The sequence below is a fragment of the Lonchura striata genome, chromosome 1 (assembly GCF_046129695.1).
Source record: "Lonchura striata isolate bLonStr1 chromosome 1, bLonStr1.mat, whole genome shotgun sequence".
NCBI classification, from domain to species: domain Eukaryota; kingdom Metazoa; phylum Chordata; class Aves; order Passeriformes; family Estrildidae; genus Lonchura; species Lonchura striata.
The window spans coordinates 95,256,415-95,400,593 of record NC_134603.1 but is presented as its reverse complement, the minus strand read 5'-3'; the positions used below and the strand labels follow the sequence as shown (position 1 = coordinate 95,400,593).

At 39.7% G+C, this 144,179-nt stretch overlaps 1 long non-coding RNA gene across 1 annotated transcript; it reads left to right on the top strand.

Annotated features, from left to right (window-relative positions):
* The first annotated feature begins 83,035 nt into the window (after positions 1–83,035).
* On the top strand, positions 83,036–142,489 carry LOC110470723 (uncharacterized). Its single transcript, XR_002465471.1, has 3 exons — positions 83,036–83,142; positions 138,545–138,624; positions 142,466–142,489. It is a non-coding gene; the product is annotated as an uncharacterized LOC110470723 (long non-coding RNA).
* Positions 142,490–144,179: the final 1,690 nt, after the last annotated feature.

Sequence of the window (144,179 nt, the reverse complement as noted above, 5' to 3'; positions counted from 1 at the left end):
ATGGCTTGCGCTGTGCGCAGTAGAAAAACAGTGCAAGTCAGTCCTTCTCTCAAAGATATTACAATAGAAACAAAATACAAATGACAACAGGTGGGCACAGATGAGCAATGAAGAGCAGAGGACAGCTGTGGAGGAGGACAATGAGGTAGCCATTACAAACGTAAGGGATCCTCTAGAAAATGCAACAGAGTGAGAAAGCCCTAAATTGCTGGTTTGAAAACTAACTGAGTACAATGATGGAGTCTGGCCTCCTGGGTTAATGGCAGGCAGAGTCTTTCTGCATGAGAGTGATGAGAAATCTCTGGTGGAGATTTCACAGCTGAGGTCTCTGAGAGAAATAACTTCCATTTCATTTTGGAATTATTTGATCTTGCGGCAGCAAGCTAAATCCTTCTGCTGCTATAAAACATCTAGTAGTAATAGTCTTTTTCAGGAGCAGTGATATGACAGACATTGAACATTATTGGTTTTTAGGCAGTGCACTACTGATTTGTGTTCCAAGAGGAATGAAGAAGTGTTTGCAAAGAGGTGGCAAGCAGGAAAAAAACCAAAAAGAAAATATGTGAAAAAGGAACAAAGATAGATAATGGGGAAGGTGCTATGAGAAAAAGGAGTGTGTCAGATCTTCAAAGAGTACCATGTTTTGTGGAAGATTAGCTTCTGGAGGTAACAGAGGTAGAACATTTCATTCTATTTACTTTGATGTCTTTCAATCATGTAGAAGAGTCTTGATTATTCCCCTTTTAATTGAACCACCTTTGCAAAAAAATACAGGATTAAGTTAGAAAAATAAGGTCTATTGTAGTCAAGCAAGTTTTGCAGACACAGACATTACTCAGAAACTTGCAAAACCTGGAACTGCGAACAATTCATATGTTCTAAGTGAATACCTTTGCAGGTATTCACTGTGAATATTTTTTGCCTTCGGAGTACAGTTTCAATTCCTCTGCATGGTTTTAATGTGATTATCCTTCAGACAGAAAAGCCCCTTTGGTCATTGTTTCAAGTAATGATTAATTTATTTTTTTGACTAATCACCTGCTTCATCTCCTCTGAAATAGTTTTAAGTATTCTAAATAATTTTAATAAGCATTAGCTTCATCAGATGTTCTGTTCTGCAGAAATCAGTGGCCAATCTCATGACTTCCACACACTCAGGTGCTCCTATGGAAAAGTTTGTGTTTTATTTACTTCTGTGTTCCATACATACATGCTTTTCTTGAGCAAAGAAAACATTAGAGCTGCTGAAAGTGGCTTGTACCACCCATCTGCCTGTGGAGTTATCAGAACGACCAGAGTGACAAAAGTCATCACTCTCAATCCCATGTGTGTGGATTTGCGGGCTCAAAGAGTGAAACTGAGCACATGGATTAATTGTTCCATAAGCAGTCTCAAAAGTTTTATGTAGAATATGGCCAGACTTCCCTTCCTCTGTGCTCTCTATCACTGGGTTCTGTTGTACAAGCATTAATTTGTTCCTTTAGCACGTTCTTTCATCAACTTGATGTACACCCTAACTTCTGGAGCACTGCAGAAATTACCTTTTAAAGTGGCTGTAGGAGGAAAGCTGAAGAAAATAGGTTTGTGCTCCTGTTTGAGGCTGAAACAGAAAAGGGTAAAGGAGGGAAGGACATTTAATCAAAATTAGGCCTGATTTTTACACATTTTTAAAATGTAATTTAATTAATTGTTATGTGAGAGAATGGGAAGTGAGAAAGTATAATTATTTTGTTGAACTTCTTGTTCTTTTAAATTGGTACACTCAATTCTATATATATTCACTGGTACATTGAATTCTATATTCTATATGTAGAATTTTTAGTATAAAATTTTTAAAAAAATCAAATTGGATAAATTTGTCACATTTCCATGACAGGTATAACCAGGATATTATTTTGCATTAGAATCAACTGGAGTAGTCACAGTTGAGCAGAAAGTTCAAGAGGTGGGAACAGAGCTAAATAGAAGGATGGAAGGAAGCACTTCATATGAAGATGCAAGAGAGAAGAGGCAGGGGGATTATTAATTTGTCCATCCACAGCATGATCTCCTGCTTTCCCTAATAATACATGTAATGTGTCTTTGTTTTTCCCTTCAAATACATCATTGCTAACAATAAGATGAATGTGGTATCAGTCAGCAGGGTTGGAAGGGTTTTTTTACTCACCATGCTTTCCACCAACGCATCTTTGCATATGGCTTATTTTGTTGGAACATGGGGAATGAAACATTCTGGATCCGATTCACCCCAACTATAAATCTGGTTGACATTAAGTGATTTGCATCATGGGTGTTCTTAATTCAGTATAGCTACTGGAAGGAAATTATTTGTTTATTTTAGACTTATTTTTCTAAAAAATGCAGCGACCTGATCCTGACAGGGGGAGGGAAAGCACGATTCTCTACCCACATAAGTCAAATGCCTGGTTTGGTCTTAGTGGGTACTAACTTGGATTTAATTTCTTAGAGGAAGAAATTCCTTGGTAACCTAGGTTTGTTCATTGGTTTGCTCAGAGGAAAGTTTTTTTCAAAAAGAAGTGCTGTCTGCTTTCCTTCTCTAATATGCTCTGCTACATCTCTAAGCAGCTCTTTAATTTCAACCATCTGTTCTTCTGCCACTACATCAACAGACAAGGGGAGGAAATGACTTCAGATTTTCAGCTATATGTATTTTTTTATTAGTATGTCTGCGTAAGCAGCTATTAAAAGCAGGAAGGAACATAGAAATATAGCAAGATATTAATACAATTTAACTAGGTCATCAAAAGAGATGAGTTTTGCCTTAGCCCCAAAACTATAAGTCCTATTTCATTTTAGAAAGAAAGAAAAGAAGTGCAATTTGTTTCATGAGATATTAATAGCCCATATATGAAGAATGGGTCTAAAGACATTTATTTATACCTAGTAAGGTGGTAGGTACAACACAAACTTGAACTGATGTTAGAACATTTCATACATGCTTCTTAGCTTCGGAGAGATTATTTGATTAATATTAATTATTTCCATGTACAAGTAAAATACTTGTGTGGGATCCCATGCTGCCCAGAAGGGGAAAATAAGTGGAATCAAATGGGTGTGAGCTCTATGAACTGCTGGGATGTGCAGTGGTGCCTGTTGCTTCCTTGGGCAGTCAGCTCTGCTAGCACTTGCTCAGTGCATAGGTAAATCAACCAAGACTTTTGTCTCACCCCTTGAGTCTCTTCTGAAGGCACTAGCTTATAATTTGTACCTACATTTTGAAAATTTGTTAATTCACCTAGTTAGCTCACAAGAGTAATGCATTCAGTGACTATTCTCCTTTATGTACAGCAGGGATGAATGTTTGCAAAATCAGTGCTAGGCAGGCTAAGACCTCTTTATCTCAGCCAGATTTCTACCTGGAAATGCAGCAGCCTTTCCTGCTGCTGCACACTCGCTCTCCATATTGAATCTAAAGGGGGTTACAGGTAGCTAGTCTGGAGGAACTGTCCTAGACTAGCTAAATTTAGGGATTTAAATTAGTTTATAAAAACTAAATTTTATTTGGTTTTACTTAAGAAGGTCAAGAGGTTTTTCTATCTGGCCCATAGACCAGTTTACTGTTTGTCATCTATTTCCCTTGAGGAAAATGCAAGTTGAACAACTTCAGCGGTGATTATTGTTAGTGGTCCCTGTTAGTCTTGTGAATTCACTGGTTTTGCTTGTAGATCTGTGGGACCTACAAGAAACAAGAAGGCAGAAGACTGTACTATTTTCCAGTACCTTACAAAAATCTTTGCAGTGCACTGTGCAGAATTACCTCACTAAGTCTTTGGAGGTGAAGTAAGGTGAACCTCACAGACCAATGACTTGCATACACAATTAAGGTAAAGTGTTTGCAGCCAAAAATAAAGGGTGTCATCTGTGGTGACTAGCACAATATACCAATATACATGCAGAGTCAGTTTTGGAGGTGAGCAACCAGAACAGTTGCTGAAGGCCCTGAAACCTGAGGACACCCCTTCAGGTTGAGTTAAGAAATTATAAGTCATCTAATGTGGGAATGAAAAGAAGGGTAGCCTAGCCTCTGCCTAGAGCCCCGACAGGTAAATGTCTCTGCATAAATGTCTGGATCAATTAAATTGCTTAACAATAACTATTGTGGCATTGCTGCTTTTGTTAGGCTAGAGTCAGTTGTTACAGTAATGAGCATCACACACAGTTTTAAATCCTGACATTATAAATTACCTCTGGTAGCAGCCTCAGGCTCGATCCAAAGTGGGACTTTGATGCTGCAACACTGAGTGTTATATTGCCGAGCTTTTATGTGGCTGGCCCAAGGTAAGCAGACACCTCTCTTAAGTGCCCTGGCCCCATACAGGTATGTGGGAAGAGCGAGGTGCATCAGGATACAAGTGCTCAGCTTTCTATTAGGAAATGCTGAGGATACTGTGGGATCTTCACCAGCACGTAGCTACCTGTTACACCCATTATTCCAAAAAAAGAGCTTGTCTCTCTCTTCTTCTAAAACATGGCAGAACAGTAGGTGGGGGTGGCCTTTTGAACAGGAGCCTAGTGATTAAAGCACTCCCCCAGGTTGTGGGAAATCTCTCTCAGTTATTGCTTTCGCCTGAGGGAACTCAAACTCACCTCCCAGAGAGTTTCCTAAATAGTGTGTCTATCTGCTCTCTGCAGTGCAGATACTGACCCTGCTGTGGGATGAAAGGGAACTGAAAGTGAACTAGGCTAGAAACCAAAAATAAGACGGTGCTTCCAAGGAGCATAGTGACTTCTCTCTCCAAGGGCCATTTAAATCAAAATGCCTTTGCTGTGCATAAAGTAGGAAGTCGAGTACAAAATTTTCTTTCACTGTTAAGTGAAAAGAAAGTACTTTCCCTTCCAAGTGGAACAACTCCAGTGAGAAATAAAGGAGAGTAGCATATACTTCAAAGGCTGAGGGGCTTTCAATGTGCATTTGAGCTCTCTAGGTCATGGTGGTCGCAGGCAAGTTTCTTGCACGCTAACAGGGTGATCTGACAATTGAACTAAGAATTATATGGTGGCTGCATCTACAAAGAAAACAGTAACTTCTACTGTGTGTTATGTGGTGCCTGGTGTGTAGGGATGCCTTGCAGACTCTTGATAAATCAAAGCAGTAAGGAAAGAGGAACAGAAGAATGATCAGTTTTTGGATTTTGCTCGAGTAGATGGGAGATACTCAGTGCTGTTGAAGCTGCAGTGCTTTGTGGCACGTGGAAAAGCAGACCTACAGGTAACAGCTGAACTGGGGGTTATGGGTCCACTTGACTGTAAGTGGAACTTAGGCATTTTTGTCCTTTTTGCATCTGTCTTGTCCTGCATCTGGCAATTTTAGTTACCTTTACTACTGTGTAAACAAACTCATTATGTCATGAGTGAATTTGTACCATAATATTTGGGGCATGTAAAGCAGTGTAAGCTAACATTTGCTCATGATGCATTTCTACACACACTCAGAGCAGCCAGTGTTGACAGTGGTAAATGTGAACACAAGTGTTACTAGATGGACATGTCTTTGGGCAGTCTTAGCAGGATGATTATGTTTGTAATTCAGTCGGTTCAGAAACTTTCAGCTCAAAGTCCACTGTACCAAGCTGATGCTATGAATTTAGCATTCTATCCCTCACCACCTGGCTATGTTAGATCATTTGTCACTTCTTTCAATCCAGTATTTGAATGCAACCCGAGTGAAGGCAATGACATCTCCGAAGAGAATGGGCCGGGCACTCTATTTAATATTGAATAGTGTTATATATAGAACCAAATAGCTAAATCCACACCTTTGGCCCTGTTTGTCATTTTGTGCTAACCTGTTATCAGGCATTTCACTTCCTAGTGCAGTGGGATTTTGGGAAGTGGAGAAATTTAGATGATGTTCCAAATACCAGTGCTACCTGGAAGAAATGTTTTTTCATTTGCAGAAATTTGTACTGATTTGATAAGATGAAGCTTTTAAACAGCCTTTAAATCATAGCTGATGAACAATCCTTTACAAGTAGGGCTAAGCAAAAATAAGAATGGTTTCTCCTTGTGAAAATTTACCCTTAGTCAGAGCTGGGGCAAAAAAAAGTATTCAGTTCTCAAGGAACAGAAAGATCCAGAAAATGACAGTTCAAAATGTTATGTTGCTGGTAAAGAAATTGCAATTTCTCAGGACCTGAAATGATACAAGGAAGTTGTAGCACATTAATTTGTGTGGAATTCAACTGACTAAATTTCTGGTCTTCTGACATAGACAACCTCACCTATGTGTTCTGGTTCTGGCCAGGACAGGGTTAATTTTTGCAGTAGCCAGGAGGGGCATGGCTAGGACCCAGAGGTTGTCCTGTACCACCTCACATCATTTTCCAGGGACAGGGGAAGAATCCCTTTCCGAGTTGGCATAGTGTGGCGGAGGGAGTGGTTGGGTTGAATTTTTGGGGAGTTTCTGTGTGAATTATTTATTTATTGTACCCTCTGTCATTGATATTGTTGCTGTTCATTTTCCTATGTCATTGCTGTCTCCAGTAAATTGTTCTTATCTTAACCATGATCCTTACCTTTTGTGCCTCCAGTTCTCCTCTCCATCCCACCCTAGCAGCTGGCAGAGGGGGAGGGGGGGCATGTGAATATGGAGAGTCTCAGTGGGAGCACTGAACTGGGGAGTATCATTCCTAAACCACAACAGTACGTAACTCCAGGATCCCTTTTGCTCACTGTACAGAAACACTCATTTCTACAATGACATACATTTCATGTTAAGCAAGATTTTAAATAGGTTAGACTCCAGAAGTGTAGCTGTCCAAAGTGGTCTGAAATGGATCCTACCCCATACATATTCACTGTTATCCCATAGCCAAGGAGAAGTACCTGTCCTGTGGTGTAGGTGCTGTTATGGCTCCAATAGCTCAGTCAGAGGGAGGGACTGTTTCCTAGCTGGAAGTGTTCACTGACCAAAATTACAGATAACTGCAATTACAGATGAGATTGTAACTACAAAGTAATCTTCTCTTGGCAAAACACTCCTAAAACCACCATGATCCTGCCCACCTCATCAATTTACCATACCAATTATCAGACTACAGGCCACTAATGAGGATTCTGTTCAAACTGTTGCTCTTTGCATTCCCTGCTGGGTCACACCACTTTCCCCCCACTTCTTTTTAAAGAATAACAGCAAATAGCAAATGAGGCTGTTTTGATGGAAATTTTCTGAGAAATTGTCATTCATGCTAAAATTCATTAAACCTTTTAAAAAATACTTGGCAGTTATCCACATACTCTTAGGGAGAGAAGAAAAAAAGGGGTAATGTAATCTCACAAATCATTGTTCAGCTGAACCCAGCATTCTGGACTTGATTTGAAATTTTCTATTTCCCAGGAAAGTTATTAGACATACACTACCTTCCTTCCTCTTGTGGTAAAGACTCGAACTTGCCTTTCTAGTGATTCTTATAGTTCTGAGTTAGTGAACAGCTTTCAGGCACATGCTTGTGTTTGCATGAGTCTTTGATAACTATAGTTAACAAATATATTTGAAATATTGGATAATTTCATCAACAAATATCCTACTAGTTCTGTTATCTCCTTTCAACCCAAGAATTGCTTTCAATGGTTGGACCTTTGTTAATATAATTTTGTTTGTGAGCTTATAGGTAGTTAAGTGTGAATGCATGTTGGGCAGTAACAAGTTTATGATTATGCCTTACATCCTTGGAATGCTAGCTTTATGTTCACTTAAGACATTGGAATTATGATGATCTCCACACTGATAACATAGAGATAATGACAGTGATCCTTCTAGTCCAGACTACATAGTCAGGAATATTCAGGTACAAATTTAGCAGTGGAGAGCCTACCACCTGCTGACATCGTAAACAAAGAGGCAAAAACCATCCAAATTGAGTAGTTCAAGTTAGCCAGGGACATATGTAGACTACTCTCGATCAAGTATATCATTATTAAAAATAATAAAACACAAATGCATTTTTATAGGATTCTTGTGTGGGAAAGCCTTTGGGCATTTCACAAAATGCAACCCAAACCAAGAATTTTGTTTTCCATTAAAAACTGCAGAATACCATATTGAAACTGGAAACTGGCAAGAGAGCAAAAAATGCCTACTAAACATCTAGCAAAGCACGAAAGAGAGAGCAATCATGCACAATTCATTAGATTTCTCTGCATGCCAACCACTCCTGACATCAGAGTGAGATTTTTCACAACATTAGTGGGAGAAAGATCAAGCTCAAAATGAACTGCAGGAAAGGTCTCTGTGAGGGAATAAGGGCAGCAGTGCTCTCAGCTGTGCTTGCACAGATTGAGCTAAAAGATACCTTTCTCTGAGCCAACAGGAACTGCAATAATGATATTGCCATCTTTTAGAATTTAAACCTCCTTGCTGGAGAAGGATGACGAGATGGGAGCCCTCTGTGTTGATGTTTAGACCAAGGCTGAAGACTGAGATCTGTATTTGAAATATCTTGTGGTGTAAAAGAATTCTTTACCATTTCTTTATGGTTGTCTTTGATGTTCTCCTCCTTGTACATATTCTGGCAAACTCTTCTTATCTCAGCCAAAAGGTGATCAAAATAAGCTTTGATTTTTTAAAGGGAGTTCTTTTAAAATCTGCAGAGTTGATAAAAATGCCGGATTTTCAAAAGGGTTGGCACAGTGAAGATGTGCCAATCCACCTTTCGGGGTGGATTGAAAGGGAGCTAAACTGCTCAAAATATGTAGTGTTACTTTTAAAATGTCTGCAATTCTTCCTCAGGCTTGTAAATCCTCATTTATGTAAACCACAGTCTTTTGTGGTGAAACTGTTCTCTAACAGAGTTTTTCAGCTTTGTAATATGCTGTTTCTCTCTCAGTTGTTTTGGGTAAGGATATGGTCTGAATTACTATGTTATCAAAAACACCCCCACAAATAACTTTCACTTCCAGTAATCATAAACTGCATAGCTTTTCCTTTTTTGGCAGACAGTACCTTCACAACATTGAATACTAGATCAGATTAAAGCTAAAAAAGCCATTGATGCCATGAAATAAAAAAGAACAGATATCACAAAGCTTGTATTTGTTCAGTTCAGGAAGGGAGAATAAAGATTCCAAATGAATTGGAGAATAAAAGCACAATCATTAAGACGGGTGGCCTTTGGTGTGGTCACCTTTTTAAGATTCAGTCTAAGAGAAGGTTGTTGTTGCCTCTACATGTTCTGTAATGGCTCCACCCTATTCATTTCTGCAGAAGAATGGATCAAAGTGTGCTTGAAGATAGACAAAGTTTATAAAAACAGAAAACTCATTTTCTCATACGTTCTTTGGTGCCTGAGGCAAAGGTATTGATTGTAAGGCAACCGAAACAAGCTAAGCTATTCTTGCCTCCTGTATGCCTGAATACTTGTAATTGTGCAATATGCAGTGAAACAACCCAGAATGACGCACAAAGTGCAGTACAAATGAGAGACAAAAGGAGATGAATTGTTTAAATAAGGCAAGGCAGTAAAACCAAGATTCAGATGGGATTTCATCTTGTAGATGCTTCACAGAAGGGATAAAAAAATCATTAACTTGCTCAGTGGTTTTGTCTTAACTGTCAGTTCATATGGCAACTCTATACTGTATAAATAGAAGTATGTTTGGTTTGGTTCTTTTTTTTAAGTCTGCGTGCTTTGCACAGGCACATTAACTTGTTTATTACAAAACTGGCTTGTGCTAGATCCAGGTGTAGAATGTTAAGGAGAAAATTAAAAGGATCTTTCGTAATGGACTATGACTCTTTTGCTCTGCTTGGGGCCAGTGGGAATCTCTTAGGCATTACTGACAGCTCAAAGAGGGACTTTTGTGATTTTGGGTACTCTAAATAAATAGGTTCTCTGTGTTGGGTAATGGTACTTCCCGTGAGGAGGTGCTGTTCAAGGTTGTTTGCAAATCACTTAAAATATGATCCATGATGTATGTATTGCCTAATCCCAATTGACTTTTGCAGTTTTGTCTCTGTTTGCCTGCACACCATCTTAACCATAGCAGCACGTGTCTCCTGCTCATCTTGTGTCCACAGGACTGGTTTGTGGACAGCCTGTCAGACACGTTTGTCGGTCCGCTAGCCTCCTCCATGTGTCCAGGCATGCTCAGGTCTGCATGTTTCAGCTGTGTCAGCATCTCTGGGTGCTGCTTTGCTGCTTGTATGGTCATGAAGTTGGTTTTGAAGAGGGCTTTGAGGTCACCCTCTGTGGCGTGGATTGTATACACATGGTGGACAGATCTGTCCAGAGATGAAAGTGCTTCTCCAGGGACATCTTATTCTGTTTGAGGGAGTGGAATTAAGTTCGACATGCGTGAGATGCCCTGATACTGGCATAGCTGTACCCTTGCTGGGATTGGTGTGCGTCTGTTGCTGGTTTTCTGGTACTGATGAACAGTAAAGAGACTTGCACTGCTATGGCAGCATAGAGGAACCACAGTGAGGGAATAAATGCTGTTTACACCCCACTGAAGCCTTCTCTTTAATCCTAACACAGCAGAGAGCAGTCAGAGCGGAAAGAAGAACAAGGCTCACAACTTGTGCAAAGAAGTGTTTGTTACCAAGCCTCTCCAACTCATTACCCAGTCTCTCCAGCCCCTCCCTTGGATTCACCTGGACATGTACTTCTTCAGTAAGATAAATTAGGTTAACTTTCCAATGTACTCACTTTGGGGTAAGGGGGGGAAAAAAGTCAAATCAGATACGTTCTTTTTTGTTTTAATTAAGTCATCTGTATTTGAAGGTGGTGACAACTCAGCTTCAGGCTCCTCTTGTTCATCCCGTACTCTGGGAAAAGTTCCAGTCTGATTTTAGCTTTGCTCATAACAGAAAGTTTGCATTGGTGTCCTAGCCCTATAATAAATTGTGAATTCTGTCATCAGCTCTAATGGTATAATGAAATTTCAACAGTTACACAATGTGCAATGTTCTTGTCTCCTAAGGTCCCCAGCTGAATGGCCAGCTGCTGCTGGGGAAGGTGAGAGCTCCATATAACATGGAAATATCCCTTTGGATGAAAGTGGATTTACTGTTCTTGAAAATTCCCATTATTGCCTCAAGGGTCCCTGCTCTGCTGTTTGTTTTCCCTAGCAATGTGAATTCTGCCATGTCAGTGCAGATCATTAAGATTTCACTCCTGGTATCCTGCCTGTAGATAAATGTAAAGTGCTATGGTTCAGAGACAGCTGAAGTCCCACTGGCTTAATCTTCCACACCTCTACCTCTGCTGTAGTTAACTTTACCAATGCTGCGACCTGTGTTCTCCACTCCTCCCTGATCACTGAACGTGCAGGGGATGCTGACTCAAGTGTTGCTGGGTGTAAGGGGAAGAATGTACAACTTAAAATTGTTCATGACCATGGACTCCTGACCATGGAACAGCCCTTTTCAAGCTTTTTGAGGTTGGATTGCTTTACACCATTGAATAAAAAGCCTAAATTCTCCCTGTGGATCCCATGCATAAAATGATTTCTTCATTTCTTAAATCCATCAGTAACATTTATCTTCACCTACATGATTTTAGTGAGCACACTGAAAAACTCTGGGATAAATAATCTATTGTATTTTACCATATTGTGTTTCCCAACCCTGTCACTTAATTCATCATGTCATTAAGCTGTGTGATATAACAGGCTGATCAGAGTTTTGCATCTTGATGCTTTTACTATTAAAATTACTAGGCACTGTTTTCTCTTCCAGTTTCATCACCTTGTGGCACTGTGAAAGTCAATATAATATTGACTAATGAAAATTTATTCCTGCATAGATGGATGTAGCTATATAATTCTCCACTTCTGTGGAGAATTTCAGGAGATACAGAAAAGACATTCATAGCCTTACACCCCAGTGTTGCTCAGATGCTGGAGTACTAGTAACTTTACCAGTTGTTCAAGTGACTTAATCCTGCATTGTGAATCAAGCCACAAGATTTAATGGCTGCAATGAAAATATAAAGGCCTTTCAATCCTCTTACCTATATTCTGCATCTAATAATCAAAACTATCCTTGTGTTGGCATTTCTTAAGGTCGTGTCTGCATTTCATTGCTGACATTTAATGAAACCTCTTTGGATTTGTGGAAATCATCTAGTCAACCCGACATTACTTCTTATTAGGACAAGCAGCAGGTAACATGGATAGATAAAGCATCTAATCTGGTAGAATAGGTGCTTGAAAACAGGCTGGGCATGTTTCAGCCTTGAGAGATTCTACTGTAGTTTACGGGCACCAAGGACAGGACTAAGTCAAGACATGCCATTTTAACAGCATTGCCAGGAAACATTTATTGCCACAAAGAATAAAGAGTGTAACACACATGTCCTTCATCTGACAAGCCAAAGAACCTCTTACTCTGATGGAGATGGCTGTAAATTTTGATGATCTTAGCTTGCAGCTATTCTGTGCCCTTTTCTGATGATGCATATGCTGTATGTAATAAAGTAGTATCTAGAAACACTGAATAGCCTTCCAGATCTCATTGTGCTGGGTACTGTGCAGAAAGCAAAAAAGAAAACCCAACCCAACACCAGAAGGTAATAAATTAAAACCTTAAAGTATCTTTCAGCTGCTGATTGATAGACTGCTAGAATTCTGATTTGTCGCCTTCCATTTTTATACTTTCTATAGGAGACATTCTAGCAAGAAATTCACAGTTTTCTTTTAAAGAAACTTGATCTGTGGAGTTTCTGATGGGTGGTGCTGTTCCTGTTGGATCCTGTCAAATTTGTGGGTGCAAAATACCTTCCTCAGTTAAATCCTTGCTGACTAGGTCTTCTCCATTTTTTCCCTTGCCATCTGGAAAGTGCTGTGCATGATGCTCAGTCAGAAGAAAAAGCACTTTTTTCTCTAACACTTGGCAGGGAGCTGGCAACAAGAAACTTTTGTTGCCAGAATCCGTGTTCTCTGTGGGGGTGGCTCAGACGGCCCTGAATTAACTCAGAGACTTAAAAATGAAGAGTATGATAATTTTTATTGATGGTAAGTAACTAACCCTACCTCAAGGACAAGTAAACAAATTAGCTTTAAGAACAGGGAAATGGGCTTCTCTGAATGGTCATTAGACCTTAGTTTTAAGATGAGATTAATTTGAGTAATTCTTCAGCATACATAATGCCTGGCTCCTAGGAATCAAGACTTTATGACAAAAGGCATATCTCTATTCCTTCTATACAATTTTTAATTCCTCAGTTGAATTAGATAGGGAATAAAGTATTGGGGCAATAGACAAAGAGATTGTAGGTGTTTATAGTTTTAATCAATTTCAATAGATGGTTGGAAAAGAGTCCTATTAATGCCTTATTCCTACTAGAATGCTCCATTTCCTACCATAGAAGTGATGGACTAGCATTTCTGATCAATCTCTTACCCAGCCTGAGACCACAGCCCACTGACCAGTCAGCTTGTGCAGCTCCAAATCAGACGGAACATGCACTGCTGCTTGTGCAGGCTAACAGATGAACACTGGGAAGGGAACAGAGGGGTTCTGGGATTGCCAAGGAATGCTGTTTTATGTCGGGGGTGTGGGGCATACATCTGCAGGAGACTCAGCTACATCAGTTGTGTTGCTCATGGAACAGCTCATTGACCTTGTGCCTATTAGTTCCCTAATTCTCCACCCGCTTCTGTGAGGGCTCAGGGAACAATAGGGAGAATATCAACCTAGTGAATCACTGTTGACTGTATCCTCCACATTTCCCTTATTTGGGCAGCCATTTTTCTTAGGTATGCTGAACATCCACAAAGTGGCCAGGTACTAAGCCCTCAGACACTCAGACAGGTGCCTCAAAAGACATTCAGGAGAATTACTCCAAGGTTCATGAACTAGATTTTTAAATAAGTCTAAAGAATTTGGATGTGGGATTTGGGACCATACTTCCTTAGGCTTTACTCTCTGAAGGCAAGATATTCAAATAAACTTGACCAAGTTAGGATAATTAGTCCTTCATCTTACCCCTGCAGCATATCTATTATACTAGTCCGGTGAGTCTACTATTCAACTGCGTCAGGGATCTTTGTTAATTTAGTGGAAATAAAGGGTATCATCAGTATCTATGCTAAGGAGCTTGTGTTTACCATCAACATGCCCAGTAGATGTGCAGATGTTAGCCTGATGTGAAATTTAGACTTCATCTTCCACTTCCAAATAGCCGGTTCATTAATCCATGTCTTACATATCTTTGTGACTGCATTTGGCATGGGGTTAGAGATTTCAAGATGGGCTTGTGTTTGTTTACTGTGTGTGCTTGAGATAACATTCCAGAGAGAGGGAAGCATAATTTGTGCTTTGGTTTACTTACGAACTTTTAAAACGTACAAAACATAGCTTTTACGTGCCCTTTAGGTGCAACTGCTCTCTGGGGCACCAAGAAGCTTCACCTTTCACTGATATATTTGGGACAAAATCCTGTGTCACGTGATGAAGCATTTCCAGACAGCTGTCACAGCTGAAGAACTGGGTAAGCTTGGATTCCTTTGATTTTTTGTTGTTACCTAACAGCCGTAAGAATCTTAGAGCCTGAAGTTCACTGGAGCATCATTTTTGTCTCTTTCTGCAGCAGGACTTGCAGAAGTAAGAGAACTGCTTGCTTTCTTAATTTGTCATTGTTATTCCCACATCCAGCTGACAGAGAAGGAATACAGAGCCAAGTGCCAAATTGGACAAAAAACAACAGCTAAAACAAACCCCCCAGAACCCCCTCAGTTCTGTCCTCCATGTTTGTCTTTGGAGGAGTGTATGAATGATCTACATTGTTGACTTCTCACTCAGCTTTTTTTTCAGTGGATTATATTTGAAAAGCTTTTTGGAAGAGATACTTCTATTTTGTTTAATTGTTTGTGTCATTCTCATTTTGTTTGTCGAGTGCCAACATCTCATCCAGATCCAAGAAGAGGCTAAACAAATCCTGACTATTCTGTGGCAAAAGCTCAAAGATGAACAGAAGCCAAGGAAGTCTTGAAACTATTAGCAGTGTTTAACTGTTCTTTCAATTCCCTTTTCAATTGAGAAAATTGACTGAGAAGATTTATATGATGGTTTGTGAGAAATTATAATATTAGTAGTTTGCAGCTGACTATATATTTTTTGAGGAGGAAAAGACAAGACGCCTGGCCTAACTGTCCATCTCTGAATATTTGCCATGGAGTGTATTCTATGAAACACAGAGGCGTTATATGGATTTTTTTTTAATCTCCAAAAAGGTGCTTTTTCATCAGTGGCATGGTTACAGGTATTAGAAGCAGTATTTTGGAACATTGTCTAAAGATAGATAATCCATCAGGTTTATGAAAAGGCTGACGGTATAAAACCTCTCTGCTACCTTGAAATGCCATTTTGCCAATGCATCTTGCCACTGGCAGCTATGCCCTTCATGCTATTTGGCTCCTTAATGTTGCTTTAAATTTGCCAAAATTTGGTCACAAAAAGCATCACTTGAGTTTCAGGAGCAGACTTTTCTCTCCCATTGTCTCTTTCTTGCTACTGCCCCGTTGAGCGTTTCTTCCTGCGAGATCGTTAGGACTGTAAGGCAGATTGCCTCTGGTGTAACGATGAGTTACACCAGCAAGAGACTCGGGACATTTTAACTGTACTCGGTCACATGAGCCATGCAAAGACAGCCTTCCCACGCAGAGCATTTGCACAATGCTTTCCTGGAATTTGAGGATGAAACACATCTTGCCTGTTGTGCTTCAGGCATTTCACCCAATGAGACAGAGCCCTGCCTGCTCGATCACAGTAGTTGGATTAGATCAGCAGTGACAGCTCTTCAGTTGTATTGCTGGGGCTTTTTCTTCATTTTGTACTTGCTGATCATCATCCCAGACAAGTTATTGGTATGGTACTTTTGCTTGGCCCAGATAAAATACTTTTATATTTTTTTGAACAGCTGGTGTGCTTTTAAATAGAACATTTGAGGATGTGCCAGGAAAAATCAATTTAGAGGATGTCTGAAAAGGATTGTGAAGAAAATTTCTGAAATGCAATGGCTGCTGATAACTTGTGATGACAATTATCACTGTCTGAGTATTGTTGCTGTGATCAGTTTTTACGTAGTCCGTTAGGCTGAATGGATCTAATCAGTTTTCCCCCCAGGTATGTCTCCCCTGATTCCTTTTACTGATCCTTATTTCCCTGGATTGAACCAGGTTGCTGAAGGACTGCTATGTCCCTTTGCTTTGTCCTTAATGCATGCAATGCCACAGCTGTTTGAATAGAAGTCTGTGTGGAGGGGGAATCATCCCCTTCTCTCCTTGGTGTGGAACTCATCTTGGAAGCTCCCTAGAGGCTTTGCCTCTTTGTTGGTGAGGCAACAGAGGAACAAAACAGTTGCTAGTTATCAGCTGCCTAAATCAGGATTGATCTGCAACATAAATGAAGATGAAGGGGCTTCATCTTTCCAAGAATTGGAGCATTACAGGTTTTTTTTTTTGGTTTTGTTTTTTTTTTTTTTAAATAGACTTCATCCATAGTTTGAAAGCTGTCACTGATTTATCACCTTTTTTTTTTTTTTTTTTCCTCATTGCATCTTCTCTGAGCTCTGGGAAACCATGCCCTGGGGGATTTCTTTTTCACTGGAGTTTTTTAAGCACACGCCTCCATTCCAGATAATCTAGTAAAGGGAATTTCATCTTCCTGGTTCCTCCTGAAGTCAAGTTCCATCTTTGCCCTTTTGTAGCCAGATGCTGAAACAAAAATCTGTTCAGAGGCTGCCAGGGAGCTGTTCCATTTGAGGCATACCCGGAGGAAATTAGTGCCTAGAAAACAAATAAATGGATCATGGGTCTAGAACACATTCAACCCTTGTAATATGTTTCAGTTACCTGAGTTATGTGAAAGCATGTGAGAGAATCGCAATGCAATCTGCTGACAAATAGAGATGATAAATGATGAGGTGTTGATTTATCCAAGACCTGATTGATTTATTTACTTACTTAATCCCTGTAGAAGATATATTTTGGTGATAAATTCAGTTTAAATCTTCCCAGGTAACTGCCTTGGTCAGTATCCATTGGCTTTCTGGTGGTCACCATTATTTTTTACCCCCTTGTTAAAATCAGTGTAACATCACAGGTCATGAAAGACTGGTTCTTTGGGGGGTTTTTGTTTCTTTGTTTGGTTTTGTTTTTTTCTCTGCTAGTTTTTGGCAATGAAAATAGCATAGATTACTACATCTCAGTGTTTTATTTGATCAGGTCCATGAATCCTACTTGTCTGCATAGCCCTCTTGCTCTTGTGTGTATCTGGTTTGGTCAGATAGAATCCTTGTCCTTTATATAAACTATAATTTCTCTCTAGTAGAGTATTATTTTTGCTTATAAAAGGCATGCAGTCACACAGTTTATATTGGGCTTCATGCTTCACTTCCTAGCATTGTCATCTCTTTCTTCCCATTGAAGCTGTGAATTTGTTTGCTTATTGGTTACTTAGGCTTAAAATTATGAAACTCATACGATTCTCTGTTTATACAGGCATATATTTCATTTTGATTTTAGTTTTAGGAAACAACAGAGCTGTAAGTACCCATTTCAAACTGTAAAAGGCATAGGAATAGCTCTGATATGCTGGAAAGAGCATATGCTCTTTCTTGAGGTGTTTTGACATTTAATCGTCCAGCTGGATTATTAAATTTATCGTTCAATATGATAAGGTTTAAATAGGTTTGCTTCTTGTGATATTTGGTCAATCTTAAGGAGGGAGAATTCCATTAAAAAGGGTTCTCAACTAAACTATAGTTAGCAGGTGCATATATGAGTCTGAGTGGCAGTCTAGAGCTCTGAAAGACATTAATGACTATTAACAGCTTCATTTGAAAAAATAAATTTAATTACAGTCATATTCAGTGGGGGAAGAAGCAGCCTACCTAATATTTATGAATTAAAGGCACGTGCTGGAACGATTCATACCTCAGTCATGAAAGAAAATGCACAAGAAAAAATAAGTAGAGGAAAAGAACATCAAGTCTTAATATAGGCTGCATTAACATGTTGGTGTCCAAGAGGTACACATTAACATTGCACAGCTGCTTTTTGGCTTTACCAGCTGAAAATACTTGTTTTTAACATCAAGAATTACAGTAACAATTTGGCTTGTGTTTTAAGGTAGAAAAGACAAACAAAAATGCTATAATGTGACATTAGAATGATACTCCCATGCAGCTTATCCAGGGTATTTCTATATCCTGGCCTTTGCCATCAGATGCATCTCATCTCCTGGTAGTGCTAGACTGGTATTCTACATCTCCACCTTTTGTCCACCACTGCCTGGTTCCCCATCCTGGGCTCTGACCAGCTTGGTGTGATTTTTCTTCTTCCCTTGTGTTTGGCGTAGCATATTCCTTCTACCAGCTAACCTAATTCTGGTCAGGCCTTTTTCTTTACTGCATTTCAACTCCAGTCTGTCTGCCCAAGTGCTCACAATTTCCCCTTCTCTCACTCTTCTGCTGTTTGTTTTCCTCCCCTATAGTTTGTTTTATCTGGGAGCTTCCTGCCGTCCCCTTGTTCTTGTCCAAAAGCTGCTTCTTCCAAAAGCTGTCTGGCAATGAGCAACTCCTAACATGGATAATAGAGGATGCTGGGTCTGATGCAGTGCCTATCTATGCTCCAAAGTAACCAGAACTTTCAGCTGTAAAGAAAATGGAAAAAGAAAAAAATCAGCTGTATTTTACAAAGAAGGATCTTCAGTTGTTCTCTGTGACAGGATCATGAACAGTATGCACACAACTGGGCTCCATTAGGTTGGAAGATGCTTGATGAAAATGCACCTGAATAATATAATTATTCAGTATGTTCAGCTAGCAGCTTGCTAAAAATACAGGAAAAATAGAAGCCAAAATTAATTATGTAGAGCACAGTAAATCTTCTCTTACTCAACACCTCCATAGCCTATATATGGCTCCCTTTTTAGGATTCAGCGTGGGCTTATTGTGGAGCTTAATGTCTGAGTTACCCAATCATAATGAGCCACTGTGTGCAAGAGTTGAGCATGATAAAGCACTCCTAATGCGTCTACAATGCAAGGCATTTTAATTCCGACATGAGTGCTGCAGGAAGACACGACACTCTTCCACACAAACACATGGACAGACTTAGGTGGGTGGTAGTGCTTCTGGTGGAATAAAACTCCTCCCAAATGCTGAAGTTTTTCTCACTGGTCCTAAATGCAATATCTGAGAAAACTAACTTATATTTGTCTGGCTTTATAGAAGTGCCAGTCCTTATTTATATTAGAAAATAGTTGGAAGGGACTCAGAAGGATGATCGACTCCAGCTCTTAAGTGAATGGCCCACACAGGGATTGAATCCATATCCTTGGCATCATTAGCACCATGCTCCAACCAATGGAGCTAATCTCAGGATCATGTTAAATACATTTTTATGCCCTCAGCAAAATACACAATTTGCTCCTTTCTGGGGTCTCTCAACGAAGAAAGTGTTTCTGTTCCACTAACGAGCTAAGAACTGCAAATTTACAACATGAGTCAGTTCTCCAGAGTAAGTACTAAGGCGCCTGTTTAATTTTTGTCATGCAGAGAGGCTTCTCAGATTTCAGTGCTGTGAGATCACTCTTAACTCCAGAACTATTCAGCTGTCTTACCTCACTTTGGCCCCTTTATGTTTGTGAAGATCCTACTTTTACCAGGTGCTTTCCAGGACCCTCTTCCCAGGAGCAGCATGCATCTGTAGCACAGGTCTACCTTCTTTCCATATCTCTAGGCCACATCTCTTCTGGCACTCCTTTTGTGTCTTCTTTTCCTACCCAGTTGTTATCTTTCTGGATCTCAGGCATTGAAGATAGCCAATGTAATACCAGGAAAAATTATTAGGGAAGTGGGATTAGGACCTCATTCCCCCAGGTATACAAGCCCAGAATAAAATCTCTTACTGCTCAGCAGGGCTGGCCTAGCCTGTGAGAAGTATTTCTTCTGTACTCACCACTTCAATATCCATGTGTTAGCAATTTGGATAAAGAGAGAGATGAGACATGGAGGAAGCTCAGGAGTGAAGCTTCGTTTCCCAGATGTGATTGTGACAAACCTGTTGGGTTGTTTAGACTGAGGCTGGCAGAAGTGAGAACTGAGAGGCTGCTGGGAAGAATAGACAAAGATCATTGTCTGTCTGAGTGCAGGTGTTGGCACCATCCTTGGCTCTAGGAGTGACTTTTCCATTTCTTTGCCTTTCATGTACCTGTTTGCCTTCTTTCACAATTTTCTTCTGCCCAGCCATAAATTTAGGGATTGTTCTGGGGAAGGAGAGATACAGATCCTTTGACTTCTGAGTCTCTCAGGTTAGATCAGGCCTCTGTCCATCACTTCTGGTGTTCCTTTGCCCTGTCGTAGCACTTCCTGAGCAACATGTAAACACCTATACATTTGTAAATGTCCTGTTTCCCTGCCTTAATAGTTTATAGTGTAAAATGAGGGTACAAGGGGACATAAAGGGGATGGTGATTGTCACCCATCATGGTGAGCTTGCTGGAGAGAGGGTCTGTGACCCAGGCCATGCAGAATGCAAGTTGTGCCTCCTTGTATGAGGGAACCCTCCTGGGCAGCAGGAGGCTGACGTGACTACAGGTGTATCTCTCAGTAAATTTAATCCTGCATACATCAGTTCAGTGCTGTTTACATGCATGGCAAATATGTTACTTCAGGAGATGGGGGGAAAAAAATCCATGCTTAGTGATAAAGAAGCACAGGACATTGTTGGCACAATGATTTCTGTATCTATTTAGGAGTCCTATCATGTACTGTTGTAATAAGATAGTGGGAAGATAGTTATTTTGCACTTGGTTGAAACACATATTGTAGAGCTTAATGAAATTTCATTGTGCACTCTTAATTGATTTCAGCAAGGAAACCTTTACAAAGCAAATATAGCTATTACTCTAATTAGAGTTTCAGCTACTATACTGAAATTATATTTGTGTATCAATATATCAGACAAATATTTGTATGAGATAGGCATTTCAATGAATATGCAGCTGAAATGAACAAATTAATTTCTTTGATTATAAGGGCCTTGTTTCCTACAGGTGTACTTTGTAGTTAATTTTCCAGTGTGAATGCTTAAATTAGGCTGTTAAATCCACAGTTAATCTGAAATAATTGGCTTTTCATTTTTTCCCCAAGTGATCTGCACAGTGGGAGAACTGAGCAGTATTGCTTGTTGACTCTGCAGCCTGGTTTACCTGAGGATCATGCCAATGGGTCTGTGTCACTGGGTCTGTGCAGGGTATGGTAAGAGCCTCTTGGAATGGGGTGTTGCCTGATATTATATTAGTCTTTCTGGAAAAGATGAAACTGAGTGCACAGCACTGCATGCTCTGTTACTCTGTCCTTCTGACTGTCCAGCTTGTGAAATACATTTTTTCTTCTTTGAAATCATCATGATGCTCTCAGGTTCTCCTGTAGTTCCTAGATGGGGCTAGGATAAGGCTGAAACCTGAATGCTCAAAAGCATTCCAGGATTTGCTGCTTTGTCTATGGTGTATCTTTTCACCCATCTCAGTTACTACTGGACAGCTTTCAGTGGGCATGAATACAAGGGAAAATAATCATAAATAGTCAGACACAGGTCCTCACTTGATAGTTGTGTTGACCTCTGTGGAGCATAGTAAGAGTTTCATTGAGGCTGGAGTGAGTTTGTTTCCAGGCCCATTCAAACCTGTTGCAAAGCTCTCAGCAGAGTGCACGATCAGGCACAGAACCACCTTGAGTGCAATCCAGACCTTTAGTTTATGGTGCTTCAGAGCCCTTTATAGTAATTAAGGACCATTACACTCTTCAGAATGAGATCCAAAACAGACAGCAGGTTCTGGATGTGCCAGGCACCAGCTAAAAAAAAAAATACTGAGAACAAGATGTCTGAAATGCTACCATCCTCTTGGGCTAGTGCATGAGACACCATGCTCTGGTCAAACATGCCTCCATTCACACAGCTGATATCCTAAAGAAATTAGTCTGGAGGCCTGAAGTCTCTCCTGCTGATGGGTGTTCACAGTTTTGGTCTGATATTGCTGAACAAGGCTCATTCCTCTCTCTTACACAGCTCTTTTTGTCAAATTTTTCTCATGTTTTATATAATGCCTTAGTGGCTAGACATCATCCAAGATCTGTCAGATCCAAGTCCAGTTTCCTACTTTGTTTAAGGTGTTCTTGCTGTTATCTCCCATCTTCAAGGGAAGTGTGGGAACATTCTCCACTGCTCCTGCAAAAACTGTTCCAGTAGTCAGGCAATAATTCAAGGGAGTCACTGAGGGTATGTGGTGAATATAGGATTTTGATCCCTGTTTTTTTTAGAGGACTGTGTACTCTAATGTAAAGCTCAGGTGCAAAGGCCACATCTCAGGGCTCACCTTCTCAGGAAGGTAAATGCACTCCAAGTCCCACCTTTGATACCCAAATACATTATCAGAGCTCTAACAGTTTAGAGTTCAAAGATTTCTCAAAAGGCTCTGGATCTTCCCTGTACCTCTGGCAGGTGTACATCCTGGAAATTAATGGATTCTATCTTTGGACAGAAGGACTACCTAAATTTTTCTACTAAACTTGAACTTAATTTTGAATCTTCTCTTGAGTTCTTTGTGAAGTCATTCACCTCAGTGGGCATTAACTGCTATGTTGAACTTTAGTGTAGTTATGGCAGTTCTCATGGATCCTCCATCATGACTCATAGTATCATGTTCTTTCTCTTGTGTCTGGCAAGTAGTTGGCAAATTCTGCTCAGTTACGGCATTAAAAACTTAAATGCTCTACTTAAGCTGGGCAGAATTTGGGATTCACAGCTGCTTGTTACTTAAATCACTGCCATCACAGAATACACTGCATAGGACTGTGTAAAGGACCTGATGACAGTCTTGGATACAAACTGGGATGAAAGTAAATGAAGAGAAAGTATGAAAAGATGAATGTGAATGAGTATATCTGTACAGGAACCTAAAAAAATGAGCCATGATGGGATTTCTATTCTTTTTGCATTGTGACAGCTTATTTTTTATGTCTGCTGTGAAAGGTTAGTGATACAATTTTCCAGAGTGATGAAAATACAGGAATTTCTCTGTGTACTGAGAGTCTTGCAGTGCTGTTACAGGTAGCAGTTGTTTGAGTTATCACTCTGGTGTGCATTATAGAAAACAGAGATGGCAACAAAGAAAAAGTAAACTAGCCATATGAGTTTGTTGTGAGTTCTAACACCACAGACTGCTAAAAATAAAAAGCACTTTCAAGAGAAATTTATTTGTTGGTTTTCTTGGTACTTTCATTTCAGCATGTGAAGCAAAAGGTAATATCAGCAGAAACTTAGAGTCACTGGTAGGGATACAGTTCTGCAGTCATAAATGCTTTGAAGGCTCTTCCTGTTTCTTGAGAAAAAAAATGGTACTGTTGGAAAAAAAGGGATGGAAATATTTTTCTAGTCTTATATTTTGTTGCTTTCATAAAAGTCTAAATTTTGACTTGAGGATATGTACCTCTAAATGGAGTAAACTACTGCCATTATTAAAAACACCTTCCTGGAAAGAATTCAGAGATGTTCAAGCCTATTCTTTTTTTTTTTTTTTTTTTTTCCTTTTTTTCCCCTGGCACAGTATTCTAATTAACTCTCAACCATTTATTGAGTAATGTTTTTAAGGTCACTAGCTTGGCTGGGTATTTGGTAATAAAAATTACACCCCATGTCTGCAATAGGACCACTAATTTAAAATAGCCATTTGATTCAAACTGACCTGTTTGCCAGCATAACTAATGAAGTGTCACTTTAATATTTAAAGTACTGTTCTTTCAAGGTAATTGCTATTTACTGGTAATTCTTCTTCATTTGATGGTTTATTAGGTACCTATAGGAATTTAAATTGGGCAACTGAAAAACTTTAATTGTCTAACTAGCATAATTCTTTGCTATTAATAAGCCTGGACACCTGCTGAAGGACAGTTTTGTGTTTCTAAGGAAGTTTTTTATTTCTGTTTTTTTATACCATAAAAAAATGGTGGAAGGTTGATTTGGAAAAAAGATTTTACCTATTAATAAGATATTAGGAAAGAGCCAGCAGAAGGTGCTGACATCCAGAGGAATGCAGGGACTTGTTTTGGCTAATTCTGCACCCACTCACGTGGGCGTCGACATTCCATACAAATGTGGCAGGACTTTGCCTCTCCTTGTGGCAGAGGGGATAGACTGGGGAAGGAGGCAGAGAGAAAACAGCTAGGATAGAATTGATCTTAGAAGTAATTCCAGAAAAAGCATGAAACCATAGTTCTCTTAGGAAAAAAAAAAAGTATTTGGAGAAAAAGTAGTTGGTAAAATAAAGACATTGTTTGCTTGCTCCTTTTCTGTTCTAGCTTGTTATTGAATATCTTCTTTTGTCCTCAAGGCATCCTAAAGCTTTATTTTGTCCACAGAATATAGCTATACAAATTAACCTTCTGGTTAAAAAGATGGGGAGTTTTGTCTTCCACAATCTGATAAATGCATTAGAAAGGAGACAGGAAACACCTCTTTTTGAGAAACTCCTACTCACTTTTGTTGATACTTGTCCCTTAACAAAAGCACTTTCTGAGTTGGCATTACAGGTTACCATGTTATTAACCTTTTCTTTCTTGCTTCTTGAAACTGGTTCTTTTTTGTTAAAGCTCAAGTCCCCAGCTTAGTGTTCTTTAATAACTTTTAGGATTGTTTCTGTGACACGTTTTGTTGTTAGCCTTTACCAATAATAGCTGTTGAACAATGTTTAGATTAAATGACCCTAACATCAAGAGTTCTTGTATCTGCCTTCATGTGTTCTTGGTATAATGTGAGTTCTTCAATTATTAGTGAATTTAGAATTTTTGTATCTGTAGATTGGGAGCTAAGAGCCAAAGCTGCCAACGTTTCATTATCTTACACAGATTTTTTTCATAAAGTAGGTATCCATTTCCCAAGAATAGGAGATGATCCACCTGACACCTTAGGTTTAGCCAATATAAAGTCAACCAAAAAGGAAGTACTTAGAATGGGAAATGTTGGGTAACCCTGTCTTTCAGTAGGTTTACCAGTACTTTTTTTCCTGCTAGAATTTAAAGTTAAGAAAGCTAGCAATAGTGTTTCCTCCTCCACAGATCCAGTGTGTTAGGTTTGATTTGTGGCTTGTCCACGCTTGGGCAATGGGGATCATTGAAATGTCTGTCTGCACCTAAATTCCAGTCCAGTGGTATATCCAGTGGGTGGTGGGAAGATGCTATGTCATTTGCTCCTAGGTGCATCACCCTGTGGAGATTTGCCAGATGACTTCATCATCCCACTCAATCTTGCTTCTATATTCTACACTTTTGCAGCATGGAGACAGCACAATATCCTGGCGATCTGTGTGCGAATTAATGAAATGTTGGCCCACAGTTCTTAATGTAGGGTTAGTAACAAAGATTGCCAGCATAATGCACTATTTAAATGGCCTGTGTGGTCTAATGTGGCTATATACCTGCATAAACCACAGATTATTTTGTCATGGTTGCTATACTTCGTGCAAGCATTTAATGAAAAGCACTGTTGCAATACATCACTCACTTATATTTTTTGTGACTGAAGAGCTTAGTTCTTCATACCTGTGTTACTGTTTTGGTCCACAGGCTTCACGAGATAATGCTGACACAATTTGATCTCTGATGAATGCAAGAAAAGCCCAGAGACAGTACCTTTTGTGGTCAGGCCCAGGAGAGGACTGAACCAGAATTCAGGTCTGCTGCCATGGCCTGTTATTATTTCAGATCCAGTACTTGAAAACTGATTCAGAAGTGGATATTCTTACTGAAAAGTGGTGTTCTCAAAAGCACTGATGACACTCCTCTAGAAAGAGTGGTAGTCACTGCCTCTGGGCATTTGCATATGTGAACAAGTATGTGTGTTTGTGTACATGTTCGTGCATGCATGTGAACACACATTGCTTTTGTGTGATGGGTCTTGTGTTGATTCACAGCAAAAGCTGTGTACTTTTAGGTTTTCCAAATGTAGATTTTCTGTGTGCTAATAAAAAACTCCGTGTGAAGAATTGAAAAACAGTTTCTTTGCATTATTAAATGGTTTTATCCTCTCCTCCCCATTCTTCTACTCCAGGGAAACCCTCTTTCAGAGTAAGAGGGAAGCAGGGATGCAGAGTGAACTGCTGTGAAAGAAGCCCATGGTATCCAAAACTGTTGTGGTGTTTGTTTTTCCTCCTGACATGGTATGAACTCACAAATACCATTCTGAGCTCTTGAGGCTCTCTTTGCTCATTGACTTATCTTCTTTTATGTGCACAGTCAATAGGATACCTTGTGAAAGCTTAAATAAATGCATACACTTAAACTGAAACCAAGTTGGCTTCCAACAGTCAGGGTTCCCATTATCTCATCTTGTTTCAGTCAAAGTGATGGTATGAAGCAATCCAATGGTATCAGAATAAACATCGTTGCATACAAATTTATAAACACTCTGCCTTGCCTGCAACAGTTCTGTGCTTGAATAAGGAGCTTCCCTGCCTTGGATGGATGCTGTGTCTGAGTAATGAGTAGATGCCATTGCTCTCATGTAGGTGGTTTTATCAGCTGTGTAAGCTGCAGGGGGAAGGTGCTGAGAAATATCGCGTCAGTCCATCCTTGGGTGATATTATGTCTGTGTTCAGAGAATGAAAATTTGAAGGATATTCACTAGGGTGACAAATCCTAGCATGGAGAGCTACTGGAAGATGTTTCACAGAAGCATATTTGTCTCATGAGGAACAGTGCAAGTGGCAGAGTTTCTGTCTCTCAGGAGAGAGGGAGTTCATGAAGGAAATTCACCCTTTACCCTTCCTTTTTCTCTTATGGGCACTTGGGGTTTTGTACCATTTCCTAATGACTTCCCTTTGTGTAATCTCACATGTCAGAGATCTCTACGACCTTCTCTCACAACATGGAAGACTGGCACAGCTACATTCCTGCAACATTTAGCTTCTGGTAAGCAGAAAGCTGAGATGTGGAAGGTCTAGTAAACAGGAGACAGCTTAAGGGATCTGCAGAGCATGGATGCTGGTGTCAATGGATTTCTTGACAGAAGCTTCTAAGGAAAGTCTGTGCTCTGGGACTCCTCCACTGGAGTCTCAATGCATGCTGGAGGAAGAGAGGATATGCTCAGTGCTTGCTGTATGTTTGGTGTTGGAAATTCTCCTGTGAAGCAGCTGTTGTCTTCTGCTTTCTAACTACTGTCAGGTCCTGAGCTTCCCTACTCTGTTGCAGAGGGAATGAAAGATTCTATATATATTGGTAAGCCCTTGCTTAATTGTACTTTTCTTTCACCTAAGCATCTGGGCCCTTTTTCACAGGATTTCCATGCTTTGATTTCTCACCATTCCTCACACTTAAAGGAGTCAGCTGTGTGTCTCAGATGTTCAGCCAGTCTTTGGCTCCTGCCACCTCCCTCTAATCCTGCTCAGAAAACAGTGAATTTAAATGTCAGCTCCAGTTCCCCCCTACTCAATATCAAATTAACTCAGCTTAAAAGATCTTGAGGTTTTTGGCTTGTACACATGGCACCATCTCCCAAACCTATGACACAGACAAGTTTTCATTGCAGTGTTTGCTCACAGCAGGAGCACGTGAAAGGAGCATGTTTTGAGAATGACTAAACATCAAAGTAGATGCACATGAGCTGTCCTGAGAAGCATAATACTTACCCTGGAAGATGGAAGAAGTGTTTATGTTATGCTAATGGCCAGAGGTCTCAGATCACATTTAGTTTCCCCTCTACCACAGTTAATAGAAATACAGATGAGAAGCCTGTCTTATGCAGATACAAATTTGTTGATTTTGCTCTGCTTAGTTATAGTAAAGAGAAATCAGGAGTGTCTGTGAGTGTCATTCCTGCGTGGTTGCAGTCTATCATCTCTTGGAGAACTGCATTTTTGCAACTCCAGAGAGAAAAGGCCTTTTTTTTTTCTTTACCCCTATGGGCTTGCCTAGGAAGATACCCATCTTTAATATGAAGCTTTGAAGCATTATTATGGTAATGTCAGGTAACTGCTCTTCAACATAGATTGACAGCTAGCTATTAAATAAGGGTAGGGAAGAATGTGGCATCTGTGCAGTGAATGATGCATGTGGTTATTTTAAAATGTTTTTTTATAAGCAGAGACACGGCAATTGCAGCTTTTCTTTGCCTTTTTGATTTAACAGCATTTCAGAGTCTTTTGCCAAACCACAAGTAAAAGCAACACTCAGATCAAACTGCAGTCTCAAAATATTTTCCCCACCCTGACTCAAACACAAAGGATTTAATTTCTAATCAATTGCAAAATGGGCTACTGGAAGACAGCATCTTTTCCATGTGCCCATTTGAGTCTCTGAAACAAGTAAAAATGTATTCGTGTCTAAAGTCACTTAATATCTGACCAGTTCTCACTAGGGTTTAAACTGACTGGCCCCTGACAATTTTAATGGATTAATTTTCAATGACTAGTTGAACTCTGAATTGCTACTAGCTGGCATCAACAAGGATACCATGAATGAGCTCACAGAGCTCAGTACATATGCTCCTTTTCACAGTAGAAAGACATGTTCTGCCAATCCAAAGAAAATTGCCAGCAGCAAAAAATAACATTTTCCTCCATGCCATGGGTTTTGAGGCTACCATCTTTTTTTCATGCCTGGTTAATATACTTTAATATACTTATTTTTTATTTCTTCTTGCTTATTCTTCTTATTTTTTCTTAATATACTTATCTTTTTTTTTCTTTTTTTTTTTTTTTTTTTCAGGTAGCAGAGTATGGCAAAAAACAGGACTGGATCATGGAAATAGTGGCCACCTCCAGAGAGAATATTAAAAACGAGATATAGTTGTTAGGGGCATGCTTCTCTCCTTTGATTCCAGAGGACTCTCACAAAGAGCCAGTTACTGCTCACATATCACTTGCATAGTCTTGTGTAAGTCTTCTAAACAGAAGAATGTGAATTCTGTACTCATTGTTTGGCTAAGAAAATTGTGAACTCTTGAACCTTTTTCCCTTACAATTTTAACAGAACTTGACCTAAATACAAAGGTTGAAACCTGCATTAACTTTTTCCTCTCTATAGTTGAGGTCAAGAAAGGGAAAGCAAAAATATCAGACTGACTGCTTGTTCTTGCAGCTTGTCCAGCCTGACAGGCTGGTGGGAATGCCTGTTGGTCTCCCACCCAGTTTGCTGATTCCTTGGGGCAAAATATGAAGCGGGTCTAACATGGTGTAACTTGCATTCCAACCAGCGAGCAATTGCTTACTAAAGTAGTCCTGAAGTTGTTGAGTTTTCCTTGTTTGCAGCAACTTTAACAAGCCTGAAAAGTGTCCTTTCAACTCTGTAAGTCATACCATTTCAAGTTCCACTGCAGAACTAAGCAGGTATGAAAGCAACTTCAAGGGAGTCTCCCTTGATTTTTAGAGTGGGGTTTGTTAGAGCAGGGGAGTATAATGAAATATCACTGCATATGTTCACTGCCAAGTCTGGTTCAAGAGAAGAGAGAGATCTCAGGCCCATTGCAGACAAGGCTTCTTAGCACAGGTTTCTTTGATTTGATTTTTGGCATTGCCCATGGATGCGGCACATTCAAACAGTTACAGATCCAAAGACAAGGAGTGTGTTGAGAGGTTTTTTAAAAAAAAAAGATCAGAGAATTTGCTTTAGGGTTTTTTTCCCCTCAGGAAGAGAAGATAAATATGACCATGATTAAAAAGTCATTATGAAGAAGATGGTGATCAATCTTTTGCTGTGTTCAATGAGAAGAGGAAAGATTAACTTTGTTAGCAGCAGATTTAATTGAAATTGACTGTTAGGAGAAGTAGTCATCTACTGAGAGATGCATAAGCATTGCAACAGGCTACTTGCACAAGCAGTTGGTACTCTCCCTCATGAGAGAATTTAAGAAGAAGTTAGATAAACCTTTGCTTAGAATGGTCTAGGAGTACTTGTTTCTTTTTCTGAAACTTCCTCAGTTTTGTTTTGGTCTGATATTCCTACGGGCTTCAGCTTTAACCCTATAACTTCTGAAAAGGAATCATCAACAAATGCCAATAGAAAATTACCTGAATAAATACCAGTAACACAACAGGGCATTTAAAAGACCTCCCATGAATCCTCATCCTTGTATGGTGAAAAGCATATCAGTGTGTACCCACAATGCTTAGAATGCCTCTAAAGTTTATTGGAAAATAAAGCAACGATGGTATCTAATCTCTTCACCCTAACAGAGAATCTGTTCCTCTGCCTCAGATTGCAGACATACCATGAAGTGCTGAGATTGGCATGAGCAGCGCACATTTTTATTTGAGGGGAACATAAATCCTAAGTATCTTGTTTGTGTATAATTATTCTTGCCCTGAGGTTGCAGCATCCTGTGCACACAGCTGCATTGTGAACATTTTTCCAAGTTTATTTAGCACTGAGTGCAAGTACTTTACATGTCAGAGCTGGGAACTCTCCTGTTTCAGCTGACTCCACTCCTTTGGGGTGTTGCAGAGCGCTTAGGTGACTAAGCGAGAGGTGGTTGCACAAGCCTGGAGAGACAGGGAGCTTATTTAATCACATTAGAGAAAGAGAGAGTAGGCGCCTGGGAGCAGACAGAGCTAATCTGAGAGGAGAAGCGAGAGTGAGCAAGTATGTCTTACGGAAAGGCTCAGGAGGTCAGTGGACTGGCAAAGTCAGTGCACCTTTAACAGAGGATTTCTATGTATTTTCTCAATTTGCATATGCCCCTACCTAAGAACCTAGCTAAGGGCCTTGACTCCTCTCAACACACAACAGCTAATAACCTAAAACTGTGTTCCAACTGGACACTTTATTCCTTGTTTTCTTCTGCTACTCACCCACCTCAATTTTAAAGAGATCGGCAAGCATGTTGGTGGCAGTGACCTATCATTTGATCAACCAAGTATCTTGGTGGTTTCCTGTCCTCTTTACATTGTTTTTTTCTTCTTAAATGGTGCAGAGGGCAAAGAAAACCTGCTGTGTGGCAGGGATGCCGCCTGGAAATCAGCAGTAGCATAGGGATTTTTGAGGCTCTCTAGCTCCAGTTTTACTGAGGATACAATGAGCAGACTGAGGGGCTAGGGTGTTACTTTACAGAATCAACCTGTACTGTCTGTGCTTTGCAGAAACAGACACAAGGTAAAGACGTAATCCCTGTGATTCTGACTAAATGCCTGAAAAAGAGCACATCTGAAATACCTACATGTATATTGTAGAATCATTTAGGCAGTCACATGTCATAGCTCTTTCAGCTTCTCAGCTTCTGCTTTTTTTTTTTTTTTTAATATATATTTCCAGGAGTAATATTTTTTTTTAGTAAGTGATAAATTAATTTTATTCTTTATTCTGCCTTTTTATAATTTGTTATTTATGAAAGTACATAATATGGCCAGTGCAGGTGTACCTGTAGACCAGGTCAATATGCAGGCAAAGATGGCCAGTACAGAACACAGGAAGGTGAGGATAAAGAAGAAATTCCAATTGTATGTTTGTGTGCATCCTTAGCAACCCTTCTGCTTATGTTTGTATTCCTCTTTGTTTTAAGTCAGATGTGGCATATAACCTATAAATTAACTCCATCTTTCACTCTCTTTTCAGTGTAGAGCTTTGAGGGAATATTTTTTTTTTGTGTGTGTATGTGGATAGCACGTATCACTTCTTGACCTCCAACCTGCAGGCAGTCCAGGAATAGTGTAATTAATTTAGACTTGTTTGGGGAAAAAAATTGATCATTGTTTGATTTTATGAGGTGACTGATCCGTTGGATGATGTCAGCGTGCCATGAGGCCAGCCACATGAGCACAATCCCATGCTCCAATATGGCTTTGGAAGTAGAGGGAGTGGTCATACCCGTATTGGAAACAATGTTGTTAGAGCAGGTATGGAACTGACTCACACGGGGCATTCAAAGAGCTGAAATTCAGAATCTGACTTGTGGCTCATTTTGAACAGCAGCAGTTCCTTGTAAAAATGAAGTAGGGATGGCTACAGCAGCAACCGGCCCATAATATGCAGCTCTTTAAAAGTCCCAACACAGTTTTCTGCAGATGACATTATTGGAAAATCCATTCCTGTTGCTTTTCTTCAGGGTGTCAGAAGGACCAAGGAGGTAATTGTATAAAGCAATTGTCATAAACATTCAAACTAGATGAATCTCCATGTCAGGTTTTATTGCAGCCCTGCAATTTGGGCTAGGTTCTCTGAACTCTGCTAACCTTGGCAGATCTACAGGGAAAGCCTGCAAAATCCTTGAGTTCAAAGCAGGCAAAATATATGACACCTTTTGAAAGTTTGGCTTTCAGTGTTGAGTTTATTTGAACTTACATTAACCAAAGCAAATACAAAATGGCTTGCATGAGCTCCCGCAAAGTGAAATTCCAGCAGGGAGAATGAGAGTAGACAACCTGTTTGCCAAACACAGTTATTTTTATTTGTGTTAAAGGAAGAAAGTTGAGTACTTCTATATTTGATTTAAAGTAGGAATAAGGAAGATTGTATCTTAAGGATGTTATGTAAAAAATATTATCCCTCTGGGAAGACATCCCAATCAACCAGGACTGTATCTACTGGGTCATAACACAGGAGTTCTTTTTCTGGGCAGTTTGTTTTTTACTTTGCTAATACCTGGGAATAAGGATGAAGACAATAAAGCACCAAGGCAGAGATTGAAGTGTGAATAGCTAGTACCTTATATTTTTGTGAAAAATAAGTAGATTAAATAGAAATAAAATCTGGCCAAAATTCATTGCATTTTGCTGTGGAAGAATCAATCTGTGGACAACATCACACTTAAAGGAGGGGGAAAGGATTTACTAGGTATGAAATGAGCTTGAATAGTCAAAAGCCAGGGGTAGAAAGAGATTCTATGGGTCCAGAATAAAAGCTTGGATATCTGGGGGGGAGGGGGGGTAGAGGGAAGGATTCATTTTTAAAAATTATTTTTAGCAAAAACTCTGTCAAGGAACAATAGATGATGATAACTATTAAGGTGTAACAGAGATGGCAAAACATTTGTGGAGATAGCTAAGATGGTTGCTGGTTGAGGAGGTATTTCACATAAATTTTTGGGTGTGACATATCACTGAGAGTAAGTGCTGTAAATCACTGGACTGCAGTTTCACTTGGAAATGGTGGAAGGAGTTCAAGTGAGTATTTAAGGACATGACAAAGGAGGTTGGGCAGGGGGCTATGTGTGTGTTTGTGTGTCTGGAAACAGTGAAGGAGAAGGTGAGGAAGGGGAGGAATAGTTGGAGTGCAGGTACTGGAGCATACCTGACTTGTGAAAGACAGTGGTAAACAGTCTGATGTTACAGATAAGCCTTTAATGAGGTAAATACAAAGAGATAATGAGTTAAATAACCAACCTAATAGAGCCAAAGGTATTCTGGGGAAGTCTGATTGCTGAGGAATATCTACCAATGACCTAAAGAACTGAATTTGGTAGATACCAATCTTGCTTGTTAGAGGTCTGTCATTATGGGAGGCTTTGACTTCCAGGATTATAGAGGGGAACAAATAGCTAAATTCAGACATTTCTGAATGCAATAACCAGCAGAGTTCCTTACCAGTCACTGAAACAGCAAGGAGCAATACTTTTTTAGATCTGACACTAAGTTACAGAATGAAGTAGAAAATAACCTTGCTTTGAGGGATTTCAATTTCAATTAAAATGAAGGGTAGACAAGTACAGATCTATAGCTTAAATTCTCAGATCCAGATGGATGGCATATCTTGTGAAGTGAAAAACATGGGAGAAAAGTTATCAGATATGACTGAATAAGGAGTAGAAAAAAGAACAGGTCGGCAAAGAAAGCCACATGTAAGAGGCCAGGAAATATATGGGTGAAAGGAGCATTGGCATGAGACAAGCCGAGTTTGACTCTGCAAAAGAAATTAAAACAAATAGCAAAAGGTCCTTCAGCCACATAAATAAAAGGGGAGAAAAAAGTAGTTTGTCATGGCCCAACAATTTATCAGATACTTTGTTTCTGTTTCAGTCAGAATGGTGATTCTGAATATTCAGACGTTGCAGGTTTTTAGTGGCTATGAACACCTGGAAATTGAAATGGCTTCTGCCAAAGTGGGAGAAACAGCTCGAGTCAAATATTGGAGAATGGCTGGATCATTTTAATCTTGATATCTGGAAGGAACTGGCTCATATAATTGTGGGCTCAAGAACACTATTTTCAATAAGACTTAACAGAGGAAAAAAGACCCTCTTCAGCTGCAGAACGTGAGTCTGACAAACACGTAAGGACAGCCCTGTTGGGGAGCAGGCTAGTCATAGCAATTGTTCTATTCTTTTTAAAGTAACAATAGGACATAAAGTTGCAGAGAAAGGGAAGAAAATGCAGGAGGCCAGATCAAGCATGATGTAGGTAAGCCTAGTCACTGATAAAGGCACTGGTGTTTCTAGTCATGGAAATGCACTCCTCCTTGCTTAGCTCCTAGTGTGGTGTATGTGAAACTGAGGGACATGCTGAGTAATGCCAGTAAAATTGTGACTAATAGGTAAGCTAAAGGGCAGATTTCAGTGAAAAGAGACCTTTCTGACTGAAGGGAAGTTGTTATTGAAAGCTCTTCCTAATGATTGATTTTGGGACCAGTCTTCTGTGCTAATTTTTCTAGAGACTGCTGCCTAGAAAATGGAAGTGTGCTAGTGAAACTAGTTGTAACAGAGTTGTGAGGTAATGGTATAAGGACTAAATAACTGGAGAACAAAAGGCATATAATGAAAGACAGAGAGAGGAAAACGTTTGAGATTAGTTATAATAAGTAAAAGTGAGTGCAAGCTTCTTGCTAAAAGGACAAAAGGACGGACAAAAGAATTTTGTCTGTAACTGTGGGGTTCACGAGTGTGGAGTAGCTGAAGAGGAAGAAAATGCTGCTACAATTGAATGTCTCTAGTGCTTTGTGTGTGTCAGTGAAACAGCCATCCAGGTCCTGGAGTGTGGCAAGCAGGTCATTTTCAATTTGGACAGGTATAAATGTTGCTATACTATGTTATGTGTTATCCAGTCTGAATCCTAAGGTGGGATACAAGCCCAGGGATTTCTTTAATGACAAGCATTTCTGATGTGTGTTCAAATATGAATGCAGCCATTTGCATGCATTACTCATCCCCTTCCTTCTCATTTGTTGCTGATCCTGGGATTTAGAAGAGCATAGACCTGTCCAATGTTTCTTAATCCATAATTTGGTATAGACTGTGATTGGCAGGCTGTATTTATAAGAAGCCTGCTTTGAGATGTCAGATGTCATCCTAATTGAAATCTTCTTGCCTGTTATGGGATTTGTGAGACCAATTCACTCAGAATGTCTTGGCATGAGAAGGTGTACCATGGTTGCCAATGGAAAGGAGTTCCTTGGGCTCCAGATAGAGGTAGATAAAGTTAAGTCAGTTCTAGTACTGTAGCCATTCCTCTTCTCTGCTGTCCTCTCTCCTTCACAGGACATCTTTTGTCCCTTCCAATAATGGCTGTCACGATAATATGAGAGACTGATAATATCTAGAGTAATATATAATAATGTCTTTTCAGTGTTTCATCACATTTTGAGATACTGGAATAGAAACTCTCTACTTCTGTCTCTCTAACTGCTCCCAGCATAGCCCCTTTTCATGGGCTAAAACAGTGCTTTATACTTGAAGATGTACAAGATCAGTTGCAAAATCAGATTCTGCCACATGTTGGGAATTAGCTTCCATTTGTACCCCTCTTCCCTTGGGTATGGATGATGTGCAGCATGGTAAATCTGGTCAAGGCTCTGCAAAGATCTACCTCACTGCTGGTTTTCATTTAGGTGAGCGATTGATTATGTTCACCACAAACACTGTGTTTGAGCAAGAGTGGTTTCTTCAACAGGAAGATGAAAGGCATCAAGCCTGGCTTGTGGTGCTGTATAACTTACTGTCATAAAAGGCCTATGATGGAAGGGGAGAATCCTGAGGTAATTTCTGATCTTCTTGTGCTTTGGGAGAGGAGGGACATTTTGTGCTTTGAGAGGTGGCTGATTTGGCACCCGAAAATGTCTGTCACCTCCTCGGTGTTCAGCAGCAGGCCTGTTTGTTCCCAGTCTGATCGGCTGCCATTGCATGCCAAGCAGGTACAGCTAAGAGGAATGCAGAGGATTTCAGTTGTTTGAGAAGAGGTGGGTGGGGGCCTTCAGAGTCCGTGAATTCATTAAAATTCCATGTTGAGTTGCAATGTAAACGCGTGGGCCTTAATATGCAGGGCTCCAACAGGTAAATACTCGAATCTTGGATACAAGACGTAGCAAGTTTTTACCTGCCCTTCATCCAAAAAGCTCACCAAGTACTCTATACCCACCCAAAAGGCAGTGCTCACCACTACCTGAATATAATGCAAACTGATAGATGCAAGCAGAGATTAGGGGCAGCAATTCACCATCAGATGGGTATCTGCCACAGAGTGAGCATTGTTTACACTTAAGAGAACTCAGAAGAAGTCAGACACTCTTTCCATTGCTGTTCTCTTTGAACACACGTTACGTTGCTGACAGCATCTATTTGTGTTGTGCATTGTATAATCCACTTTCAGTACCTCAAGCTGCTCTCTTAAACACTGAAAGTCACAAAGCTTCCACTGGGCAAGTAATCTCATGGTTCAGAAGCACGGAGAATAGGGCCAAAATCTGCCTGCAGGCGCCCTGCCTTTGCACACTCCACTTGAACCCTGTGAGGTAATTTGGCCCTTTTTGGGAGCAGTCTGCTCCATGTGCCACGATCCTCTCATACCAGAGCTGGTAACTTTGCTCAGAGCAATTTCACCCTAGACTTGACTCTGCAGCCACCGAGCCCAGGGCAATGCTTCTTGCTGCAGGCGTGGGATGAGGGAGCACATGCTCTCTGTCCTGTCCCGTCATCCAGACACAGCACAATATTTTGGAATTGAACTTGCTCTTCTCACCTGAAAAGATGGGAATGTGCAAAGACGGCTCCTGAACTCCCACAAAAATGGGACTGGATACCCTCAGGAGCTATCGTGCTCACCCACTCATCTGCCACTGCAGCTCTCTGCAGCTTGTGGGGTATCTGGAGGGCTTGCTCTTCAGTCAGCATGCCTCTTTTCCAGTTATTTGCTCCTTTCAGTGGGAAAATCAACTGGGAGATGTGAAACAACACAGCTTTAGATCTCTTTCATTTATTTCTCTTTTTAAGAATAAAATGTTGAGAGAGCTGTGGTCACAGGAAAAAAAAATTCTCTGCTGTAACAAGGGAATGAAAACATCTGCATGAAGAGAAAACACTGAAAGTAGAGAACTGTGTTATTCTTTGGAGAGAATGTTGGGATTAAGGTTTAAAAAAACTTTTTTCTTCTTAAGGCATCCAGTTTTTACAGGTCTCAGTTACTTCAGGGATCAGATATTTAAAAGATATTTTCTTGATCTGACTCTTTTGCAGGACCTGAGTATTTTGAAAGACTTCCTGCACATACATGCCAGTTATTTGATCTGATCATTGTTTTAATAAAACTATTATTTAACTAACCACGAGTTAATTTCTTTGGCCCTTTGGGAGACAGCCACAAATAGTAGCAAGTTATTGTGTAACCTGGCTAATGCTGAGCTTCTTGTCTTCCTTGCCAACTCCCACCATTGACAAAGCCTCTTACAAATGTATTTTTTTTTTTTCTTAATGGAGTTAGACTATTATGAAAAAAAAAAATCTTGTGAGATCCTTAAAAGGTGTCTTCATGTAACCTTTTTCTAATCCCTTTTAATTTGTATTTTTTTCTGCCTAAGGATGTAAGTAGATGATCTGTAAGGAAAGAAGGGATTGTTGTGTGGAGCAATTGTCACAGAGAAACACTAACCATAACTGGACTGTGCCTGGCCTATACTTCAGTGAGAGGATACTAGAATGCTCACTGAAATGTTTTCCTTCTGGTAACTTCCAAATTGGTATAACTTGCAAGGAATTTTCCAAGAGAGGGGAAAAATTACTCAAAATGAAAGTGTGTTTATTTAAACTATTCTGGAAAATTTCAGAATTTTGGTTCAGGAACGGATAATTTTATTTTCACTATGACATGAAGTGTTCCAAAACTTTGAAACAAAAAAAAGATGACTGTGCAGATGAGCCAGTGAGCAAAGAGCAGTGTTTTCTGGGAATGACTGTGTGAGACTATCGAGTTCCACAGTGATGTGTTAGTAAAATATGCCTGACACACAAAAGAAGCTGCATTTATAGCAAACACATTTCCCTGCACACAAACATTAGCTCCAGTGTTTACTGCTCACTGAGTCAGAACAATTGTAGGCAACAGCTTGATTTCTTTGGGACATCATAGCTGTTGCTCCAGTGACCTATTCTGGCTTAGATACTTAGTCTAAGTTCAAAATAAACGAATCATTTCCAAAAAGATGAGACAGCTGTTGTGTGGTCTGCAAGTGTGTGGTGTAACACAGGAAACTGTGGCTTTATTTTGAGGAGGACAAGGCATGTAGAGTCACCAAGATTCCTTGCGAAGCAGCCTTGCACTTAAGTACAAGCAAGTGCAAATGGGTGCACCTGGGAAAGAGAAGTGCTGTGCCAGGACTGTGAAAGGGGGCTTGGGGTGGGAGAAAGAGTCTGGAGGACAAGGATCAGCAGTCAACTGACTCCAGAGGCCTTCCTCGGCTGGTGTTATGGCCAGAAGGGTTAAGGCGGCCTTTGAATATAAAAAACAGGTAGGAGCAGTAAACAGAGGCCCAAGTCTTCTTTTACCTAGGTGAAGAGTACTTTAGTGGTGCAGACCACATGGTATGGGATGTCTTCTGCTGCAGCTCACACCCAAACAAGTTGAAAAACAAGATGGGGCAGAGAAGACTAACAAAAGACCTGTTGAGATGGTGGGAAATACTTGGGAAAGATTTTTTTTATATTTCTCTCTGGTTCAGATCAAACATTTTCAGAACAGTGCTGAACTCTTCTCCAGAGATGGCCAAATGAAGACCAGGAGATATTTTGTAGTTGAACACAACATTTAAGATTAGTCCAGTAACAACAGAGAAAAACTCCTCAATCTTTTCTACAAAATGCCATTTGCTATAAATAATTTTGGCTCAAAAATATATCGGCTCTGTAGATGGAGCTAATAAATTTATTTAGCCTAGCATTTTCAGGATATATCTTTTGTGAAAGTAAACTGGAAGTATTTTCAAATAACTGCATAACAAGGCATTTACTGGCCTTGTAGCTATCTCGGTCAGACACTGGAGAAAGAGTTTTCTGTTACTATTGCCCAAAGCTAGGCAGACCTGCCTAGTTCTGTGCAGTAGATAAAGCTGATCAAGGAAATGTGAAAGAGCAATGCTATACCACTTGTCCCAGTACTACTGGGATTTAAGTAAACCATGAACATTCCCTGAAATGGCTCATGAGCAGACAAATTCATCAAAAACAATTGAAAGGTGATAAAACTCTGTTGATGTGAATACTGTTCATTCACAAACTGAACTGTTTAGGTAAACCACCTTGGACATATTTACAAACAGAAGCCAGCACCTATTTAACTTTATCCCAGGAGATTGAAGCTGTTAACACAAGAAGCTTTAGAAGTATAGAAGGTCTTATTCACCGACAGACTCTCCTGCATGACAGCTGTCCTTGACAAAAAAACCTATGATTTTTCAAGTCAGCGGAGGAAGTTTTGCCTCTGTGAAGGTTGTTGTTGAGCCTCAGTTGGGAGGGAGATTTTGAGAGCATCTCTGCCTCTGCACGCTGTTGTCTGGAGGCCAGTGCAGGTGCTGGAAGGATCTGTGCCACTGGAGTTCTTCTATCAGTGTCACTGAAAGCTTTGTTTGGATTGAGAGACAGAAGAAGGAAGTTTTTGACAGACAGTCTTTGTAAGAACAAAGGAGTCAACTTTGTTGTAACTCTATTTGAGTGTCTCCCAATGGCTGCTTAGGGGACCTGAAACCTTTCCAGGTTTAGAATAATTTTTAAGTACTGTTCCTTTGTTACAGAAGAATTGAGAACAAAATAGGAATACTGATATCCTTTCTGGGTCTTTCAGCTCTAAGGAGAAGGCTCAGGACAGTGACAATGTCTATACATTTTCTCTCTTAACAGGGTGGAGCTGCCACTGGAGTTTCCCACTCTGATGAAGCAATGGTATTTTGTTTTTCAGGAGATTTCAATGCCCTGGCTCTAATCTTCAAGTGAGGCTGCTTCCCCTGGGAGTGCGTAGCTCCAGTTCACACCAAGGAACTCCCTACACTGGGAAGCATGGTTCTTTTTTAGCATTGTTTGTCTTGCAGGAAGCATGATGGAGGGGGTTAGAAATGAGAGCCCTGTTTTCTGTAACTGTATGTTGCTTCCCTGGGTGAAGATCTAGAGTAGCTCCACTGCTGCTGGGGAATGAGTCTATAACTTATATTCAGGTAAATGTGTTTACCTCAGGATTCTTGCCTCTGAAAAAGGCAGGATAATGAATACATAGACAGTGGTCCATACACATTGCTTTCTGCACATATTGCTCCGATCTTGCTATTCTATTTCTGTTCAGATAAACAACAACAAATTCACCATCCTTTTAGGTATCATGAAAAAACCCCAAAACAACATGGTCTCCTTTATATACAGAAATTCCCAGCCTAATTATTCCTCAGGGACAGGAATGGCTGATGGGTGAAATTTAAGATCGAAAGCAAGCACATTTTAGGCAATGAAGAAATTAATTTGAGTAGTTCAAGAGAGCTGAGTTGTTTTCTTCTTTTTGGTCCCCCTTACCTCTGCTCCCAAGTTCATTATTTTTCATGTTCTGAAGGGATCAAAAACCAACCCCTGGGGGGAGATACCCCTTTTGAAAGAAAGCTAGGAATTGAAGTACATGCAGAATTTGCAAATGCACCTACCAAAAAGAACAAACTGAACTGGTGCCCTGGAACAGGTTTGGCAATGGGAGATATTTAGAGGCCTTTAGGAACAGGTCCAGAGAAATAACCCAGTAGATCACCTCACCATGGAGTACTTAACTGACATGTATGATTTCTAGGGGACTTCTGAAGGTTCATTCCTTGTCTGCTAGTAGCAGAGTCACCCATTGATCTTCTCAATACCTGAAAATCTTGACCTAAGGTAACAAACTGGCCTTTTTCTTTTAATCTTTACATCTCCTGTCCTCATGGTAAAGCATTTTGTTCCTGCAGACTTTATTTCCTCATCTATGCAATGGGGATATTTACAGCACTTTCCCAAGCAGCCTGGACTGATGTCTTAGAAGTGCCAATGTTCCAGCTGTGCAGGGATTAGGGTCCTGCTCACAGGCTGGGACTGCTGCTGACCGAAGCAGGGTCAGGGAGGGAGCTCTGGGCTGCTGATCTCTCCTGCTGCTCCCCTCTTCACCTCTCCTGGGCTGCATTTGGGCTCACACCATCCATCTAGGACCCTCTGGGACTAGTCCCTGACTACAGCCCTGACTTCATTGCCACTTCTTATCACTCTCTCACTGAACTCATTTGGGCTTGAATATAGGTATGTTAATATGGTCCAGACTTGGTGCAGGCCTGCTGGAATCACTGATTTGGACAAATGCAGTTGACAAATTTTTAACAGGTTGCCTTGTCATGCTGCCCAATACTTACCATGACTAATATCTTAAAGCAATTTTTATCTGCAAATGCCTAATCACAAATATTTCTGATAGTATTGTATTCAGGATTTTCTTGCTGTCTCTCTAGTGTTGGTGTTGTATTCAGTTCAGAAGTTTCTTGTAAGAGACAGTGTACCCTATGCACAGTACTAAACTTAGTGGAGAGACTGCAAGTTTTTGGCCTAACATCAGCTTACAGTGAAAACAATGCAGCCAGATCTGTGTAGCTGGTAATTTGAATCCCATGGTTTTGTTCATCTGCCCTGGTTGGCTAGAAAACTTTCGGAGGATTTATGCTAAAACTCTTTCTGTCATTTCCCCCCTTTGATTTGATACATTCTGCAACTTACAAGAGATAGTAGGCAAAATAATTTTAGCATGACATATTTAGATGTGCCTAAACATAGTAAAACATATATTCTTTTGTGGAAAAATACATAAAAATATGTTACATATATGTTGAAGGCATTTAAAATATACATGCAATCCAAGATAGTAATTATAACCAAAGACACACACACACACAATTATTTGCCTGCCTGTATATGAGCAAATATACAGGTGCAAATTTCACCTGTATATTTTTCTTGTATTTCCTTATTCTTCCTGTATACTCTTCTTCACCTGTGCAAATTTACAGGTGAAGAAAAGAATATTAATATCAGCATGCATGTGAAAAGAAGATACAAGGCATGTCATGCTAAAATGTGTTTCATATTTATTATTTTTTATTTTGTTCTACTTGGAAAACAATAGCTACCATGCAAATATTAGAGAGCTTGTATATAATCCCAGTCTGCTGGTGGGACACTGGATCTGGATTCATGGGTGGGTTTCTTGCTCAGTTCTGTTACTTTAAAGAGACATGTCTGGGTAATTCTCCATAATGCTTCTTTGGGTTTCAGACACTAAAGTACACAGGCACTCATATAATGTGTGCATGTGTGTGTCCTGAAGTTTTGGTCTTGCATATTGCATGGGAAGAAGGTGGAATCTGCAGATATGGAAAGGGTATGGGTCAGAATGCAGAAAGAAAGTGAGCTAGCTGTCTCCCTTCTGACTTAAACCAGGCTGCTGTGGGCAAAAAGACTATATGCAGATCAAGGTTACCAAGGGACATAGACACCTCTGGCCTAAGTGATTTTCCTTATTAAACTGGCAGTGGTAGAAGTGATGTAAAATTCTCTAGATTGACTCAAAAGCACTGAAATATCATCCGTGCCCTAGAAAATTAAATTGGCTTTTGGTCAGACAATGCCCAGCAGTGTAATCCTGAGACACAAGAGGATTTGGATTGTAAAGTACTCAAATTAAAGGAGTGCTTATGTTCTGGGAGTTTGATTCTTCCTACCACAAGTGGTGTTTGGTTCTGGGATTTTTGTTTGGGCCTGCCTGTGCCTCTTACAAAACCAAAACAAGCAAGCTGTCATTTTTACAAAAGCCCAGATATATTTTTACTTTTTTCAAAGACAGACAAATATCAGTGCTAAGGTATTAAAAAATATAGCTACTAAAATGTGTTGCAATTCTTTCTGTTAGTTTCCCCCCTTTCTACATTTACCTGCTTTTTTGCTTTTCTGTTCATTTTCCCTCTTTCTACATTTGCCTGCCGTTCAACTTGTTTGCTTGTAAAATCTTCCTTGGAGCCACATTCATGCAGACAGACTAAAACATTTTTGACTCTGAATGAATCCCCTGAGGTAAAATTTACTCAGATAATATCTTGGTTACTACCTAACCTGTTTGGGTTATTTTTGAACACTATAAAGTAGTAGTACCAACAAAGGGAAACTGCATGGTACATACCAGTAGCAGCTCACTTCAAGCAACTTAAGACCTCTGCTTTTGCACGAAACACCTACATCTTGTGGCTCTTTGTAGAGGTCAGAAATAAGAAACTGAAATGTTTCAGGTGATCTCCCAAACTCCCCATCCAACATTATTTTTCCTTTCTGCAAAAGCAAAAACACATTTTGATTTACCTGATCACAGACATAACTGTAAACGAATGCCAAGTGTACACAACAGCACAGATGTGAACGAACTGGACAAGCAATGCTGAGTAATCACTCAGCTGTGATTAGGCACAGGTCCCAGAGAAAAAGCCAGGCTCTGAACAGGCCTGCCTTTTCTGGTTCAGATCAAAACCTCATGGCTCTTTTTTTCTATAAAGCATTGAAGCAAGTCCCTGGTTCCTCAATTTGCAAACAAATTCAGATTCAGATTCCAAACCTGTAGCTTAACTTCATCTCTAATAAAGCTGACGTTCCACAGATTTGGGTTTCCAGCCATTTCTCCAGATGCCCGTTGTAAGACAGATGCTGTTCCAGCAGTGGCTGCCAACCTGGCAGCACTGCTCGTGCTGCTGTGTGCTGCATGTGGCTGAGAACAGCAGCTCTGCTGACCAGCTCTGCCAGCACTCCCTGTTGGGGGAAATGGGGGGAAAGAGATAAGTGAGGATTTCTTTGCCTGGTAGAGAAAATATGTTGTTTTACTCTCTGCTGCTGCAAACTTAGGAGAGAATATAAATCAAAACTTATCTACTTAGGGAGTGCAAGACAGGCCCTAAAATGGTGGGAAAGCTTTTAAAGGAAAAGCAGGTTAAAAGAAAAGCTATTGAGCATAAGAAAAACTACAAGGAACAAGTCTGGACACATTGGTCAGAATTAATTGAACTATAGCTATGCCACTCTTAAAAAAAAATATTAAGCTCTACAGACCTATTCCCTAAGAGGAATTTCTGTTTTGCAGGAGATTTTAGGTTGTGTTAGGAAGACTGTAAAGCACAGTCTTGTCAGTCTCCTCTGAGGTGCTGAGGACCTTACCCATGTGCTGGCAGATGAAGAGCTCAAAGCCTGGAGAGCTCAAACAACTTGATGTTCATCTGCCGAGCCCTGCTGGGGTGGGAGGGGAGAACCTGCTTCTCCTGCAGAATGCTCTGAGGCCTCTGCACAGCAGCTCTCCTCCTTGGGGTCAGCATGGATACCTTTTCAAACATCAAGCGTGTTCTATTGTGTGAGGATGGTGACTGGAAGATCCCAAGGAGAGCTGCTGTCTTGGCTCTGTGCTTGAGCTATGCTGGCAGGTCCAGGGGAAAATGGCTTGCTCCTGCAGCAAGAGAGGTGAGTGGCAGCTGGGAGCATGAGTAGCTGCATCCAAGGGCAGGAGCTGGCCTGGCCAAGTGTGAAGGCTTTCAGATGGGAAGAAGTTGGCCTTTCCCTTTTTGGTGAGTTTTTTTAAAAATAGGGGATTGAGCCTACTCTTGATTAGAGTAGTTTTCATCTTCTATTGATTTAAAGGCCAGAAAGGCAGCACAATGTATGGAAGGATTTAGATCATAAGGACTTTCTCAAATAAAATTGTGGAACAATTTGCACAGTAAGAAGCTGTTCCTCCAGTAAGTTGCTAGTAAAGGTAGGATAAACTGTATAGTTTTGAATATGAAAAGAAACCTCCAAGGATAAAGTCTGCTAAGAGAAATTCAGAGAAAAATCTAGCCCAGAGCATTTTTTAAAGCTGCTTTATCTATCAAAGTCTGTAAACAGTAATCCTTCCTGGACCAATGCTAGTTTTAAAGTGTTGGCTAAATCTGTTCCCTGTCAAAAGTAAATAATTTTATTTCTCATTTCACATATATACATTCTTTTATAAAGGTTATATTCTTGTTTCTACTCCAATTTTAAGTTTCTTCTTATTTTTCTTCTTAGGAAACTAGATTAGAATGACCAGAACCTACTTTTAGGAATGGAATGCTCTTAGGATTATTTCAGGGATTCAGAGAGCTATAAAACTGTTCCTACTTACTAATCTCTATGTGAATTTTGGTGTCCATCTTAAAATATGGGGGTCAGCACTAGCCAACAAGGTAATGACACTATTTTTTCAGCCAGACTCAAGCTCTCTGAAGTTCCACAGAGAGTCCTATTGAAGGTCAACAATGTGATCCAAAAGAGAAAATTAATAATAATAAAAGAGTATTTCAGTTGATAAAGTGCCTGGTGTAAACACCAAACTATTGTAATTTTCTGAACAATTAAGCTCTAGTTCTGTAAAGCAAGTAAGTGTGGATGTGTTTTAAATGACCTTAGTAAGTGCTTACATGCCTTGCATGTGTCTGTTACTTAGTCAAGACCTTCTGGTTGTCTTGTGTGCTAAAGCTGTGAATGCCCCATTCAGCAGATACCTTGACAATGTGTGTGTTCACACCTTGCTTACTAATCAAAATGTTTTATTTAAAGCTGAATTAAATTGTATTAATCTAGTTTATGCTTTCAGGAGCAGTCCGAGATACATGCTGAGTGCATAACAGATATTGACATACTGAGTATTTCTCTTTTCTTGTATTATTTCTATCTACCTAGATCAATTCAGGGTAAACTTCTCCTCCCTCTTGAGGAACTTGGGCAGTTCCTCCGATTACTGCACCTTGCTTGAGCTGGGTGTGCCTTCAGTTTTTAATTAACGCTGTTAAATAAACAAAACAACCAACAAACAATTCCCAAAGGGAAGTAAACCACAAGAACGATGTTGAAATGCTCATAAGAGCTGAACCCTGAGTCTCAGGAGATGCAATGTTATGGCCATGGCTCTGCCCTTGACTTGTCCTTTGGCTCTAAGTAAAAGGAGATGTTTTTTCCTGAGCAAAGGGGGAAAAGTGGTGTAAGTTCAGTGCAGGAAGCAGTAAGGCTTACTTAGTGCTGGTTCAGGTACAGATCATGACTGCCCTCCCAAAATCTGAAGGTGGGCATTGCACTCTTCTCAGTTGGCAAAAGAAAATACTGGTACAAAACTCCCATGGGAAATACTTAGAAGCATCAATGCTCTTCATTTCTGTGTTTTGGGATGAACAGAAATACATCCTCTCCACATTCTCCCCTCACCCCTCTGCAGAGTCAGGTTAGGAGGCAGCACAGTGAGTAGGTGCCATGTTGAAATCAGCCAAGGAGAGGTGACTCCTCAGGCTCCCATTTCTCTATAGGTGAATCTGTGCCTGCCATCTGTCCCCCAAGTCAAGAAGGAAGTTTCCTAGGCTGAACTTGTGGTGTCTTAAGCCCAGAGTGGGAATAAATGCTGTTGATAACCTGAGTTTTGGTAGTTTTTAGACAAACTGAAATGGTGCATCAGACCTGAGCACTGCTGGGGCTTTGTGGCAAAATCCTGGAGTAAAGCGGTAGGCTAAATTTTCCAACTTAATTGCATTTAATTAGTCTAGCTTAAAAACTTAAACATGTTGCTAGGATGGATTTTCCTTTGTTTAGCTTCTTTTGGTGTGGCTTAACAAATTTTAACCATCTAAAACTGACTCTTGGTTGGAGGGACCATAGGTGGTAGAGCACATATCCTTTGGTGGAATAATGAAGTGTTTACATTATGCAGTCCTATTGTGAGATCAATCAGACTACAAGGCTGGATATATAAACAGAATCTGCAGGTGGTCTCTGCGTCTCCTTGCCCAGAAGACATGCTTTAATCCTCAGGAAGTAGGCAGAATGGAGGTTCCAGGAGGCAGCCAGCCCAAGCAAAATAAAAGAACAAAACCAGCCTGAACAATGCAACGCATGTCAAGCTCATAGCACAATCACTGCAAATAGCAGCTGACGGGAAACTTCACGACAGTTCACCCATCAGCTAAAATCGCCAGGCTTGGGATCCTGGGGATTAATGAGCATCTTACTCAGACACTAGAAGCATGACATGTCAGGCAGAAAGGGTGGGTAGTGCATCTCATGTGGCCCCCAATTCATTTGCTCCCTTTCCAGCTATTTGTTATTGGGTAAGTTCTTTTGTGGAAAGTCTCTTGCTCTGTGTTCTTGCATTTGCTCAGTATTTTTCAGCTGCTCCTTGATGATGCAAACAGAAGGCTGATTTTTGAGTTACTTGGGGCTCAAGTTGGGAGACAAATGGGAGAATTGAGCATCCATATATGTTTGTACCTTTGGTGCAGGGACTGTGCTAATAACTCTCTGGTATGTAAGGGGTGTGAGCAAAAATAGTATAGCTCAAGCTTGTTCAAAAAGAGAGATAAATGAACAACCTCTGAAAGAATTTTCTAACAGTGTTCTTCCAGGACTCTGTGGAATGGATGAAAGTTTTTTTTTTTAAGTGCAGAAGTGTCTGACTCAGTAAAAAGAGGTAGGAGAAGATACTGAGAGCTCAGAATAATGAAAGAAGTAAACGCCTGTTCAGAAGAAAAATAATAATACTAACAGAACCATAAACCCACATAGTTGGGTTGGCTTAAATGTAGTTTGCTATAGGGTTGTTTTAATTAGATTTGTGAAGCAGGGAAATGCCAACTGAGATGTTCTGCAGCAAAAAATAAATAGTTTTCAAGCTGAAACATGGCACGTAATGGAACAGAGTTGTCCACATGGGTGCATTCTCTTCCTCTTTGTGAAGAGAGCACCTAAATCAGTTGAGTCAGAAATTAGTGAAGGGTAAAGCTCAAGATGTCTGGAACTCTCCTGTCTCTTTAGATTCTTATCTGAAGTGTATTTAAGTCTTTGGAAAAGGCTTGCAACCTCATGAGATGTTGTTTTTTCCCCACCCTCCAAGTGTTTTCACACATTTCCTGATTATGAAACAGCCAGTCATCCCTCAGGAATGGGTGGGTAGTGGGAGATGGGGACTGCTTTATTTATTTATTTATTTATTTATTTATTTATTTATTTATTTTTGTTTGTTTGTTTGTTTGTTTGTTTCAGCAGCTTTATATTTCATCCTGTCCAAACGCATGAGTCAGGCATTTACAGTGCATGAAAAAGGGAAAAAATGAAAGTAATTTCCTTTGCTTCTAAACTACTCCCCGTAACATTACCTGGCAAGATGTGGGCATTTTCTGTGCTTGAGAAACAAGTCCATCTCAGCTTGTGTGCAGGTGACCTTCTTTATGGATACAGAGATGAGATATTGTCCATACATCCAACAAGATCAAACTTGCCTGATTCCCGAGGCAGAATTTTGTTGACAAAATTAAGAATACCAAACACTACATCAAGAATTATTTCCACTTTCAGCTACTCTTAGATCTTTGTGTCTAGCTCCTGTATATCTGTGTCTCCCTTCCTCCCTCAGTTTTATTGTATGCAGGGGAAGAACTATGATTGGAGGGTAATTTCAAGGCAAAACCTGTTCCCTCTTTTTGGGCAGCCTTACATTTCTTCTCCTATGCTAACTTATTACCACATTTAGCTATCACATAAAATTTGTTCTTTTCAAGCCACTTTAGAGGTTTGAAACCAGTCATTTATTTCTAGATCATATATATCTGGATTTGCTTCATTAACTCAGGGAAACCTTGCATGGATTAATCTAAAAATAACAGGCATAAATTTCTTGGTGGTGTTTAGGTTTTTTGTTTGTTTGTTTTTTAATTGTGTAAATTCTTGTCCTTGTTATTTATTTACTTATGGGAGCAGTTCTAGCATCTGAACCACCCTAGCACAAAATTTCTATAGGACAAATCTTGGAGACATTTTCTTTATTGTTTATGGCCTACTGCTCTAATCCTACAGGACTATGTGAAATTTCTTCTTTTTGAGCCATTTGAAGAGACAGTAAACCTATAAGTTTGTAGTGTTAAGTTCATGACCTTTCATTATTAAGATTTTCTTTTTTTATTCTGCTGATCATGGTGACTGTATGTCACCTATGTAAAAACTGGTATTGGTGTCATAGCTGAGCTTGGTTTCAGTTAATTTAAGCATTTTTGTTAGCCATTCTGACCAAAAAGGGAACTGTGTCAGATGTCTCTTAAAACAGTGGCTTTATGGGCATACCTAAAAATAATCAACCTTAAGAAACTGTCTAATCATCTCTTGAAGACTGTCTCTGTTGCTCACACTCCTCTCAAAAGAATTCTGCATATTTTTTGCTTGGCTTTTCATTCCTAGTTATCTCAGAGCAGCTCAGTTGTTGTTGTTCTGATACAGAAGGTCTTTGATGTGTTTGGAATTAATCCATCAATGGTGACATGAGACTACATTCTCCTGAGCTAGTGATGTGAACATCACGTACATGCAGACACTTTCAAAAATGACAGCAGATTATTAACTGAGATCCTATCTTAGCATCTGCCCTTCCCATTTGTTGTGAAGCAAGCTCTGCAGGAAGAGGAAGTGGTAGACTTAGGGATTTTCTAGAATGAGCTGCACAAAGACATTGTGCATATCAGTGCTCGGAGAGAAGTGACAAGAGGGTGGCAGCAGAAGGGCAAAAAAAGTTTTCATGGACTAGATAGCATAAACTTAATTTGGCATGGACATTCCAAGTTAAGGGTCAAGGCAAGCGGGTTGTGCATGCCAGATGAGGAGTGTTAGGTGAGCATGGCATGGGTAAGGCTGAAAAAGTGACCAAAGCAACTGTTCTGACAGGTGTGGAGTGCTGACTGAGATAGGAGCAAAGATAGGCTGGGTCACACAGAAGATGGAGTACTAACCAAAACACAGAATTATGAAGGTTAGACTTGGGAGGCTGCAGGCATACAGACTAAAAAGGATGAGGCATCCTGTGGGCATGATGTGATTGGACTGTGAAGCACAAAACTTTCAGCAGGGGAATCTGAATAAAAAGAATAATGTCATCAAAAAGTTAAATTGGACACAGGGAGCAGTGCTGGCACTGGTTTGCTTTTTACAAGAACTCAGAAATGAAGATTTATCCTTAGAAAACTAAAACCGAAGATAATGTACAATGAACCACTTTTCTGAACTGATTAATTAAGTCTGATATTTAATTCACTTACAAACTTCAGTGTAATTTGAAAAAATTTATTTTGTTTACTATTTCTTTACCATTGCATTCTGAAGATGCTTGGCTTGTCTTAGATTAACTCATCTGAAAACAGAGGCATCATTCATCCCTTTCTCTTCTTCACGCTTTCCTCCTTTCATCTTAATTAAGACACAGAAGATAGGCATAATTTCACACTATCTTCCACAGCAAACAACCATTATACCAAAGCCATGCTAGCATGAAGAGGGTATATTTGTTTTAGCAACATTTTCATGCTTATGTATTTCTGTCATTCACTTAAAAAGGGCTGGGATAGCTCAGATCATGAAGAGCTATTAAACCCAAAAGACTACGTGCAGCCCCTGGGTTTGTAAAGTCTCTAAACCGCAGATTTCCAAAATCCAGTAGGGTGTATGTTGCTGTATGTTTGCCTTGTTCTTACATTCTTTCACAAATAACTGCCACTGGCTATGAGATGCAGTGCTCTGATATCCTGTGCTATCAGATAGAAGATAGCAGCTGAATGTCATACAGCTTTTTTTTTTTCCATCTGTGCACGACTAATCCAAACACACCTGACCACGGAAGCACATTAAGTAACATAATGTGTTTTTTTTTTTTTTTTCAGAACAGTGCACTGAGGAAATCCTCAAATTCTTCCCAGGTCTTGTGCATCACAGAGAAAAAATTAGACCAGTAGCAGGTGTGGGTAATTTTGGTCTTAGCATTTAGCCCCCTTCTCCTCTCAAGCAGCAAAATGCTTCTCTCTAAGGCAAGATCATTCAGCAAGGCTGACAGGCACCATTTAACTGCCCACGCAGAGAAGGGAAAGAAGCCAGTGTTCCTTGGAGTGGTGATCCATGTGAGGAAGGGCATACATAATGTAGCAGGCTGGCCCTGCAGCTCGGAAGTACTACCATGCAGTGGAAGATCCCCTTTCTAGATTTTCATGGAGAAAACTGCTTGGGCTAAAGCCCTCCCTGGACCTCCCTGCATATAAATGGAGGCTGGTCAGCTATTCGTAATCAGTCACTACTATAGGTTACAGACATAAACAATTCACAAGGAAAAATGGTGAGGATTTGCCACCACATACTACAGGTGTGGAAACACAGGCACATGGAACTGAAATGGGTAACATGAGAGCACAGAGCATCTGAATGATGGAGCTCAGCCTCTCCTCTAGAGCACTTGGCAAACCCCAAGCAAGTAGAGAACTTCCAGTATGCAAAGAGCCGGAAACATCTATTGCTATTTGACCCATAATCAGTTTACTATTTTCTGCTTTTCAGTCAGACTGTTTATTTGTTTCAGCTGCTTTTCAGGATGACGAATTGTCTAAGAATGTGCTGGTGTTTAGCAGGAAGTGGGGGTTGTCTAATAGCATGCCCAGCTACCTGAGAAGTACTGAAAAGTGAACTGCATCACTGAGCTTGAACCTTACCCACGGCCTGATGAGCAAAAAATTTGAACGTTGAGTGGTGTCTGACCTTGCATCTGTAGGTGTTGCCTGTTGTATGACTGCATTGAAAGGGATCACCATGAAATTATTAAATAAAGTCTGGTAGCAGGGCTGGCTAAAATAATTATCCTATCTATCCAGGTCTGTGATTTTTAGAGTCTTCCTCACACTGATGATTTTAAGTCTTGTAGTAATTTTGTTACCAAAATGATCATGGCTACTTGGACAATGAGGTTTGTGGCCTTCAGGAAACATAAATTATTACTTGTGTAGAAAGATATGACTCAGGCTCTGTAAGTACATTAAGATCTCTTTATACGTAAGTAGATATTACGAATTGGAATAGAGAAACTTACTCTCCCAACAAAACTCTTTTGCTGAAGAACAGGAAGAGAATCTATAAACAAAGATTTAGGTACAAACACTTAGATTAACAACTTCTGACTTCTCTGCTTTTCAGTTATACTGTGTTAAAGCCCTTTTTGCTTTGAGACCAAGTAGGTTTAGGAGAAGGTACTGTGACTTTATTAGGAGTGGGGGCCTGTGATCAATACAGGAGATATCACTTAGAGTCACAACAACATAAAAGCACTCCTGCATCTGCTGTGAAGTGAAAATAGACCCCCAGTGGTTTCTTTCTTGTTGATTCTGATTACAGCAGACTTAAAGTCCTTTTCCCTTTTACAGTAAAAGATTCTCCAGTGCAGAAGATTATAATGGCTTCAGAGTATGTTGTATGTTGAACTTTCTTCCATCATTCTCCCTGTAAAGAGAGATGCCAAGTCAGCCTTAATCATGATATGTACCTGGTTTATCTGCACCTCCCTCAGCCCCTCCAGAGTACTCACACAGCATGAAGAACAGCCCAATGTTCTGTGTTTTCTTTGCTTTTAGATTGTGCCTGGTGTCAGGTCAGAAAACAGTAGGGATGATCCCTGGGGAAGGGTCCTCTGCCCACGTAACAGCATAGCACTAAATGTTTTCCTCCTGCTTGGGACATGCTGTCCAGGAGAGAGTTCTGCATGAGACTCTCAGCACAGGATTCCCTTCAGCTGTCCTGGAGTCACTGGCATCCAGAAAAGGTGCAAGTAAAGTGGGTAAAGTGGTGGGTAAAGTTAGCTGTGGAACCTTGGAGATTGCTAGTGTTACTTCTGGCTTTGTGACTTTGAAAGGCAGGCTGTACATAGGGCAGTGGAGTGACCAGGAAATGTTGGTGATCTCCCCATTTTTCAAAGTGCCTGTCCAACAGAATAGTGATTTGCTCCAAGATTTCCTCTGAATTAGAAAGAAAAGAGAAAGGAGGCCTTTGGCTGTAAGTCCTCTTTTAAATACCATAGAAGAACAGATAAATAGAGCTTAGTTCAAAGAGTAGGCAAATGATAATGTATTTCAAAAGTAGTTTCAGTTGCTAGTTTGTGGTCATTACAGACAGGTCAGTGCCAGTGGGTATTTCTGTCACTTTGAAGTGCTTTGCATCCGTCCAAATCAGGTCTTGTGTTGCACCAGGAGATATGCTGGCCACCTGTGCCTTGTACTAGCAGAGGAACAGTAGTTTTCTGGTAATATTTTGAAACTTTAGTCTTTAGAATAATTGATAATTGCTGGTTCAGACATTAGAATCTTATTTCCATTACTTGTAGATGGTAACATTTTCTTAGAAGGTCAGCAGCATCTGAGAGAAAAGATAAACAGGTTCAGCTGAGTCTAGGCAGTCCACAGGTACATAAAATGTATGATTTTCAGTAAGCAAAGAAGTGATATGAAGTGATATGGCCAGAATCAGCTGAGGCTACATTTCATTCTTGAACATCAAAGCAGCCATTTACAGGAGCATTGATTTAAGGTAGTTTTGATGTGAGCTTATACCTGCTTAAACCTGCTCTACCTTGATATGTGCCTAAAGTAATGGGAAAATACAGGTCTAGTGGTCATTATGATGACTTGAAATAACCCTTGAACTATTGAGAACAGAGTATATGGAAAATGTGCAGTTTTTCCCTTGGAATTACTTCATCTTTTTCTGGTGTAATTAAATTTTGTGCTATTTTTATCCTATTTGTACTCCAGCTCACTCTGGAAATAATTGATATTTTAAAATAAAAAATACATAATGCAATTTTTTAAATGCACAAGTAGAAATGTGACTAGAATAATTAGATTATCCAGTTCTTTCATCCCCTCTTTTATCATTAGTGGTGTATTTTAGTGTACACCAAATAATGCGTTCTACTGTGTCATAGCTTACATGAGAGGAAAGAAACAAGAAACTCACAAGGTCTACCTGATGTTTTCATAAGCAGGAGCAGGTGTGCAGAAGCCCTCTTACAGTTAGGCAGATGTTTTGAACTTTGTCAAGCTTCTTTCACATGCTCTGCCTGGACTCTCTCATTCTGTTCATGGCTCATACCATTAAAATACAAAGCAGTTCTTTTCTGTCCACTAGATCAATCCATTAAATATGAATTAAAGAGAATGCTTCAAGATAGTAGTAATGGAAACACCATTAATTTATTTCTGACTTGAACAGAATACAAAAATGAAGGCCTGGTTTAAAAATGGGGTAAAACAAAAGCTAGCTATTCACATTAAAATCAAACACCCACCCCTTCAAACCCTAACAAAAAACCATCTCATGTGTTGTTGTGACTAAAAGAAGAACATTTGTCACCCATCCTTTAGTTCTTAGTCTTGGGGGTTAGAAAAAGTTGTTAGACTATGTAAACTCACTGAGATCACCACAGATTTTTTTAGATAAAGCTAAAAATCCCTAATACTGAATTAGGATTGAAAAGAAAAACCAAACAAAAAGACCAAGAGACAACTTTTCCTATATCTGTACTTCAAATATCTGCTAATTACAGGAAATAAAATCACACTTTTTTTCCCATAGGCAAGCTGGGTGTGGATTTTTCCAGACTGATCCTTGCTCCCTTGGCTACCAGCCAGGGTGGGGAGCATACATACTCCTGCACAGCACCCCAAGCTCAGAGCTGTGTTAAGAAGTTAAAATAAATGTTTGAGTGTAGCCTCTCCCAGTCTGGAGAAGATTGCTGTTGAGAGAAATCCCCATGTGAGCTGAATGCTCCTTTGCACGCATAGGCTTGGCCAGCTGACCTATTTTAAATCTATGTAAATGTGAAGTTGGATGTGTTAGTCTATACAATTGATTTTGATTTTGGATTGTCACATATTGCCTCAGAATGACTAAGCCTCTGAAACAAATTATGCTAATGTAAATTAATACAACTCCACTAACAGAACTGTGCTGATGTATGCCTACAATATTACAATGCCTACAATGGCCTTAAAGTATTTTCCCCCTGTTTTTTTAAAAATGCCTACGTTTCTAGCCTCCTCTCCAGAGAGGTTGGCATGAAATTACCTTCAAAACATTAGATTATAAAAACTTGAGAAATCAGTTGAACAGTAGAACAATGTGAAATTTCCATTACAATGGAGAAAATGTAAACATTTTATATCTATTTTCATTACACAGATAGGTGTGGTTCTTATATTGCTCTTTCCCCGTGGGGGGAGGAAAAAGCTGCTTAAGTTCTTTAACTACAGAACTATGAACATGTGCAGTGAAATCAGTTGAGAGATTTGAAATCCATTTTTTCTTTTATCTTTAAACAAAGTGATTAAATTAAACACATGTACATTAATATAAAGCTGAAGTTACAATTATGATCATGAGAGTCTTTGAAATCAGTGGCAGAATTCCCATTCTGTAATGATGAAAGGCAACACTCAGGATAAAAAGTAGCAACAGGCGACTTGGCAAAAATCTCTGTTTTCCTCTTGGGACTTGAAGGGGAAGCAGCCTGAAAGTGTTATCACTCTACAGCAATGATGGATAAAAGGCACGCTTATGCTTGCAGTAATACCATGAATGGTTTTTCTTTTGGAAGTGTTGTCTTATAGAAAAGTATTGCTTATTGCTGCCCCATTCTTTGGCCCTGGATTTTGGGCTGGGTTTGGGGTCTTTTTATCTTTTTTTTAATCGTCCATGAAGGATGTTCTGTATTTAATTTGTTTTGCACTGTTGTACTTGTTGAGGAGTTGATTTTTCTTTGGGAATTTGTAACTTGTGAGATTCACAACCTTGTTCTCTTGGATGCATCAAGCACTTTTGTCATTTCACAGAGTGCTATCTCTACATCCAAGACCTAGTCTTATTGGGAAGCTTGATCAAGGCTACAGAAAAGAGATGGGAGTAGTCTACTAGCTTTCTAAAATACAAGGATCAAATCTGCTCCTAAATGTAGCTCTTTGCACTGACTAGAGAGGGAGCCTGGGCAGCTGGTTTAATCCAGTTATCTAAATGGCTAAAGCCAGGTGAGATGAATTGAGTCCCACTGTTAACCTCACCTGTATCTCTCCCTGTATGCCAGAGGAAATCCATTTTGTTAAAAAGCAGACTTCTACAAAGTAGGGAATGCAGTGGCTTGAGTGAGGGACATGTTCTGATCAGTTGAGGTTTTTTGTAGGTTTCTTGGGAAGAGTGTTCACTAAGAATGTAGCTGGTTTTAGACAGACTGATGATGCAGAGGGGAATGTGGATAAAAGTGACACAGCACTGGATTTCTTGGCTTACTGCCCAGGGAAGAGCCTCAGTACCAGCCCTTTTTTGTGGTGTTTGGGTGAGTCAAACTAGACCAGTCTGATTTATTATTTGTTGCAAATTAACATCTACTCTGTGGTACCACCTTAAGGTCTGACCAGGTCAGGAACTCAGTTGTGCTAATCATAAACACAGAGCAAATTGCTTTCCTTGCTTCAAAGTCTCATTAGAAATTTTCAACAAATTCTTTCTTTGTGTTCCAGCTCTCCAGTGAGTGTTTACTGGCAGGAATGTTTAGGAAAGCTGTGAGTGTTTAGCACAGATGATGAATGCAGAACCATGAGTATTCCCACCAGCAGCCACCCTCTAGGAGTTAATTCATCAGGGAAGAGAAGCATAACATTCCAGATGACCAGTATATAGAGCCTGAATTACAAATACCAGCTAGTTACAGCAAATTGTTCGCACTCCTCTGTCTGAACAGGGCAGGGAATACCCATGTGTAAACCACAGCCTGTTTGTGGGCAGACCAGGGTAAGAGGTAAAACCTAATCTAAATTTTTCCTCTTTTATCACTTGATTATTCATTCATCCTAGGTCAAAAAGAGAGAATGGTGTGATTTCAGTGTCCTTGGACACTTGTTACTGGCTTTTTAGTATTAAAAGATACAAAGAAACTGGCAATAAGTGATAAAACACATAAGACCACAACTTGCTTTCTGTTTCCCTGTACGGGGAAGATAGTGAAACTTTTTTGCAACAGAGAGAACATAACCCAAGGATTCTGTTAATTGTGGCAGAGAAAACCCTTGAGTTTTCTGAACTCCAGAGTTAGGAAAGTAAAAGTTATGGTAAAGTTTTGGAGTTGCAGAACGTGCTGTGTTTGATGTGCTGTCTGGGGGAGTAGGAGCAGTGACAGAGATAGATACTGCTCTGCAGAGCCAGGTCCCTGAGCTTCCAAGCACTTGGGAATTCATGTTCTCTGAAAGAATTGCAGCATCATATGTAGGTTCCAGGAGAGTAGTGTCTTTTAGGCAGTTAGTAGAGATTAGATGCATTTATATATATAATATATGCCTGTGTAATTTATGCATATATGTTTGTTTGTCTATTTCCTCTCTTCTTCTCAATCTCTCAATCACTATACCTTTTCTATGGTGTCTAGATTGCAGATCAAATATTTGGATTGAGTTTTGATCAGAATTTACTGTTTTGAACTTGTAGCCTAATGCCATTACCCCAGTTTTATAGAGTCAGAAAGAGTCCTGGAGAGGTAGAACAGACATTTGTATGAGCTGTGTTTAGTGGAATGCATCTCTGAAGTAGTCCAAGGAGGATAGAATCATTCCATGATTGTATGAGCTGTTTTTGGTAGAGAGTGCATCTGTGGAGTAGTTCAAGGGTGATTAATACTCATTTACCACAGATTGAAGTTAATTCTTCTGTGTGTATCATAGCTGACCAAATGAAACAGTGTCAGTCTGTGTAAATCCAGGAGGCTGTGTTGTAGAGCTTGGAAAACAGTGGAACACATAGAGGAGTTCATACCTTGAAGAAACCTAGAGTATTTCTCCAGCTCTTTCAAGCAGTTTCAAACACTTCAGTCCTAGATGAATCTAGGCATAATCTATCAGTTTGCATAAAAATTTTAGGTTTTTACAAAGTGTTTAAAACTCTGCTGCTGAAAATCAGAAGATGGGTTTTCTACTAGAGCAGCCAATGTTAATATTTGTCTTTCTGTGGATGGTGAAATATTGCACATGTAAACAGTTCAGCTGAAAAGAAGTGGTCCCTCCACGTGGTCTTGGAATGTATGCTGTGAACCACTGAGGCAACATGCCACTGGAGCACATTATGATGTGCTGGTTAAACAAGGCAATGAATTTGGGTATTTAAATGTCTATTCCTTGTCACTTATGTGATTTTCTCTTTTTGATCTCTTGCATGGTACTCAGATACAAAACAGGACCTTTGTATATGAAGAGTAAATCTATGTACAAACTCACACGTATGTGTATTATCCTTCCTCTTTTGCAGAAAGCCAAACTAGAACACAAGCTTATTCAAGTAATGATGGGCCAGTTTCTCTGAAAACCTTTAGAAATTTATACCTTGAAATAAGTGTTGGATACATTAGAGAAGTCTCTAATTAAACTTTGAAGTTGGAGGTATTGCTGTCTTCCCCCCACCCACCCCCCCAGGACTGAGCAATTGAGTTTGAACTGTTGTTCAAGAGTTTGAAATCTGGGAATTTAGACTCTCATTCTGCCTTACTGTATGTGTTTGCAGTTTTCCCTCTGGATTGAGTTAATGAGAATGGAGTATCACCATCCACAGAACTGTACTTTTTAGGGATTAAATCAGTAAGAAGGACCAGTTATTAGTTGTCATTTGAGTTAGTTTTCTATCTAGCCCGTCTTTCTGCCTACCCAATAATTTCACACATTGAACTAGCAGTGGAAATCCTGATGCCCTGCAACACCAAGTGGTTGTATTTTCTGGCACAATGCCAGATCTGCTCTGTTTCTGACAACCCTGTGTAGAGTCAAATGTCATAATAAGCTGCCTAATACCATGCCCAAGAAGGAATATACCACTACTTGACTTTTTCAACATAACAGAAAAAATGGAAAGTTTTGCTTTTAAAGACAATTTTTGTACACTTGTGAAAGAAGCACAGAGATCTGAATCTTCTTGCTGAGAAACCTTGGGGATCATCTGCATGCTTGTGATTCATCCTGCTTGATATTATACACTGTTTGTTTAAATTGCACAACATACTGATCCCACCATGTACTGACTGTTTCCTCGTGTTATCCGTCTGGATCTGCTGTCATGCCTCTTCATGCATTCGTATTGAACAGTGAAGCCAAGTGACACTAATTGCTAATTCCATCCTCCCGTTTGGCATGTCACTCCTATATTCTGGCTGTGAAATAAAAAAAATAGTGTTAATTTCAGCCCATACCTTGTCAGCATGTTTAATGTTGTGGGTAAGCAGTTTGCACTGGAACTTGATTGGGAGAAATTGTATCTCCTTTCCTTGTGGATCAGATATATGAATATTCTTCTTACCTGCTATATTGGAAAAAAAAAATAAACAACTTTTCTACCAGTCAATAATAATTAGTCTTGATTCTCAGCTGTGTTCTCAGGAGCAATAGGGGCTAGGAGGTACAGCTCAGCGCTGGGCAGGGGCCTACAGTCAAACCTCATGGCACACAAGTGTCTAAAACTCAGACCAAGCCAAACCAAATTAAACCCATGTCTACAATGCCATTGAAGTTTCAGTGCCTGGAATCCATTGCCACGCTGTGTGGTGAGGGTTCAAGTTAACAGGCCAAAAGCTACCCCTAGGTGCAAGAGGAACAGTAAGCCCACTGGAACTTGCATGCTTGTGTTCAGCACTGACAAAGTCCAGGTCACGTTGGCTCCAGTTGCTAAGGACCTATTTCAATATTCAAGTGGGCCAGTGCGTGCTTTTCTTTCTCTCTTTGGAATAGAACCAAACCTTGTGGAAAGCATTTTTCCTCCCTCAGAATTTATGCTAGAAGTGTTACAATAATCCACATGCAATAAGGAGACACTATTGTATGAGAAACTACCCATGAAACAAAGTCTTTGAGGTATTGAAACTTGATGGTATTAGCATGGGGAATCCAGAAAGTACCACTTCTTTTCTTTAGATACATGGTGTCCACTAATTAGAATTGGAATTTTAACCATTAAGGACATTGCATTTTCTTCTGTGCTGGTGAAAATACATTTAGCATAGTTTTAACAGACATCATGCTCTCTGTGTTAGTGTTACTATGTGCAACAGGCAAGTGAGCTTTGTGTACTGTAATTGATTTAAATCAAATAGTACTCAGATTTTTTTGAGTCTCTTTTTAGGTATTTTCTTTATATTGTATACTTCATCAGATGAACATACAAAGTAGCAGGTTAATCCTCACTGCATCAGAGAAGAGCCATTCTTCAGTCTGCTGCAAATGTTTGGGATCTAAGTCCAGCTTGAACATGAAAGTGTGCTTGAAGTGAAGCCTTCCAAAAGCCATGCAGGTTTCGCCAAATTGATTTTAAGTCCTCTACTTCTGCATTGAACTGTTCCAGACAGCAAACACAGCAATGTCTCTTTCAGCTAACTCAGTCCAAGACTGAAATTGTTTTCATGCCCAGAAAAAAATTCTTGATGTCTGGTCATTAGCATAGTTTGAAGCTGGAGCTGTTCTATAGATACTTAGCATTTGGAGCAGTGCAGGGAACCAGTTGGGGATGAGAGCACAATGTACTTCCAAAAAAAAAAATCTTTTTCTTAAGCAAATGATCATTTAATTACTGGGAATTTCTTTCCCAAATCCCAAGTGTTTGTCTTCTTTCTTTCTTTCTTATTAAAATTACAGTCTCTTTAAATCTCAGTATTAAAATGTTCATATCAGTGAAATTCATATCAATGAAATTTCTCAAATGTCAGTTGTGTTTGGATGAGCAATTCTTAGCTGACTAAAAGGCATCTGTAGGTTGCTACAATTTATTTTAAAGTTATTTGCTTGATAGAGAAAGCTGATTTATATTTTCCTTGCTGAGGTCATTCTTAATTGTCTTTGATGTTATATAAATGCAATACTGCTAATGCGTTTATATAATACAAATTGCATTTTGCAGTGGAACACATATTTGTGCAATGTGTAACTGTAATGATATCCAAATTCTCTTTGGATTGGTTATTTGAACAATAAAATAGAATCCTTCCTCATTGGCTTCACCTTGTTGAACCTGAGCTGAATTACAAGGCTGATGGTCAAGATGATGGCAATAACATTGAGGTTTGTAATAAATTGGGTGGGAAAGATCTGACAATCGGAAAATTGGACTGGACTCTAAGTTGTTATGGCCTTCTCAAGAGTTGTCCTGAAGCAGAATGTCATTTTGGGGACCTGCCTTGCAGGCTGTAGGGCTCTTGCTGTCTCTGTGTCCCGAATACATATCCAGTCCTTTCCTGCCATTCCTCAAGGAAATGCAAAGTGGCCAGCAGTTAGGGCAGACTGGGCCTCCTGAGGAGCCCCTTCATAACTTCCAAGGGTGTGGAGACAGCCCAGCACAGGTATAGTGGGTCTAGAGCAGCAGTGTAAACACCTTATCTAGCTGTTGAGTTGGCATTTGCTCACACAGGAATAAAATATTCCCCTTGAAACCATTGTTAAGGAGCAGCCTCCTTCCTCCATGTGGATCCTGTGTGACCAAGCTGTTGCCAACTCATGGTGCTGAATGCAGATGTTTATCTTAATATACCCTTGCTTTAGGTGAGTGACAGCTGCAAATGTATTTGGCTTATCTTCAAAAAGACTATCAGGAATTAACTTTATCATCAAATCATTCAGTTTGGAAAATACCTTTAAGATCATTGAGTGCAACCATTTACCCAGCACTGCCAAGTCCATCACTAAAGCATGTCTCTAAATGCCACATCCTGACATCTTTAAAATGTGATTCCACCACTAACCTGGGCAGCCTGCTCCAGTGCCTGATAACCGTTTTAGTGAGATTAACAGGGAGATTTACCCATGTGAGGAACCTATGGTTTGGAATAATTCTCAGTTTGAAATGTTTGGTGTCTGTTAGTGATTCACTGTGTGTTTGTCCCTTCGCCACCTCAGTTACCAATGAAGAGGTTAAACACACATCTGCCAGACGTGTTTTGGGCATTGCTTAGATGAACTTTCAGGGTCTATTTCATCCCTGTGCTCTCTGATACTGTGACTTTCCCGGCTTACTCTTATGAGCTTCTAAAAATGTTTGAAGATTAATGGTTAGCAATGAAATTGCTACTTCCAGAGAGCATTAAAGCAGCTGTGATACAATAGGATTGAAAATTTCCAGCAACTTAGTATATATTGAATTTAGAGAAAGTAAATTGCTTCTTGTAAACTTTACTGCTGTGTAATTGTCTAACAACTTTTAAAGAATGTCTCCTGAGAATGTAGAGTTGTGGTTTTTCCTTTTTCTGTGAGCTAAACTAAAACTTCTTGATAAATTATACAATACTAGTTATATGAGGCCAAATCCCCCTTTTAAAATTAATTTTATGTAAATAATAGAAGTGTTGCAGAAGCTGCCATAGGAGTCAAAGAAATAAAATACAGAAATGCCTACTCATACTCAGCTGTCCAGGTTAATGCAGTTGGGGGACAATTCATTGAAAGGCCGTAGGACCCCTTGGCACAGCTGAGGCACAGCTCTGTTTGTAGGTGGTTGCCCAAAAGCTGGGGTTTCTTTTTCACCAAAGAGACTTGCTCTGTGTTACGTGACTTTGCTGCTCTTATCTGCGGTCCCCCCACCCCACTGTTGTTTAATCGGAGGTTTTCAGGTGAGGGCACGTTACCACATCCATGAAAAATATTTTCCTGCCATGTGATTTGGTAGTCAGTCATTACTTTACTATCAGATAAAGCCTATCTGATTTGAGCGTTTTATTCACTGTTGAATAAACATTTCTGATAATTTTTTTTCTTTTTAATGGGAATAACTGAAAGAGTAAAGCTCAGTTATTGCCCTTTGGAGGCATGCCTGTTTAAAAGGCACCGTTTATTTCCTTGCAGTTCTCCGGCAGGATGCAGGTTGAAATATTTTATGAAATCTTAGGGCAATTCATAGCTGTTGCAGAGACACTTTTTTCTTCTATTTTTAGCTGGTCACTCTGGGCTCATCAAATGTGAGAAACAGGTGTTCCTGTGAATACTGTGAGGGTTGATGTGGGCAGAACTAGGTCAGGTTTCTAATGTCTTTGAGCCAGAACTCTAGTCAAATCAGAGGAAATAAAAGGAAGTGGAAAGTATATTACACTGCTCTTCACATCACCTGGAAGCTCTGCTCTTCCACAGAGGCACCAATTGCCATGTAACTCTAGCCTGGTTTCCAGCTCTCTTCCTCCTGGTGAGCAATACCATATTTCTCATTGAATATTTGATTTCATAGAAAGAATGGACTGACATATCCAGCAAAAGCCAGGAAAAGCAGCACCAGTGGCCCTAAATCCTCTAAGACACATCATCTGTGTGGGTGAGTTTGCAGTCAGCTGGAGCTGAGACCCAGTTGTAGAATCATGCTCTGTCTGAGAAGCAGGGGTATTAGTTGCACAGGCTGGAGCTCAACAAGCAGGAGTTGATGGGAAGAGAGATTTAAGCAGGATTTCCAAGCTGATACTGTGAATGGCCTTATCTTCTCTCCTCCTCCTCATATACACCACCACAAGACATCGAGGATGCAGTGATCTCTCTGCTCTCCAAAGAGTGAGGAGGAGGGAATGTCTGCAAACTGAGGCACCAAAGCAAATTGTTAGAAGCACGCTTAGGCATGAGGGAGCACTTTGTCATTAAAAAAAAAAAGCAAAGTGACAGTGTCAAATTTTATTTCTGATGGGAAAAATCTATATGAAGAAAGGCCCTTTCACTCTGTTGAAGGAATTATTTGGGTATTTATTGCTTTTCCTTCCTTTCTAAGACATGTTTCATGGGATTTGTCCTGTTGCCTTTTTTTTTTTTTTTTTTTTTTTTTTTTTTTTTTACTTTGGGTTTTTTTTCAATAAATGTGGCAAAATAATTTAAGAGGACAAAAATACATTTTTCCACTTTTCTTACATTGATCTACATCTTTCCAACACAATTTGTCAGCAGAGGAATGTGAAAAGAATAGGAAATTTTCTTCTGCAAAATTCCACTCTTTCAAGTCTCCTCTTTTAGGCACAGTTTCTTTAGCTTTTTAAATATGAAAAGCTTTTAAAGGAGAAAACATTCTCTTTCTGGTAGGGTTTGACAGAAAGCCTTTAGCAGTCTTTGGCTGGAATGACAAATATCATCATATAGCCTATGTTTCCTTTGTCTTTATCCATTGCAATTCTATCTGTGAGTCAGCTATTCTTTCAGCAGCATTATATTAACAGATGTTACCAGCTTTTTTGTGTTCATGATAGAACTGCTCTCTTAATCTGATTTTCCTGGGACAATGGGCTAGTACAAGTATGGAAAGAAAGCAAATAGAAAAATGTTTCAAGTGAACAACTTCATCAATAATTACAAAAGCTATAGTGTTAACTGCACAGAGTCCATCCTTTATTATTCATTGCACAAACTTCCCCAAGTTGCCTGGCTGTTTTAATTCAAGCACATTCTTTTAGCTGGACACAATAATCCATAACTTGCACCCCATCCAACATCTTCCATTCTTAATTCCTGTGCAAATTCTGTATAGTACCTGGAATCTAATGTTTCCTTCTTCCCTTCTCACAATCAAGCTGCAGTTCTTTTTTTTTTTTTCTGCTTTTTTAGTGCTGGTATGATGCAATGAAGTGGTAATTTCTCTAGCACAGTTAGAAGGTATGTGGAAACACGTATAACAAATCCATTATTCAGGACTGGAGACAGGAGTGAAGTGTTGACAAAGGGCAGGGCTTCATGACAGTGTTTGTGTTAGCTCATTCTGCTGCTGGTAAAATTTAGTTTGCCATTTCCATAAACTGGGGCTGAATCCAGGTTAGTGATTGCAATCAGGTTGGCTGGCATTAATGCTGAAGTATTGTCTCTAGAGAGATAGGCTGGGCTGATTATTCCACGGGATGGTTAAATTCAGGTTGGATAAACAAAGAGCCCTGAGGCAAGACAAGAGTGCTTGTGTTCTTTACTTCCTTTTTCTTTTTTATGTTTTCCATAAACTGTTTCCACAGGTTTTTTAGCATGTTGAATGTTCCCATTATGAAAAAATTCCTTATCTCTGAATGAAGCTACTGAAAAAAGAAGCACTATTCAAAGGACATCTTCAAAAGAGTAGCAATGGCTTTGCAGTTACTTATGCAAAGTTTCTTAGTGATATTTATAATTTAAAAAATTTGAAATACTGTAAAATATGTATTGAATACATTAAAGGTTTACAGTAGAGGGTGTTGAACCCCTTTGCATTCTCAGTTGCACCTCTAGATTTTCTGTACCCTGATTCTCTTGTCTGCTGAAGGGGCTAATGTTATTTGTTAGCTTTTACAAAGTGATTTGAGGTTGCTGTGAGCACACTAAATACACCAAGAGCACTGATCCGGCTAAAAATCCCAAACCTAAATCTATTAAAATCACTCAATAAGATTTTTAAGACTGTATATAAACAGGTGGTGAAATAAAAAGAAAACAAGCCAGAAAAAGGCTTATTTCTACTCTGTGAGAGATTGCCTGGGAAATCTTTTCCTTAATTGATGCTCCTCAATGAAAAGATTTCCAATATGTTTGTCTAAGTCAGGCAGGTAGGGATGATGGTGATCTTTCTCTTAGAAATGGTTCTTTGAAAGGTGATAGGTGTTCTACTGGGGGACAAATCAGATAGGAATCTGATTTCCTTAGAGTGATGAAGTCTGCTTTTGTTAACATTTGGATGCTTGTGCAGTTCATCAGGTTGGGTCAAAAGGATGTATCTGATCTCCAGCAGTGAAGAAGCATCTGCTCTGTGGTGACCAAAGGGTAACAGGGGCTCTCATCAGGTGAGAGAGTGCTGCTGGGCAGGTATTTTCCTGTGTCCTCCAACACATGTAAATGCCAGGGCTCTCAAAGGTAGTTTACACAAAAGTGGCTTACACAGATTTTTTTTTCTTTTGCCCCATCAGCTCCTTTGAAAATCTTTGAAAGTATACCTATGAAGCTGGTAATGCTGGCTTTCTGTTAGAACAGGTTTCTTTCTTTGCAGTTTAGCTTGTTCGAAGCCAGCAGTCTCTGTGTGTGTATATCTGTAGTTGTGTCTCCCAAAGATACAATTAAGTGTAAAATAGCTCCTTAACTAAACAGACCCCTGCTACAAAAGACAGGTATGCCACAGGTCAAAAGGGTCATCTCTTTGTCAGATTTCCTCCCTCTCACCCCAGGCTTAAAATTTCCTGTGTGAGATTTGCCTACATATACATGCATATATACATAGTGTAGCTTATTTTTTATATATAGTGGGAGGTAAAAATATGTGCATACTTGTATATGTACATATGTGTTTGCATATATATATGGCTTTTTGAGCTAAACTATAGGCAACTAACCCCTGGTAGATGCAAACCAAACCAAACAACCTCCCAGACAGCCTTACAGGAATGCAAAGTCTGTTACGTATTAAATGGATGGAGTAGAAGAGGTCACAGTTTATTGTTTGCTCTTGGGTTGCTTGCTCAGTTTTGCCAGGGTGGAGGAGAGCAGTGGGGCAGAATTGAAGGTGAAGTAACTGGTAGAAAAGGTCCCTGGTAGAACATGAATTAGGGGTGAGCACCTTGGGATAGGTCTGTGAGCAAGGGAATTATTTTTTTGGGTTTTTTTTAGCAAAAGGATGTAAACTTCTGGAAAATACCCTTCCTTGCACCTGCTCAGGATCCCAGTTCTGCATACATTGGGTTACTTGAAAACATTTTGTTTCCCAGTGTCACTGGCAGCTCATATCAGCATGTCAGTGAGAGCAGGGTGGCACACGGACCACGAGCGCATCAACCACGGCTTGTGGTTATAGTGAGAGCTGCTGCCCCAGCACAGAGATCCAGGCATTCATCTGCGGGTGCCATGGCAAACACTAGCTGCTTGAGAGAGCCAAAGATTTTGCTGGGGGAACTGGGCATGTGAAGAAATCCCACTCTGGTATGCACCCTCCACTCAGTGCATCAGGAGGTTGTTTAGAAATCCTGATGGAGGGGAAGGTGACTTGTTTAAATCTGTATAGCATCTGTACTTTATCTGATGTTCTTGGACAGCAGGGTCAGACAGAAAGACAGGAAAACAAGAGTGGTAAATTACTGAACTCTTTGCTATACTGAAAATAACATGAAATGAGCTTGTAAACATCTGTGTAGGCATTTTTCTTAATATGAAGGGCTTCAATGGGCAGTTATACCTGAAGAATTTCATCAAACCCGGTAAAACTGGACTGCTCTGGCTGAGATCACAGTTTAGCTCATTTGCTGTTCCTGAGGTATATCAGCTGACTAGGAGTTACAGAGGGGTGTAATGGAGGTGTTCAGGTGAGCAACTATGTGCACCCCTTCCCATCAGCACAGGACTCCTTTGCAAATATGTTTTATGTAATTCCTGCAGGTTCAAAACTAGATAGGAATGAGGCAGGGAAGCAGTGCTAGAAGCTATGCTCTGTCCAGGGACTTGTAGTAATCATATTTTCCAATTCAACAGCTCAGGATAGAAGAGAAGAGATTTTCATTCCTGTGGTTGCACATGCATAGCCTTTGCTTGTAGGAAGGAGTAGGTAGGTAGTCCTTGTTTTTTTTTTTGTTTTTTTTTTTTTTTTTTAATTGCCAGAGGGGTTTGGAGCTGCTGGAGGTAGGAGATTTGTCTTGGCAGTTTAACCCCAGTAGGAAGTAAAAATCCAACAGAAAATCCAAATTGCAAAGGTGGCTTTTCTCCCCTCTATCTTTCCACTCCCCTGGACTTCATTTGTTATTGGGGGAAGAAGCTGGGATACCCCCTATTGCCTCTCCAAAAGGCAACATGCTCTGTACACAGGGCACCTGTAAACCCAAAAGCTTCCCTGCATTTGGGCCCAGGGGGTCGCCTGTGGCCACAAGGTGATGAGGGAAAAATACCCCACCACCTTTGAGCTCTGTTGTTGGTGTTTCTCGCTCCTCCAGTTTGATCTGAAATCCTTATTGGGATGGATGCTGCTAAAGGCCAGAAGAATTGTCTTCCCTCTGCCCGTTTTTACTGCAGAATGTTTCCAGTGAGATCCCTTGAGTGAACAGGTCAGAGAGCATCTCTTTAGGGGTAAGAATATGGCAAAACCTCTCTGATTTGTCATATTATTTGGGAGTGTTGGCAATGCTGGCACTTGTTAAGTAATACCTGGTATGTGAGAATTCTCCATAGCAGTTTACCTCAAAACACTAATGTTTTTCTTTCAACATAACATCTTGGTGGTGAAGAGGAAGATTAACCTGAATAAATCAGTCTGAGTAGCATATAGCATCCCTTCTAAACTTTTACCAATCAAAAACCCTGCTTTCATGACAAATTTAATGACATTGATTTCAAGTTTTTCCTCATTTTCTGTGTAAATAAGAGAAGAGTCAGAAGAACTTCCAGTAACCTCTTACTAAGTGAGTAGAAGGTAATAAAATACAGTGGATATATGCCTTCAAAAGAACAAGAAATTGCTTATTGGATTGCTTATTGGTTCTGGATTGCTTATTCATTCTGGAAGAATGAATAGCTTAGCAGCTACCAGTATCTGAAAGTTGTATCCAGGTACTTTTAAGATACAAACAAGAGAACATTTCAGTTTGGAGGACTGAACCCCAGAACAAACTGAGGATACACTGGTCAGTTAATGATTCCTTCAAATCTAGATCAGAATACCTTCTAGAAAACATGAGTTAGTTATAAGTAAACTTTTAATTCAATAATAGTAGAAATATAATGATTTTTGAGATACTGGAGATTGAAAGTAGTAATCTGGAATGTTTTTTAGACATAAGGGCTATGCATCTGTGAATGAATCTCAAGTCTTGGGCAGGCCAAAGCTAAACAAAATAAGAGGAGAATACTATTCACCTTGAGAAACAAAAAACTTAATTGTGTTATCCACATTCCTACTTAAAATCTGTGCAGTTTGTGTTGCTTGTCTGGATCCAAGGCTATGCTGAGTAAAAATTGCTCATTGTAGTGTCTTGTACCATCCAGTACATTCCCAGTTCTTATTCAGGCAATTTGAAATCAGAGGTGTAGCACTGGATACACAACACATATTGAAGAGCAGGGAAAATTCTTTGCAATGGCAGATACATTCTAGTTTAATATCAGACCAAATAATGGTTAGTGGCAAGATCAACTCTCCCAGCTCCTTACAAAAACCAGGGTTAATATCAGACCTCCACCCAGGGATTTTAAGCTGATCCTGGTTATTCAGAAAAGAATGGGTGGGAGACCATGTGAGAGACCCCAGAGACTGCATCACTGCTAAGGGCTTTCCCCTGCTGGTGGACGTTTGTGCTTGCAAGTAGTCCCTCTTGATACCACAGCATCACTGTGGTGTTTGTCGCACACAGGGGGCTCCTGGGGTGGCTCCTGGTAGCGTGTACAGAAGGCTTTGATCCAGCCAGCACCCCTCTCTCATCACTGAGTCACTCACCTATAAGCCTTTACCTTTCCCGTGATACAACGTGCAGACAACTGCAAGGACCTGCCAAATTCAATTTATTAGGAAGGAAAATTTTAAGCAGTGTACAGGAAAGCACCACTGCTCCACATCAGAGAAATATAAACAGAGAATAAGCTTCAAGGTTTTTTGGTATGGAAAGCCTGGAGATATGAAACCTCACTCAGTGACAACTACGAGTTGTTCGTATGTAAGTGGGTTATTATAAGGCTGAAATGAGACTCCTGAGGCCTGAAAATAACACCAAAAGCAATCTTGGAAAAGGTGGGAGTGGTGCTGTACACTCTCATCACTTTCACAAAAAACACATCTTCAAGGAAGAGAATATATTAAAAATTGCTGAGCCTTTGGAAAGAAGCAAGTGCCTCAGGAGAAACTTTACAAATGGAGCTCACTTGACAAGACAAAGTTGACTCTCCCACTTGACCCAAACAGGATATCACTATCTCAGATCATGTAACAGCAGCATGCTTTTCATAACCAACAATATTTGCAGCATACATTTAGAGACGTCCCAGTTGCTGCCTGTATGCTCATCACTGTAGTTCTGCTTTAATTACTTGTGGTGTGGACTTTAATGGGATCTCACCTGTTTGTCCCTGTAGAGAATTTTGCCTGTGGCTTTTACTCAGGACACTTGAAAGATCCTTTGAATCTGCTTTTGGGAGCTTGGAGTTTTAATTGCTGTGCTTTGAGTAGATTTACTGGAGGGTGAAGAACTTCAGGTTTTAAAGGTGAAGGCATCCTCCACCTGCTTAAATTAAAATACACAAGATGTGGTAACTCAGGAGCAATTAATTTCAATAATAATAATAATAACTAGTAATTTTAGAGTCAGATCTGGGGGATTGTGTGCATGTCAGATTGTGCAGCCATTCTTTGCCAAGTGCATTCTTCTTCATCTGCATTCTGATGCAGAGGCTGGCTCAACAGATTTTACTCTAGCTTGGCTGACTAGCATGGAACTGAAACTTTGTTCTGTGACATCTCCTGTGGTTTCTTCTTTGAAACCTCGGCTACACATTTGCTCAGCTGTGCTGTTGTCTGTGCCTTTTCCTCTCATGTTCTTGCCACAGTCTTGCCTCCCCACATCTGAACAAGACAGAGTACTCTCATTGTAGGATAATGTTTGTGTACTTTACCAGCTCCAGATTTTGATTTCCAACAGTAGGATACCCATAATGGCAAACAGAGATGTAAAAGTGAGATGTGTTTGAATTAACAACTCAGCTTACAGTTCAGATTAATTTAAGTGGAAGCTTTTCCTCCCTGCCTCTTGTCCTGCCACTATCACACCTGTAAGCAGGAGAGTTTTTGCCTTCAGTAGTGCTGGGTGCAGAATCTGACTCCCTTGCTCTCAGTAGGAAAAGGAGAGCTTTGCTAATCACTTCACCCCATCTACAAAGTCTGGCGTGCTAATGTTGTTGCTTATGAACTCGAGTGTGAGAATGTATTTCACAGCTCATATAAGAGTTTGCTGCTTTGACTCTTGAGTTCTTGTGGCTGCTGGTGATGCAATCATCTTGGGAAGGTGCAGCTCCAGGCAGAGCAACCCTTTCTTTGAACTCCTCCTGCTACAGCTATTAAAAATAGGTCAGGGTAGAGAAAAAGTAGGTCTGGCTTTCAAAAATATATTAAGCTAATTTATCTCACATTTTAGACTGATACAAGTTCAAGGCAGGAGCTTCAGATCCAGTCTCAGGAACAGTAGCAATCTTACTCAAAACCAGTTGGATTTCATGGGAAGGGTAAAGAGTCTGATGTTTAATATAACTATTACCTTTTTTTCATGTTTCACCTCCTCATCTCCCCAAAAAGAAAATAAATCCAGAAAACTGACAAAATCCAAAACCCCAATGGCCTGTCTGCCAGCTTCTGCCTTTCTTTAATTAATTACTTTGTTCAATGATAAATTAAAAAAGAAATCACTCAATACCCAATCAAGATGAGCCGGTAAGCAGAGATTTCAGAGATATAAAGGAGAATTATCATAAGTTAAACCCATGCATGAAAATGATTAATAAATGGCAGAGAAATCAACTGTTTGGAGTTACTGTCTGAATGATATTAAGGATATTGATCAGCCAAAGTGATGTATGGATAACTTCTGTGAGATTTTCACACAAGTAGAATTGAGATCTTTATGTTGGGCTGTACTTTTTCCCTTCAGCAGATCAGTGTTAAATAAATGAGCTCAGCTCAATTGATTTCATATGTGTTTGTGGAAGTAGTATCTTACTGTTTCTGTATGTTTTACAGTGTCACAATCCGAGAGCCCAGTTTTTTGGAAAAGCATGTAAGAAATGGCATCCAGATATTTTGTTATGAGGCTTGTAAAAAACATGTGAGTTCCCATTTCTGAGGAAGATGCTTCAGGGTGGTGGGAGAGATTCTTGCTGGCTTCCATCTTGTTGTTTGCCCGTGCTGGTTAGAGTGAAAAAAACAACAACAACAACAAAAAAAACCCCAACAAAATAACAACAACAACAAAAAACAGAAAACAAACAAACAAAAAAACAACAACAAAAACCCCACCAAAATTCCTGTCAGCTGGATTAAAAAACTCTTCCTTGTGGCCTTGTGTATGCTTTTCCTGTGATGTGATCTAGGACACAAACAGGAGGGAAGAAGGAGGTCATGTAGTTTTGGATGGTTTAGCTGCATTATTTTGTGGCAGCTAGAGTAGCACTTCCCACAATCATGGATGAAAAGGAGGAGTCCATGAGGCCCTGATGAAAAGCTGGGTGTCCCTTATTTTCCCAGAGGAATAGAAAATAAAATGCCTGCAGAATTCATAAACAGTAAATACAGGTTTTCAGGGAATGGGATTGGCTCTTTGATTATCCTGGTGCTGACACAAAGTTACTCTGTCGTGCTTTGTGGACTTGCCTCACTGAGGAAGCAACCTTGGTGTAAGGAAGCAGAGGATGGCAAAGAAGAGAGCCCACTTTGGGGCCATGTAAATATATCACTGGTGCTTTCATGCATCATTTTCAAACTTGGTGTTACATTTGGATGCACTCAGGTAACTTAGAAAGCAGCCCTCTGCTCGACCATGCACTTTGAACTGGTAATAAAAATACATATTTAGTAATTCCTAGTTTATCACACTATTTTCCTTTCTAAATTTACAGCTGTTGGTATAGAAAAACCAAACAAACAAATGAAAAACTAGTCCAAACACCCCTTCACCCTTTACAGGTACAGAACTTGTGTGGTTTTGGTAAGGATGTGTTTTGCTAGAAGCATAATCCAAAGGTACTTTCCAGAAATGTCGGCAGCTGTTTGACGCATTGCTTTAATTTGTTGTGGCCATTATGGTTGTTGTGATTTTCTCAAAGCTTCCAAGGGATGACCCTGACCTCTGCTTGAGCATGGCCAGTTCAGGCATCTTTTTGGTAGGTCTGGCAGAATTAAACTTTCTGGCCCAAGGTAAAAGAGTTAATGCCTGTCTGCTCCTGCCACCAAGCTGGGGAAGTGCCCTGAAGAAAATCCAGGCTGGCTGCCGCTCCTTCTTTTGTATGATGAGAATCTGGGGAAAGTAACAACAGTTTCTGGGAGGCTGCTCTTTCCTCCATCACCCCTTCATGGTGGTAATTCTGCACCCCCACTTCCTGCCCACAGCAGCAGCCTTGGCTTTCCCAGACTGCAGCATAGGCAGGAGCTGCCTTAAGCATCTTCCTTTATTACCTGGGCTGAGAAAATGCTCACTATCCTCACCACAGTGCAGATGTCTTGAAATTATTTAAACAGGTTGTTTTGCTTAGTGTGATTGTATCCTGCCCCAGAAGCTTTGGTATCCCCATGTCTTCTCTCTCACCTTGCAAGGGGAGCAAAGAGGACACTTGTGTGGTGACTATGCTGTGGAAGGAGATTAACACAGGGATTTTTATTCTTTTTTCCAACTCCTGGATTGCCCCAAAACATCATTGCACTTTGGATGTCTGGGGAAGAGGAGAAGAAAACTGAGACACAGGTTTCCTGCCAGTAATTATTTTACATAGTCTAAGCAGAGGAAAACTGGAATGAGGGGAAGGCAGTACAGAGAATGATCTCACTGAGGCAAAAACAAAATGCAGAAGCTAGAGCTTTGCTTGGAGCCAGCTGGCACTTTAGCTGGCCTGCTGTAAGGTTGTCTCCAGATGAAAAGCAGTCTGTTGCTCTTCTCCCATTTTATTTGAGAAAAAGCAAGTGGCTGAATGTTGGATGGCATGGCAGGGGCCTCATTTTCACTTTATAGATTAAAGAGTCCTGCCTGAATGAGTCCAAGAACAGAAAAATATAACCTCTTCATCTCATGTTGGCTGTGAAGGTTTGATTCTCTGGGGGCCTTTCTTCCAGGGACTTTCCAGCAAGTAATAAAATTATGAAACAGAGCTGAACTTATTGGTTCTAAATTGAGCAGATCTCCCCTGGAATGAGTGGGTTGTTTACTGCTTTGCAGCCTGCAGAATTTGATTCAGCATTTGGACTCAGTTTGAAGAAAAACAGAAAGAGAAAGAAAACAAACATGAATTGTAGAATCAATTTTGAGGTGAATTCTGCTCCCTAGTGTTTTTTTGCTTCGAGTGGATTGCAAACAAACAAGGAAATTATCCTCATGCAAGAAGTTCTCACCTAGCATAGCATCTGCTTACCCAACTCCTCTCTTCTGTCTCTGCAGCATCTCTTGTGTAGGACAGGAAAGAAGAAGGTGGAACTGATACATGGTGTGCTGGATACCAGCAGAGCTTGACTACCAGGCAGGTCTTTCAGAAACAATTCCACCCATTATCAGCTCTCAGATGGACAGATGATCTTGGCCCACATGGAGATCACGATTTCATAGGTTGGAAGTGGGATTAGATCTTTATAGCACTTAGAATTTGTTAAGGATAATAAAGACATGGCAGGTGAATAGAACAGAAACTGAGGAAATAAAATTTGCATGATCAAGCTAACACTAAGTTTTGCACAGAAAAGCTCTTCTTTGCACTGAAAATGCAGATGAACATGAGTCTGCCTGAAGCAGCTTGGTTTTGCTCTCATGACCATGACAGTTAAAGTTCCCCATTAACCCAAGTAATCTAGAAAGTAGGAAGCAGATAATGGAACATTTCTGTCACCACTAAGGAGGGCTCCCATTAAATTGCTTGTAGGTCTTTGAAAAGGTCAGTCAAAGCTTAAGCAACCCCCTGTTGTTTGACAACATCAGAGCTCAAATGCTGTGATTCTGGAGAACTCTGCTCTTTGAAAGAGGGGGATGTTTAATTACCTTTTGAAAGCTGGCAGCAAGACAGGATGCAAGGATGTTTTCTTTCCTTTGTGTCAGTTGAACAACTTGCTATTTTGGGACATGAGAGCAACTAACCTACTGCACTAGAGGAGACTGTCCTTTCCTCTGGCCTGCTGTTGGGGGATATTAGTGAAGGTGAGCCTGCCGCAGGAAGGAAGCCTTGACACAAGAATGTTTGTGGAAGGGGAGGCAGAAGATCCTGATGCCTTTCTTAATGTTGTAACAATGTGTCGATTCTGTTTGCCTTTAAATATATACTTATTCATTGGTCTTGTTTTGCAGGATGACATTGGTGCAGTTGCAGGAAATCAACTGCTGTCACTTTAATAAAATTTGCTTTCATCATCAAAGGCACTGGCAAACTATTTGCAGGAGTTTTAATTTTGAAAATTGCATTGCATCTGCTCCCTCCCAGGGGCACTCTTTCACAGTGCTGGTTTTATGTTCTTCAACTATATGTAGTTTTTTCTTTCCAATGGTTTGGATTTGTGGCATCTAAGCAAGCTAAACAGAAACTGTGCCTCAGGGAGAAACATCCTCTTAAGTAACTGAAAATAAACTAGGATGGCAAGCGTTGTGTAATACACAAATTCAGCTGTGCACATGGTGGGAACAGAGGATTAGACATGGTACCTGCCACTGTAAAGAGAACACAAAAGTATGTGTAACATATGCTTGTGGTAAGCATAAAAGAGATGCAAGAGGAAAAGGGCATTTGGTTTGTGTATCTCCAGCTAAACCTGTCCAAGAGGCCAAGTATCCATAATTCTAATTTCATGTACAGTACATGAAGTAAAAATAAGTTCTTACTGCTCTAGCTCTTCCTTCCAACAGCATTTGCAGGGATTTGACGTTGCCGTGGTGGAAAGGCCTGGTTCACCAGTTCTAAGGGGTTATGGCTAAATAAAAATTCCAAAGCAGACTTGTCTCACCCAGGACGTGCTGCCTGAGCAAAAGGCACACCAGCTCAGTGAACAGGGAAGCATTTGTGCACTTGCCCTACTGCCTCTACCAAGGGGCAGCAGGGCAAATGCAGCCTTGTGCAGATTCAGTGTTCTTAGGATACGAAGGCCTGTCTGGGAACAGATATTGATGCTGTAGATGTATGAGATCTCTATCCTTGGTGGGACATAAACAACACCGGTGTGGAAGAGTCGCATCTGGGTTTGATGCAGGCAGGGGTTTATCTCTTTATAATGGACAAAATATATGGTCTTCCTTTACTCTTTTCTTCAGCTATGCACTGGTTTTGTCTGGGAAAGAGTTAATTTTGTTCACAGTAGCTTGTGCAGCACTCTGTTTTGGATTTGAGGTGAAAAGTGTTGAAAACAGGGGTGTTTTAGTTATTGTTGAACCATGCTTGCATGGCATCAGGGCTTTTTCTGCCTTGTCTTCTGCCCCAACAATGAGGAAGCTGGGAAAAAATCACAGCCGGGACTGCTGACCCCAACTGGGCAAAGGGAGATCCCAGTACCACACAGCACCATGCCCAACAAGAAGGTCTTGCAGGAAAGGGAGAAGGTGGGGGGAATATTTTGAGCTATGGCATTTGCTTTCCCATGTAATGTTTATGTATGACAGAGCCCTGCTCTTCTGAAGATGGATGATGGGAAGTAGTGAATTAATTTCTTATTTTGCTTTGCTTGTGGACACAGCTTTTGCTTTCCCTAGTAAACTGTTTTTATCTCAACCCATGAGGTTTTGCCCTTTTACCCTTCCAATGTGCTTCTCCATTCCACAGTGGCTATGTGGGGCTGAGCTGGATTTAAACCACAACAAGCTGGTAGACCACAATGGTCACTGACCTTTGCTAACCTTCTGGAGATCTATTTACACAGGTAGCCCAGAGCTCTTGTGCCTGTAGTAGCCATTGTCTCTGGTTCTAATGGTTAGCTTTGCTGTGGGCAGGCAAAGCAAATGATTAAGGATTGAAGCAATAATAAGGAAGGTCAGCCATGCATTAGCTGTTCCTCATCCTTCGCTGTACTGTACACATGCAATGACCAGCCTCAGAAGCCCCAGGCATGATAGGTCTTGGCAGGCTGGACACAGCCACACCTGAGCTTGCTCAGCTCAGCTCCAAGGGCAGCCTGGAAACCCCTGCCCAAGCAGGTGCTCATTAGGCTTGGAGGTGCTGGGTGTTCTTACTGAAAACTGTTCTGCTGACGGTCATGTTGGCTGGTATGAAGGACTGGGTGGTTGGGCACTGCATATCCCTGGACTGGAAATGTGGCATTTGCAATACTTGGGTGATTAGTTTTAATGCCACATATTAGGCAGAGGAATATTGACTAAGACAGGTAAGCAGTGCTAATTACATGCTGAAAGAATGCTGCAACCCTAATAGGCGGAAGCAGGCATGTGTTATATCTCAAATCTGTTGTTGCTGCTCAGTTCTAATGCAGATTGAGCCTTTCTGGTACTGTGCAACTTTGGCTTCACTCACCTGTGACAATGCAGCTCTCTTCATGTCCTCTGCAAATGTCACTGACAACAAAAAGAAGAATCTCAGCATCTGACTGTATATATTGGGATCCATATCAGGAGGTGGTGTAATTATGTAAGAGGTGTTGTCCTGTAGTATTTAAAATGTTCTGTGTAACGCCTATTCTGGGTGTTACACATGAGTCTTCTATAAATCCTCACCCATTTTCCTCATCAGCTCAAGCCTAGCTGAACAGGAAGGTTTGCATGTTGATTACCCTGTGAACAAGGACATAACCCTCACCTCATCCTTGCTTGAAATTCTTGCATTATAACTTGTTTCTGACAAAGCGAACATGTAACAAAAGTATTTTTTCTTTGCCATGCACACCAGCAATTTTGTGATGGCCATGTTTGACAGCTAATTGGCTTCTTACCAAAAGTGAAAACAATAGACACCTATTTTCAGCTGGGAAAGCCATGCTCAGTATGTTCCCTGGCCAAGATAAAGCACTGAAGCAGCATGACACAAAGTGCTCCAAGCTCCCTCCATGTTTTTTTTTTTTTTTAACAGATCTGCTGATGAACTTGCCTTTTTTTCTCCCATGTCTCCTTTGTTCAAGGGCATTGACTATTGATCAAAAGTATGTTTTCCTACAGTTAGGTTTTTCTTTTGCACTAGAACAAGTATCTAAGTGCATGTTGCTTCTTGTAGCTGTGTGTGTTACTAAATAAGGTGTGCTCACAGACTTGGTGAGAGGTTGGAAAGTCCTGGCATGGTGAAAAAATATTAGCTAGACTGAAAATGAAACCTTAGAAAAATGTTTGACATGGCTCTAGTTATTGTTTCCTTGGTGCATACTATTGATGTGTTTAATATGTGGAAACTGGTGAGAATAAATCTGATTGCTATACAGATTACTGATACTTGAAATGCTAGCTGCTCTGACAGAGGAATGGTAACATATCTTTACATATGCCAGTGGCTAAAAGAGAACAGTCACTCAACCTTTGAACACTTGCAGAAATGTTTTCAATATATACTTCTCAGACATGACTAAAGTTGGAAAAGATTTTTCAAAATCTCTCTTTGTGGAATAAAAATGTGTATGTTTATTCTAAAGTAGAGTACTTTACCATCTTCCATTTTACCTATTCTTTGTAAATGTGGCAGTTTCTGTTAAACTCTGTCCAGACAAGATGTTTAAACACAGAAACAACAAACAAAATCAAAATATGCTGCTCCAAAGCAACTCTTGCAATACCTGTATGTTGAATTTCAGTTTCTTTGCTTATGTCCTGATAGGTCATTTTTTTTCCCCTTTGTTCTCCCTGCTTGCTTTGTCTTCCCCAATGGTAAGAGCACACGAAGTAGATACTTTAAAATATTGAAGGTCACAAGGTTCAAGGAGTATTCATAGCTATGAGTCTCTTGGTGATCTACCAGCATCTTTCTGAGGAAGGAGGCATAGCAGAAGAGAAGGAGCTGTGTAAGGAGCTGGATGGATCCCACTCCTGCTGGCTCTCTGGCAGGTGGGAAGAGAATGCACTGTCCCTGCATCCAGCTATTTAGGATTGTTTATTTTGTACTCCTGATGTTTTGTTTAGTCAGTGATGATGTGTAAGATACAACTGGTTTTGACTTCCAGGTAGACAAAGTCCACGAAGCAACCAGAAGTCCCAAACATTTGTTGCTGGCAGAATGCTAAATAAACAGAAGCAACACCTACCTGTGTAGGTGGCAATTAATCACATCAATCAAGCAGATCAGCTAGAAAAGCTTTTTTTTTTCCTTTTCTTTCCTTTTGTTCCTTGTCTCCTCCCACCTTCGTGTTTCCTGGTTGTTGCTCCTGCTGGCAGTAGATCTGGGTTACGTAAACCCTGTGTCACCTCTTCTTTGCTGGCCTGACCATTTAATGCTCTCAGCCTAGTTTAGCAGGGGACTCTCAGCCTACCTTTGAGCATGGATTTATTATCTTTCTGTATTTCTTAGAGAACTGAGCCAAAACTACTTCCTGTGGACCCACATATGTGGGCCCATAGACATATGTGCTATACTAATCTGAACAATCCTCTTGGAAAATTTTGAACTCACTGTTTTAGCTAAATTTGATGGAGAAATAGAATTTTCAAAGATAAGTTCCTGTGTTCTAAAATAAATGTGCACAGGAAAAAGTAAGTTAGTCCCAGGGAAAAGTACCATCAAAACTCTTTTTTTATTAGGCATCTGTAATAAACATGGAAGAAAGACTTTCTGAGACATGGGAAAACCATTCTTCAAAGCCTGGATAAGCACCTTTAGTAACTGCTTGAGACACACGTCTGCAGTTTTGTTTTCCAGATTTTTTTTCCCTTTTTTTTAATAGAAATGGGATGGCAATTTTTTATCAAAGCTAAAAAACTTTTCTTTTTCTTAAAATTGGAGGAATATTTTCCTAGTCTTCCAGCTTTGCTTTGCCCTTCTTTTTCATACTAGGCTTTAGGCAAAGACTTACCAATGTGAAATATTAGAGACTGCTTGGACTGCTTGCAGAAACATGCAGAATCCAAGCCAGTAATTGAAGTGACTGTGGCAGCTGACAGAGAAGAAAAGATGACCCACTGGAGGAATTTTAAATGTCTTTAAACTCCAGGCCGTGGTTTTCTCAGAAGGTGAAAACATTGAATAAAAAGAATCCTTATTTATTGATGGATTGTTATTATAATATACCTAAAATTTTATGTGGAGGGAATTAAATATTAAAAAAACCCCAGACCAGAGTAGTGCCCAGTTTTCATTTCTACATATGCTGTTTCAGGTTCCTTCATTTTTTCCTCATTGTAGGATCCTAGGGCTGTTTTTTGTCATAATATCTATGCTGCCATTTTTCCCCGGAGCTGAATTCAACCCATTATTGGAATCAAGAATTTAGCTGTATATGATCTGGTGGGATCAAGCTTCCTATTCAGTAACCTTTCCTCTAGCTCTGAATCCACTTGCATGTTTTACACTTCATGGAAGAGCAATGTAACAGAACTGGCATTTGAAGAAAAGAAAGTAAATACTGTAAAAATGTCCTCCTGAAATTGTGCTCTCTTACACAAAGGAATGGCTGTGCCATGCCAGACTAAGTTTTCTTATATCCCTGAACCTTGTCTGCAACAGTTTTAAATGTGGATGTCTAAGGAAAGAGTGTATGGAGAGGGCAAGTAGCAGTGATGCACTTCCAGCCTCCTGTGGTTTGTGGCTGTGAGATTTCCGAACCAGAGATTAAGTCTTTCTACAATGCTATGAAAAATTCCAGCTGTAAAGAAATATCTATTTGCATAATAAAACATTAATTAATTATCCCTGCAATTCTCCTGTACTTGCCAGGGAAGAACTGTTTTATCTCTCTGGTGGTACTAATCAATTATTATGTAATAGGTTAAGATATATGAGAGCAAGAACAAAACATGCAGGAAATGTGCAGGTGGGAAACTTTTGCCGCTATCTGTAGCAGGGCAGATAACAGTTTATTTCCATGCAGACTACAAGTTTTGAGCAGTAGTATCTTGCACCTTTTGCATAAGCTTAGGCCAGCTTTACGGTTGGCCTGATTTGTGGGTACTCAGAGAATGTAAAATTGTGGCCTTATGTGGTCTTTGTGTGAAGCTGGAGGAAGTGAAGAGCTTCACTTGGTGGTTCAAACTCATAAGAACCTCATATTTAGGCTAGAAGGCTTGAGGTGCATGTTCCCACCCAGCATGCAACCAAGGGAGGTTTTAAGGCTACCCTGATCTTCATGCAGGTAGTAATACACAGGTTGTCTTGAGGGGCAACAGAAATTTTTTCTCAGTAGCTCACAGGTTATTTTTCAAACTTAATCAATTTAATTTCTTTAATGGCTTAGGCAGCAATTGACACTGTGGAACACTGTGGACTTGTAACACAGTGTTCACCAGCTTTTAGTATATTAAGTAGCTCATTTTAATTCTGTCCTAAAATGGAATCCTTTGCATCTTTCATGTTCATTACATAAGAAACAACCATAAACCATGACCTTAGTCCTTGACACTGGAAACCATGTTGAATAAATATCTCTTTTCATTGTGGTCCTTGGCAATGACAGGTTTCATTTAGTGAATTTAGGGTTTAAGTTTATTCCTGTATAAGTTATAACAAATGCTGAATGCTTCTCAAAGCTTTAAAACTTCACTACAAAAAAAGAATTTCCTAGATTAGAATAGCTGATCCAAAGCATAGAAACCTCTTTGTCTACTGTATAGATTTTATTGCAGATCCAGTTAATGCTTCAGGGACAGATAACATGGTCAGATGAAGAGTGATGAAGTAATAAAGACTAAAAGTATGACATTCCAGGTTTTCATTTCTTCAGTGCTTGGTTAAAGTGTCAGTGATTTTTCCAGTGAGTTAAAAAATTTCCATAATTTATTGCTCTATATCAAATCTCTATATCAAATCATTCCACTTAAATGGCAATGGCTTAAGAATTCAGCATATTTTAGACTCATTTTGCTAACCAGAATTTAAGTTAAAAAAAAACCCAAACCAACCAACCAAAAACAAAAACACAAAAAAACAAAACAAAACAAAAAAAACCCAACCAAAACAAAACAAAAAAAGAAACACTTGTAGAAGCCACTGTCTTAAGAATTACTTCACTCACACGAGGGCACAGCAGTTGTTTTGAAGGAGTATTGCATCCATGTTTGGTAAAACACTTGCTGTCTAGGAATTTATTTATAAAAACACCTACCTGACAATGCTTTAGCAGATTTTGTCCAACAACTCTGCAGTCTCCTCCTTACTTTGAAATGGAAGGCTACCAGAGGCTGACAGTGGTGAAGTTGGACAGGTTAGCCTGCCTACGACCGTGTCCCTGACTTGCAGTTTCTTTCAAATACTTTGGGCTCTCATCTGCCTTTGCTCTTCACATCTATGTACTTTTCAAGGTCATTTGTCAACTAAAGAATTTATGAATCTTGTGTCTGGAACACAGCACAATGGGTTGCCATACTGCTGACCTAGGTTTTTTATACCCTTTTTTCTCTCTCTAGATTAGATGACGTTGCTTCCACTAAAAGGTTGATTCACTTCAGTGATTGACAGGAGGGTGAAAAAGAGATTTGAAAGCTTCAGAACAGAAATCCCTTTACTAAATCAGGCATGTTCTGCTTTTTACAAAATTAGGTCCTCCAGTTCTATCGGGGATTAACATTTTTGTAACTCAGAAGATGCTGTACAAAAAAAAGAAATTTTTTTCTTTTTTACAGCTAGCAGAGCCAAAGTAGATTGTGCCATTATTTGCTTAGTAGAAAAACAACACTTGCAATCTGATCTTAGTGAAGTGTTTTTGCTGTGTTCAACTGTTGAAACATAAGATCAGAACGTAACTATGTAAGTGATAAAATGGATAACATTTACATCTTCTACCAGTTAATTAATACTTGTGAATTTTATAACAATTTTTTCTCCCTTAAATTCCAAGAATTCCATGCATTTCCACGTCAGAATTTTGTCCATTGATCTAGCAGCAGTATTTCTATGGAATATAAATGTGTTTTACTGATGTTCACAAAGGAAGGCTAAGAGGGTGCAGCCTAGTGTGGATAACCAGCAAGAAATGTGCTGCTTTTTCACTCTCTCCTCTTACTCACCTTGTCCTCCAGCACATCCCAGCAGAAGTAACGCTCCTTTAAAGATCTCTGCTGCTTGCCAAGATGTAGGACAGAAGTCTAATGCATATCTAAAGTCCCTTAAGGAGAAATAATTTTTAAGTGATGAAGTTCTACCAACCACTCAGCCGAGGAGCAAGGATCTCTTCATTCTATCCATCTCTTTCTTTGCAGACTTGTAGAGAATCCTGAAGTCCATTCAGAGACCAAAGGGAGCGTGCTGTTGCTGGAAAAAGAGAGGAGGTTCAAAGACAAGGGGCTTCATGATGCCGTGATTCTGTATGAACATGAAGGTAAGCATTACCCTCGAGTTTTTGTGTTCCCTGCTTCATCCTTTTCTTTTCTAGAACAGAGAAGAAAGAATATGCCCTCAAACAGCCGCATTCCCAGTAAAGCTATTTCCCTAAACTCCTTGTCTCCTGCCCGCCATTTATTTATTTCCTGCTTAAAATGCCCACAATTCTCTTTCTAGTGCATATTTATGTTTAGAGGGTGACATTTCATTGTGCCGTATGTTTAATAATTTTGTCTCTAAATGGATGCAAGATAATTTGAATAGGAACACACCTGTTTCTGCTGTTTTGCTTTTTTTTTTTTTTTACATAAACAAATCTGGGAATAATTTTCTTTGAAAATATTAATTTCAAAGTATCGTCTCAAGATATTTCAGGACTTAATTTTGAAAATGCACCAGTGGACTTGCCTTCAGAATTTTTATTTCTCTGTCCCCCATGTGACAGAGACAGACACTTATGTGGACCACCTTTCTGTATTTTTCCAAGTTCCCTTGATCTTCAAGAAAAATGGAACAAGTAGTGGAGTAAGAAGGAGTTAGTTTGCAATATTTGCAGATGAGGAGTAAATGAGGATTTTCTGGTACCTGATGTTTGAGAAGGAATTGTGAGAATTCATAAAGCAATGGATTCTCTGATAGAAAGGTACTCTGGTTAGGTTTTGCAGTGGGCACAAACTTCAAACCTCAGTTTTATTATCTGCGATGGTTTTGATCTAATTGCTGAGAAAATACAGGTAAGATTTCTAATGACACAAACCCAAGGAAATATATCGCTGAAATGAGAACATCAAGATTTCCTTTTAGTCTAAAATGCCACCCAAAGATGCTTTTCCAAAGACTTTCTGGTTCTCTCTTGGAAACGTTACAAGCTTTCTTTCCCCTCGGGACTTCTAGAATTTCCCTGTTTAGACTGGAGGGTCTCTGAAGCGGAGGCTGTTTTGATAAACTGTGTGTACAGCACCTTACACAATGGACCTCTGATCACAGCCTGCATCTCCACATTATGTCAATGCAAATAAATATATGAACAACTGTCCCTTGAACAGGAAGGAAAATAAAAATCAGATTCCCCAGAGAGTTGACGCATATATGGTAACCAGTCTCCTATCATAATAATGTTGTATTTGTTGAAATCCAAGACTTAGTAGATGTTCATCTTTCTTAGCATGGCAGAAGTACTCTCCCATTTTGTCTTATATCCTTGTGCAGAAGTTTTTTTCTTGTTTGCTTTTTATCCTGTTTTGCCTTACACTAAGGGAGACTTTGTTTTACTAACATTTGTAGCCATCACTTTGATCTGCAGCAGGAAAGCTCAAGATCAGCTTCTTTGCCCATAGGGAAACAGATGAGATCAGAATATGCCAGTTTTAAAAACCTCACTAGATTGGCTCTAGAAGAAATAGTTCTTGTTCCTTAGTTAATTGCAAATTGCATCTTTATTTTTAACAAAAACGCTATGTTTTCTACACATGATTATTCATTTGTGAAAGCTGGAGGCTGATTTTTATTTATTCCTGACACACATGAGGTCCTTTGTTCCTTGTAAATAAAAGAAATGTTGTAGTTTCCGAAGTCACATTTACTGCAGGTTTCTGTGCTTGCTTGTTTTCTAATGTTCCTCTGTCAGAGTGATTGTTAGGAAAATTGTCACTCTTGACAAGTACTTCCAAAAATGTATTGTTATAGGTCAGGGTAGTGTAATATCAGATTGGGTGTGGGTAGAAAAGGTTTCTTTGTTTCAGTAAGTGCTGTGCAACTGCATCAGTGATCGTGACTAAGCTGATTTCAGACCAGCTTCCCTCCTTGCTAACAAGGGAGGAAGCGGGATTTATTCAAGGGCATTCTGGAGAACCAAGGAGAGGTCCACCAGATGAGCAGATGAAGGCCATGCCAATTCTGTCGGTGTCTCCTGCCACAGCACTTGTGGTGACTGGGCAGAGAAGCACTGGCAACTGTGCTTACCCTCAGTGTTGAGTCTTTGGAGCACGGTGTGCTCCATCTCCTGCACCAGGACCTTACAGTCACAGGAAGGGCTCAAGTAAGGGTGTCTCTGTTACTTATTGAGTCTTCTGGTGGGTAAAAAGAGTCTGGATGTAAGTCTGAATGTGCTAAACCACCAGGCTCTTTGGTGGTAGCTGCAAGTGACTGGATATTGCAGTACACCTTAAGAAAAAGATGACTTTGCTATAAAAACTGAATGCACAAAACAGAGTGTGGTGGCTCAGCCATATCCCCTGTGCACCCATCTGTGTTCAGATGGGCCTGCAAGACATTTTCCTGTTTCTACTTGTTTGCTCTGGAAATGGTGGGAAAAGTCTGTCCACATTCTTTCTCTGCTACACTTTGTTCAAGGCAGCATGGAGTTTTCACATGATAGACACAAATGGCTGGAGAAGGATCCTCCTCAGTGCCAGCTTTCCTCTTCCAGATATTTCCTCCTTGCCTCTGCACGTGAAATGAGCAGTTTGCAGGAGTACAAAAAGTTTTATGGGCTACAAGGACTCAGCAGGTGCAGAGAAGAGTTTTACAGAAATACCTTTTTAAAGCTGAAAACTAATTTTCTTTGACCTTTTTAATGCCCTGTTTGTGCTTGTTTGCCACTGGTGTTCATGTTGGTGCAATTTGGGGCTGGGGGGTATAGGAGTGGTCACAGAATAATAATTAAATTGGTGTATTTGCAGCAAGCCTTTTCATTAGCACCAGAGAAGTGACTGACTATAAGAGAGAACCTTAAGGCATCACGAAAGCAAAAACAAAACAGTTATGTCCAGTCAGAACAACTCCAGTTGTGAATTTAGATTTTAACAATCCTTACTAAGTGTTCAGTCATTATTAACAAAATGATGTAGTAGTAATAATAATAATTTTGCTTTAATAAATATGAGAGCTCTGGCGTAGATGGTTGCCAACAGTAATATCTCTTGTATTGTTCTTTCATCAAATGTTACCATATTGTGTATTAGCTGGTTACCAAGAAAATCTATTATTATAAACAGAAGAGTTTCTTTATCCCACCATAGGCAAAAAAGAAGTTATCCATAATTGTCTTCACAGTTTATGGACTATATAATGTGAAATGGTTGAAGCCCTCTAAGATAGTACCTTTCAGTCTTCTTTCCTCCAAAGCATGGAGAAAACATGCCAAAAATTTAGATTTTTGTCGTGCTGGGAAACTACAGAATATACCCACGTGAGTTGTTCAGAAGAAGAAATACATCACTTTTCTTTGAAAGAACATTTGTATTTGCTGGCAAACTTTGTCTTGAACAAACATTGTGAAACTTTGGTTTGGGCAGCCATTCAAGAATATCCCAAAACTCTGTTCACTGGGAAAGATTCCTGTATTTGTGCAGCAGTTTCTAGACCAATATGGTCTCTCTCAAGAATCAGGGTATTTATGAAGGTAGCTTAAAAAAAAAAAATCTACCTCAAAACTCTAACTCTACTTCTAAAATCCAGAAAACAAATAAGCCAGCTGTTAAGGAGTGTGCCTGGCAGGTACCAGTGAGTTAGATGGTAGCGTGACTTTCACATGAACTTCCTGTAGATAATTCAGCCTTACAGCAAATCCTATAATTCTCTCCTCTTATCCATCTCAAATATTGCAATTATTGCAAATATGACTTGGGCATTTCATGAGGCATTAATCATCTTTATCAGATATTTGGCTCCAGAAATTATTTTGTAATGCTGTTTACTTAGTTACTCAGAGATGAGTTATTACAGAACAGTAGTGTTGGCCATGGGAAAAGGCTGAAAGGAGGTGAAAGGCTTTATCCTTTGCATTAAGAAGCAATTGTAGAATAATTATGTGGCTAGGTGTGCACTTTCCAAGGCAGCTATGCCTATTCCTTGCCATCAGACAGTGAATAACGGTTCCATGGTTTGTTGCTACATTTGGTTTTCCATCCAATTCTGCTTTCCACCAAAGTCAGGACACCTGCAAGGTGTAACTTCAATGGGAAAAGCAGCACCCATCAGCCATCAGGTAAAATAAAAAAACCAGGAATACAACTGTTAACTTGGACTCTTGCATCCTGTTGTGTGTGCATATGCTGCTTATAAAAGGTGCCGAATCCAAATCCTGGCCTTGACCGGAGGTAGATGCAGTACAGATCCCAATTGCTCAAATCCCAGCCGGGGTGTCTGCCCTGCTTGCAACTGCAAGGTTGCTTAATTGAATTTCATGAGGTTGTCCACATGCAGCACAGTTGGCAGATACTTGCCAGAAGCATCTGATGAGTTCTCCTGAAATTCTGCTCCATAAGGACTGGATTTCTGTCAACAGCAGTGGGTCAGGCTACCACACAGGTTACCTGTGTAGGAAGGTGTCACAAAACATTGTTTCCCAGGGAAAAACCAACCTAACTCTCTGCTCTTGAAACAAACTATTTAGCAAGTTTGGAAGAGCTGTCCAGATTTCTCCCCAGATATCTGGATTTAAACTTGCAATTCAGCATGTTACACAGAGTTAGTATCTCCTGCAACATATGGGTGGAGTGTCCTCTGATTTTTGCTGTAATTGAGTAGACAAGAAAATTACAGCCCAGTTGTGTTTAACATTACTTTTTACATAGAATTTATGGCTGAAATTTTCAGCAGTGAATTGACCTCTAGGAGAGTGTGGTTTATCCTCCATAGCCACATAATCCTCCAGCAGCGAATGGAAGCCATGAACTAGACAGTGAAGCAGAGTCAGCTTCTTCTTCAGCCTGCACTCCTTCCCTGCCCCTGCCCTTCTCTGGCTAAGATTCTGAAAAATTAATTCCCCAGCAATTCCCCCACAGATGAATCTGGTGCTAAAACATGTTAAAAATAAAAGGAGCCATTGTTCCAATCCTCTGAAGATGAGTTATTAACCTATGTGATAGGTACAGGCTAAAAAACATGAGTGTTTTAATGTTGATGTATGGGTAAACTGTGAATATGTAGTGGGGTGGTTTTATTTTGCTTTTTTTTTTTTTTTTTGAGAAATTTTATCTAATCTTATTTCAGAGTTTAAAAGCAGCCACAGGGAAAAGAGAAGCGTATCATCTGCAGTCCTGAATATTTTATCACTTTAAAATAAAGATGGCTGGTTTCTACAGAATTTTTTGGTTTCAGATTTGGGTGTTTTCAGACAAATGATTTCTAGTTTCCTCTTTCCCTTTCTTTCTTGGTTTGTTATTAAAATAAAGTAAAATACCTATATACAGCTTTTTCACTGCTGTAACAGTTCTGTCTTGTTAAGAAAATGAAAATAACCTTGATTAATTAGCTTGAGAAATTGACAGGCAGGGAAAAGCAAAGGTTGGTTTTGCTTGTGGGCCATGAGCTGGCCCTGCAAATCTGAGATAAACTTGCAGTGCTTTTCTTACAGTGGGGCTTATAAAGCTTGGCTGATTCTTGGCTGATTCTTCATATAATCTTGCTCAGGGTTCATGGAAGTGGAAGTATGAAGAGAAGGCGCTTTATTTTAAAAAGTGCTATATTAAAGCATGAAACATCTGCAGTATCAAGAAGGCTCCTTCAGAATGATGGAATGGGGTCTGGGCCAGGGGGAAATTCTCCTGTCTCTCATCTTTGGGACCATCTTCTGTTACTTAAGCTTGGAAGTGTGTATTTCAGGATAATTCCAATTAGATGGGAACTACTGGAGAATTACTATGATTTTAGTATATTGGCTGCATTAGTCTCTGTTACAGAGGACCCTGAGATTTACTTAGCAGCCTGGGAATACTTTCCTGTAAGAAACAGTATAGTTCTCATATCTACATGTGTCTGGTGTCCTGCATTTGGGGAAGATGAAGTATTCCCTGCCTCTGAGAAGAGATAGGTAAATACCAAGCCCAGAGGGAAAGAAACATTCCAGAACTTGACTATGAGGGGAAGTTGCAGAAAAAGGATTAAAAAGCATGTCTACAAATAGGAGAGCTTCTAAAGGAAGAAAGACATGGTTGTGCAAGAAAACTGCATATTGGAGAAAAGTAGATCACATGGAAAAAAGTTCAAAGAAGCAGATATGGAAACAGAATATATGGATTCTGCTAGCAGAATGGAATAAACAAAGTTTTCTCTGCATTTATGTATATATTAAAATATTTAGGACTGTGACAAAGTCTGTTACATAAGATGATGGGGTGGTGTTTGTTTATAGGAGGAGAGTGAAAGGCTGGAAGAAAGCAGAGAGAAAACAAGTGGGTCTACTGGTGCCGCTCATTATTAGATAAATGGAGTTTTTAATTCTCTTTCTTGCTGCTCCTCCATTTACGAATCATGTTGCATTTCTAGGCTGTCTTACATCCATTGGCTTCTTCTTACCACATGTCTTGCCAGCCTATCAAATATTTGTATAAATTCTCAGTGTAGTATTGCTGAAATTTCAATCCCCTGAGAAACTTGTGCCAGTAATGATCACAAGCCAATTATCAAAACTAGAACCTTGCAATACAGGTAATCACTCCAACCTAAGGAAAAAAATCCAGGTTTAAATTAAACATCACTGCCCTACAGCATTCAGCCAAGAAAGGGCTTCATACCTGTAGATTTCATTGGTAGTGTGATGTTTAAACAGAACTTAGGATCCTATTTGCCCTTATCACTAGGTTCATCACTTTGTGACGTTTAATGCTGTAATCATATGCTAAGTTTTTATCCCTTATTTTATCAGTGAATTGGGAATTGCTGATAAATAAGTATTTCCATGAAATACTTTTTCTTTTGTAGTTTTCCAATAGGAAAGTTGAAATTGATATGTAAAATGGAACAAACACAGGTGGTTATAACAAAAATGAACGTTGATTTAAACCAGTTTTGGTGAGGTTTATTTGTTCAGTATGTAAACTGGAAACTTCTACACTTTCCATTTGGCTTCTTTCAGCACTTATGTGTTGTAGTAATCAAGTATTTTGACAGCTGAAATTCTATGAAAATCCTATCCATTCCCAACTGGAGGAATAATACCAGGTATTCCATAAAACTTGAAAGGGTGACATTTCCTTACAACAGCAGGATATAAGCGAGAGAACCAAAAGAGGGGGCAGAAATTTCCTTTGATGGAAAGTTCCACATGTTCGTCTCTAGAAGAAGCAGAGCACAGGTAAACTGGCCAGATTCTTATGTAATCTTGGAACCTTTCTTTTTCCCATTCTCTGCTTTCAGAATTTGAAATTGTTCAGACACACTTTCTCAAATGAGCAGAAATGTTATTTTAATGTGTGCTTATTATAAACTATGATTTCTTTTTTTATTATTTTTATTTTTTCTGTTTCTTAATTTTTTAAATTCATTGTTCCTCAGTGATCTGATCCTTCCTTCTCAGAAACGTTTGGTGTTGGGGCACTCATTTAGTTACAGAGAAGCAGAACTTGCCAGGAAGAGTCAAGTATTGCCCAAAGGTGGTAGCACTGATTCAGAAAGTGGCTCTCCCTTGTGAGTCAGGGTGCAAAAAATTATTTTTGTTGTTTGTCCTTTGGATGAAAAAGAAGTTTCAATGTTTAAATACAGCTAGATACAATTAACATCATAGTGCCCTTGAGGTGCAAGTGACTAATCTGTTTCAAAGGACTCCAGACATCTTGCATGGTGTGAAGGTGAAATAGTCATTACAGCACTAACAGTTGGGTTAACATAGATGATTACCACAAAAAGGCACATGAAGGTCACCTGCAGAACATTGTGGCTGAATTTGGGTTTGTTTGTTTGTTTGTTTGTGCTTCAAAACTATCATTTGTTTATTTGATTTTCTGGACAGAAAAATTAAACAAAGAAGGAACATTGAGGGCAAAGGACTTGAAATTCTTGGTTTCTGCCTGTTGCTGTTTTTGGTTTTTGAATCCCACTGGCAAAATTCTGAGGTCTGGCTCCTACTTCTAAGCTTGGTGAGCCCAAGTGTCCTTTCCAATATATTCTGCTTAGTGAAAGCTAAATGTCAAAGAACAATGTTCTAGTGGAACTAGCTGTTTCCTATTAATGATTTTTTTTCTTTTTTTTAGTGTTGTCTGGCCATTACTAGCCACCGCTAGTTTTTGTTTAATGTTTCTGATCATTTCTAAGATCCACCTTGGTAGGTTAGTTGAATTGTCTTACCCTGATTGCAGGTTAATCATGACTGGGGGTTGTGGAATCAGTTGCCCAACAGAACTTCAAATGTGCAGTCACTGCTGATATCTGAAAACCATCTTTCCATCTAAAAGACATCTATTCATCTAAAAAGTTTGAAAAAAATTAAAATGCTTTCTCCAACTATTAACTGAATTCTGTCCTTAATTACTGAAATATTATTATAAAACTATTTTCCAAAAATAAAGGAAGATATTGCTCTCCAGAACAGTTTTACTAAGAAATAGCCACACAGAGAGCCAGATACAGAGGGAGGGCTGATAGATTGGACTGGAGAAAATATATTTTGTCAGCCCTTGTTGCCACCACATTGCATGCTTGTTCAGTCCACACACACTTAAATACAGGACACCTTAGTATCATTCTGTATTGGCCAGAGCTAGCAAGACCAGAATGTGGCCAGAATATTTGGCACATCCATCCTCTCCCTTATTCATTATGGAGCTGTGATTGACAAAACCAGGAGAATTTCCACTGAAGCCCACACGGTAAAAGATGAATATGCATTTGCCTTTGTGGAGTGGTCCTGAGTGTGTGCAAATGTTCCCAAAGGAAGTCATATGGTCATTCCTAATCCTCTGCAAAAGCACCACTTCACTCTTTCCTTGAGGTGTTGGCATTTGTTGACTTTCTACACATGGATGCATGGACTGGAGATGGGCACTCTTCTAGGCAAAGCATGCTTAGCTGTTTGGTGGTTTCTCTGGCCTGCAAACCCTTCTTTTCCTGCAGGATATATGTAAACAGGTTGTGTCCTGCTGTCGAAATGCAACAGCCTCCATGAGTAGCAAAGGCCCTATTGCTTCTCCACAGCAGCCAGCATCTGTGCTGCAGAGGGGAGGGATGCACAGCTGTGAGCTGGACCTGCTGGACCTGCTGGTCTCCTTTGGAACATTTATATTGTTCTGGGCTGCTAAAGAGCCAGCTGTAGCATTTTTTTCTTTCTAACATATCTGCCAGTATATTTATGCTGCCCTTTTATCTTAAAACATGTTCTCAAGGGCAGGGTTTCTTAACTCTCAGCCTTTGCGAGACACAGTAGAGTTAACCAAGTACACATCACACGTGGATGTGGCATGCACCAGGTGACTACAAAACCAACACTGTCACAGGCTCTTTGTAATCTTTTCTACAGTGTGATTTTTGCAATAGTTTGTATCAAATACAGGTGGAGAGTGGTTTCCTACTCCTGCTGTTAAAGGGATGAAAACTCATATGTATCAGCATATATGGTAAAGCCAGCATGAAGAACTCTAGACAAGCACCTTTGCTTTTGTCTGATTTCCATTGCTGTGTGATTCTCTGTTCTATACTAATAAAAGGCACCATAAGCATGATGCCCAAAACTCCAAATATGTGGGTCTAATAAAACAGCACAAGAAGCAGCAGCCAGCACAGGGTTATCTAAAAATGATGGAATATGTGAAAAGTGGGAGAAGCTTCTTGTAGCACTGCTAAAGGACCTTGTTCAAATGGAAAAAATAAATACCCAGCACTGTTCAGAAAAGGCTGCAAATAGTTAGTAGAAAGAAGTAAAACTCCCAAGAATTGCAGATTAATAACTCCTGATTCAATCAAGTGTATTAGTCAGGCTCACAATTTTTAAGGGTTCACTTTTTATTTAAGGACTCATAATTGAAAAGTTTCAGTGCATTCCCATTCATTGATGGGAATGCACGTGAGATGCTGCTCTCTGGGAACTGAAGATGAAAACATATTAAAGTTGCCAACTATGAGTGGCAGAAGTGGTTCAGGGTTGTGTTTTTGGCTCCTGAAGGGATTTTTTTTTTTTAATTCCATCACTTGATTCTGGTAAAGATAAAATATCCCAATCTAGACTGGCTTTAGTCTTCTTCTGCTATATGGTCCTTAACACGATATAAATCCTTCCACTACAGCTTAACCCAAACTCCTGGGTCAAAGACACTTCTGCAAGCTGCTGTTTCATTGTACTCAGTGATGCTGAAGACTGACTTTGTGTCTATCCAGGAAAGCTTTTGCATTTCTAGCTTCAGTCCACCAAGCCAGTAAATTTATTAAGAGAGGTAGTCCCAAACTATCAAAGATTGGGTGGAAAGCATTTAGAAACAATGGTCAGTGTCTAATTTAATGAACTCCTGACCTGGAGTTTTTGCTGAGGACATCACTTCATAGCCAGATGTCATAGCCAGAGGTGAAGCACCTGGTTCATGTAATTTAGTAATTTTGACCATGCAATCTAACCCTTTCTGTTTTTTATCAGAAAACGATGCACCCGAAAAATATAATTAATTAATACTAGAATGATGTAGAGTTCTTGGTCTTCAGAGCAGTATCCTGCTAATGAAGCTTCAGGTACTGCCCAACCACAATTTTAATAAATCTTGATTCTCCAGGGCTCATAAATAACCCAAATTGTTAATTTTGAGGGCATGGAAAGGAAAGAACAAAAAAAACAAGAGAGGGTCTGTCTAGGAATTCAGGTCAGAGAACAGTACATATTAGGCTAAAGTCTAGGAAGGAGCAGGAGACTGAAAGGAATTAAAGGATATAAGAGAAAGGAATGCATAAAAAAAAGGCTGAAATGGAAAAATAATGAGAAGGCTATGGACACCCAGAAGTTCTTTTGCAGTTCTGACTTTTGAAAAATCATTTCTGGTGCTGACCATCAGCTAGATTTTTTTGACACATCTGTTTTCTGAAATAAGTGCTTTATTCTAATTGCAGTCCTACTAGCAATTGTTACTGTCATGCCTGGCTCACCTTTCCTTTGCATTTTGGTTGGAATTATTAGCTACCCCTGTGCCACTGAGGGTAAGTTCATAACATCAGTAATAAAGTCTAACATGGTCTTATATAGACAAAGGATTAGATTAGATCCACAGCTTCTTCTGTCTGTTTCTCTGAATAGTTTTACCCGAATTCTTCTTTTCATATCAACAGTAGCCAAGAAAGAGTAACCCTAGTAACTTCTTCTAGCTCAAAATTTTTTCCAGTTTAAAAAAGTTCTCAGCAAGTTGAAACACAGAAGAGGTGACTGTACAACAGAGCCCAAGGCTAACTTTTGTAGGCATGTGTTAGCTTAGTCATGGGGAGAAAGATTAGGAGTGAAAAAATTGTAATTGGATGTGTTTTATTCGGTAATTTAATTTTGTTTTTAGAAGAAGGTTTCAGGCAAAAAGATAATGACAGCAATTTATTCAATTTATCCAATGAAATATTTCAGATTGTATTAATAGACTGAAGTGATGTTTACATGTGTAGTTTTAGGTATAGTTTCCTATAGAGACAAGCTCTTTAGGTCAGTAATTAATCTCCACCTAGATGCAGTCTGCTGAGATGGACATTACAAAAGCACAGGACTTGCATAATTGATAATTTGGACTGGAATTTCTTCAAGAAACTGTCTTTTTCTTGGGATGACAAACTGGAACAGACTCTTCTCTGGGTGACAGACAAGCTCTTGTTGGTAAAAAATTTTACACTTCTTAGTCAAAGAATGTTTTGGGAAATTTCTTATCTGGTTAAAATGACTCATTAGAATATTTTCAGGAAAAAATGTAATTGTGAATTTAAATTGACCTCCCCTTCTACCTAAACCAACAACAAAAGAAAAAAATGAAACTGACTTAGGAAATACAAATATTTTGAACTTGGGGCAATGATCATGCACTTTTTTTCTTCATCTTCAATTTGGCTCACTAATTAAGAAACTTGCTGAGGTTTTTTGTTCCCCACATTATGAAAGAGGATACCTTTTCTTGAGTTTTATGATCTTTTAGGAAAAAGAAAATGTTGTTTTCTGGACTCTAGCAGAAAGGGCATGAAACTTGTTTTCTGTATGTAGCAATGCAATGTATGTAAAGTATGCATGTCTTTCACAATGTGTAACCCACTCTGGCTCATGGCCAATGTGTAGATAACTATCAGAGATGAGCTTGGGAAGAAACAGATTAGGAAATTTTATGCAGACTCGCATTTTTTTATTAGTTTATATGGGCTTTTTTTCCTTTTGTGTTCAGTTATACTAAGTGAAGACATAGGTGCTCTGTCAGTGGTTGGAAAGGAATAGCCCTGTTCCAACCCACCTGTACAGCTTTTCTAGGGCTTGACTGACAGTTAGAGCTGCCTGTGTGTAGATGAACCCCATAGAGTGTCTACATTTGCATAGGCAAATGCCCATGCCAGTGGTACTTGCACAACACCTCCCAGCTGTATGCACAGGTGACCTGCCTGGCAGCTCTGGTGATCTCTTAGCTCATGCCACAGCCACTAACCTACATAGAGAATCCTGAACATTGAAGTTCAGTGTCAGAGCTGGTCTGTAAAAGTCCGTGGAAATGCATGTGAACCCCAAAAAGCAGTTGGCAGGGAGGCAGACTGAAACCCTGCAGAGTCTCCTGGGGTGTGGTGCCCTGTTGGATTGCTGGAGCAGCTCTTTGGAACCTGAACTAACCTTACACCATACAGATGGAAATCCAGGATGCATTAACTTTGATGTCTGGAACAACACACTTTCACATACGTTATTTCAAGCTTAACTTGCAAATTCAAATTACTGTGAAGGCAATAAATGGCTTTGGAGAAGATTGACCAGAAAGTTCATGTTCCTATTGCAGCAGTGGAACACATGGTCATTCATGCTGGCAGCTCACTGCCATTCTGCATATGTAAATATAAAGGGAGGCAAAAGGAGTGGTTCTCAGCATTCTTCCTTTATTTTCATCCTTTCAGATCTCCAGTGCCTTCAACTTGTTTCTTTGGGGTGGAAATCATAGAGTTATAGAATGGTTTGGTTTGAAAAGGACCTTAAAAATCATCTAGTTCCACCCCCCCTGCCATGAGCCAGGACAATTTTCACTGATCCAGGTTGCTTAAGTCCCCATCTAACCTGGCCCCCACTGCCAGGGATGGAGCATCTACAGCTCCTCTGGACAACTTCTCTGGTGCCTCATCATCCTCACTGTAAATCATTGCTTTATAAAATCTACCTAAAATCTTCCTAGCCTCTTCCAGTTTACAGCCATTACTCCTTGGATAAATCTAGGTGCATAGGCCAGAGGAAGCAGCAGATGATGGGGAGCTCCAGGCAAATCCCCTACATCCCAGTGTGGGTGCAGACTCAACTAAATCACCTTACAGCAGAAATATTTGTCACCTGCCAAGTAGAGATTCTTCTGCTTTGAATCACTAAATATTATTCTCACTAATTTTATTCCAGTTATCAGGGTTCTTACAGCCTCTCCAACTTCTTTTATGTTATTGATTTCTCTTAATATTCCCTTTCAGCACTGGATACTCCCATATCCCCTGTATCTCCTTATCTGCCTTATAATTCTGCTAATTCACATCTCTGGTTTAAAACAGAAAGCTCCTCTATGCCACTATATCAGATGTCTTACAGGACTTGACATAAATCTGCCACATTTCCAAGAAAAGCAGTTTAGAGAGAAAGATTAAAAGTCATTGCCCCATTTTAAACAACCCAAGCTGTATTTTATGTTATTTTCTATCTACTTCTATGTGTTTGCATACAACAGCAGTCTGATTTACAGGTCTGTAGGGGCCATCATTTTCCACCTTTCACTTTTATTTCTTGCTGTCCTCCTCTCATATGGTTTTGTTTTGTTTCCAACATAGACACAGAGGATGGTAGAGGTATTTAAAATCAGTAAGAGCTCAAATCCTGCAGGAGTTCTTTATGTGAACTTCCAAGGTATTCAGGAGGAGTTTGTTGTAGAAACCCTTTATGAGATCAAGTAGTAGTAATCTACCAAACTAGCAATAGCACCAATGTGTTCCTTAGTGCAATAATAATTCACTATACAATAGCAACCAGGGTTTTTTCTGTCCAAGTATATTTTAAATGCATACAATGGGGAAGGACTTAAAAGTTGGGGAATGATTTTAGCTCTGATCTTGGTATTTCTACATGGTATTCTGTATCAGATAATTGGAAATAACATACCTTTAATAGCTTACTATGCCAATATTATTAGAGAGTATAAAAAAAAAAAGTTTTAAAAAAAAGTTTAAGCAGGAGTTACCATAATTAATTATCATCACTCAAGAGACTTATATGGGACTTAGTCGGTACAGAAACATGTGTGAGAATGCTAATAACAAAAATTTGTGGGCATTGTGGTGCCCCAGCCAGAAGACATGGCAAGAGCTGGGGTGACACTCTAGACCCTGTGGTCACAGCCCTGGCCCTGGTCATGGGAATACACAACTTTGGCTTGAAGCAAAGTGCATGAGGATTTCTATATAGCTTCAGTTCATTGCAGTTGTTGATGCTGCAGCTCAAATCAGCATTTATTTGACTAAAGGATGTTTAAGATGATGAAATGATATCTAATTATAATGTGCTGAAAGAGCTCCTGAAAAATTGTCTCCTTTCTGCTTTTGATTTAGCTGGAGGCATTGGGAAAGAAATCCAGGCAGTGGAAAAATTTCTTAAGTCACAGTAAAGGATTCATACATATTCTTCAGGAAACTTCCATGTCTTCCATGTCTCAGGCCATGTCCTAGTACAGCACAGCAATGTGCACTTGACCTCAAGGATATGATATATCCTAGTGAGATCAGAGGAGCATGCACACATTGCATCAGTTTTGATTGTATTTGGAGTCAGGCAGATACAAGTCTTAGACTTTGCATTCAATCATTTTGAATTGTGTGTCAGGCAAACCCATAAAAGTTTGGCTTCTTTTAACTACTCCCTGTTTGTCCACAAGGCAGAAATTCCTAGATAAATGCTATAATCAGGTTCCTTTTGCTCATGCTATTCTGTGTCTGTTCTGAGCAATACTATTTCAGTATGCACACCATAAAACCATACTGGATTATTTTCTCTGAGCCACAGCACATCACAAATGCACATGTTGTCTGTTGTCCTCTCTCACTTCCAGCTTGCTACTACTGTTGGTGCCTGCCATTTTTCTTTTGACCTTTGTAGCTTCCAGTGCTCTCACTGTCCTGTTCACTGAGTCTTCTCTATTTCATGCTCTTCCCAGGCTAGTGCCAGCAATACATGTAATACAATGATTATTTCCTCTGCTAGGTCATAAATTGTGTTCACTCTCTTTGGATCCAGTCCTGCAGTGTCCTCAACAGTGTTCAGGCATGCAAGAGCATGATGTGAGGAAAAAAGTCACATTGGTTTGTACAGGGCTTTTTTAATGGTGAAACAAAAACCCTGCTTGGGTCCCTTGCCATTTGGTCCATCAGAAATGGCCTTGAATGGTCACCCATGACAAAGTTTGAGGGATGGGAGCAAGGCACCAACTCCTCACTGTTGCCACCCAGAAGACAGTTTTTCTCTTCAGTGCAGAACTCGAGGTGCCCTGGTAGTGCTGAGCATGACAGTCACTCCCCAGAAAGCCACTCCTGAGCTGCTTTCTCCATGGCTCAGCACTGAGCCTTCGAGAACATAGCCAAAACACTGCCCCAGGAAGCTCTGAAGTTGTGTTGGCACAGGCAGTATTGTGGAGGGAGCACTGGGGAGAAAATGGTTTACTGAGCCAGAGGGTAGGAAGAGAGAAGGGGTTGGAGATGCAGTCCAATCCAGAAAAATGTGGGTACTTTCCACCTGAGAACTGGCATCTCACCAAAGGATCCTTGGGTCTGCTTGGAGAGGATATTACCCTTTCTTGCTGCAGGGTTCTTTGGCTCCTAGGTCATTTCCAGAGATGTTATTGCAAAGTAATATTCATGAGAACTGATCTGGGAGGTAAAAAAAAAAAATACCCTTTTCAGCTGGGTGTGTGACCTATGGTGAAGTTTAATCAGCTTTGTAAGGTATCTTTTGTACCCTATAGTTTCAAATAAACAAAGCTTAAGATAGAAATTAGGCATTTAAATAGACCTTCTCAGAAGGTTTAGTTGTTTTTTTCTTCTATATTCCTTCTATTTATAGCTTTTTGTGATAAATGGCCACTGTTTTCCCAAGCATTCGGTAGAGTCTTTAATTATGCATACTAGCATTTTATGTAACTTTTGGTTAATTGTTACCAGGCATTTCTGATACTTTCAGAAGGATGGATGCTGACTTACTGCAACTGGACTTGGTGTCTGTGTGTATTGTGACATCCCATTTTACTTGCTTTTCTTTAGGAGAGTGGGACAGAAATCAAACCAAATTAAAAATACTGAGAACCTTTTGAGCAAGCTTGGATCCAGAGAGAGAATGCGGGGATTGGGTTGTCATTCTAAACATGAGCCAACTGATCTTTTTCTAAGTTTTGTTGAGATTTTTTTACATTAGAAATACATCAAATATAACTATTCATGTTATGTAAAATATTAATTGGAACACATTACTTATTTTAAGCATAGAGACACATACCATTCAAGAGAAAAAGCCCATAAAATTAATATTTGCATCTGCTCTAGACATCTGAATGATACTTTCTGTTCTGCATAATCCCTCGAGCTGCTGTGTTCTGTGCCTCTCCTCTGCAGGTTGTGTGATTTTAGTGGTTCTTTCTGTTTGCAAAGATTGCAAAAGCTGATTAGAGAGGAAAGGGTCTGCCCTGCAGGGACACCAACAGGGATCTGATCCTGACAATTCTCTGAAAGCCAGTATGTAACTCTGGCTATTTTCTAGAAAAATACATTTTGCCTGTAAGTTTGGTAGTATAGCTTGCATTTATGGTCACTTAGTGTCTCTCACTTTATTTAGGGGTATATTGTGTCGAGTTCTCATGTTATTTTATTCCTATTTGCAGCAATTCTTAACCACTAATGCTTTCTGAAAATAATTTGCAGGTTTGCCAGTTAGGTGCTGAACTGAAACCACTTTTGTGCTGTCTGTATGAGGTGTACCATTATAAGACGCTTTCTTAAAATGTCTTCTCTGAAATTTCAGACCGTGTTTAATCTTGCTCACAGGTCCAGCACTGTAATTTCAAGTTCACCTTGCAGTTTATAACTTTTTTTGAAGAGCTGCTAACAAGTTATTCTCCATTCTATGAGTGAAGAGTTGCATATTTGTGCCAAAACCATAATACTTTGTTCTTCTGTCTACTAAATAAAATGCTGGTTTTGAAGAGCATTTCTCCAATTTTCCTGCAGGCGTGCATATTAATAAAAATAAAGCTGTGCCCCTAAATCAGCCTTAACCAAGTAATTTAACAAAGGTCAGGGTTGTTTAAAATGTAGTCACAGGAGTCCAAAGAAGTGAAAAGATGCAGATGGTAAAGAGGAGAGCTGTAATACAATAGCTAAAATCATGTTAGCTCAAGCTGTGAAAATATTAATCCTGACAATAATTAATCTTAATCCCTGGAATAATGTTTGTACAATTGTTGTACAGTTCTACAAGCAAGTATAAGAAATTATTATGTATTATTATGCCAATAAACACAATAATAATTCCTTTTTTGCTAATGATATGAATACCCAGAATTTAATAATTTTGCAAATTAAGTGGTTTCACAAAATGACCAGCATGTACAATTATATTTTTATAGAGCTGCATACACAGATACACATTTTTTAAGAATTATGGACCTTTATTCCTAGTAAACCTTTAATTAGGCTTGTTCCATAATTTCTGTTCTTCTTTGTATATATGTGTGATATATGTGTGATCAATCAGTGGTTGGAAAAAAATTAGAAATCCCACTGAGTCTTATATTCATGTCACTTCTCGTTACAAGAAGTGACATGAATGTGTTTTAAAGCGCAGATATGATCACTGGAATGACTGCTACAAAGCAGCCTAATTCAGTTTTTCTAAAAAACCTGCATAAAATCTGGGTGTTTGTCATATGCGTGACAGTTAAAATCTGTACAGATAATTTTGGAATTGTAATAATTCTTCAGGCACAAGCTCAGGGAAGCTTTGCACATTTTCTTTGTGTCTGTTTTCATCTACAGTAGGCCAGCTGTTAAAAAAATACAGTGCACAGAGAATACAAACACTAAAGAGGAATATTAGACCAGCTTGGCATGCTAATGTAATTCTTGCGGAAATTCCTCCCTTTCCTCTCCCCTCTTAATTTTTCAAGTACATCTTCTCATAATCTACCCTGATTGCTTGACTGCTGAGATACTATTAATTTATTTTCTTTCCACAAAATTCCAAGATTTTGAGGGTAGATAAAAATAATATTTTTCCATATGCATAGAACAAACCATAAAACCACGTGATGTGATTTCTGCATCAAGCCCAGTGTGACTGTTTGAACTGTACCATCTTTTCAGAAAGTAAATCAGCAGCAACTTTAATCTGCAAGTGATGGCAAGTCTACTGCATCTATATTCAAGCTGACCCAAAAGTTAGATTCTGATATTAATTTTTTCATTCTCAATTTTAAAATGCAAACTGCCATTGTGCTTTTATTTTCTACAGTCTCTAATGTTAAAAAAGTTTGCTACTAGAAATTTTTTAAAGTTTTCTTTAAGAACTTACTTTATCAATTTAGCATTCTCAGGCTATTTCCACACTTTTGTAATTCAACAAAATAATATGGCTAGTAAATACATGTAAAATCCATATGTTTGCTTCATTTTAAAGGAAAGAAAAAAATAATTAAAACACTGAGTCATCTTCCCTGCCCCATGCACCCAGTGCCAATGATCAGTCACAGTTCTGACATCAAATTTTACTCCTCTCTTCTCAAGTAGAATCCCCTTTAAAGTAGTTATTACTTAATTTTGAACCTCTGAATGCAAGCTCAGAGAATGTCTTATAAGAGCATCTGGGACGAGCTCGAGTTTTGCTCCATGCTCTGATCCTTACTTATAAGCCACTGATACATTCGTGTATTGCAAGATCACTGCAAGATTTATCTGTGTTTATGAAGATAAGTCAAAACAGAGGCTATTAAAGCAGAACATTTTATTAATTAGTAATTAGATTAGTAAATGAACTGAATAGGAAGAATTCTTTAATTCTGCACAGAACCTTTATTTTAAAATACAAGATGGTTTAGAGCAAAACCATAAGAAAAAAAATCAATATAAATATGTGTTAATTATACTCCTAGACCTGCTTACATGTCAAACCCATTTTTTTTAGTGTTGCTTCATTGTTGAGGGTTAGTGTACTTCACCAACAAGTGGCAGAACATGTCCTAAGCAGGGATTTTCCATTGCATGCCACAATTACAGACAATTGACATTTGATTATAATAACCAGAAAACTTTCATGAAATAAATGGCACCTGAGTAAGCTTCATAACCATTTGCCTCACCCTACCCTGGAATGCATCTGTGCTGTGTGAAGGCTAGGAACAGTTCTGGTGATTGCAAGCAGAATTATTAGAAGCCAGGGGAGCACAGAACACTTCCTGAGATAAGTTGCACTGGATAGCTTCCACGCTGCTTGTAGTGGATTTTAGAACTCTTTCCTTGTGTATAGTTCTGAGTGCACTCCCAGGAACAAAATGGTGATCTGTGCTGGGGATTATACACTTACATCCCAAAGTTTCTGTGTTTCCTGAGCTTGGTTTAACCCTGCCTTGCATTTTTACCAGCTCTCCACTCATGTCATTGAACACAAATTAGAAGTGATGCTGCCAAACCCAAATCATTTTGTAGAGAACTGCAGGAATTGTGCCACTTCTTTTTGGTGCCTATGGTTTGAGCAGCAGCAGGCGGCAAAGCTGCTGGCCTGCGTGAACTCTCACTTTGTTATGTAACACTCTCCTGTAACTTTGCTTGCTTCATGACCACATCCAGCTAAACTGCTGAGAGCCCACAAACAGCGTGCCAAGAGCGTGTGGGTTGCAGGTGTCTCTGGCTATGAGTAGTGATGTGCAAAACTGCAGCGCTGGAAAGATCCATAAAGGTACAACTCAGCAAGTGTGGTGGAACTCTATTCCCATAGACTGAGAGTTTCTGCTTGAAAAGCCCTTTAGCAAACACACTTCTGTCACCTACATGGTGAGTAATGTGGAGGAAAGTTTTCTCTGTTCAAAGAGCAAAAAGTGATGACTGAGAAAATAGTTCTTTTTCTGTCTTGACGCTAGCTGGAATGGGATATGCTACTGTCATGCTATATATTGAGACTTGTCACCTACATCATTGCCCCTCAGGACCCTTAAAACTACTCTACCTGTCCACCCCTCCTTCACATTCACCTGCTTATCTTCTGGATCCTATTCAGACGTAGGAGTACATCTAGAGTTGAGAAATCATCCTTCAACCCTTCCATTCTGAGGGAGGAGGAACAAACCCTGCCAACTGCAGCAGTCCACTTGCATGTTGGGATCACAGAGGAAGCATCAGCAGTGTTACTAAGATGTTTCACATACTTAATTGTTGCACAGTGTCAAGAACACTTTTGCAGTGTAAATGGATTGTATTTATTATGTTCCTAGGAATCCCATAGTTTTGGCCCATTCTCAGTTTTGAAATTTTTAAACAAATGTTATTAGACTGTAGAGTTTTTTCATCTTAAATGTCGAAACCAACTTAACATTTCTGACATCTGAACTTTAGAGAACCCTTAAGAGCTCTTAATTGCTTAACTTAAAAACAAGCCAAGGCCCAGCACAGAACAGATGTATAGTAATAAACTTATCTCATAATGTCAAATGATTAAACAGTGGATTCTTTTTTACATTTAAATATACAAGACTTTCCATTAAGGGACTTTGTTGACTCTGATAACAGTTTCACAACCATTAAGTTTATTTCTACAGCTATTTGTTAAAAGCCAATAGGGAAAATAATAGAAACTAATTGAAAAGCAAAGCAAACAAAGCAGAGCCTAGAATGTTTCAGTTAATAAGCAATAGAGATTGTATTGATTTCATTTTATAAACAACATTAATCCTCAATAACAATTAAAGTGCGGACAGGTTGCTTGTTTAAGTTATCAGATAAGATGGCCTACTCAGGTAGCTATCTCAGGTAGTAATTTGAAAAGGATATGAGGATTCAAGAATCTATTGATCTATCCATCATGAGCCTGTGTCATGAAAAATGTTCTTGGCAAGGTGCAGTAGTTCTTAAAACCTCAAGACTGGCAGTGCAAAATTCCTGCTGCTGGAAAACATTGCAAGCCTAAATGAAAATGGTACAGCTTCAAAAGTAGCTTTATGTATTTCCCCAAATTATAGAGATGAATGAAGTGAGACATTAGGACTTGTGTGCTCTTTGTTCAAAGACAGCAGAACGTTTTGCCTCAAAGCAGGATCTGCATTCAAGTCTGTGGGAAGCTTTGGTCCTGGGTATCCTCTGCTGGCAGAAAATTGCAAAAGCTATTCCAGAAACACTTCTACTCCCAAATCAGGAGCAGAATATAACCCCTTCTAGACAGCAGCTTAGAACTGTAAGGAAGGCTGGGAAAGAATTATGTGAGTACAAATCTCTAAAAATACAAAAGAAAGCCCCTGGCATTTTACACAAAGGATAGCAATGAGATATTCACAGCTCGGGTGTTGACAGGTATTTATTTGCAGTTGCTCTGTGACTTGACTTGTGTGCTTGGTGGTGAATGAACACTTCTCAAGGTATGTTGGTGTAGCTGGCTCTGGAGGAGCTCCTTTTGTTTACCTGATGGTGTGGCAGCAGCTGGGAAGAGCAGCAGGTCAGACTCCCTCATTTAGTGTAATGGGAAGTCCAGATGCTTACTTTGATTGCTGGTCCCTGCTGAAGACCTGGCTTTGGCCAAGGGCCTCCAGCACAGTCAGACTAACCAGCAAATTGGTTCTTGTCTTGTGCTTAAACCGCTTGTGTGTTTGTGAATAAGCTGCTCTCTTCGGCTCATGGTGGGCAGGACCTGATCCTGTGGCTTGCTATCCAAATACCTAATTGGCCACAGTCTGTGTGGAAAGGTTGCTTAATAGGCATGTGTTCAGTGCAGGGACCCATGGTCCTCCTCTGCCACAGGGAACTTTGGCACTGTGTCTTGTTATATGTGATACTGGAAGTTGCTCAAAGTCCCATCTGACCTGCTCTGGGCTGCTTCCAGGAATGGGGCATCCACAGCTCTTCTCTGGGTGACCTCTTGCAGTGTCTCCTCATCCTCACAGCTGTTCTGCTGAAATTGGGCTGAATTTTATGGACTAGTTCAAAATCCATTAGAATAAAAATGAAGGAAATTAAAATGAGGAAGGAGATTGAATGTGATTCTATGATCTGATGTTAACAGCACACATGGGAGAGAAGATACTTTGATGTCAGTTCCTGTCTTATTAAACATACAGCACGAAAGTGTGAAATAGGCAGTAGAACAGGGACTGACGCACTGGTTTACTCTACCCAAGAGCACTCTCTCTGGCCAAGATAATATCTCCTTGCTCCAAGTAATGTGGAATAACTTCCATAGGAAAGAACATTGTTCCCAGACTGCCTTATGGGTTCTTCAGGGAATTCATTCACATTTTTTTTATGGTGAGGAGAACTAAGACCATTTCTCTGTGGATATGGGTGAGGTCACTGATTCTGAGCCAGGTGGACAGACCAGGAGTAACCTTCTCTAGCTGTATATTTTGAAAAACAGAGTGGGCTCCTACCTCAAACTGCATCAGGGTCTTACTTAAGCACCATGTTTTAAAATTTCTACAGGGTGTCCTGTGTCCCAGGAAAAAGTAGGGTTTAATACAAGATCTTTTTAACAGCAGTTTCTCCTTTCTGAGCTGAAATGTTATCTTTGGGATCAGGCTTATGAGTCTGGAGAAATGAAATCAAATAAGATCATACTAGAAGCTTGTACTTTAGCATTCTTTGTTCAAGATAAGGTGCATTGTACTGTATACAAATCACTTTTTACAATTAAGCTGTACGCTACATATATTGGCATTCCTGTTTTTTTAAATAAAATAGAATGTGCTGGGTTGGAAGGGACCCTAAAAATCTCCTAGCTTCAACCTCCCTGCAACAGACAGGAACATCTTCCACTAGAACAGGCCTCTCAAGGTCCCATCCAGCCTGACCTTGAACACTTCCAGGGAAGGGTATTCACAGTTTCTGTGGGCAACCTGTTCCTGTGTCTCACCACCCTATTATCTAATCTAAACTCACCCTCTTCCAGTTTAAGCCCATTACCTCTTGACCCATCACTACAAGCCCTTGAAAAAGTCCCATCTCTCCTGTAGGTCTTCTTTAGATATTGCACCACACAGCTTGGAATGATTGGCAAACTTGCCGAGGGTGCCCTTGATCCCATTGTCTGTGTTACTGACAAAGATGTTGAACAGCACCGGTCCCAGCACCAGCCCCAAGGAACTCCAGTTGTCACAGGCTTGGACCAGGGAACCTTTGAAAACAACTCCTTGAGCCAGTTCCTTACCCATCTGACAAATCCATATATCTCTGGTTCAGGGACAAGGCTACATGTAGAATGGTGTCAAATGCTTTGCTCAGGTAGATGATGTCTGTCACTCTTCCCTTATCTACCAGCACTGTAACCCCACCTTAGAAGGCCACCAAGTTTGTCAGGCTTGATCTGCTCTTAGCAAAGCTGGCTATTACCAACCATCTCCTTATTTTCCTTATGCTTCAGCATGGTTTCCAGGCAGATCTGCTCCATAATCTTGCCAGGCCCAGAGGTGAGACTGACCAGCCTGTGGTTCCCTGGGTCTTTCATTTTTCTCTTTTGAAAAATAATGGCAATGTTTCCTCTTTTACGGTTAGTGGGAACTTCCCTAGATTGCCATGACATCTCAAATATGATGGGTAGTGGCTTAGCCACTTCCTTGGCCAGTTCCTTCAAGAACTGCAGATGTATCTTGTCACAAGTCCCATGGACTTGTGCACCTTAAGGTTTAATAGATGCCCTCAAATCTGATTTTCTAAGGTGGACAGTTTTCCCTCTCCCAGTCCCTGCCTTTGGGTTCTACAATTTGGGCAGGGTGGCTGGATCACTTGCTGGTCGAGGCTGAGGCCATCTCTGTATCCTGGGTAGCCAGGTCTTCTGTTTCATTTTCCCAAATCTTCTTTTTATGTACCTATAGAAGCTTTTCTTGTTGACCTTAATATCCCTGGCTGAATTTAATTTTATCAGAGCTTTAGCTTTCCTTACACGATCCTGTACAATATCTCTGTATTACTCTCAGGCTAAATGTTCTTGCATCTACCCTTTATAGGCAGAAGCATATATTTATATAATTGAATAAAATTAATATTATCATAATAAAATAATATTGAAATATAAGAAGAATTATAGTTATGATTACTTAAAGAAATCAATAGACTGATGTAAACAAGAGATGACTGAGAGAGAAACTAAAAAATTGGCATAAATGCAAGCATTTACTCCAAGCATATTTCTGTTTATGATAAAAGTGTTTGGATATAGCAGAAGAGACTAAAAAAGATGGTAACAAAAAGGAACCCAGAAAACATGCCTGTCTTAAGGCAGAAGATTGCAATTGCCTCAGGTAGAAATTTCCTGTTAACTTTTGTAGTCCTTGGAGAGTGGCCGACTGTCATCAATTCCTGGTCAATATTTGAGTAATGCTCTTTGGCAAGTCGCACCATTTGCTATTTGCTCGATCAATGTATAATAGCCCAATGACTCAATATTATAAAACTCAATGACCTGTGAAACTTCAACATTTACATTTCTGTTAAAATCTCAAATAGTTCTTTATTAGTAGGAACTCAAGCTAAAATGCCAAAGTGATAAGCATGATGACAATTACTAGCTACTTTTCTTAGTCATAATGAAACAAATTCTAGTGCTTTTACTAAAACTAAACACTATGAAATGAATGAAACTGCTCATGGGGAAAGATAAAACTCATTACACATTTGAGGGATTAGAAGATGCAGAGGTCAGAATCTGTCCCAGGCGGTCCACGTGAATTTTCTTGGTTTACTCATCCTGCTTACTATGGCATGTTCTAGCTGTTCCCAAATGGGCATAAAATATTTACTGACTTGCAGTGGGAGTCCAATGTTTCACATGAACTCTCTGCATGAAACACCGTCAGTTATCTGGTTATCAAATATCTGTGCAGTTTAGCAGGTTTTAGAGTGGTAAGTACGTTATGAGATAAAATCATGACCCCATTGAAAAGAAAGTAAATCTCCCAAGGGACCATACCTCAGTACTGGTGGGGAACCTTCCATTTACAGCCTCCTAAAGTCCTGCAGTTGCAGTCCATTTCCCATATCCTCCCTGGCTCCCGGCAGCACAGGAGCAGAGCAGGGGCAGAGGGGGCTGGGGCTGTTGCTGCTAGGCTGGTGCTCACGCAGACACCGTGTCTCTGTGCAGGGCTGCCAGCCTCTGCAAACACATTTCTGCTGACCAGGCACTCCCTGCATGTTCCCATGAAAAGTCAAACCTGGAAACTTAACTGCACTGTGGATGACTTACCTTGTTTAAAGCTATGTGTTTGACTGTCCTGAAAGCATCGAAAACACTGAGGTGGGCTATGAAACCATATCAGGATCTTGGTCCTTGTGTGGTTACAGCTCCAGTTAACACCCAGAGGTGAGTGAAGTCAGCACTTCAGTTCATTTCAGTGCAAGATCAAATGGGTGAAGCTAAACTATTTACTGTCAAACAGAATTTGTAGACACCAAAGAGCAGGTAAAACAGAGATGCAAGCAAATGTCTGCCTCTCATCTGTTGAAATTCACAATCTCTAAGCTCAGCAAGTGCTGTGATGTTGTGAAGCTTCTGCATCAAACATGGGTGCTGATTTGACCTCCTGGCTTGAGGTAGAAAGTTCATATACTTTAATACTTTAGTATATCAGAGTTACATCTAGAGTGGTAATTCTGTGTTGAAAAAGCAGACCTATGTGCATTAGGACATTGCCACAAACTGAAATGCGTCCTTTTTATTTCTTTCCTTTCTACTTTCCCTCAAATACAGTGGATTAAAGAATTGTCAACCAGCTAGCTCACAGACACATTTGCCAGAATAACAATTTGGACTAACATTCTTATTTATTTTTCCTATTAAGAAAATGTCCATCAACCTATCAGGACTGGGTTCAATTGTGAAGTGAAATCACTAATAAGAAAAGAAGAAGCTCTTAGTAATAATCTGACCAGATTTATGGTGAGAACTGGTATAGGAAGTTTTCTACTGACCTTCAAGGCACAGCATCTGGGATATTTAAGGAAAGATGGAGCTAGCAGATGTAAGATAGGGTAAGAGAAACTTTCTGCTGACCAAGGCTGAGTTTCCAAGGCCGGTCAATAGAACATGTGGAGGTACCCGAGTGTGCAGTGGTCACATCATGTTAAGTCCAGATTGGTGAGCCTCCAAGTTTGCTCCCATACCTTGCTCCCCAAAATTTTTTGGAACAGGAACAGCTGATACTGTTTTGAATAACACACATTTCAAATAACACACATGAGAGAAAAATATCTTCTGGCTGCAGAAAGGAAAAAAATATATATAAAATGTATGACTCTCCCAGTGTCTCTGAAGAGATTTCTGACAATTTTTGCTGATCCTGACTGTGTTGACCATGGTATGGCACCTCTGTTCCAGCAGCCCTATGTGTCCCTGTCCTGGCACAATGGGCTCTGTGTACCTTGCACTGCATGAACACTCTGTAAACATACAGTGTGTATGTATGTGCAGGTTGTTACACGCACTTACTACTTGAAGCAACTCAAAGTAATTCTTGGGTCACTATTTGCATGAAGAATGTGTGTGGGTTTATCATTATGCAAAAGGTATCAGACACACCTGCTAGAACAAATGAAACATTTCTAGAAAAAACAAACCTGCCTTTTGCTATACTGAATATCTGCAGTGTGTTCTCTTGCATATTACACCATTTCACCACACTTGGAATGTCAATACTGCCTTGGGAAAGTGTGCCACCCCATTTCATTCAGCTCCTTAAACAAATGTTTGGGAAACAAATTAAATCTGAAGCAACATGAAAAAGGCTAAAGAGGGAAGAGAGAGCTCATCTAGCTAGGGAAAAACTAAGGTTATGTCAACATAGTACAATGCTGCACAGAGCCAACACATTAATATTCCTAAGCAGTACTGTACATTTGGATGTAACAATATGAGGCAACTTCTTAAACTACCTCCATATGACAGGTGTTTTCTTGTCAGAGCCTGATGGCAATGCAGCTTGGCATCATCACAGCAGTTCTCTGCCTCACATGGAGCTTGTGCTGTGTTTGTCCTGCCACATCTTTCTTTTAGATAGCTTTTCAATAGCTTAGAGTTGTTTTTGATGGGAAGTAACATCTTCGGTCTGCCTGTGAACCCAGGCTCTCTTGTCCATGAGATGCAAGTGTCCCTGGCTCCCTGCTCCCTCTGAGGGCAGCCCTCAGCAAGGAGTCCCCAGTGAGCTCTGGAGCACTCTGACCTCATTCTGCACCGAGGAACATTCCATACTTTCCTTTCCCTTTTCACATTCATGAAAGGGGTTTGTCCCATTCTAGGAGTAAAAACATGCTTTGGAGGCTAAAGTTCAGTTTACCCTGCCTACCTTTTATTTATTCTGTTTGCTCTTTATTAAATGCAGTCTCACCCACAGAATATGGGTCTGTGGGGCTGTTGAAGCTTCTACAAAAGCTCTGTTAATTGTGCTATGTTGAATAAAAAAATTGAACTATAGATCATGAATGTATAAAAAGAATGAACAGAGCTCCCCTCTTTAATGTAGGCAACGAAAAAGCCAAGTCATATAGGAGGCAAACCACAAATGTTGTTAATTATCCTAATTATTTGAAGCATGTGAACAAGAAACTACGTTAAAATTGAACAACTAACAGTGACTATGAAATAAAAGGAATAGTGAAACAGTGAATGCCAGTTTATGGTAAGGTGCAGTAAGTAGCAAAGTGTTAAATACATTAATGCAAGAGCTATAAAGAGTTCTGGCTTTACTTATTGTTCAGTGTGTTGTTGGGCCGTACATTTGTGGTACATGTGTGAAAGAGGATCTAATAATGGACATTAATATAATATATAATTTACTTGCAGTGTTTCTCGTTGCAAAGGTAGGAATTAGCTCTGTATAACATTTATGCATAACAGGTCTGAAATCTGTTTTCAGTGTTGTGAGAGAAATACACCTGCAGAGTCCTGAACCCATCAGAACAATCTCATATCTCTCAGTCAGTGCAGCAGTGATGTGCCACGTCGGCTTGGTTTACCTGCATCACTTGCTATGTACTTTAAACACATTTTGGCTTGGTTTAGTTTTCTTCCCTGCCCCCCTCATCTTAAATTGGATCTGTGCTCAGACCTTTGCTGGAGAGAGAAAAGCTTGAGTATAGTTTCTCAGCTTATCCCTGGATTTGGTCATCATTGTGGACATGGTTAACCTGTGCTGCCAAAAAACAAGGCTTTTTGCCCATGTCAGGGAAGGAGAGTGAAGTGTCTTTATTCTTCATGTCAGGCTGATAAAATGTAACAGAAAGGGAGGGTGATGCTGCCAAGGTGAAGGAAAGAGTGCAGGCTTACTGCATGCATATACCCCCTTACACCTGCACACAAACCATGACACATATTTAGTGAAATCATGCTTCAGTTTCCCAGAGGCATGAATGAATGAATAGGCAGGGAAGCCAATAAGCCAAGTGAATCTTTCAAGTCATTCCATTAAGGTCACCAATTTTGCAATCTTTGGCCAGTAGAGTGATCTTTTTATTGATCTGTTTTATTTATAAAAATCAAAACCAGGTCATTCATCTGTTTTAGAGCAGTTGAGTAATCCTAAAGAATTGAGCATCATTCTTTACATGTTTTGTACCATCAATTCTGGCAACCCCTATCACTGCCAATATGTATCTACATATGAAAATAATTAGCTGAATATCGATCCCATTGTCTGAGAGGCAGTGTCATCTGCTCAGGAACTGGCTAGAAATACTATTGAAAGACGGTGATATTTGGAGAAATAAAGAACAAGAAGAAATATGCAGTGCTACAAAAAGAAATACTAGAGATGAACATAAGGAGAGATATTCAAGTGATACTGACAAATCATCTGTTCTTCTCATCCTCTTTATATTTTTCAAAAGGAGGCTACACAGTAAAATTCAAAGTATACACTTACAACCCACAGAATATATCTTCTTTTCTTGTGCTTTTGTGGCCTGGCAGATACCTCTTTTTCTGAAGCATCTAGCTAGGAAAGCAAATGAACTGTTCTTTTCTGTTTCTTGCCCCTCAAAGCAGGAGATAAAAGGAGCAGGTCCACACAGCTTAGCTAGTTGCTGGTGGTGTTAGTGCAGTGTGTTTGTCCCTGAGGTTCCTGCCTGTGACATTGCACTCTCCACAAAACCCTTCGATGAATGGTATTCTGGAATGTCCAGGAAAGTCTGAAAGTCTGAAAGAGGCTAAGTGAGAGGATTGGACTGTATTTCAAGAGCCACATTGGAGAGATGATGTAAATGAATTGTTTAAACCGGACTTAATTTTTGTGAAGAGTAATAAGGCGTTTGTGGTCAACATGACAGCGAGATATGAACATAATACCTTTTCATTAAGGGAAGCTGCTGCTGAGAAGGCTAAAAAATATCAGCACCTTCATTCACAAATAAAAGTTCTTACTAATGCTGTAGAGATTGATTATGTAGGCTTTCCCATTGGGGCTACAGGAAAGTGGTTCAATAAGAACTCTGAATTGCTTTTGCCCCTGGGCCTCTCTATAGTGAGGCTAGGGAGAATTGCCCGGGCCCTGACATACAGAGTCCCTGTTGCCTCTGTCGATATTGTACATATTTTTGTGAGCAAAACTTGTACAATTGTACCCTCTTAATTAAACGAACCCCTTCCCGGTGGTGGTTAGCTGGACAGTGGAATTGGTTCATGGGTGGGAAGGGTTCATCCTTCATGCCGTGTCAATAGCCCATATTTTGGGATCTAAATTCTGATCTGGGCCAGGTGAACAGGCCACCTTTACTTAACCCAGAAGAGAGACATATATAATTGTATATGATTAAGTGGCCTTGACTTTGTGAGATGGTTTGATGATGACTACATTTCTCTGTAGAAAGTAAAAGAATGGGTGGAAAGACAGAAAAAGGGAATCTTCCATTTTTTGTCCCTTGACATTACAGCAGATGGTAAAAATAATGAAAATAGCTGAGCTCTTCCTTGCTTTTCCTCAACAGCATTAACTACTTTAGGCTTTCTAACAGCTAAGATAGCTCCATTATAAAGCTTATATTTCATTTATCTAGCATAGATTTTTATATGTACAGAGCCCTCAATGTCAAAATGTCTATCAGCATCCATTTTACTAAAATAAGATGTATGATAACTACAGGTTCACTCTGCAGTTAGGAAGGTAGTAATGGACCTAGAAAGTTCTGATGCAGTAATAGCCTCTGTTCAGATTACAAATAGTATTTTAGCTTTGCTTATAAATGAAGTAAAGGATTATACTGGGCATCTTTGTGGATGCATCATGAATTTGATGAGGGGTTGTTATATTTTTAACACCTCTGCTTTTCCTGTTACACATACTTACCACCAGTTCCCCCTTAACAAATGTGAGACATTTGCCACTTGGCCATTTTGGTTTTAGCATAAGCAGTCTCATTTACTAACAATATGTTAGTTGTGGTTTTTTGTCTATGAATTTGAGGGGCAAACCAACATGGTCAACTTTTTTCTTCTCATGATAGAAGGATTTCTTTCTTTGACTCTTTCCATTTTTTTCTCCAAATGATAGCCTCCTACTTGCTCTTGATGGAAAGTTCTGCATCACTATCTGAGGAAAGGGAAAATCCCAAGACACGTGTGCACACACACAAGTACCAAAAGTACCTTTTCAACAACACTCTCAGGGACCTATTCTTAATGCAGAGCACACAGGCTGAAATCATCCTCTCTTTTAGGCTTAATTACATCCCTTATATAAGTGGAGCCAGCTGGGTTTTTTTTGGCTGTTTGTTTTTTTTTGGTTTTTTTTTTGTTGTTGTTGTTGTTGTTGTTTTTTTTTTTCTCCCCGGCTTCTTCAATTCCTAGAAGGTTGTTCTAGCACAGGAACTATCAGGTTATTGTTGCCAAGGAGTTTACAGCTGTACTCGGAGAGGATAATATACTATCAGTCATTTCATCTGTATCATCACATACAAACTTGTTTTCTTTTTTTAATTTTTTTTTTCCCATTTCTGATGTGCTGTTCTCCATCATCTGGGTGCTTTTGAAAAGAGAAAATTACTGGAAGTTAACTAAGTTCTTATACTTAAATAAATCCCCTAATGGCTTAACTTCAGCAGTGATGAGGGAGTAGGGGTGAGGGGTTTTTCTTCTAGCTGTGAGCCATCACCTGTGCAAAAATCATCCTCATAGTGTAGGGCGTTTACAGGAAGAAAATGCATGTCATATTCCAGTCTTTTATTATGCCAGTCATGTTGGAGGACTTCTTTTGAGCTATGGTAAGAGACCTCTCTTTTTCTATTCAACAGAGAGTGTTTAGACAATTTGAAGAACTCTTGTCTCTCTTCCTCTATTTGAGCTCAAGTCTTCAATTAGATGTAATTGGAAAAGGTAGAGTAAATGGCAGGTGCCTGCCTCTTTGGAGGGCATAATTATGACTAGCTTGCAGACTTGGAATTTTGATGACTGAATAAATAAAGTAGACAGATGTGTTTGTGTACACACTGACATCAGTATTGACAGGATGACACAGGGACATTTGTAGCTCTGTAGTCTGTAGGATGAGGAGGAAAATGAAGGGTTTGGGCTGCTTTCTCACCCACTTATTTAAAAAATGAGCATTTGTTCTGTCTTCATATCTGTGGATGTGAATTTCTATTGTGCCTTTGAAAGATAATAACAGTTGGAGTTAGGACTTAGGCAGTGATTTGTGCTAGCTAAGGGGTTCCCATTCAACATATTCAATAAGAGATCTTATTTTGTCTCTCCATCCACTTTTACTCTCATTTATCTTCTCAGCATTCTACAGAAATTGCCTTGAGTCTGAATAAAAATTGGAATGTGTTGGCAAGTAATCTTCTCTCCTAAACATAGTGCAAAAGACTTGCCATGTAGCTATGTGGTATTTCTATCAATAAAAAAAAAAAAAAAAAAAAAAAAACAAACAAAAAAAACCACCAAAAAAACCAAGGGGAGCAAGGGGAGAAATAGAATATTTGGGTAACCAAACTCTCACAAGGTCTTCATGCCATCTCTGCCATGGCTTGCAGGTGGTGATACTAGAACAAACAAACCAGCTGAGAATAAGGTGTTATCTAATCTATAGCTTAATAAAATATTTCTGCTTCTAGGACATTAACTATCTTTTCGTCATATGTTGTTAACCTGCTTATCATTATTGTGTCTGATATCAAAAAATGTTCTCAAAACACTGTTTGGTCAGCAGCCCTCTGTTTTTTTCCCATTGTCTTCTATGATACAGATTAAAGTAGTCATCCATTATGTCACTGTATTCTTTGCACGCAATCAGAGCATGGTCACTGTTGAAAATGACTCACCATTTTTGAATTTGCAAAGGCTCTAAGTGAAAACTGTTGGGTATGTTCTTAACCCACACCTTGAGCTAAGTTCAAGAATGAGATGTTAGTTTAGGGTGACTTCTTATACATGTGTTTCAAAGACTTCATAAATGGTCTTACTTTGCTAGACCTACTCTGATGCCATGTGGAAGGAGTTCTACTTTGCTATGTATCACAGCTCTCTTCTCTTTCACTGATATGTAAACTTAAATAGCCAGTATGTTAATTAAAATAGTGTGATGATTATAGAAGCTTTGGTGGTGCAGGGCTGGGAAATCTCAACATAAGGATTGGTAACACTAAGAGTGTCTTTATTTGCTCATCAGTTGAGACTTTCCCTCTGTTGTACATACAGTTTCTCTTGTACAGTGTCTGAAAAAGACCATACAAAATGTGGTTAGGATTGCATAAGGAAATGGCTTTGCTCATCTGTTTATCCTGCAAAAAACTCAATTGCCAGGAATATGCTTTTATTTCTCTCCAGGGAATAGTGAAAGAAAATAAAATAACTGAACTGAGTGTAAAATATCTAAGTGAATAAGAGATAAAACTAGCTTTGAACAGTGTTTCTTCTTACATAAGGCTATTACAAGGTTTTTTTAGATTGTGGGTTTCTTTAATTCAGCTATTCCCCATTAGCTCACATTTCTTTTATGTTTCCCTCCTCTGTTCTGCTTACTGAAATAAACAATTTTGATATTTGAGTATCTATTATATTGTATACTCAGGCCCTTCAAATATAAAATATTTTCATACCTCTCTTTCTTTCAATCAAAACAAACGATCTCATCAGTGAGACATCTGGGTTCTAATCTCTGTAACCACTAGTGTGGACTACTTTGTTGTGTTTTGTAGACCTGCAAGGTCTCATCTGCCTTTACACCCCTGCACAATGTGCATTGTTTGCTTCCACAAAGCTATTTTGGCATATGTCCTGTTGCTAGCACAGATCTGTCATTATTCCTCAAACAGGTTCCTCATCCCCTCTGCCAGTTTTTACACCAAGTGTAGAATGTCCTGGAGTGTACCAACATCCTGAGGTTTATTGTGGTGGAATTAAGCTCACTTCTGCTTCTGTTGCTTTGGTCTTGCACCTCATGGGTGTCTGCATTCATTTTGACAAGTACTGTGCTGGTGCTGCCAGCTCAGTGAGTATAACCCAGGTCATTGCTGTGAGAGCTTGGTTCTATTCTTCACATCATAAAGCAACCACCCATTCCATGTGCTGTGGAATAAAAACCTAGAAGCTGGGAGCATGCGCTTACAAAATTTCTGGTATTCTTAGTAGTCCTCCTACTTCAAGCTCTACAGCTAATATATAGCATTCATTTTTTACATAGGAAATGAGGAATGGCTGCATTTAATAAAAATAAATTAATTTGTTGCCTGAGGTTATCTTCCTGCTTTTACTGGTGTGAAGCAACCCTGGAAAGTTCACTGCCAGAGGAGCTTTTCCTTATGATACAACTACATACATAGTAGCAATGTAGCATTTTTATTTGTATAATTTATTCTTTCTCCCACTTCCTTTCATAAATTAAATCTCTCCCAATTTGCAAATAAAGCTGTCTCTGTGTCATAAAGGCAATATCACAGTTCTCTTTGACAATGGTTGTACCTCTTCACAACCCTTGCTGCTACCAGGACATCAGCTAAGCTTGTGATACAACAGTCTGAATCAAGGAACGTGTGATGATAAAAAGGACTGCAAGGAAGGAGGAAAAGGATTGGCTCTGATTCAGTTCTTCTATTTAATTTTAAAATAATTTTCCTAAGATTAAGAAAAAAATCAACGTTGGGTTTTCTCCTCCATCTGATCTGGTTAAGGAGAGGAAGAGAAAAGAAAATCTAAGAGTCAGACGTAACTCACTTTCATGAACATTTCTGTATTTTTATTCTGAAAGTTTTTGAAAATTGAATATTTTTTTCTGAAATATTATGAAATATTTTGAAGAAAAATATTCTTATGTCACAAAATATTTTAAAAGCTAAATTAATTCAAGGAAGCTTGAATCTTCTGGAGTGTGCACAACTGTGAAGACCCAGGTATATATGAGCCACAGCTTAAGAAAGGGAGCAAAACTTTAGTAAAAATATTGCAGTTGGGGTAAAAGATATATTTCTCTGGTCCTTAAATGTGGCATGTCCGTTTGCCCTTCAAGTTCATTTTGGATGATGATGTGGACTGTTGTGTAACAGTGGAGTGCACATGAGTATGGCTTGCTTCCTCAACAGATCTAGTCTGCACTGATAACACATATCTGTCCACAGACTCTGTGCCCAGAAATTGAGTTTCTGCCAACAAAATCCCTCTTCTAGAGTGTTCACATCAAATACATCACAAATGCACAGAAAATTTTCTGAAAAGTTAGAAACATATATACGAAACTATTGAGTAATACCACATCCAGAAGAAGTAAGGAAGTATTAAAAATGAAAACTCATTACAATACATTGGAATGAGGAACATTTAGAATTGTGCAACATGCACTGCAGTGAATAAGAATGTTACAAACTGAATGTGACTGATATGACACAAATGACCATCAGTTGGAATGCAGTTTGGAACCTTGCCAGTTACACTTTTGATTAAACACTTGATTCTGATGATGTTCTTATGCTGTACAAATATATTCCCTATTATGTGATATAAACTATGCATTGGTGTAGCTCATGTTACAAGAATGTGTCTCATGTTCCAAAAATTACTTTAAATTGCCATGGGAATTCAGTATTTCCATTGGAAGCTGGTGTTACAGTAGTTATTCTCTCACACGCAATTATAAAATTTTTCACCTGAAATATTTTTATTTCTGTAGTGCTAGAACTACTGCAAAAAGTAAGCATTTTCAGTGGGAAAAGTTAATTAATCTTCTGATTAAAACAAACAAACAAACAAACACCAAGCAAATAAACAAACAGGAAATGAGTGAGAGAAATGTTTTGATTGAATTACAAGTGAGCTGGAAAGGAAGTGGTCAGTCACTTCCCCCAAAATCCTGAACTGATGTGGCTGTCACATGTATACAAGCAGAATGCCTCTAGTCATATTCAGGCATAAAGTCACTGGTTTTGTACACAGACATTTCATGTTTCTGGAATTTCATGTTTCTGGGCTATTTCTCACTTCACCGACTAACTACCCACTGCTATATAATGGTCTGATTTAACATAATGAGTAGTTGTTTCTTAAGCAAGGTTTTTAAATACCTGAAAATACCATTGATATCTGATGTAGAGAGCATCTTCTATGCCCTTTGATTCACAGTCATATTCTGCTTCTCATACTTCTGGCATAGGCCTCCTACCTTTAAGGGTTAGTTTCTCATGTTTAGACAACAAGCACATAATTAATAATCCATGAGAGATTCCTTTTCTCTTTCATGTGATCTGTTGAGTGCACACACATATGCTTCAGTTTATATTAATTCCATAGAATAGGAAAATCACTCTTTGGATGTCTAATAAAGCTGTTACATCCTGAACCCAATTTCTGCATTAAGATATTTTGTGGGATTGTTGTTCCCTCAGGTACTCTGCTGTGTTGCTACTTGTAGTTCTTGACAATCTCTGTCGAGATGCTTTCTTTCCCTTGCAAAGGGCAACACCTGGCACCTCATTGGCAACTCCCATGCAGTACTATTTTTCTTTCAATACAGTTTCCCATCTCTTTGTTTCCTCTCAAGCTCGCAGAAATTTCAACTCTGGTATTTTCATTGTGCACTCTATTTTATTTCTGGGTTTGTTTTTTATTTTGTTTTATTTTACTTCCTGGAGTATTTTAACGAATTCTTAGGAGTTATCTCTGCTTCAGCCATTGGCATAGCATAGCACTGCCCTGACAATGTGTCCACAGTCATTTCCTGTTCCAAGTACTGCTGTATCTCATATTATATCGCTATGCATAACTCTTGCCAGGAAAAAGGGGTCTCAAATTGATTTTTCACAGAAAAACATGGATATATTTATTTGGTTTGCTACTACAAATATTCTTTCTCTAGGTTGTGACCGGGTGAATTCCAGGCCCATTGAGGCCAATGGAAATCCGTCACTTGACTTCAGTGGAGACAGGATTTCCACCCAAGTTTTTGCCTGTTTGGAGAATTAGAATTGACATTGATTGCTGAAAAAAAAAACCTGGAACAACACAGCAATGTAAGAAAATAATAATAACAAGATTCTATCACTTCTGGTAGTATCAAATAATGACTTTTTAGCACTGTGTGAAAGCAATTCAAACAACTAAGCCTTATACTTTTGCTTGGCTTTTTTTAAACCATTCCCTGTTGTTATTTGTGTGATGATAGTATCAAGGAGACTTAGCCACAGATAAGAACCTCAGTGTTGTATAAACAGAGAAAGAAAACAGAGCCTCCTTCAGGCTTGCCAAATAAGTGCTTAGCAAGAGGTGAGGGAAGATGGGGAAACAGTACATCTACACTGATGGTTGTTGTATGTTGGGCTGTGGAGCAGCACCCTGGGAGCCTCTTCCCAAGTTTTCCTAGGTGTGATGGCAGAGGAGAGCTTTAGGAGGTGTTTTGAAGGAAATAGGGTAGCTCTGTGCTGAGAATGACAGATTTCACTTTCAAAACATGAAGAAAGGAGAAAGGTGTATGAAACATGAAGAAAAGCTAGTAGGGGATTATGAGCCTTTGAGAACAGAGGTGAGGGAAAAACAAGGCTGGGAAGTGAAGGAAAAGCATCTATGAAGTGGTAAGGGCAGTAATAGCAGGAGTGGAGAGGCTGGGTGGCCTTCCCTCAGGAGAGGAAGCTGTCTCAATTCACCTCTCCCTTCTGTTATTGTCCTTAACACATCCCTCTGGTGTTTCTAGAGTTGTGTTCACAATCCAAAATTCAGAGTCTCAAATAACATAACTGTCCGTATCCAGATACTTTTCTCCCACCATCAGCAAGTACTTTTGGAACTGGATGCAACCCAGCTGGAAATAAGATGAGGACAGATTTTCTTGAAAGATTTCTCATACGGACAGCTTTTAGCTGGGTTGGAAACATTTCAAAAGAAGTAATTTTTCATTCTATTCCAGCATTTCTTCATCCAGTTAAAGGCAGGGAGTGCAGAGATAATTTTAAAAGAGAAAGGGACTGAAGCCTAATTCCAAAGCTACAGAAACTGACACCATAGAAATATGATTAGATTTTTTTAAAAAAAGTAATGGGGTTTTCATCAAATCTATGACCTGAATGAAGACTCACGCAGGCTGCTCATATGCAAGCTATGGCTCATATCTATTTAATATGTATGGCTCTGAAACAGATCTTTGACCCTAAGTATTTTTAAACTTTAGGACTCTTTGGAACCTGCATCTACACTGTATTTTCCATATATTGAGAGTATACAGCTCATCTAAAATCAATTCTCACTAAATGTACGCCACAATTTTGAAGGACAGAAGTATCCAAGAAAGGTGACTCCAAAGACCATCCTCTTGATGCAACCAGGACTTGGAGACTGCCTGTACTTAGATACAGATGTGCTGCCCTCAGACACCATGCATACAGCCCAGCCCCTGCCTTTATAACTGCTGAGTGGAGCCTGTAGATCAGGTAGGTGTCTGGATGTGAGTGCTGAGGCTTGTACCCTCTCTGTTTGACTGACATGAGGAGGACTTCTCTTTTCATCTCAACTTCACTTTCTTGAACCATAGTACACGTCTGCCTCTGCTCCTTCAGATTTTGATGTGCTGTGATACTTTTCCTAAACCCTTCCTATATGAGCACTTTGGTAATGCAGACACTCTTTACTGGACCCTATATTTTTCTGACAGTGCTGGGAAGAGGAGATAAATTTTGTTCTTGTGTGTGAACTTGGGTGTTATTGTGTATGTTCTTTTGACTGCTAACCATATTTCCTGCTGGCTTTGTTACCCATAGCAGTATGTAACTTTCCTTCCTTTGTCCTATTCAAATGCTTAAAAAAAAAATGAATCAGTACAGAAAACAGTTATGGGTTCACATTTTCTAAATTGTCTCTTTTCCTCCTTTTTCCATACCTCACTAGTAGATTCTTTCACTCTATGAGAATAAGCAATTACTTATCTGTGCCATTCCATAGATGTTCAACATGTCTTCAGCTTCCCAACATGAATATTCCTGCTCTTTCTGACCACAGCACATTAAGTGTTAAAAAGGGGTGGTCTGAGCTTGTGCAGCAGCTTGCTTGATATTACCAGGCTCATACTGGACCAGGAACTGCTTTCCTGTCTCCCAGACTAGTTTTGTACCCATGGCTTTCATCCCAGTTGTAATCCATTCAAAATTTTCCCCTTGGGCTGTGGACTTACTTTGCTACTATAACTACTAGGTAGATATGAAGATTTTTCAAACAATAGTAATTTTTAATTGACATTAGCATGTGAACTTCTTTTAAAAACTAAAAAATATTTTGTTGCTCTGGAAGAATTTTTGTTAATATTTTCTACATTTTGAAATTTATCTAAAGTGTCTGTTTCCTGAAAAAGAAAAAAACACCAGTGAAAAACCAAACCAAAAACTGATATTTTTTTTTCCAAATTGGTGCTTTTTGGGGACTGGGGAAGTTGTGTGAAGAAATTCCCATATGGTTTCTTTACAAGTTGATCAGTTTAGTATAGTGACACATTAGAGAGCTCCATAAAAAAAATTAATTTTGCTACTCAGTCAGAAGTAATAGTGATTTTATTTAAAGCCTGATCCAAAAGTTATTGTAGTCATCCACTCTGCATTAAGTGGACTTCACACTCAGAAAAATCAGAGCTATTGACACCTATCAGTAGCTTCATGTGGCATCTCTGTGGAATTCAATGAGTTTTCTGTTTTCCAGCTGTTGAACGTGAACCCTACTGAAGGTGGAGGCACTTGAACATGCTGTATGTCAGTGGTGAGATCCTGAACAGCAGCAGCATCTCAACACTAGACTTTGGCTTTCAGACTATAGGCTCTGAAGCCATTTCTAGAACTTTCTCCCATATGAATTTTCAACTTGCTGTGCCTAATGTTGATGACAGCCTCAGAGTCCCAACCCAGACCTGGAGTCTCTGCCTGAGTAGCTTAAGCCTTTAAAGCACAGTTCTCAGTCCCATTATTTTTTTTCAATGGAGTAATAGCACTTAAAACCCCAGCAATCCTATAGCTGTAACACAACCCACAGGCTGTTACACTCTCTCCGTGGGGTCACATCCTGAGCAGTTGTTCAAGTAAGAACACATTTCATGGTCTGTATTTCATCCAGACAAGGCTTTTAAACTTAGATTTGCTCCCACCAAATTTCGTTTGTTACCCCAGATTTTCCTTGAAGGCTGAAATGCATATGCCTGCACTATGGGCCTCACTTAAATTTGCCTTGCAGATCATATGTTTGGTATCTGGGAAAAAATAAATATAGTTTCACTTTTTTCAAAATGTGTGTCTAGCAAAGATAGTAAAGAATTTACAGTCAATTTGAAGTTCCTAAGGCTCCTATCAGTAAAAAAATGAAATATTTTCAATCCACTGCTTAAAATTGCACCAGCCTTCTTTCCATCGTAGAGCTCCTGATGTCTCAAGCCATCAGTTGTTAGTTGTGATTGTATCTTGCTATCAGAACTTGAACTAATAATTTCCTTGAACAATTTAAATGTTACACTTTCTGATATATAAGCAGTTCTGGAACATCTTTAATTTTTCCAGTGCTTCAACTTTTTACACTGTCACTGTTCCATCAGGCCATGAGCAACAATGAGCAACCAACTTCCCAATGCATATTTCATTATTCTGAGCAATACTTTTATGTCTCTTTTGTTTGTCAGAGGTACAATTCAGCTGAAACATCCCTCCAACCCTTACACAGACTCTTTCTTGTAATTGTCAATCTAGCACACCTTTTCTTTTCAAATCATGATCTTCCACTGGTTTTCCCATAGTCAAAAACTGCAGCCAATGTTGAGCTTGGTGCCTACTGTAGACCCAGGCAATCTAAACTCTTGCATTTTCAGATATAATTCTTGTGTCCTGAAATTAACCCACGTGCAGCTTGAGGAAATCCTGTCATAGGAAGTGCTGCATATGCCCAGAGTTGTTGGGCAGGGTCATGGTCAGCACTGGCTAGCAAAGTGTTTCAAGTTACAGGGACCATTTCTTGCTATACAGCCTTGCTGCCTTATGCTCCCACTATTTTGTCATCTATCAGTTTTCTCAGATGGTTCCATATTTGGGTAAATCTGAGCAAGATTTCAAGGTCTGCTTATGTGTCCTCTAGTGTTCTGCTGCAACTGAAACTGGGTTCAGTTGCAGACAGGTTTCTTTTTTTTCCCTTCTATTTGTATTCTCTGTTCAAGAATTGCCATCTCTGAAATCTAATTTTTCTGCTGGAGTAGAGCCAGCTTCATATTTTTGCCATGTGATATCACTTTTTGCTGCCTGGATAAATTGGAATCTAAAAATCTACCAGCTGTTTCAGAACCCACTGTTGTCACAAGCAAGAAGAGATTCTGATTACTTCTTTTTCCACTCATATTCAAATACATTTTTATACCTTTTCCAGTTCATAAAAATCTCAGGCTGAGCCCCATTGGAGCCTCTGGTGGCCATTTTCTTACAGCAAATTGTCTTCTCTCTTTCATGTGTATAGGACTCACAGTCCAGTGAACATTAGGTGCTTAAAATAGAACATGGAACATATGAGCCCTTTATTCTATGTCTGGTTCTCTCTGCTGCGTGTAACAGGAGTTTGACAGACGCTTGAAGAGACCCTCCTGGAAAATTAAAAGCACAAAGACAAAAGCCCCAATAGGAAAATGAATGGTTTAAGTGCCATTCACTAAAGGCATGGAAATTAGTCCAACCATTGGTGGCATGTGGAGTAGAAGTAGTTTAGAGATGTCAAAAAAAACCCTACAGTGGTGAGCCAGGAAGACGTGCAGTTAGCTGGGATGTATGGCGTCTCAGTCAAAATGAAACCATACTTTAGAAAAATGTATTTAAATTAACTTCCTTGGGAAACAATGATCATCCTAGAGTGCTGCTGGGTCTTGCCTAGACGAGTGCATTGCCTGTCTCACTCCCATGGGGACACTCTCTGAAAGAAGCATCTTTAAAACTTACTGCAGAAGCTTAAGCCACAGAACAGGAAGGACTGACTTGTTACAGCCTGTGGACAGCCCAGTGTCAATGTGACCCAGCACTGAGTTCTCTTTGCTGCATTTTGGAACTGGGTTACCTCTTTGACCTAACCCACAAAAAGACATGCCCTGTAAATTGCGTACCCTGCATAATCCTTAGACTCTGAGGAGAAAAAAGGGGCTTTCTTTGCCTCTTTCCACCTTTATACTTCTGTTGCTGCGGCTGATTAACAATAACCTTGAGCTGCTGCATTGCATCCCACCTCCTGAATTTTGGATAGGGCCAGCTGCAGCCAGGAGTGCAATGTGGAAGAGAGGGAAGGCAGACTGGCCTAAGAGGGCAAAAAAAGAAGCACTGTGGCTCAGTCCATTGTGTGTGAAAGGGAGGTCTCACACCCCTAAAGGGAATTATTCTTTTGAACTCTCTCTGGGGTAAGAGCAGAAACATGCTAGCCATCAGATAAGAGATGGAACAGCCAGATATCTGCTCCTGCTCCAGCATCAGCCTCCCAGCAGTCACGTGAAATCTACTGGAACTTTCACACATTTGCCCAGAAGAAACTGAGGATGATGTGCACAAGCTCTGTTGATTACCACCACTAAAAGAGCTGTGCCAGCAAAGAAAACCTACTAACAGAGCTCATACTCAGTCTCCCCAGTTTGGAAGACCAAGAGACTGTGAGGATAACAGCTTGGGGCAAGCATCTTTCAAGAGTAACTCCTTATGTATGACACAACACACAGTTGATTTCTTCACATACATTCACTTTGACATGAATGTCATTGTCAAGTGCACAGTTACATACCTGTCTTGCAGCTGTCCTACCCCTGCATAATTTCTAGTACCAAAACAGCTCTGGGACATAGTTCAACGCACATCACAGCGCAACAGGCAATCATATCTTTCCTGGGGTGGAAAAAACGAGTCGCTAACCAGCATCCTCTCATTTATTTGCTCTATGCATACTGCAAAAATTCTACCAATTATCTACCCCATCTCCTGGGGCAGATGCTTTTCTTCAGCTTGCATTTATGTGCTGCTAAAAGCCCAGTGTTCTTAACAATATGGCAGGTACAAGATTGATGAGATTCAGTTGTGCCCACTGTCTCCTTGCATTTCTTGCCATCCAAGATCTGGACAGGAATAGGCTGTGACAAGTAGAAAGGCCAGATCTCAAGAAAAGATAAGTGACAAAAGCCCAAGAATGAACATTTGGGAAAGTGATTAATAACTGTATAAATGTTCTAGGATTTATTCCTGAGTTTATATAACTATTTCCACACCATCTCTTAAGTGGTTTGTAATTGGCCAGTTAAAATCTAGTGAATGCTGAAGTTAACTGCTTACGTGACTCTGGAATATGGACAACTTTGGAGTCCGAGAGAGAAGTAGGCATTGGTTTTACAGGCTTTTAAATTTATTGTGCCATGGACCTTCCTAGCCTGCAGAATAAAATACAAAATTTTGATCAAGTTAATGGAGAAACAGCATTATTAAAAGCCTGCTTGCTTGTTTATTTCATTACAGAACTTCATTCCTACTTCATTTTAATTTGTTGATGTGATCTCTGTTTTGGTGGAGGATGCACCATACGTGCTTTTCAGGCTATAGGCCCCTCACAGGCGCTCCAGCAAGCACATAGCTGTCATCCAAATGGGGTGTTTAAGACTAAGAGCAGAGTGCCGTGGGGCACAGGACAAAGCTTTTCCCCCAGGCGGATGAAAGGCCCACCCTTGTCTTCTGCTGGAATGCTGTAACACTTCTGGGAAGAAGAGCAGTGAAGATCAAAGGCAAAATAGTGCCAAAGAATGAAATTTAACAAAGATTCCTCACCCTACCTAATTATCACATCACACTTTGAGTCAACATGCAAGGCTGCTGATGCCAGCTGTGAAAAAGGCAATTAATAACTTTAAACCAAGCATAGCTTCAAATTCAAGAGGAGAAGCTGTGAAGAGCTATGTACAAGTGGAAGACACACTGTTTTCATCCTTCATGAGATGCTGGTGGAGCATGTACAACGGAAAATGACTTTGGGAGACTTTGAGAAACATGATAATGTCTAGATTGATTTTGTCATTCCTAAAAATATAGGCATGGCATTTCAAGAGGATAAGGCAAGTACTGCTCATCATTCAGGCTGGTGTGCTGCACTGCAAGTGCTGTGGGGTTAGTAGCAAACAGTTTGTGTTCTGCTGTCCTCAGGTGAACTTCCCAAAGAGAATGTGTTGTTTGCTAATACTCCAAAAAGAATTTAAGTTGTTTGCAATTATTCTGAAGCTGGTGTTTGTCTGGGCTCAAAATCCCATCTCTGAGCCTGCACTGAGGTTGTCACAAGAGGGCACCTTCTTGGCACTGGGTGGCTCTGACTCAGAGAGGAAGGCTATGGCTGGGGAAAGTCTGGAAGTCAGGGGTCTTCATCTTGGTGCCAGTCCTTGAAACAAGATATGTATTTCATGGTTTTAGCACGGGAATAGCCTGTTCCAGATACCTTGTTGTACCTTCTTGCACCACACACCAAGCTTTTGCTATCAGTGGCAGGCCTGGGAGACAGAAGGGTGTTCCCCAATACCTGACGTATGTTTTGTGGAAAGCAGAATTTCATGATCAGTTTTATTACACATTAAGGACAAAAAATAAATGCCCAAGCATGTTTTATATATACATCTAGGAAGAAATCTATGGTATTTCTGAATGTGGTGTTTCAAAGCCACCTTGTTTCAATTTGAGATTTTGCTGTAAAATAAACCTTCTTAAAAGCTGCATGTCATTATGTTTTGACTTAAAATTAAAGGAACATCGTAACTCCTTTTATTTTGCTAATATTCCAAAAATAAACATTTTTACTTATAAAGCTTTTAGGAAAATTTGTTCCTGTTTACAGTCCCAGCACATGCACCATGCTGGTTCCAATTCTGTCAGCCAAGCAGCTGTCCTGCCATTAACGCTCTTTAGCAGCTGTGCTCTTTCCACTACCTGGGGACCTGTTAGAAAGCGTTTACAGAGTTTCATGTGGACAGGTGTCCCTGAAAAAGCCATGCTGCCCACAAAGGAATGCAATAAGAGTGACCTCTCTCCCAGCACCCTCAGATATTTCAGATATTTTATTTCAGTAATAAAAGAGAAAAGCAAATTATGAAGGTGCTCCACCCGCCTACCACTTAGATAATTAAAACAAGGAAGTTGTTGTATAAGTTGTACCCTTGCAAATGTGTCCCCTGGCACGTCTGCTTCTCTTTGTTTCTACAGCCCTTTCAGAAGTGAGCTGGAAAGGTTGTAATGAATGAACCAGTGCAGCAGTGATACTGTACGTCCCTGGCAGCTGCTAGGCTAAAGCAACTGAAGTGTCTGCTTTCACACTTAGGTGCTTTGAAGACAGACACCACAGGGCATTATCTCTCAACTTTGGAGACATAAACTGTCCTTTTGTTGGACAAAGGTATACATAATATTCTCTGTTGTATCTAAACACAAAAATATTTTCACTTATGTTAAAATCAATTCAGTTTCAGATCTGGATGTGATTGTGGTCTTGAGAAAAATAACTCAGGTCATATCTCAGTGGTAACCGTGAACTAAATGTCAGCATTCGTGAATGTGTTAGTCAGGCCAGCTCACCAGATTTTCAAATGTGCAGGATTTCCAGAAACAGCATAAAAAGAAGCTACCTGCCAACATTTTCATTTATCAAAGATCAAAGTTAGGTGCCTCAACAAAAGTCAGACACAGGCAATGCAGAACTGAGCTTGTTTGCTCACAGTCAGTGTGGCTTGCTGCTGTGCTATCGGCAAATTCTCCCTTTGATATTGGGAAATTAAGCTGTGGGTTTTTTTGTTTGTTCCTTGGTATTACTGTAACTCCCTCCAAGCCCAGTGACGTCTGCAAGGGTTCCTTGAGAGTGTGATGGGCATAAGTAAATCCATGTTGTAACACCTCTGTTAATGCTCAAGTGCATTGTGCATTATGACTTGCATGTTTTGTGGTTGAAGGGTGTCATTGTGAGTGGTCTGGCAGAGGCTGCCAGGTACAAGAAAATTGGCAGAAAGCCTTTCAGTCAGGTTTGGCTACCAGTAGCTGAGCTAATAATGTTTTGCTGTGTCTGAGATAAGGAACAGTCTATGAGGAAAGGTTTTGTCCCTACATGGTCCAAGTGGCTCATGGAAGTCCTTAGTATCTGCAGGGATCTCTCCTAACCTGAGGGTGACCCAGTGTGCCTGACAAGCAGAAGGACAGATGTACATGTTGCCAGAGCCTTTCTGTAGAGGTGGGTGTAGGGCATGTTGGTGACATGTCTGCATAAAACAGGCACCTGAGTGAGCTCCAGGACTGATGATTTAGCAACCTCAGACCCCAGATGCAGCACTGCACCTTCAGACTCCTCAGCCATGAGGAGCACTTGTGTGGGAAACAGGGATTTTTGGTTCAGGCCTCTATCCTGGACCTGAGAGAGTTAAAATCCAGAAAACATAGATGACATTACTGGAAACAGTCCCTGGTTTCTGGTCTGTTAGGTAAGGGATCAGTAGAAACTTGTTGTCTTCTGGCTAGTCCACCTCATATTTTTAACTTCTGGTATTTGAAAAAAAATCATAAGTAACTATATATCTAACTGTCTAGCCCTCTCTGCTGGAAAAAAAAGAAACCAATGGAGAAGGACAACTTTGGCAGTCATCCAGGAATGGGAACTCTCTTCTTAGACATAGACCACAGAAATATTGCTTGACAGTAGCCTCTGGATCTCAGACCTCTGCTCTGACTTCACCACCAAAATCCTAACCTTTATCTTATGGTTTAAGAAGGTAGTGTTGTACTTTTGCTGGTGCTGTACAATCTCCTCACTTATAGTTTTCTTCCTGACAGTTCCTCTGAAGAGTACTTCTTTTCTTGTCAAGCCTGTCCTGTTTTCATCAGCTTTACAATTTTTCTGGTTGGCTTAAGTTAGATCCTCCTTTTATGTATCTCTGGAGTTGGCACATAGCAATGCCAATCTTCCCTTTCCAGATGGTGGGTACAGCAAATGGAACACAGAAATTCAGGGAGGAAGGCAAAAATCATCATTTCACTTGCTTACTGAGGCATCTGCAACTGGAAAGGGACTTATGCTGGCATAGCATGAAGCCCCTTGGACTAATTTTTTCTCCTTAACTTTACTTTCAGGCTTAAAAATTTTCAGTTAAAGAAAAATAAACAAAAGTGGCCAGCATTGCTCTCACAGACGTGACTGAAGGGATTTAACCAGTAAAGGAAATAAGGCCGAGAGATTATCTTAAACTTCTTTCCTATTAAAACAATTCATTTCATATATTGCCACAATGCAACAACTTTATCTGAACTTCCTTTCAACCTCTATAAACATGTCCTTAAAATAAAAGCTATGAATTACTATTTGAAAAATACAGTCTCTGTGTGACATTGGGCAACACTTTTTGAGTAGTAGTAGTTCTAGAACTTGCTTCAAAATGAAGCATTGCATTATCACATCAAAGAGAATTTAGTTGGAAAATATGCCTAGTGTGTAAACTAGCTATAAACTTAATGTAATTTTTTATGTCTTTTAGTGAGCTTTGTTGCATAAAACAAAGCAGTTTGGAACTGACACTTACTCTGGGGCAAAGAATCCATTAAAATAGTTTGAAAAACTCTTTTCAATAAGATAGGTAATAAAAATGGTATTTTTTAATCTATGGTTTACTGAAGTGAATTGTAAAATTTTCTGCTAGGGAATATCCCTTTTTGATACTCAGTCTCATTCTTTGGAAGGTGCAATGTTTTTTCAGAGAGTGATGAGAAAATAATGAATTGACAGGCAAAGAGCCTGTTTTAGGCACCCACTCAGCAGAGTGACAAGTATTGGGGTTGTCATTCAGCAAGGACAGCATTGTTTTGTTACTGCTGGGATTATCTGCAGGAGGGCTCTGAGAGAGACTGAAAGAAGTTACAGAAGAGGAAGTTTCATATATGCATGACCCCAAAATGAATGAAGAAAAATAAGATTGTGTATCTAGCCTTTTTTTTTCTTTTTGCATTAACATTTAAAGCTCTTAAATATGGATTCTCATGTGATTCCTGCAACTATAATGTGAGCAGGGTAACGAGCATGGGTATACCTGCTGCATTAGCTGGAGAAACCATAGATACAAAAGAAAATTTAAGACTTGAGATCAAGGGAAGGACTATCAGGCCCCAGACCTTTCCCATGGCTTTTGCTCTCCATCTCTCGGCTTACTGCCCCTGTGTGGCTTCCTTCCCTTTTCAAAGCTGTTTCATCCCACTCCAAACAGATTTGGCTGCATGGGGATAAGAAGGGTGTTTAAAGATTTAAAAATTGTAGCCTCACAGTTTGTAGTCCAGTTTCTTGTACCATAAATGGGTATCAGCTAATCAGTGTGGGTGAGAAAGCACTTCAGTGTATTTTGGGTTGGGAACAGGGTCCAGACCCAGGGAACACTTCCAGAACCACCCAGGTATTTGCAGAAGGGCTGTGCTCCTATGCAATCACTTTTGTTCCCAGACAGTGAAGCATTTTGGGTGCCCTCCTCACTGTGCCATTAGGCAACAAGCTGCCAGGTACCAGAGTAAGGGTCACTGCTTTTAAAAGACTTTCACAAGGAGGCCAATCACCCAAGGCTGAGGGGCAAGGAGGAACCCCCAGTGTGTGGCAGACATCCCCATATCGGGATGCTCAGGTGCATGCAGGAGGAAGGATCTTGGCCAAGCCCTGTGCCAACAGCAAGCTCATCTTATTTCCAAGTGAAGGCTGGGTCCCACGGGGGAACCCACACCTCCCACCCTACTCCCCCTTCTCTACCTGTGTGTTCTTTTCTTTCCTGAGGGGATTTTATTTCTTTCTTCCCCTGGCAGCAGCTCCACGGCAGTTTTTTCCTGCCAACAGCAGCAGGCAGCAAATGCTTTGTATGCCTTGAAACAATTTCTTTTGCAGGCCACACTGTGGAATGAATCTGAGCAGCTGAGCTGCTGCATGCTGCAGGGGCATGGATCTGCCTAAATCCCATTGACCTCAGCAGGTAATGGTTACATGTCTGGTTAGGGTTTTGGGGAAAGCTGTGAAAGGCACACAAGAGAATGGAGACCTAAAGAGTGGATATTTGGTGGTGAATTCTGAACTCCTGTGTTTTTGTAGTTAAAAAAAATCACTTAAACTGCCAAAGTAAAAGTTGTTGGGGTTTTTCTGTTTTATATGTTTTGGGTTTGGGTTTTTCCTTTTTTTTTTCTTTCAATTGTACTTATTTTGAACACATCCTGATTTAAGAAAGCTTGTGCCTTACAAAGCCAGGTATCCTGAGGCGTAATTAGATCCCCAGAGTCAGTTTGGACAGCTCAGATGGCTCCTCTGGATGTCACTCCAATTGTCCTCACTCAAAGGACAATTTAGTTGATGAAAACAGTTTGGACCAAGTGTAAGACCCAAATTTTTCTGTGCATTGAAGTTTGTATTTGAACATAAAGAAACATAAAGAATAGAAACTAGAAACCAAGTTGTATCAACCCATGCTTTTTGTGTGTGTTATTGCACAGGACTGTGGCATGTGGTCACAGTGAGAGAGGAGGAAGAGACTACCAGCATGATGGAAAAATCCTACCAACAGTAGGAAAATTTACAGGATAAAGGCCTTGAACTGAAACATGAAGTTTCAAACCTAAAATACTTCAATATAAACTATATAGAACAAGGTAGGGTTAATTTCATCTTCAGCAGCCAGCAGTCTTACATACATTTAAGTGTTAAAAGCACTCTCAAGATGTTTGTCCCAAATTCCCCATAGAAGGAAGCACCACAGCCTTGCCTGGCAGAAGCACTGAAAGAGTGTTGTTACTGTGCTGTTACACAGCTGCCTTTTCTGTGTCCCCATCATAACTGATCTCCAAACCTGCCTGCCTGCATGCCTGCCTGCCAGGCATTCCCCCTGGAAGATGATGGTAGCTTCATGCTGGCGCTTACCTGGAGAAGCTCATTCTCATTTTCTGCTTATCTGCCAGAGCAGAGTGATCAGACATGCTATTTGAAAGGTGTATTGGGGTTTCTAAGCCTCATGAAACAAGGCAGAGGTTAACCCAGGCAACCACCAGGCTGTAGTTGAAAATTGGCCTGCCTTCAGAAGATAAAAGAGCAGTGGGAGGGTCTCTTTAGGCAAACAGCTATCTAGTGAATTGCTAGGAAAAAAAAAAAAAACAACAAAAAACCCTTGATCTTCAGGATGCAGAAAGAAGGCACTTTCTGAACTTGGAGAAAGTTGGTAAACAGAAGGTTGACAGCCAAATGTTGGTGCCCCCCCACATCGAGGGAATAGGGACTGTGTTGCATGGATGCGTTCCAGTTGGAGGAGAGCTTTGCTATGCGGAGAAGCTCTCGGGTCAGGTGAAGACAGCAGGATTCTTGCAAACCAGATGGGTAAGTCAGCTCCTCAGAGTTGGATTTCAAATGAAACCTGGGCAACTTCATTATTGCAGGGTGGAACCAGGAATTTCCATGGCTTTGATCAAAATCCTATAAAAGTAATGGTTGCGGAGATGGCTTGCTTTGAAGTTTTGAATTTGAATTTTGAGAGAATCCAAAATTCAAGCTAGAATAGGCTGAAATTTGTTTCAATAAAAACATCTGGGGGGAAAAATAAATAAAAACCCAAACTATGAACTCTCATAGAAATTAAGTTCTCTCAAACTTGATGGAAAATGTATATCATGTTTGGAATCATCTTGGTGAAAAGATGGTAAGACTCTTAAAATGAAAAAACAGTAATATTTTCACTGAAGAGCTGAGTTTACCCATTATGTTTTCCCTCTGATTTTTTTTTTAAAAATTTTAATTTTAGCAGAAAAAATACAATATCGACTCTCTTGTGATAATGCAGTGTTTTGAGGAGCAAGATTGGGAATTTCCTCCCTGTTTTCCAGCTTGCAAAAGTCTTGAAATAAGCTCTCATTTATTCCCTGAATCTTCCTTTGGGAAAATCTTTCAACCTTCCAAAGATTTTTTTCTTCCATAAAATTTCTTTTGAGCTGGAATTCTAACTTGATATCAGTCTCTAGTGCAAATGAAACATAAAATCACTTTCTACAAACACTGGTGATCAGAGACGGCTGACCTTAGCCCTACTCTGTTCCTTCTAGGGATTACTGTAACTGTGGTTATTGAGGAGGTAGGAGAAATATTTTAATGGAACTCCAGATGTGGTTTGCATCCATGTGTGCGTGTGTGTGTATAGATGAAAATATTACATTTATATATGTGTGTATGTATATATAGGTACTATATATATGTGTACGTGTATATGTATGTGTGCATTACAGGGATTTGTGTTTTCCACATTACTGGGAACTCATATTGAGACAGTGACATTTGATTGCATCCTGTGAGATGAATAGTTTACACATAGCTGAATAACAGAGTCACTATTTAAGCCGTAAAATATTCTGGTTTGCACCACTTTCATCTTGATAGACGTTAATGTAAGTTTCTTTTGCCAAACTGAAGATAAACTGTTTGTCTTGCAGTCTCATTCCAAAATAGAGAAATTACTTAAGTGCCTCACCCCTAAAAGGAACAGTATGTGATGAAACAGAATATGCCTGAACTTATATTTAATTTTGCTGACAAATGTCTTTTGAGTGACTGACTGTTCCTCAGCTTCTTTCCCAGTCCTTTATTTTTATGAGTTTTTTTAAAACACTGATCTTTCCACAAACTGGTGACACAATGACATTTCAAGATTGGAATTCGTCAGAACACGTTTGATGAAATATATTTAACTAAAATATTCTGCTTCTTAGATGCCAAAACATTTTTCAGAGGTGCTGGTGTTGATGAATGGAGAGTTTTATGTATCCCAGGTTGAGGTCTCTGGTTATGTCTGATCTGAAAACAATCTCTCTAACTCAGAAATAGATGTTTCAACACAATTCCACACCCTTTCATTTTATTTTTTTTTTGTTTTCATTTCAAGACCATACAAAAAAATTGGAAAACCTGCACAGTTTTGGAATGGACTTGTTCCGCTATCAGCCAGCTCTGCACAATACCTTCTCTCCCACAAATGACTTGTGCCAGGTTTCCAGAAATGGGTGTGGGACTACAGCTATTGGGTTTTTTTTTTCCACAGAAGTCACCTGTCATCTCCCTGTAGCTTGAGCTTCCACAGGCTTCTTTTTTTCCACTGAGTCAGGCTGTGAGAGCAGACCACAAGCTCACACTCAGCCAGGGCTGTGACTCGGCTGGTTGACTCCGGGTTGCTGTTCCAGCTGTCCAGGCTGGTTTCAGCAGGGTGACCACTGAGGGTACATTTTTAAAACACAAACAAACAAACCAAAAAAAGTTTACAAATGTTTGTCTTCAAATTCCTGCATGAGGGCAACTTAATTGAAACCCACACCTGGTCGAACAGGGTTAGGCTGTGCCAAAGAAAGCCTCTGTGCCTGTTTCATTTGAAACCAATGGAGGGGAAGATAGTTCGTTAAGTCTGCGGTTTCCAGAAATGTCTCTGATGTGGAGTTAAACTTCTTATGTTTTGAACTCTTGTTTTGTTAAATGAGTGCAATGTTACTTGTACAGCCTGAATTTTAATGACCTGTTTCTTGGTTTAGAAGATGCAGTCACATTTTCAACCTTTGAGGCTGTGGTTGGAGATTAGGTAGATAAGTTAAAAGCCTGACCAACTCCCCTAATTAGGTTTTGGTTCTTGCAGTATATGCTGAACTTTACAGGTCATATTTCCACACATTGAACTCTCAGTCTATTTCCCAACACACCTTGAACTTGGAGTAAAACTTGAAATTTCTTATCAGAAGTATTTTTTATTTGGATTTCCTGGAAGTCCTGGACTTGTCTCACAGAAAAATACTTCTTTTTTTTCTTTTCTTTTTTTTTTCACTAAATTAATGCATCCTTTGAAATGGTGAATGGTTTCAAAAAGTATCTCTCATGTGAGTCAAAACAGGAACTGCAAATACTATGTTCTTCTTTGAAAAGCAGTCGACACTTCTATCACACTTCTTCCATTCTCCTTGTGTTGGCATTCTCAGAAATACACAAGGGACAATTTTCCAAGAGGTCATAACCCACCAACATATTAGGAATAAAAAGTAAATAGTACTTGGAGAGGTGGCCTTTGGAGAATGGAGAACTGGTACCTGTCTGACAGGCCGTGGGCTCCTGATCCCCCAGATAATTTGTGAAAATGGGACTTGGGGTGGCCAAAGAGCCATCATAAAATGACCTGCAGACCTTTGGGAGAGGCATCCTTAGGGATGGTCTGTGAAGATGGTTTGACACTGGTAGCTGTAAAATTTAGTCTGGCAGATTGTAAGGGTTTTAGCAAGTTTAAACTACCTCACATGCATGCTCCACAGCTGGTGGGCAGGAATCAAAGAGGAGCTTATAGGGGATGTCACTGAGATGAATGCAGAACATTAAGGCAAAAATATCCAACTCCACTTTCTCCAAGTAGGAATTTATCATTGTGCCTAGCTGTTACAGTGGGTGGTCTCTGTACTACTAATATGATGTAGCTGTTAGAAAGGTATTTCCATCTCTCATAATTTTCTAGTGTTTGCTTACCCTTGCTGTGACACTGCTATTGACTCTGAAGTTGTAATTATAACTAATATTTCAGTAATCCTGATGATATATTGCAACAAATTGACCAACAATTACATAGGAAACAGTATTGTGGCAGTCACCAGGGACTGCCTGGCATAAGACAACTTTAATTAGACCTGACTAATACCTTATCCTGCCTCCAGGGTACAGAGGATTTTGAGTGCTAAATGCTAACATTTCTATTAATTTACATGATCTTAGGAAATGTCTGTTTGCTAATTGTTCAAATGAAGGAGTCTCCTTTTGCAGAAATAGTGTAGTTTACAGAACATGGAGGAAAATAATTTCAGCTGCTATTAGCTTTAGTTGAAACTGCCAGCATCCTGAGTTGCCAAGATCAATCAGTTCTGTAGGGAGAAGAGGAAGTGCTTGCAGATGCGTCTGGCTCCCCTACAGGCACTAAGTTGAAATGTCTTCTTCCTGTATTCAGAAAATATTTTGAAATTCAAAGTATGTGTGTAGCAATTTAATTTGGTTACCCAAAGAACTATGCACATGATCTGGAAAGGAAAACTACCCTTTTCCACTCCAGCCTCTGCAAGAATGATGTTTCTATTTTGGTGAAACCTGTGGCATATGTCATTTTTCTTTCAATATATTAGTGAGATGCAACATGACAAGCTCTTGAGATTTATAGGCTACTTGTAAGGGATCTTTAAACCACAAATTAGGAAAAGACAGTCCTTATATTCTGTGTCCAACCTCAAAATACATATACATTTGCTTTTAAAAATGTGCAGTTTCCACAAGGGGAAATCACAGTTTGCAACAAACACCACAGGAGAGATTATCAGATACCGACCTGTCTGTCAGTTGAGGGCTGCCATTCCAGATATCCCTATGCTTTCCTCCACAGCACCTCTAATACAGGCACTACCATAATCCCTGTTTTCCTCTTGAACTGCATTCCCAAATGTAGCTCTGCTACAAAACCAGCCCCTCTGTGGTGGCTTCAGGGCAGTGGAAGAAATGCATTCAATTACATACACAAACATAACCATGGAAAGTAAAATGGGTTCAACTTCTCCCATATCTTTCTTATCTTGCTTGTTTCCTAAGCTTTGGAACAGGAGCCTTGTTTAAATGTAAGTTAGCATAACACCCTAATTTTAAATATGGACCTGTAGGCAGCAGTATAACATAAGTGTTAATGCAGTAACTTTGAATGTAGACCTTAGCTGAACCCTAGAGCCATGGTGGTTCTGCAGTACATATACAGTCATTCAGGGGTGATCCTTTGCTTGGATAAAATGCTTCCATTCAAAAGCAACGATAGTGTTTGAATTAATTAAGTTATAACTGAAGTTTTTCATGATGCTATCTTAAAGCAGTAACTTGCAGTGGTACCCACAGCCTAATCAAAATCAGGCTTTGTGGTTTTAGGTGATGCACAAATACTTCTGTAGACCTGAGGTGAAAAATGTGGAGCATTTCTAAGGGAATTAAGAACCTCAAACTCACCTTTTGAAGTAATCTTGCTACTTAGGAGCATATTTTCAAAGTGTTTATTGTCCCTTTCAACAGCAGCAAAGAGCAAATGATGGAGAGCTGCGAGTCATAGGCTGGGATTTCGGCAAGCCTGAGGTACCAGTGTGCACATCTGCAGCTATTCACACCTAGGTACTTCTAGAAACCTGAGCCTAGATACATCCCTAGATTAAAAAAAAATTGAATTAATACCACAAAGCTTAATCATGAACAGAGAAATGTGAGCCAGAATACCTTTAGAAAACAATTTTCAAAGGTATACTTTCCCCTCAAATTGTAAATAGGCTGCCTGGAGAGTTTATTATATGAGGTTAGTTACAGCAGTAACTTGATTCTGACAGCTATCTGTCTGTCTGCTTAGCTATGTTGTTTAGCAAACCCGTAGTTATGCTCCCAAGCCACTGTTGAAAATTGTCTTTAGAGTTGCCCTGAAGCACCTGTACTGTGCCTGGGAAAGGAATGCACAAAGGAACAGAGCTGTTAAAAGCAAATACTTACAACAAAAAAGATATTTTTATGTTAGAAGAAATTATACCTCTTGTGTAGTATGCCTTCAAAATGTTAGAAGCATTTCTGTCTCAAACGTCCTGTGAACAGAAGGCAGAAGAAAAGCTCCTTAAAGGCTCAGGCTCACTTTGAGCTTTCACTGGTAGAATTGGGGTTTGTCTGCTGTCTTGTATAAACTAATTTAATGCCATTTTTTCTGGAAGGACATGTTATCTCTTGATCTTATTGGTCACAGAAACTTTTCTTTGTGTATCAGAGAGACAATCATTCACACCATTTAGAAGAGGCAGCAAGGATTCTCCCTCCTGCAGCAGCTCTTCAGCCACAGGAGTTTCTGTAAGTGGTTTCACATCTCCCCTCAGCTTCCCAGCATTGTCCTACAGTTCAGACTGCCACTAGCACAACCAGATTGAAGTGAGACTTTAATTAATCTGGTGGAATCAGGAAGAGGGCTTGAGCATGGCTGTGGTGTAAGATACACTTAAAAGAATTTTTTACTGTGTCTGAACCAAGCTTGAGTTAATCCTGAAGCTAATTTGAGATCAAAAGCACAGAGACTGTTTGAAATCTTATCTGAATCAGATTGCCAGATCATTTAAGGCAAACATTAAATAAGATTGCTTCAATTACTCCAATCAGTCAATCTTGGTAACTGAGATTGAGTTCTTCACTTCAGAGGCTGATCAACTACTGTTGGGTTTGGGTAATAAACGGGGTAAATTAACTGGTGTGTATTCCTTAGTGCTGCAGTTGGGCTTCTGGAAAGAGCTCCTCCACGTTTGGACCACACCATGGCACGGGCACAGCTTGGGTTCACAAGTCTGGGGCTATTTTCTCCAGCATACCAAGGGCTCAGAGTCAGCGTTTGAGTTTTGATCTACTGTCAGTTTAGGCACAAAAAAATTCTCACCTTTCCAGGAGCATTGCCTTTCTTAATAGATTTAGACCATTAGATAAAACAATATTGTAACACTCTGTGAAAATTGAGTGACCACAGGAGATGATCACTACAATATGAGATAATTATTAAAAATGTTTTAACTGAACCTACAGTTAGAACCTACCTGTAGTACACTAAAGTTCTGCTGAAATCTGACAAAATCTGCTCATTTAAAAATGTACCTGTGTGTGAGGAGATTGGTTATTTCATCTGTAGTGGTTTGTGTTAGAAGGTAGATAGCTCAGATACCAAATATCAGGTTATATGCACAGAATTTTGCAGATATCTTTCCTAGCAGAACTTTTATTTTTTTTTCTTTTTTCTTTTCAGGATTGGTTTTGGCTTGAAGTTCCCATGGTTTAGAGTTCAGTTTGGGCAGCTGGAATTCAAAACTGGAAATGTGGGGCCAGGTTTCTGCTCTGCTTTCCAGTGCCCACCCCGAGTAAGGTCCCTGGGTATATCCCAGCCTCTCTTCCCAGACTCTAAAATGACTGACAAAGGGTTTCCCTGCCTCAAAAATGAATTGAAGCCTCTGATCAATTGCACAGAGAAAAGGGCTTTTACTTTTCCCCTTGGTTTTATGCTGCTTAGGACTTGTAATTCTTACATATATCTTTCATTTTGGTCATTCCCTTTTTTGTTTGGAGTAGGAAAAATGTATAAAGTTGTAAAAAAAAATGTTTGTTTTTTTTTTTTATCAGAAAAAAGAACCTGTTGCTCTGAATTACAGATTTTCAGCTCCCAAAAATATAAACTTGTGATTCAAACTAGAACCAGGCATAGGTATCTTCTTTTCCTTGCTATAAATGTAGCTATTTCTGTACCCAAAATGAGACTCAGATTAAGGCCAACAAATTCCTTGGGCAGAGTCTGAATTCAGAAAAAAGCTGAGGCCCCAAGCCACCAAGTCACCTCCCATGTAAAAGAGGCCAGAGGAATCAATAACATATGTACTTTACAGCATGGCAGTAATAGTGGAATTTTACAGTGGCTTTCAGTTATAGCCTTGAAATTTATTTCTTTACCTTCTGTGTATTAAAGACACATAACACTTGCTGGGAGCAAACCAAGAGATGTGCATTAGATCCCAGTACATCAAACAAGCCCCAGTGTAATGTAGCCACCCATTTATTTTGGGTGCCTATGGTATATGACAAGCTCAAATATGCTTGCCTCTCTTTCCACATACACTTCACAAATTCACAAGACATAGCTTTAATATTATTAGCATATTGTTATTTAAGAAAAAAAAAAGAAAATTCTTCATTAAATATAATAAACATCTGGTTGTGATTGGGGAAGAGATTGCTATTTGAAGTCATTCTTAGAGGCTGATAATGCTTCTCCTAAAACTATCTACAAAATCTCTTCCCTCTTATGCCCCAAGGCCTAAAAATATGTATTTTTTTCCCCTTTGATATCCTGATACTTTCTCTCAGGAAAGGTCTAGTAGGAAAGAGTGCTTAAGATCCAAGGGAAAAGTTCTTATCTATTGCCTCAAACTACAGCTTTTACCTGCTTAACACCTGTAGTGTGATTGATAACACTTTACAAGATGAGATAAAGACCCTTAATGCCATCAGCAATATTCACACCCTGGCAATCTTTGCTCAGAGAAATGTGTATTAATGTGTAGTATTGCCATTAGCAATATTCACAGCCTGGCAATCTTTGCTCAGAGGTAATGTGCATTAATGTTCTGTTATTACAGTAGTAGTTTCTATTTTCAACTGTAAGCCAATTTATCGGGGTGTGTAAACTTTGCTGAGGACATGCAGTCCCAGCACAAATATGACCAAGCACATTCTTGTTTCATGATTAGATCTGTATGAAAATGAGGAGGCAGTGCCTGCATTTGCTTTGTGTTGTGAAGCAGCTGTAGACAAACCTGTTGCTGTGACAATGTGAGATAGCAGTTGGGAGATTTGGCACACAAGCTCAGCCTGAAAATCTTCTTATTCCTGTCTGTGTCTTCTCAGATGTGACGTACAGCCTGGTGAGATCCTACACGGGTTTTCACACCACCCTTCAGACACCTTTGGGAAATGACAGATATTTTAGCAAAAGCACAACCCTATACTTTGTTCTGCACTTTTCTTAGTTCACAGCCCCAAATTTTGGAATGTCATACTGGCTCAGAAACCCTGGATTTCTCTGACCTAACTTCTTGTGTTGCTACTGTTTGTTTTTGCAAAATGAGTGTTTGCTGCTCTGTAGTGGTGTAAATGAATTCTCCCGGGTGCCAGGGAGAACATCAGAAATTCAAACTAATAAAAAGTAGCAAAGAAATAAAAGGAAGGAAAATCAGAAAGCAGAATGATCTTAATGTCCCCTGGGGCTGTACAGTTGCAGTAGTGGGAAAAGAAAATTTCATTGTAGTAGATCTGGGAGAGAGGAATAGGCCAACCCAATAGGACATCCAGAAGTTGAGGGCTATCACTTGGACTGCTGGCATTTAAGGACAGTCCTGCCAGATGAGGCTTGATAGCATTTATACCCACCAGTCTACAGGACAAGGCAAGGAAGGATCAATTCCAGATCCTCTGAGCATGCCAGATTTGTCTATACTGTGGTCTTCTTCCAAGGCAGTGCTAATCTCTGTGCCTCCATAGTGTGAAATCCCACCCTGACAAAAATATTTTCAGCCACTGGGGTTTTCTGAAGAAGGACACATCACTCTGATCAGCTCCTGCATTAAGGTTATTAAATAAACAAGTATTCCTACTCATTCCAGGTAAAATGGCAGGTACCACCTGGCTGGAGCTTTGTCCATGGAAGAAGGCAGAGGTCTCCTTCCCTTTTGCATCACAAAAAAAACCCAAACTCTTCAGGGGACACAAAGACAGACAATGTTTGTAAAGCTCTTCCTGATCACTGGCTCTGTAGGGAAGTGTTTTAAGACTTTTTTTGGTGTGTAATATTTTTAAATAATAACATCAATGATCTCTGATCAATGACAGAAAGTGATGCCTTAAATACCTGTTAAAAAAACCACTGTGTTATGATCTCATCGGCAGGATAGTTGTGCTTTCTAATTGTTCATTTCCATTGCAGAGAGTTGATAATTAAAGATGTCATGTAGACCCACACAGGAAGGAAAGAATTTCACAAAATATCCTGTTTCCCATCCATCAGATGGGAATAGAGTGGGGGCTGAGAGAATGAATCAAAGGATGAGCACAAGAATATAAAGCTAAAGCTGCAATAGTGACAATAAGGGTTTGTTCTTTTCCACAGGAGCCTGTCCCAAGAAAGGATTCCTGATGGGACATTTCCTGTTCACATTGCTGTCTTTCTCATGAGAATCCACTTTCAGACCCCCATGCCTCCTTGTGGACTCTGACAGATGGTGGCATCCAACTGGACCCTGACTGAGCAAAGTAAGGAAGAGTCAGTGACATGAGATAATACTGGTGCTGCTGGAGTGTGAGGCATAATCCACAGCAAACACTCATGTTACAAGAACTGCAACAAGAGTAAAAAATACCTATGTGATTGCTTGTGGCCACTCCAAATGAAAACAGTGCAACAGATCTCAAGAATGCAAAGATGCTCCAAGAGCTTTATTCTGTTTTGGTTTATGTAGGCTAAATTATACCTATGGGGTCCTGCTCCTGTGAAAAGATTTCTTGGAAAGTGTTAAGCATATCTGATGCTTATCAAGAATGCTTAGGAATAATCAAATATATTTGATACTCTGTATAATTGCCCTTGGAATAGATGTTCTGCCAGTGGCACTTTTGGTCTAAATTCCTACTCCTATCTGCCTTGAGGGTTTGAGAAAGCAATATTTGCTAGGTAGATATGCTAAGGATGCTGTTCAGCTGTACAGCAGCATGCTGTGCCTATGTAGTGGCACCCTGCATCTCCTACTGAGAAACTGGTAATTTAGTAATTAGTAATTCACGCATTCTGAGCCTAGAAATCTCTGTCATTATCTTGGTACCTCTTGTAGATGCCAGAAGAAACCTACCCAGAAAACACCCGACCTGTGGAAAACATTGAAGATTTTTTTTTTAACTCTTGGGTGGCCTTTGGAAAGAGAATGGAAAAAAAAAAAACAAAAACCAAAAAAACCCCCAAAAACAAACAAACAAAAAAAAAAAAAACAACAACAACTTATTAACCAGGTATCTAATTCCAAGTTTCAGAAGTTCAGTAGACACCAATATGTGGAGAATATAAAACCACTACAGAAAGCATATGAGACAGAAATAACAGAGAAATTTGATAGGTCTGATGTAAAGTCCCAGATGGATCTCCCTACTCAATGTGACTCTGTTGGTTCTAGAGAAATAATCTAAAAGCCACTGGGAAAAAGCATTACTTTTCCACCTAAAACAAAATTTCCACTTTTTGAAAGTACTTTTATTCCTTATAAGTTGGCAGAAACTTTAAGAAGAATTGATAAGAAAAAGGCAGTGCTGTCCTTTAGACTGAGGAGTCTGGTACTCTTGTCCAGTCCTGATGACATCTGCCTGGCTGAGTGCAGCCACTGAACCCTGTGGGTACCACATGAACAACAGATGCAAATCCAGAGTCCTGTCCTGACAGAGAGCATAGTCAGTGTTGCTCTGGAAAAAGCCTGTGACACAACCTTGGAAATTGTGAAATTTAATGTATGTTTGAATTCCTTCTTCTGTTAGACTGATACTCTGTTATTCTACATTTTATTGAGGGGTTTATGAATTACTAATCTTAGTTCATAACATTATTGGATAATTAATACAAATGGTGGAAAACTGAGACAGGATGGATTTTTGAAAACATCATCACATGCTCAAGTTTCCAGTTTTGTCTCTAGTGACATTGTCCAGAAAGCAGTGGCCTTCACAGTAGCAAAAACTTGACCATGCACTTCTACAAAAGCAGGTGTGAATTTTCTTTTATTTTTTGGGCCTCTAGTGGTCTGTTTGGAAGGAATTAGTAAGGGCTATAAAATAAAGGTTTT